The sequence below is a fragment of the Notolepis coatsorum genome (assembly GCF_963971535.1).
Source record: "Notolepis coatsorum genome assembly, chromosome: 14".
NCBI lineage: Eukaryota > Metazoa > Chordata > Actinopteri > Aulopiformes > Paralepididae > Notolepis > Notolepis coatsorum.
Genome location: NC_140178.1, coordinates 113,098,405 through 113,242,583, shown reverse-complemented (window position 1 = coordinate 113,242,583; position 144,179 = coordinate 113,098,405). Strand labels below are relative to the sequence as shown.

General features: G+C 44.2%; 2 protein-coding genes across 2 annotated transcripts in view; one reads left to right on the top strand and one right to left on the bottom strand.

Moving 5' to 3' along the window:
* Positions 1-37,346, top strand: part of hdac5 (histone deacetylase 5) — a 212,726-nt gene extending 175,380 nt beyond the window's left edge. Inside the window, exons 15-21 of the mRNA XM_084329296.1 lie at positions 3,545-3,664; positions 6,247-6,344; positions 7,432-7,550; positions 24,189-24,322; positions 26,762-26,846; positions 27,552-27,738; positions 36,813-37,346. Coding sequence (XP_084185422.1) covers positions 3,545-3,664; positions 6,247-6,344; positions 7,432-7,550; positions 24,189-24,322; positions 26,762-26,846; positions 27,552-27,738; positions 36,813-36,852 — 783 coding nt within the window. The 3' untranslated portion in view covers positions 36,853-37,346. The remainder of the gene's footprint in view (positions 1-3,544; positions 3,665-6,246; positions 6,345-7,431; positions 7,551-24,188; positions 24,323-26,761; positions 26,847-27,551; positions 27,739-36,812) is intronic.
* Positions 37,347-69,746: 32,400 nt separating this feature from the next.
* On the bottom strand, positions 69,747-131,443 carry LOC311240721 (uncharacterized protein). The gene is made up of 19 exons (XM_084329295.1): positions 131,349-131,443; positions 122,992-123,690; positions 116,412-116,601; positions 111,745-111,868; positions 96,924-97,028; positions 81,923-82,006; positions 81,324-81,399; positions 81,022-81,237; positions 80,786-80,901; positions 80,418-80,684; positions 80,110-80,299; positions 79,471-79,946; positions 78,940-79,267; positions 78,623-78,842; positions 78,455-78,508; positions 78,295-78,345; positions 77,985-78,026; positions 71,506-71,646; positions 69,747-70,198 (listed from the first exon to the last, which is right to left on the bottom strand). The coding sequence occupies exons 2-19, from the start codon at positions 123,649-123,651 to the stop codon at positions 69,882-69,884; spliced, it is 3,657 nt and encodes a 1,218-aa protein (XP_084185421.1). The 5' UTR covers positions 123,652-123,690; positions 131,349-131,443; the 3' UTR covers positions 69,747-69,881.
* Positions 131,444-144,179: the final 12,736 nt, after the last annotated feature.

Here is a 144,179-nt window from a genome sequence, read left to right as displayed (position 1 = left end):
AGGCCTAGAAGCGTGGCTAACACTAATGGCACGCATACCAGAGGCTAACTGCCTATGAAAACAGGCACAGAGGCACTGAACGAGGATTTCACCCATCTAATGAACACACTAGACTAATATCAAGATGTATCCATCAGTGGACCAATTGCATGCTTTTGCAGAGGACAAGAAGCCTTCAGTCGACTCCTTCAGACATTAAGCACCCCCCACAGCCCAAATGGAATGATAAAAAAAAATAATAATAATAATTATACTTTTCTTTTTTTTTCTTCTTTTTTTTTAAGTCGACCAATAGTCGACTAACGGCAAATTTTGGCCAATCCTAGTCGACCATCCAAATCCTTAGTCGGGGACAGCCCTAATACACACACATACACATATACACACACACATATACACATGTACACACACACACATATACACATACACACGTATACACACACACACACACACACATATACACACACTAGGGGTGGAACGGTTCACAAAATCGACGGTTCGGTTCATATCACGGTTTTAGGTTTACCGTTTTCGGTTCGGTTTATGTTGTTTTTTATTTAAAAAAATGTAACACTCGAGGCGGCTGGGTGGCGCAGCGGAGATTGCGCTCATCACCAATGCAAGAGACTCCGGTCTCGAATCCGGGTGTCAGCATTGCCTCCGGCTTGGGCCGGCCGTCATACTGGCTCAATTGGCAGAGTCAGTGGGTGGAAGTCGATGGGTGGTAATCTGGACGTTGTGGACAGCGACTCCTACAGGTCGGTTGGGGGACGCCTGCACAGCAGAGACAGGAAATGGCGGGGGTAGTGTGAGCCTCCCACACGTTACACCTCGCCAATGAGAGTCCGCACTGGCAGGTGAAAAGATGTGACAGGCTGCCTCCTCGTGTACCGGAGGGGACACGTGATGCAAGGCTTCTATCCTCCCTACAACTGACCAGTGGGGGGCATATGCGAGCAACGTTCAAGACAGGGGAGGGGAGAATTGGAAACACTAAATTGGTATGGGAGAAAAATATATGAAAATAATGAGAAAAAGTGGATAAAAAAAAAAGATTTAACACTCCAAAAATACCATACATCAACATAAGATATATAGCCAAAAAATAATCCTACTTTTCAGTTATTCTCAAGGACGTAGTCATGGAAAAACTGAAAGAATGAGGCCTTTTGACATCAGGCACATTATTTTGACAGTGACGGTTAGAGCTAGGAGAGATTTTGGTACAGCAAGAGGGGAGGCATTGCTGATTTAAACATGCTTCTCATTTATTTGGTAAAAAAAAAGGTTTACCTTTAATAATGTTTGGCACACAAAAGTATTAACTTAGTGCAAACAAACAAAATAATTAAACCTTTCCATTTTTGTGGCCACATTATAGACAAAGGCCAACATAAAGTATGCATAATGCTCAACCAGCACTAGACTTTCTTATCAAAAAGTAAAAGTCACAGAAAAGATGATTAGGGTTTTAAATAAGGACGTTTATGGGGTTTCTTGTATTAACACTTTAATCGCCGATGACGTGTTTAGACGTCATTCCTAGCCATGCTCATTCTGCCGAAGATGCCGTAACTCGTCTTTGATGTCAATATTTCAAAAATCTGTGATCGAAATCATATTTCTCCTCCGGGGTCCTGAGATATACTACTGATCTCCACTCAACTCTAGCGGTTCAAGAGCGCCATCTGGTGGCCGATCGGCAGATCGCCAACAGGAAGTGACTCGTCAAACAGGAAGTGCTCATCCATAAATCGTCCAGGCACTGGATAATCAATCGCTCGCCCTAACTCCATAAACAACGTTATTTGGACGTATATAGTATTATACAACCTGGAAATGGTTCATCAGGATCAACATCCCATAATCGAAAACTGTCTACTCCACGCTGATCGTCCAACGGCGCGAGGAAGATACAGTGAGTTTCAACGTTATTTTCTAACGTCTTCTATACTAACTGATCTGATGATCATATGACCCACACTAGATGAATGGTATAACGTTGCCCACGGAATTATAAACGCCCCCTCGCCCATCCGGTCAACATCAGATGATACGTAGTAACTTCTAGAACCACGTCCAGTTGAAATTTTTTATCTTGCGCCGATTGCTATCAAACTGTATTTCATCATCAATATAATGCATTTGGAGCTATAAATCACGTTCTGGAGAAAGCTGCAGAAAACGATAAAAACATACTTATACTTTAGACCATATTTTAGTATGAATATGTGAATGAAAAAGTTTAACGTTCATACACCCTGAACAATACATATAGGACATTGAATGGGCCATAATAATGTCAATTTAGCAATAGAATTTAAAAAGTTATAGCCCTGCAAAGAAGGGGAACTTCTCCATAGACAAATAGAGCTGGCTAGGGATGGTAAATTATGAATTTAACCCATGGCGATCAAAGTGTTAATAATAATTTGCACAATGTTGTAACTGTTGTTATCTTAAAGAAAAAGGTGATGTTACAAGGGAATGGGGAATATAAACCAATACAATATGGCAATACAGACGCAGTTGACACACACGCTCTAGTCTCCTGGCTCGTTATTGAACACAGTTATATTTGAACCTCTGTTGTCAAGCCTTGTCAATATACCCCCCTTCCCCACTAATCGAACTGGTGTCGTGGAGTCACTTCGCTGTGAGTGTTTCCACGGTTAGCTTGCGGCTAACGTTAGTTAGCTCGCTAGCTCGCGGCTAAAGTTAGTTAGCTCGTAGCTAACGTAACGTTAGCCTAGCTCGAGGCTAACGTTATATAACCGAACAATACACACATGCCCCGAACCGTGGAGGTCGTATCGAACAGTGTACGGGTCTAATGCATACCGTTCCACTTCCACCCCTAACACACACACACATACACATATACACACACACATGTGCACACACACACACATCAATGGGAAAATAAATAGACACCAATGGGAAATACATACACATCAATGGGAAAATACATACACATCAATGGGAAAATACATACACATCAATGGGGAAATAAATAGACATCAATGGGAAAATACATACACATCAATGGGAAAATAAATAGACATCAATGGGAAAATACATACACATCAATGGGGAAATAAATAGACATCAATGGGAAAATACATACACATCAATGGGAAAATACATACACATCAATGGGGAAATAAATAGACATCAATGGGAAAATACATACACATCAATGGGAAAATAAATAGACATCAATGGGAAAATACATACTTATCAATGGGGAAATAAATAGACATCAATGGGAAATTACATACACAATACACATCAATGGGAAAATAAGTAGACATCAATGGGAAAAACATACATATCAATGGGGAAATAAATAGACATCAATGGGAAATTACATACACATCAATGGGAAAATAAATAGACATCAATGGGAAATACATACACATCAATGGGAAAATAAATAGACATCAATGGGAAATACATACACATCAATGGGAAAAGCAGAGGCTTTCTCTCAGCGGGTCACTGAGGTGTGTGTTGAAGCTGTACTCTCATGATGTGTTGCCAGGACATTCACCATGGCAACGGGACCCAACAGGCCTTCTACAATGACCCCAATGTTCTCTACATCTCCCTGCATCGCTATGACGACGGAAACTTCTTCCCCGGCAGTGGAGCCCCTGAGGAGGTACAGACGCACGGAGGAAAAACCTACAGAATAATATTAACAACATGGACAAATAATAAGAAATAAATATACAATAATATATTATTATTAACATGGACAAATAATAAGAAATAAATATACAATAATATATTATTAACATGGACAAATAATAAGAAATAAATATACAATAATATATTATTAACATGGACAAATAATAAGAAATAAATATACAATAATATATTATTAACATGGACAAATAATAAGAAATAAATATACAATAATATTATTAACATGGACAAATAATAAGAAATAAATATACAATAATATTATTAACATGGACAAATAATAAGAAATAAATATACAATAATATTATTAACATGGACAAATAATAAGAAATAAATATACAATAATATATTATTAACATGGACAAAGAATAAGAAATAAATATACAATAATATTATTAACATGGACAAATAATAAGAAATAAATATACAATAATATATTATTAACATGGACAAAGAATAAGAAATAAATATACAATAATATTATTAACATGGACAAATAATAAGAAATAAATATACAATAATATATTATTAACATGGACAAATAATAAGAAATAAATATACAATAATATTATTAACATGGACAAATAATAAGAAATAAATATACAATAATATATTATTAACATGGACAAATAATAAGAAATAAATATACAATAATATATTATTAACATGGACAAATAATAAGAAATAAATATACAATAATATATTATTAACATGGACAAATAATAAGAAATAAATATACAATAATATATTATTAACATGGACAAATAATAAGAAATAAATATACAATAATATTATTAACATGGACAAATAATAAGAAATAAATATACAATAATATTATTAACATGGACAAATAATAAGAAATAAATATACAATAATATTATTAACATGGACAAATAATAAGAAATAAATATACAATAATATATTATTAACATGGACAAAGAATAAGAAATAAATATACAATAATATTATTAACATGGACAAATAATAAGAAATAAATATACAATAATATATTATTAACATGGACAAATAATAAGAAATAAATATACAATAATATTATTAACATGGACAAATAATAAGAAATAAATATACAATAATATTATTAACATGGACAAATAATAAGAAATAAATATACAATAATATTATTAACATGGACAAATAATAAGAAATAAATATACAATAATATTATTAACATGGACAAATAATAAGAAATAAATATACAATAATATATTATTAACATGGACAAATAATAAGAAATAAATATACAATAATATTATTAACATGGACAGATAATAAGAAATAAATATACAATAATATTATTAACATGGACAAATAATAAGAAATAAATATACAATAATATTATTAACATGGACAAATAATAAGAAATAAATATACAATAATATATTATTAACATGGACAAATAATAAGAAATAAATATACAATAATATTATTAACATGGACAAATAATAAGAAATAAATATACAATAATATTATTAACATGGACAAATAATAAGAAATAAATATACAATAATATTATTAACATGGTCAAATAATAATAAATAAATATACAATAATATTATTAACATGGTCAAATAATAAGAAATAAATATACAATAATATTATTAACATGGACAAATAATAAGAAATAAATATACAATAATATTATTAACATATACAATAATAAGACCATACAGGACACATCTACATTGTATGGACGGAAGGAGTCCAGTATATAGAATAACGTGAGGAGCAGGTAATAACAGCTTTACAGATGTAGCTTCCAGAAACATTTACTACAGAGCTTGTTCTCTTAGTGTTTAACCCCTTAACCCTTTCACTACCACACTACAGAAGGTTAACCCTTTACTATCACACTACATAGTAATAGCAGTCTATTCTATATTTAATATCTATAGGCTACAGAGCGTTCAGTCTATTCTATATTAAATATCTAGAAGCTACAGAGCGTTCAGTCTATTCTATATTTAATATCTAGAAGCTACAGAGCGTTCAGTCTATTCTATATTCAATATCTAGAAGCTACAGAGCATTCAGTCTATTCTATATTTAATATCTAGAAGCTACAGAGCATTCAGTCTATTCTATATTTAATATCTAGAAGCTACAGAGCGTTCAGTCTATTCTATATTTAATATCTAGAAGCTACAGAGCGTTCAGTCTATTCTATATTTAATATCTAGAAGCTACAGAGCGTTCAGTCTATTCTGTATTCAATATCTAGAGGCTACAGAGCGTTCAGTCTATTCTATATTTAATATCTAGAGGCTACAGAGCGTTCAGTCTATTCTATATTTAATTGTCGTTTTTAATAAAGTTGTTTTAAAAGTATCTCTCTTTCTTTCTCTATACCCCCTCTCTCACTCCTCTCTCTTTCTCTCCCTCTCTCTTTCTCTCCCTCTCTTTTTATTTCTCCCCTCTTTCTCTCTCTCTCTCTCTCTCTCTCTCTCTCTCTCTCTCTCTCTCTCTCTCTCTCTCTCTCTCTCTCTCTCTCTCTCTCTCGCTCTCGCTCTCGCTCTCTAGGTGGGAGCCGGTGCAGGTGTTGGTTTCAATGTGAACATAGCGTGGACAGGTGGAGTGGAGCCCCCTATGGGTGATGTGGAGTACCTGACTGCCTTCCGGTGAGAGCCAGACAGCAGGGAGAGGCACATGAAGGGTTAACAGAAAAACATCAAAACCATGAAGTTTTACTGAACCAATATGATGTGTGTGTGTGTGTGTGTGTGTGTGTGTGTGTGTGTGTGTGTGTGTGTGTGTGTGTGTGTGTGTGTGTGTGTGTGTGTGTGTGTGTGTGTGTGTGTGTGTGTGTGTGTGTGTGTGTGTGTGTGTGTGTGTGTGTGTGTGTGTGTGTGTGTGTGTGTGTGTGTGTGTGTGTGTGTGTGTGTGTGTGTGTGTGTGTGTGTGTGTGTGTGTGTGTGTGTGTGTGTGTGTGTGTGTGTGTGTGTGTGTGTGTGTGTGTGTGTGTGTGTGTGTGTGTGTGTGTGTGTGTGTGTGTGTGTGTGTGTGTGTGTGTGTGTGTGTGTGTGTGTGTGTGTGTGTGTGTGTGTGTGTGTGTGTGTGTGTGTGTGTGTGTGTGTGTGTGTGTGTGTGTGTGTGTGTGTGTGTGTGTGTGTGTGTGTGTGTGTGTGTGTGTGTGTGTGTGTGTGTGTGTGTGTGTGTGTGTGTGTGTGTGTGTGTGTGTGTGTGTGTGTGTGTGTGTGTGTGTGTGTGTGTGTGTGTGTGTGTGTGTGTGTGTGTGTGTGTGTGTGTGTGTGTGTGTGTGTGTGTGTGTGTGTGTGTGTGTGTGTGTGTGTGTGTGTGTGTGTGTGTGTGTGTGTGTGTGTGTGTGTGTGTGTGTGTGTGTGTGTGTGTGTGTGTGTGTGTGTGTGTGTGTGTGTGTGTGTGTGTGTGTGTGTGTGTGTGTGTGTGTGTGTGTGTGTGTGTGTGTGTGTGTGTGTGTGTGTGTGTGTGTGTGTGTGTGTGTGTGTGTGTGTGTGTGTGTGTGTGTGTGTGTGTGTGTGTGTGTGTGTGTGTGTGTGTGTGTGTGTGTGTGTGTGTGTGTGTGTGTGTGTGTGTGTGTGTGTGTGTGTGTGTGTGTGTGTGTGTGTGTGTGTGTGTGTGTGTGTGTGTGTGTGTGTGTGTGTGTGTGTGTGTGTGTGTGTGTGTGTGTGTGTGTGTGTGTGTGTGTGTGTGTGTGTGTGTGTGTGTGTGTGTGTGTGTGGTCTACAGGACCATAGTGATGCCAGTAGCCCAGCAGTTCTCTCCTGACGTGGTCCTAGTGTCCGCTGGCTTCGATGCAGTGGAGGGACACCAGTCTCCTCTGGGAGGCTACAACGTCACTGCCAAGTGTGAGTCGCCGCCCCCTGGTGGTGGGAAGGAGCATCACACTGTCCAGTCAGTAGGCTGGAAATACAGGAAGAAAAATACATAACAGTGGAAATCCATTTTTTATGAGTCATTCACGCAGTGACCATGTTAACCTCTTAACACAATAGCCGCCACGCAATATGAGCATCTTATCACCGCTGTAAGCCTATGGAGTCGCTCACCTTCTTTGCAGGGCTATAACTATTTAAATAGTATAGCTATATCTGCATTACTATGGCCCATTCGTCATCGTGTATCTATCGTTCAGGATGTGGGAACGTTATATTTTTCCATTCATACATTGTCCGTTGTGAATGTTTTTAGAGTGGTCTGCGGTAATTCCTAGAACGCGAGTTATAGGCCCTGATGCATATTATACTTAATCGATTGGCATTTTGTCCCTATACACGCTACAATTACAATTTCAAATGCATATGATCGGTATATATTATGCTCCATCATGCATGAAGGAAATGGGGGGGGGGGGGGGGTCGTTTCTGATTAATTGATTGTCAATAACGGCTTTCTTTAGTACAACATCATACGTTGATCAGATGGATTGCAATGAAAGAAATGGACAATCGAGCTGGAATTAACGTTAGATTCCTCTTACCTCTGGCCGATGATACTGGAGGAAAAATATTCCAATTATTCTATTGCCATCTGCTAGATCAGGGGTTCCCAAACTTTTCAGGCCGCGACCCCCAAATAACGTTGTCAGAGAGCCGCGACCCCCACTATTATAGGAGGTAAAAAAAAATTATAGTTATTATTATATATTTTCTTTATAAATGGAAATGTATGGTTGAAACGTTCAAACGCACACACACTAATAAGCATTGGAGGCTTTTAACCAGGGCCGGACTGGGGAAATCATTCAGGCCAGGAAATATAGTGCAAAATCATCAAAAAACTTCATTTCCTGCATTCTGGTGCAGGATTTTTTTTATTTGTACCCTTTAAATGCCAGTGTTTGTGATGGCATCACAAATTATTGTTAAAAAACAGGCTAGCACATGTATGATTAGCAACAACACTGATTTTGATGGATTTTCAGTTTTTTTGTAATGTCAGATTGAAGAAAATACAATCTTTTATTCAACTTCAGCCCTGATATAACACCACATATTCATTTTATAATTCTAACCCTTTAAATGCCAGTGTGTGTGATGGCCTATATTTGCAATATATCAAATGCAAAGTAGATTTTTCTGGGGGGGATAATTACAGGCTAGCATGTGTCAATGATTAGCAACAACAGTTTTTTGTAAGGGTCCCGCCTCCACCAATCACATGCGGCTCCCTTTGTGTGTGTGTGAGAGCAAGAGAGAGAGAGATAGTTCTCCAACTTGTGTGAGTTGCAGTGATCTCCTGGTTGTTCCCCACCTAGGTTATCTAACTATTGCGCTGCTGCAACTAGAAACACTGGCCTGGCCTGCTTCTAAGTTCAGTCGCCTGACTGCATAAAAAAAAATAAAAAAAATTGGGATTTAAAAAAAAAAAAAAATCTTTAATCATCTGGCGACCCCCACTTTGGGAACCCCTGTGCTAGATCGTATGTCCATTTGGCCGACACCATAAACTCCAAAAGCATAATGATTCTTGCGTCTCGAAGGCGATTCAATGCACTCGACTGTTTATCTGGATCCACGTTACAAGAAAACTGCGCCGGGACGACATTCACCAATGCACAGAGTCATACTTCCTGCAGAAAGTAAATGCAACATCGCCCGAAATCCACCAGGCGCCGGTAACGGGCCGTTGCAATCGCAGACAGAGTGTCAGAGTTTCCCAGAGCCTTGGTGGATGAATTATGAATGGAAATAGCGAATAAAATAAATAACAATCACAATAACGAGTTTACTCGTTGTTGGCGATATTCGATTGGCGGGCAATAACGAGTTAACTTGTTCTTGGCGCAGAATGTGTTAATCATCGGGCAAAAATAGGGCAATTTTCTTTTTCGTTTTTGACAATTGCATACCCAAAGTATTTTGCGATTTATTATACGTTTTACTTATAGCACATGCATGAGTCTGGTCTATTTTGAAAGGTGACATTCTGAAGTTTCTTAAACAATAAAGAAAGATCACTTTGATCTTAGGCATAAAAGAAAATATTGTTTGTTTCCTGTCAGTTAAGGCCATAGGTAGGTAGGGAATTTATTCTTTTATTTTTTTATTTTATTCTTTCCCACGGCGACTATGGATAGGGAATCTATTTATTTAATTAAAATGTTCACAACAACATGGATGCATGTACTCTGCCAGCATGTTTAATATCCATAATACTAAAGGTTTGACTAAGATTTCTATGAAACTTCATTGTAAAAAAAAAGGAAAAAAAATTATTTTTTTTATTAATTTTTTTTTAACTCATAAAATAAACTGGGTTGCACCTAAATCGGCAGGGTCGGTCGGCAACCGGAAACAGACCATTTTTTCTTTTAGGCCTTATGATGTTTATACTTGAATACATAAAAAATGGCCCTTCTAATGTTTCTCTCCTCCACATTGCCTGTGGTGCATTTTTTCCTATTGCTAGGTTTTAGTGAGTTTTTCCTTACCTTCGCGTGGGGTATGTCTGGGAGTGTTGCATTTATTTAGCATTTATAAAAAAAAAATTGGACTTTATGGTGTTTTTGTTTTGTTCTTCACTTATTGTGATGTTTCTTCTTGACTTGTTTAAAGAAGACATGTCCGGCCCATGGGGACATTAACACATTGAGTGCCACGCCCCTTCCGGGAAGTGCATCTGGCCTTGCCGTCCATTAATCCCATGTAAACATAGTTGTAGTTTGAAGAGCTAAACCTATATTTTATATTATAGCTATGGATCTAATAACTCCGTCGATTGTCAGTGAGTTGCTTCCAGTCAACGTGCAAAAAACAGATATTTTTTTCATCCGTACATTTCCGTTTTATACCGTTTTGAATATGAATATAGTTTGGGTGCTTCTGAGTAATTCCAGGAAAAAGACGCGATAATAGCGGTTTTGTGTAATTCACTTATCACGTTGTCATTTTTCGCCTGATTATCGAATCTTCCTGAAATCAATGCTAGATTATCGTTATTATCCTTCCTCATGCACCCATGAAATGTGGTTTAGACCAGCGCGCCCACCCCCCCACCCCCCTCCTCTTGCCACCAACGGTAAACCACACACACACAGCTTCAATCGCGGTAGAAAAAAAATATCAGATCAACGCAAGATTGGATATATAGAGTCCTTACCTGATCTCTGATGTAATGCAAAAAAAGATTATCCAATTATCTGATCGCCATTACAGTTCTCCACAGCGATCCTGTCTCCGACGTTATTGGGCATTGCACATGAACGGGCGGGCGGGGTCAGTTGTCCAAGCCATCCCTACAAGCGTGTGTTTTGTCGGAGTGTTTAGGACTCGCCCCCAAGCCGCAGCTCGGTAGAGAAAAGAAACTACACAGTTTCTAATGGAGTGCAATAGCGGCCAAAGGCGTTAGAGGGCGGTATAAGACCGCCTGCCAGCTCAGACACACTCAGAACAGTATGCACAAGGTGGGGCACCTTGTTGAATTATGAATGGCAATAGCGAATAAAAGAAATACCGTGAGAAAAAGGTAGTTCTACATTTCCGGCACTCAACCGTCGGGCGACAGAAACGTAGGACTACGTGAACGGCACCCAAAGGGTTAACGTGTGTTGTCGGGCCTTACAAATAAATTTGATTTGATTGTATTTTATACTTTTGTCAAACAGTCTGGAGAGATTGATTTATGACATAATGTCATTTAGAAGAGGTTAAGGGGTTAACAGGTTAGAGCAGTGACCATGTTAACAGGTTAGAGCAGCTACACAGTGACCATGTTAACAGGTTAGAGCAGCTACACAGTGACCATGTTAACAGGTTAGAGCAGCTACACAGTGACCATGTTAACAGGTTAGAGCAGCTACACAGTGACCATGTTAACAGGTTAGAGCAGCTACACAGTGACTGTAACTGAGGGGTACAATTCCCTGACTGTATTAAATAAGTATGGTATCATTAAACCACTACTGTCTTATGTACATTACTACTGGCCATACAGTACACAGGTATATGAGATGAACACTTCCACAATGACACGGTTCCACACAAATCTTGGTTAGAATAATATTTATTAGCAGCAATAATAGTAGATTACATTACTTTACTTAGAGTCGCGCTTGTAAGGCGAAGAATGTGCGTGAGTAAGTCAAGAGCGTAAGTCCATTATAATATTACGCAGGAGATAATGAATACCACCTGTATCCTAGGAATTATATCTATGGTACACTAGTAGGGCAGCGGGAGATACTAGTAGGTTCCCTCCGGTTGTAGGCCAGCAAGGGGAGAGGATTTGTCGGTAGCAAAGTCTGGGTCAACGAAGAATAGGGAGACTCCAGGTACAGGAAACAGTGCAATAATCTCTTGATCCGCAGACGAATAACAGCTATTCTCCGGCATGCAGCTCCGCATGGAAGAAAGCTAGCCAGCCTCAGGCGGTCTTAGAGGCGGACTCGACGTTGCTCCTCACAGGGTAAATCCCACACAATTGTGGGTGTAGACGATTCTCCGCTCCATCAGCTACAGGACCAAAGCAAATATAATCCAGCCGAAAAGGGCTATGTAGTCGTCGGGTAGGTTATCCAGTGTACATGTCCACACGGTCCTCGTCTAGGGCTCCTCGGATGAAGGCGCCAGGGTAAGCTGCCCAGCCTAGATAAGCACACTAGCTGGTACGAGGAAACGTTGGTAATGCTGGTCACTGTAGAACGGTAGCCGCACGATACACTATACATAAATAGACTATTACTGAATTAATAGAATAGGTCGAACTCGACGGTACAGCGCTAAACTCTGATACTTCAGCTATCAATTCGCACGCGGTCTCAATGCTCTATTTGGGGCCAAACGGGCCCTACTTCACCGCACGTTGTATCGTGGGTGAGGCTTCACTTGGGTAACTCGAACTACTTCTGTATTCACCTGCGCCATATTTATACGTTAGGTGAACAAACTAGTACCAGCCTTATTCCGTTCATGTCCAGGCATGTCTTTGGCGGTGACTTTGAACTAGACCTTGGGGGTATGGCAGTGGCGCCTAAGGGACCGCTGTCCAATAGGAGAACGAAATATTATGGTCTGTACTAGGTAAAAGGGATATTCCGTGTATATGTACAAAGAATACACAAGGGATATCAGACGATATACAAATATTATGCAATATATATCAGTTAATAAATATATATATTCGGTTTAATCTGATCCTTCGTAACAGCCGCCTCCTAATTAGTCCCACCTAATTAGATAAGCAGAGACAGATTAACCGCACTGTCCACTACTCAATGTCCGTTGTGAGGGTGGGGCAGTTCACAAAGTCAGGGGGTCATGGTCGTCATCAAAAGTGTCGGGGAGCCTTGGCAACTCTATCAGCCTCGCCACGGGTCTGGTATATGTCCGCCCTTGGACGAGCACTTCTGCCGCTCTGACCTTTCCGTCGGCACCAGTGATCACTTTGCTTACGAGGCCGGCCGGCCACATAGCTCGGGGTAGTGACTGGTCGATAATCATGACGACTGTTCCTTCTGTCAAATTGTCTCTTTCTTTCACCCATTTCTGGCGGGTCTGTAGAGACGGTAGATAGTGGAGGAGGAAACTGTTCCAAAACTTGTCAGCCAATACTTGACTGTACCTCCACATTCTTCGGCCGTTCGCTTCTTCAGGCCTGTACACTGTCTGTGGGAGCGCGGGGTCCAGCCGCCCCATCAAGAGAGTGTTGGGGGTGACTGGGTCGACATCTGCTACATCACTTGAGACGTAACCGAGGGGCTTTGAGTTCAATACTCCCTCAATCTCCGTGAGGACTGTCGTGAGGACTTCTTCCGCCACGGTCTGGGCCCCAAGCACGGCGTACAGGGCTGTCTTTATTGAACGTACTTCTCGTTCCCAAGTTCCACCGAAGTGAGGTGCATTCGGGGGATTAAACTGGAAATCAATCTGAGAGGGAGCGAGGTGGGTCTTAAGTTCTGGGCCCATAGCTTGGAAGCTCTCTCTCAGCTCTCTTTCTCCGCCTTTGAAGTTTGTCCCGTGATCAGACAATAATATAGACAGTTTTCCTCTCCGCGATGTGAATCTCCGGAAGGCCATAAGGAATGAGTCCGTACTCATGGTTGGAAGGAGTTCTATGTGTATCGCTCGGGTGGTCATGCATTTGAATACAATACCCCACCGCTTCTCTGTCCCTCTTCCTTTCTTTACATACAGCGGGCCGAAACAGTCCATACCGGTGGAGTGAAAAGGCTTGTCGCCGAGTCGGAGGCGACAGGGGGGTAGGTCAGCCATCCGGGGTATACTGGGCTGTGCTCGCCATTTACGACAGTCTAGACAGGTCCGCTGGAAGCGTCGTACTGCTTCTCTTCCTTGCAGTATCCAATAACGACGTCTGATCTCCGCGAAGACTCTCTCTGCCCCGGCGTGGTGCACGTCCTCGTCGTATTTCTTTATGATGAGCTCTGTGACCTTGTGTCGGCTGTTTAAGACTATCGGGTACTTGACGTCATCCGGTAAGTCTGGGGCTCTCCTCAGACGACCACCCACTCTGATGAGATTATGGGCGTCGCTCTCAGGGGCTAAGTGGAGCAGTCTGCTGTCTGACGGGACTGGCTTTGATCCCTGCAGACAGTCTAGCTCGTCGGGGAACGAGTCTCTCTGGGCTCGCTGTAGCAGAATGAGTTCTGCTTCTTCGTAGTTAGCTGCAGTAATGTCAGTAGTGGGCTGAACCTCTGGGTGGTGCCACAGGAATGTCTTTAGCTGCGCACTCTCAAGGGTGAGGCAGTCGTCTATGTTGGGATCTGTGGGGACGAGTCTGTGTGTTAACCCACAGAACATAGATTTCTTCTTCTCTGCCTCCTCTTCACTCGCCTCCCGTGGGGTGGGTGTAGGCCACTCTTCTTCCGGGAGCTTGAGGAACTCGGGCCCGTCACTATATAGATTGTGACGGGTGAGGTCATCCAGGGACATTCCCCGTGTGATGACGTCAGCTGGGTTCTGTTTTGTGTCCACATACCTCCAGCATGCTGCTTCTGTTAAATCTTGGATCTCTGTGATTCTGACTCCCACGAAGACCTTGTATCTACACGAATCGGACTGGATCCATGTGAGTACGGTCATGGAGTCTGACCACAGGATTGTTCTTTGCACCGGGATGGTGAGTTCACGTTGGATTAACGTGGCGAGTTGCGCTCCTGCTAGGGCTGCGCAGAGCTCTAGACGCGGGATAGATTGTTGCTTGCGGGGGGCTATTCTTGAGCGAGCCAGGATGAAGGCAGTATGTATTTCTCCTCCCTCCTCTCGGGCCCGCAAGTAGGCCACCGAACCGTAGGCTACTTCGGAGGCGTCGCTGAAGACGTGCAGGTCCATCTGGCACGTCTCCGGCCTCACTGTGGGTGGGAAGTAGCTGCGGCGTATGTTGACACCTGGGAGCGTTCTGTCTCCCACTCTCTCCATGTGGAGGCAAGGTGTTCGGGTATGGGGTCGTCCCAGCCCTGGTCCTTGTCCCATAATGCTCTTACGATCATCTTTGCCCTGGTGGTGTAAGGTAGAATACATCCCAACGGGTCATATTGTCTGGCGAGTGTTCTGTATACACTCCGTTTTGTGGTCGGTAGTGAAGTCGACCTTCCCTGCTCCTTGGTCAGGGGTGTGTGTTTATAATGGAGCGAGTCTGTTTTGAAGCGCCAGACTAGTCCTAATGTCATTTCTTGGGCTTCTCCTGGGATGGTCGCCATCCAGGTCTCGCTGCTTGCTGCCTTGTCCTCTGGGGAGAGGCTGCTCAATACTTGAGGGTCGCTGCTGGCCCACTGCCGGAGATCAAAGCCGCCTTTGATCAGGGAGGCGCGGAGCTTGAGTAGGAGGGCCTCGGCTTCTTCTGGCGTCGAGACGCTTTGCAGACAGTTGTCCACGTAGAAACTATTTCCTACACTTTGTCGGACCTCTTCATCAGCTGCTGGGTCTTCTGCGACGTGTTTTTGCAGTGCGAACGTAGCACAGCATGGACTGCATGTGGTTCCGAAAGGGAGGACTTCCCATTGATAGATGGATGGTTGCTCATCCCCGATCCTCTCTCTCCATAAGAACCACAGCAGGGGCTTGTCCTCTTCCACTAGTCGCACCTGCAGGAACATCCCTTTGATGTCGCCGCTGATGGCCACCTTGTCTTGGCGGAAACGTAGCAACACGCCTAGTAGAGAGGGGCCGAGTGTTGGGCCGGGCAAGAGCTCTTTATTCAGATTTTGTGATCCGATCTGGTAGCTGCAGTTAAACACAATACGATCCTTGCCGTTGTGGTGAACTTTGTGGTGCGGCACGTACCATGATTCGGTCGTCTGATCGGCCTCTTTAATGTCAATTTTCTCTATGTGTCCCGCTGTGATTAGCTTGTCAATCTCAGCGCGGTACACAGTAGCTTGAGCGGGGTCTCTGGCTAGGCGCCGCTCTGTGTTCGATAGATACCGCTCCGTCGCTTCTTTTGGGGCGTGGAAGGTAGGCATACCCTCTCGCCTCAGGAGTGGAGTTGCGTATCTCATCACTCCATTGACTTTGACTCTCTTTGTCCCCCGCTCGAGGAGGGCTATGGCATAAATGTCTTCCTTGGAACGAATGTGTTTCTTTTCGTTCTTAAAGGGCATTGTCTCTAGTGTCCATAGCCTCTCGACGTGCTGTAGGAGGGTGGTGTCTTCTTCTGTCACTCTGGAGTGGAGGCAGCGAGTGGCTGCTGTTCGGTTAGGAGACCTAGAGAGGGGGCCTTGTAGTGTCCATCCTAGGCGGGTCTCGACTGCTGCTGGACAGCCTCTGGGCCCAGTGTGGACCCGGTCCATCGGGACGATGAGGTGTGCATGGTCGGATCCTATCAGCAGGGTCGGGGTGGCACCGTCTATGAGCGGTATAGGTAGTTGACGCAGGTGCACATATTTATCCATCAGCTTGGCGATGGGGTAGGTGTACTGCGACAGGCCTATGTCTTGGCTGGTGAAAGCGTTAGTGATCCTATACCGTCTCTCTGGCTGCCCGCTTGCTGCGATAGTGAAGGAGACATTCTCGCCCTTGATCGTCTTCAGGTCTCTTCTTATTGTCCGAATCGTCATCGTTTCTTCGCTCCCCCGCAGCCCCAGCTGGGCCGCAGCGGACGCGAGGAGAAGGGTCTTCTCTGACCCGTCGTCAAGGACGGCGTAAGTGTCCATGACCTTGTCTTCGTAACTCAATGTTACGCGGACCACCTTCAAGAGCACCCGGGCGCCCCCGCTGCTGGCGGGGTCAATGTACATAACACTTGCCTTTGTGCTGCTTGAGGGTGCAGGCTTTCTTCTGTTACTGTCATGTAGGACGTCCAAGTGGGCTCCGTCACACCGACTACACCTCTTCTTTAAGCGGCACTCGGCTGCCATGTGATTGCGCGCACATCGGTAACAGCGTCGGTTGGACTTTATCCATTGACTCGCCTTGTCGGCGGTCATCTTCTTGAACGTGTCACAGTGTGACAGCCAGTGTTCCTTTTCGCAGTACGGGCATACAATCTTCCACTTCTCTTTCATCGAGGGGGTACTGTGGTTCTTGTTGCTCGGTACTGATTCGGCTTGGTGCATGACGGTCACCAGCCTGCGGCCATCGTTTGCTCTCCTAGGTCCCTCTCTGGAGCTTGGCGTGCTCCGCACGAACGTATCCAATCGTAGGCTGTTGACTTCTCTCGCCAGGAAGTCGGCTAGGTCTAGGAGGGATGGCTCGGGACCGTTAGGATCACGGTGGTCTCTTTGCCGCCTGAAGCGCTCTTGTCGGGCGGGCGGAAGCTTCTCTAAAATCCTCTCAACATTAGAGTTCGCGTACAGTTCGTGCATACCCTTTTCCTTTTGTGCCCCCAGCATCCCTACCAGGGATTGTACCTTGATAGACAGGTCATCTAATGAGCGATTGTCTGTTGCTGGGGGTAGACGGTCAATATTCCTTATCTTTTGTATTACGTAGTCCCATATGCGTCCATAACGTTGGTCGAGGGCTGCTAGAGCCGCGGTGTATGGGGTAGTAGAGGTGGAATATGCCAGCGCTATATTGTGCGCTCTGGGCACCTTCAGGTGCTTGAGTAGGATAGCATACTTGTACGGTTCATCTGTTACATCGGACATCATTGTCTCTAAGCACATTCGTAGCTCTGTGTACTGTGCTCTGTTCTCGTGTGTGAAGTCCGGGAACGTCGGTGTGCCAAGGTACGATGCCATGGATGGCTGGCACATCGGTGAGCGTTGGAGGAGAGGCCTCCTAGGCGAGTCTCCTCTTACTTGTCGTGGTGGGCTGGTACCTGTCGGGTACCAAGGCCCGCGTACCCAGGTGCTGTTCCTCGGGGCTGGTTGTGCGTCAAGCTCACCCGTGAATTGAGTCGGGGGTCTGTAGCGCAGAGCCGCGGGGGTAAAGTCTGGGCTGTACTGGACCTCCTGGTCCTGTGGAGTATGATGATGCTGTTGGGCTTGACTCTCCTCCTCTCCCTCTTCTTCTTCCTCTGCCAGGTCATCTAGATCAGTGGTTCCCAACCTTTTTCCCCCCAGGGACCCCCAAACATCTCTGATGAAATTCGCGGACCCCCTCCTAATAAGATACCATAAAATACTTTTTTTTTTTCATTTTAATAACAAACTGCTTATACACAGGCATATGCATCACAATTAGACCCACTATGCTTCTTTGACTTGTGCCTTCAATCAACAAATCTCATCTTGCACCATATGCATTTCAAAATGTTTGGCCAATATTCAAATGCTGTATTCATCCTCTCAAATCAGGCCCTAATGGTGAACGGTTTGCATTTATGGAACAAATCAATGCAACAAATTAAACTAAATATGAGACAGGAAATTCCAATCAGTAGCAGAGAGAATCTGTCCTAGCTGGGTTTAATACCTTTTTTTTGTCATTTTAATAACAAACTGCTTATACACAGGCATATGCATCACAATTAGACCCACTATGCTTCTTTAACTTGTGCCTTCAATCAACAAATCTCATCTTGCACCATATGCATTTCAAAATGTTTGGCCAATATTCAAATCCTGTATTCATCCTCTCAAATCAGTCCCTAATGGTGAACGGTTTGCATTTATGGAACAAATCAATGCAACAAATTATTAAACTAAATATGAGACAGGAAATTCCAATCAGTAGCAGAGAGAATCTGTCCTAGCTGGGTTTAATACCTTTTTTTTGTCATTTTAATAACAAACTGCTTATACACAGGCATATGCATCATAATTAGACCCACTATGCTTCTTTGACTTGTGCCTTCAATCAACAAATCTAATCTTGCACCATATGTATTTCAAAATTTTGGCCAATATTCAAATCCTGTATTCATCCTCTCAAATCAGGCCCTAATGGTGAACGGTTTGCATTTATGTTGAATGAAGTAAGAATCCACTGCAGTAAAAATATCCTCACCTCGAGTGGTGGTAGTAAGGTTGACTGACATGAGAATGTCCTGCTTCAGATCCTCATTTTCGATATATTGCACATAAACGATGAGCACAGCCTCGTCTGCGACAGTTGTAGTTTCATCAAGTTGTATGGCAAATGGACCCTTTCTAAGCTTTTCTGACAGCTGCTGCTCGCAATCACTTGACATCTTATCAATTCGGTCTTTCACTACATTGTTCAAGAGTGGTACTGATTTTAGTTTATCCGCCACCTGTGGGCCGCACAGTTTCTAAACCATTTTGATGCAGGCTGGTTTGATGAGCTGCTCGCCAATATTGTGCGGTTTCTTTGCTTTTGCAATTAAAAGCGAACACTCAAAGGAGGCTTCGGTAGCCTTCTGTAAATCACTGCCACCCCTGCTCCACGCTACTCTAACATCAACAGGCTTGTTCGCCTTGAGAGACTGTTCTTTCCTCCGAAAAAAGTCTGGAACCTTCCCAACGGTTTCTGGGTGCTTAGACGCCTGATGTCTCTTCAGCTTGCTGGGCTTCAGGCTCGAGTTTGCCAACTTTTCTCCACAAATCACACACTCAGGTCGTTTGTCTGGTCCCTCAGTGAAGCCCATGGTGATGTAATTTTCGCGATTGCTGTAGGTCCTAACTTTTTTTGCAGATGAGCTGCCGTCATCTCCTTTTCGTTTGTCACACATTTTCGCCTCTGGCGGCTGACTGCAGACGAGCCGAGAAAGTTAACTAGCGTGCTAGGCTAGCTACAGAAAGTGATACAGTCAACTGATTCGCGTTTTAGCGGCTACCCGGTAGCCTACTGTTAACGTTCAAAAATCATGTCTAGATGTTTATTTATTTATCTTTATTTTTTATTGTAGTGGAGAGAGTATTCATGCTTCTGATGATAAAAATATGCTAATTAAATATTTCTAAAAAAAAAAAAAAAAAAAAAAAGGACTCAAATCATCTGTGGTCTGGCGGACCCCTGCGCCCCCTGGCGGACCCCCAGGGGGTCCGCGGACCCCAGGTTGGGAATCACTGATCTAGATCCTGTAGTCTATTTAGTCTCTCCGCGGCATAGGCTGGTTCTTCCCTGTTGCTGGGTCTCGCTTGGACCGGTCGGGGAAGGGATTCGGAGAGGGGTATAGGCTCTCTCTGTTGGCCGGGCTCAGGGTCGCTTGATCGGGTAGGGGAGGGTGCCCTAGACCCTTGTCTTGACGAGGCCCTGGAGCCCCGTGCGGAGGGAGGGGGGGTTACCCTGGCAATCAGTTGCTCCATTATCTGCGCTTGTAATCGGTCGCGCTCGGCTTCGCGCTTGGTGTGAGCGAGGTCGCGCTCTGCTTCGCGTTGGGCACCGGCGGCGGCGCGCGGGGCTTCGGCGCGGTCTCTTTCCATATTCTCTTCCGTCTGGAGGCGTCTAGTCTCTAGGCGTATGCAGTCTTCGTCACTCCGTTGCTGCGCCTGGAAGCGCTCTCGCTCGGTCGCAGAGTGTTCGCGTTCACTAAGGGCTTGCGCTTGGAGTTTCGCGTGGAAGCGTTCTTGTTCCATGGAAGAATGTTCGCGCTCGCTAAGCGTCTGTGCTTGGAGTCGATCGCGTTCGGTTGAGGCTGCCAGGGTGGCGATAAAGGCCTGCGCCAGCATCTTGTCCGCCTCGCTGGGGGAAGACACTGGTAGAGGTGATCGGCTTCTGGTAGTACTCGTTGGAGATCCGTTCTCCTGTCGCGTACCGAGGAGGTCTATCTCCTGGGTGCGCGTCTCTTCTTGTGGTGGGTCGGGTTCCGTCCCTGGAGGGCTTTCTTTATCCTGGAGCTCTCCGGGGACTACCTCGTCGACGTTGGCGGGGGGTAAAGTCATGTCAGGTCCCTCCTGGTCCCCCCCGTGAGCTTGGTCAGTTATGTTAGAACCCACTAGGGTCTCTACTGGCGGGGTCGCCTGGTCGGTAGGGTTTGACATACTTTTACTATCCGCTTTTTCCGCGTTTAACGTCTGTAGAAAGCTAGGTAGTATACTGGCAGCGTAGTCCTCTAGGTACTGAGGTGGCTGCCGTCTACGCTGCGGGCGATCTATTTTAGGAGAACCGTTTGTGGAGTGTTCATCATTGGCCATGTCAATATTAATATTATATTAATATTACGCTATTTACCCTCCGGCTCGAAGGACCAATTGTAACTGAGGGGTACAATTCCCTGACTGTATTAAATAAGTATGGTATCATTAAACCACTACTGTCTTATGTACATTACTACTGGCCATACAGTACACAGGTATATGAGATGAACACTTCCACAATGACACGGTTCCACACAAATCTTGGTTAGAATAATATTTATTAGCAGCAATAATAGTAGATTACATTACTTTACTTAGAGTCGCGCTTGTAAGGCGAAGAATGTGCGTGAGTAAGTCAAGAGCGTAAGTCCATTATAATATTACGCAGGAGATAATGAATACCACCTGTATCCTAGGAATTATATCTATGGTACACTAGTAGGGCAGCGGGAGATACTAGTAGGGTCCCTCCGGTTGTAGGCCAGCAAGGGGAGAGGATTTGTCGGTAGCAAAGTCTGGGTCAACGAAGAATAGGGAGACTCCAGGTACAGGAGACAGTGCAATAATCTCTTGATCCGCAGACGAATAACAGCTATTCTCCGGCATGCAGCTCCGCATGGAAGAAAGCTAGCCAGCCTCAGGCGGTCTTAGAGGCGGGCTCGACGTTGCTCCTCACAGGGTAAATCCCACACAATTGTGGGTGTAGACGATTCTCCGCTCCATCAGCTACAGGACCAAAGCAAATATAATCCAGCCGAAAAGGGCTATGTAGTCGTCGGGTAGGTTATCCAGTGTACATGTCCACACGGTCCTCGTCTAGGGCTCCTCGGATGAAGGCGCCAGGGTAAGCTGCCCAGCCTAGATAAGCACACTAGCTGGTACGAGGAAACGTTGGTAATGCTGGTCACTGTAGAACGGTAGCCGCACGATACACTATACATAAATAGACTATTACTGAATTAATAGAATAGGTCGAACTCGACGGTACAGCGTTAAACTCTGATACTTCAGCTATCTATTCGCACGCGGTCTCAATGCTCTATTTGGGGCCAAACGGGCCCTACTTCACCGCACGTTGTATCGTGGGTGAGGCTTCACTTGGGTAACTCGAACTACTTCTGTATTCACCTGCGCCATATTTATACGTTAGGTGAACAAACTAGTACCAGCCTTATTCCTGTCTCGTATTCTTGCGCAGAGCCGTTCATGTCCAGGCATGTCTTTGGCGGTGACTTTGAACTAGACCTTGGGGGTATGGCAGTGGCGCCTAAGGGACCGCTGTCCAATAGGAGAACGAAATATTATGGTCTGTACTAGGTAAAAGGGATATTCCGTGTATATGTACAAAGAATACACAAGGGATATCAGACGATATACAAATATTATGCAATATATATCAGTTAATAAATATATATATTCGGTTTAATCTGATCCTTCGTAACAGTGACCATGTTAACAGGTTAGAGCAGCTACACAGTGACCATGTTAACAGGTTAGAGCAGCTACACAGTGACCATGTTAACAGGTTAGAGCAGCTACACAGTGACCATGTTAACAGGTTAGAGCAGCTACACAGTGACCATGTTAACAGGTTAGAGCAGCTACACAGTGACCATGTTAACAGGTTAGAGCAGCTACACAGTGACCATGTTAACAGGTTAGAGCAGCCACACAGTGACCATGTTAACAGGTTAGAGCAGCTAGACAGTGACCATGTTAACAGGTTAGAGCAGCTACACAGTGACCATGTTAACAGGTTAGAGCAGTGACCATGTTAACAGGTTAGAGCAGCTAGACAGTGACCATGTTAACAGGTTAGAGCAGCTACACAGTGACCATGTTAACAGGTTAGAGCAGTGACCATGTTAACAGGTTAGAGCAGCTACACAGTGACCATGTTAACAGGTTAGAGCAGCTACACAGTGACCATGTTAACAGGTTAGAGCAGCTACACAGTGACCATGTTAACAGGTTAGAGCAGCCACACAGTGACCATGTTAACAGGTTAGAGCAGCTACACAGTGACCATGTTAACAGGTTAGAGCAGCTACACAGTGACCATGTTAACAGGTTAGAGCAGCTACACAGTGACCATGTTAACAGGTTAGAGCAGCCACACAGTGACCATGTTAACAGGTTAGAGCAGCTACACAGTGACCATGTTAACAGGTTAGAGCAGCCACACAGTGACCATGTTAACAGGTTAGAGCAGGTACACAGTGACCATGTTAACAGGTTAGAGCAGCTACACAGTGACCATGTTAACAGGTTAGAGCAGCTACACAGTGACCATGTTAACAGGTTAGAGCAGCCACACAGTGACCATGTTAACAGGTTAGAGCAGGTACACAGTGACCATGTTAACAGGTTAGAGCAGTGACCATGTTAACAGGTTAGAGCAGCTAGACAGTGACCATGTTAACAGGTTAGAGCAGCTACACAGTGACCATGTTAACAGGTTAGAGCAGCTACACAGTGACCATGTTAACAGGTTAGAGCAGCTACACAGTGACCATGTTAACAGGTTAGAGCAGCTACACAGTGACCATGTTAACAGGTTAGAGCAGCCACACAGTGACCATGTTAACAGGTTAGAGCAGCTACACAGTGACCATGTTAACAGGTTAGAGCAGCCACACAGTGACCATGTTAACAGGTTAGAGCAGCTACACAGTGACCATGTTAACAGGTTAGAGCAGCTACACAGTGACCATGTTAACAGGTTAGAGCAGCTACACAGTGACCATGTTAACAGGTTAGAGCAGCCACACAGTGACCATGTTAACAGGTTAGAGCAGGTACACAGTGACCATGTTAACAGGTTAGAGCAGTGACCATGTTAACAGGTTAGAGCAGCTACACAGTGACCATGTTAACAGGTTAGAGCAGCCACACAGTGACCATGTTAACAGGTTAGAGCAGCTACACAGTGACCATGTTAACAGGTTAGAGCAGCTAGACAGTGACCATGTTAACGTGTTCTAGCACGAGGCACTTGGTAAAATAGACTATATGGAATATAAGACCAATTCTGACGGTTGATGGATGATTAATGAATTCATAAAACATTTTTATCCCATTAATTCCTTGTATTTTGAATCTCCAGGCTTTGGTCACCTGACCCAGCAGTTGATGGCGCTGGCGGGGGGGCGGGTGGTCTTGGCTCTGGAGGGGGGTCACGACCTCACAGCCATCTGTGACGCCTCCGAGGTGTGTGTGTCGGCTCTGCTGGGAGACGAGGTGAGTTTTGTTATCGAGAGCCTTTCATTAGGTCTATCTGTTATCTAGTTATCTGCAGGTCCTATATAACAAGAGGTGCAAATCCAGAGCCTGCAGAATAATGAAAGACCCTCACCACCCCAACAACAGCCTGTTCAAGCTGCTGCGGTCAGGCAAACGCCGGCGAACACCAGCAACTAGGACAGAGAGACTTCGGCTCAGCTTCTTCCCCCAGGCCATCAGAGCCTTAAACACTGAACTCTCCACACACAAGCACACATGAGCACACACACAACACACACACTGTACACGCTCACACACTAGCAGCCACTTTAACATGAACACACACACACACATGCTGCACACGCTCACACTCATGGTCACTTTACACAATGAAAGGTCACTTTAAAAACAAGAACGGGGGGGCGGCTACGTGGCGTAGTGGGCAAGGCGCTCGCCACGAAATCTGGAGACGCTGGGCTTGCCTGTTCGAGCCCAGCGCTCCACATTTGCTTTCAGTTTAGCTGGTCGTCCGTACTAATACACATTGGCCGTATTAGGGGGTGGGAAACTGATGGCTGGGGATCGAGCGTTGTGGACAGCGACTCCTACAGGTCGGTTGGTGCGCCTGCGCAGTAGAATCAGGAAGTGTCGGGGGCAGCGTGAGCCTCCCACGCGTTACTCCTCGCCACTGAGAGATCGAGCTGCGCAGGTGAAAAGATGCGACTGCTGTTACGCTCCAGTAGCTCACCGCATATCTCGGCGCTATTTCTGCGTCGGGGAAAACCGTGCTGCGTCACGGATCTGGTGGACTCGAGTTCGATTCCCAGACCCGCCGTCATTTACCAGAATGTCTTCCCCTGATCTATATCCCGTTTCACCCTGTATCTGTCGTCATGCTTGACCAGAAAAGCGATAAACGCTAAAAAATTAAGTAAAAAAGAAAAAAAAAAAAAGAACGGGAGTGGTTCTTGTATAGTAAACAGATGGATAGCAAGCTAGCATAAGGTGTGAGGATGGGGGGTTCTTGCGGAGCCCAATAGCAAAACACAGGAGGAGAGAATGGAGCGGTTTAGGGTTCTTTACATTATTCTTCCCAACCAAGCAGAGTATAACAGGAATGTGAAACAGGAATGTGAACAACACGGAGGTTATAATGTTCTTGGGGGGAAGAAGAATGAGAGCAGGTGCACTTCAGTGCAGCTGTAGGCAGCGAGAGAGAGAGGACACAGGTCTTGCGCTTGAGAGCGAGCAGGAGTCCTCTTTGACGTCAGGGTGGAAGGACGCTGGGGCTCGAGACGTCAGGGTGGAAGGACGCTGGGGCTCGAGACGTCAGGGTGGAAGGACGCTGGGGCTCGAGACGTCAGGGTGGAAGGGCGCTGGGGCTCGAGACGTCAGGGTGGAAGGGCGCTGGAGCGAAGTCCTGGGGCACAAGAAACAGAAGGTTAGGGCAAGCATAAACAGGGGTAGTTACAGCTGGTCTTCAGGTAGCGTCGTCGTACCTCGGTAGGCAGTTTAACACTGCGACGTCGGATGACGGGATCTGCCAGTTGAAGTAGGGAACGCTTGATGAGGTGATCTCTTGCAGCCGCGCTGATTGCTCCTCATCTGGCAGACACGAACTCCGATCGTGACATAAGGACACATAGTATAACTGTAGATTGTATAGTATAGCATTGTGTACATAAGACCCAGTGCCTCATCCGTAGCTAACAGTGTATTGCACTATCGCAGGACCCTAGCATGTCTTACCATGCTTTTTGTAAACTTCATGTACATATACCTGATATGTCTTTATTCTTATTACTTGTATTATTGCACAAATGTCTTATTCTCATCCTATTGGATTCTTATTATTGTATATATTGTATTATGGCATTATTGTATTATTGCACAATCGTTGCGGGCAAGACCCCCCGCATTTCACTGTATACTTGTATGCCGTGACAAATAAAACTCTTGACTTGACTTGACTAGAGCTCTTCATTAGGTCTATCTGTTATCTAGAGCTCTTCATTAGGTCTATCTGTTATCTAGAGCTCTTCATTAGGTCTATCTCTTATCTAGAGATCTTCAGTAGGTCTATCTGTTATCTAGAGCTCTTCATTAGGTCTATCTGTTATCTAGATATCTTCATTAGGTCTATCTGTTATCTAGAGCTCTTCATTATGTATATCTGTTATCTAGAGCTCTTCATTATGTCTATCTGTTATCTAGAGCTCTTCATTAGGCCTATCTCTTATCTAGAGCTCTTCAGTAGGTCTATCTCTTATCTAGAGATCTTCAGTAGGTCTATCTGTTATCTAGAGCTCTTCATTATGTCCATCTGTTATCTAGATATCTTCATTAGGTATATCTGTTATCTAGAGCTCTTCATTATGTATATCTGTTATCTAGAGCTCTTCATTAGGTCTACCTGTTCTCTCTCTCTCTCTCTCTCTCTCTCTCTCTCTCTCTCAGTTGGAGTCAGTCTCTCAGTCCATGCAGCAACAAAAGCCATGTCCCAAAGCCTCCTCCTCTCTGGAGAGAGTTATAGAGATACAGAGTGAGTCAGTCTCCGCCCCCCCCCCCCCCCCACACACACACACACACACACACCCTCCTTCACGCACTTCTCTCTCTCCCCTCTCTCTTTATCTCTTCTCTCTGTCTCTCGTCTTTCTCTCTGTGTCTCTTTCTCTCTCCCTCTCTCTCTGCTCTCCTCTATCTCTCTCTCTATTTCTCTGTCTGTCTGCCTCTCTCTCTCTCTTCCCTCTTCTCTCTCCCTCTCGCTCCCCCCTCTCTCTCTCCCCCCTCTCTCTATCTCTCTCTCTCCCTCTCCAATTCAATTTCAATTCAATTCAATTCAAATGGCTTTATTGGCATGACGTACTTCTACATGTTGCCAAAGCAAATGATTAATATTAAACATTGATTAGAAACAGTCTTATCTCCTCTATATCTCTCTTATCTCCTCTCTCCCTCTCTCTCCTGCTATCCCTCTCTCTCTCCCTCTCTCTCCTGCTATCCCTCTCTCTCCCTCTCTCTATCTCTCTCTCCCTCTCGCCCTCTCTCTCTCCCTCTCTCTCTATCTCTCTCTCTCCCTCTATCTCTCTCTCCCCCTCTATCCCTCTCTCTCCTCCCTCTCTCTCTCTCTCCCCCTCTCTCCCTCTCTCTCTCCCTCTCTCTCTCCCTCTCTCCCTCTCCCTCTCCCTCTCTCTCTCTCTCCCTCCCTCTCTCTCTCTCTCTCTCTCTCTCTTCCTCTCTCCAGGTAAACACTGGGGTTGTCTACAGAGATTAGCTCAGACAGTCAGTCTGTCCCTATTGGACGCTCAGAACGGAAGCCAGCCATTGGACGCTGCGGCGGAGCGGAGGGAGAAGGACGAGGCGGAGACGGTCACCGCCATGGCCTCTCTCACCGTCGACGTCCCCCCCCACGTTACCACGGAAACCAGCAGGTCAGTGATGTCATCACAGTTAGGAACAACATGGGCGGGGGCGGGGGGGGGGGGGGGGGGGGGGGGGCAGACATGTCAGGGACTTTTATTTTGAACCAGCGACTTTTATTTTCAAAGTAGTCTCAGAAACCAGCAGATCAGTATAATTCATTCAATCTTTATTTAATGTGGAAGGATCATTGAGAGCAAGTTCTCATTTACAATGACATTGAGAAATAGAGTGTAGAAACAGAAAGGTTAAATTAAACATTTCAAATGATTGAAAACAACTGCAGACTGTGGTTTGCTATTAACACATTGACGGCCACAGGGATTAGACGGGCCCCACTCTATACGGCCAGCATATCATAATAAGGTTTCATTGTGCATGAGGCTGTTTGTAGAGCTAAATCTATACGGGGCGGGGGACGTCGTTTCTGATTATTGATTACCAATAACGGCATTAGCCTCAGTAGCCTAATTCGCTGACCGGGTGGATGGCTATCAAAGCAAGGCCCGATTGGGCTGTAATTGACGTCAAATAGCTCTTACCTGTGGCCGGTTGGACTGCAAAAAGAATTTCCCAGTTATCGATCGTCATCTGGTAGATCCATATGTCCATTGGCTGATGCTATAATCCTTTACTGCATAATGAATTCAGCGTCCCAAAAACTATTTCAGACGATCGGCTACATGCATAGCTGTAGGCTAACAGAAAAATCCATTCATAAATTTTTTTAATAAAACACCGGTCTCTAACAGGGAACACTGCATTATCGAGACAGCACCCCTATGAGGATCTGGCCGGTAATGCACTTTTCCGAATTCCAAGAGTAGGGTAAATCTGCAGTGCCGCAGGGTGACATTGAGTGGGATATTACAATGGAATAAAAGCCAAAACAACCTTGCCACGGACATATCCGTGGTTGGCCCTCAACCGTTGGATCCGAAACACGGACATGTCCGTGGTTGGCCCCGAATGTGTTAAAGAATTAAACTGACCAATTAATCGAGTTTTAAAGTGCTTTGCAAAACGTTCCATATGTAACACTTTAGCCTCTAGCTTAGCATGTAGCATCACAGTAACACTGTAGCCTCTAGCTTAGCATGTAGCATCGCTTAGCATGTAGCATCACAATAACACTTTAGCCTCTAGCTTAGCATGTAGCATCACAATAACACTTTAGCCTCTAGCGGGGTCATCCCTATGTTCCCCGGGTCCTATGTTCCCCGGGTTCTATGTTCCCCGCTTTTTTTTAAAGAAAGGTCCCGCCCGCTCCCGAACAAAAAAAGGGTTCTATGTTCCCCGCTGAAATAAAGGTCCTATGTTCCCCGCTTCAAGAAGACGCATAACATTGGGTATATACTAGTTCCCCGCTGAAATAAAGGTCCTATGTTCCCCGGGTCCTATGTTCCCCACTGAAATAAAGGCTTGCCAAATGCTGAAATAAAGGTCCTATGTTCCCCGCTTCAAGAAGACGCATGACATTGGGTATATACTAGGGCTGACCCCTATTAGTCGATTAGTCGACTAATCGGTCGAAAGGAGCCGTAGTCGACTGGCCAACCTCTTAGTCGAATATATATTAAAAAATAATAATAATTTAAATTATAATTTATTTTTTATCATTCTTTCCAAAAGAAAAGAGGCCTAGAAGCATGGCTAACGCTAATGGCACGCATACCAGAGGCTAACTGCCTACGAAAACAGGCACAGAGGCACTGAAAGAGGATTTCACCCATCTAATGAACACACTAGAGCAGGGGTGTCAAACTCATTTTCACAGAGGGCCATATCAGCATTATGGTTGCCCTCAAAGGGCCAAAGACTGTATAAATGTTAATGTAATGTAAAATAAATGTAGCTACTCATTTACATATTGTTAAACATGTTGTTTCTGTATTTATTACTTATTCAAGTTATACATATTGCATATGCATTTGCATAAATGTAAAAATATATGTTAGCTTATGTTATTTTAACAAATAATTTTAGTTTATCAGAACCCCATATTACTCCATCAATCAATGATCAAACCATTCAAGTAAATAACAAAGAAGAATATCATCAAATACAAGCTATGACATTAAGTTTGTTCAAAACCTTTTTGTCACAGTCAAGAGGGGCAGAACTAACAACTGTGAGCTGCAAAGAACACGTGGGACAGATGTAGCAGATGTTACAAAAACAAATGGCTGCACACAACCTTGCAGAGGCCATACATCCAACTAATGGAAGATAGTTTAATTAACTTTAATTAACAGATTGCAGAATGGGTACAGTACAGTACAGCTCAATACACACAATTGTTAAGGGGATGCAGACCAGAGAAAGACTTTCGACTTGTTTACATCAGGGTCCCCCATTTTCAATTCGTAATGAAATTGCTATTATGTGTCTGCATGAACACACAACTGTAACTGTACTCAAAAATAACAAAATAAGGGTTGTCTCAGTTCACAACTATATTGGTCAAGTTTTGGGTGGGACTTGTTTGCGTCCCTACAGCTTCTTATTCAATTGAGCGAGATGCTCGGTTATGTCACACAGCCAGTTTGCATCTGACAGTTCAGACAATATTTCTTCAACCCTTTGTTACCTATTTCGCCTGGATCTTTTTTGTATTTTGGGCTGTAAAATTGTCAAAGAATGTCTGAGGAGTAAGTGCTTTTTTTGCACTGGTTATTTCATCAATACCTCAGATGTTCAACATACATGTATGTGTAAAAATGTGTAATAACTAAGGCTGTCAAAGTTAAAGCTTTATTAACGCATTAACCCACAATTATTTGAACACTGCTATTTTTTAACCCAATATTAATGTAAAAAAATAATTTTTATTTTATTTTTTTTACCTGGGCTCTTGGGGGGCCACATCAAATGACGTGGCGGGCCGCATTTGGCCCGCAGGCCGTGAGTTTGACACATATGCACTAGAGTGACTAGACTAGACAAATATCAAGATGTATCCATCAGTGGACCAATTGCATGCTTTTGCAGAGGACAAGAAGCCTTCAGTCGACTCCTTCAGACATTAAGCACCTCCCACAGCCCAAATGGAATGATAAAAAATGTACAAAAATTTAATTAAATAAAAAAATTTAAAATATTATACTTAATTTTTTATTTTTTTGACCAATAGTCGACTAACGGCAAATTTTGGCCAATCATAGTCGACCTTCCAAATCCTTAGTCGGGGACAGCCCTAGTATATACTAATTACAACAAGACATTAGAGAGAGAGAGAGAGAGAGATCATTTGTCAATTGAATATGCTACAACATCTGAATCATATACCTATTACCTGCCACAGACATCACACAAGGGTTCGTTTTGATTAATTTCTCAAATGGTCTCTACTGTAAAAACATTTGCATTTCCCAGAGAATGTTGGCCAACTTTACCTTAGTCTTATGCATATTGCACATAGTTCATGTATAATACTGTAAAATAGCTTAGACATAGCCTACTTGCATAGAATAGTCATGTATAATAATGTATAATATTGCTGGCTGTACAATACTGCTGTAGGCCTATAATACTGCTGTTCATATCCAGTATACACATATTCACAGCGTGGCCGTCACAGTGCGGCCCTGAGAGCGTTGCTCTCCGGCTGTGCAGCTGGACCCTTCTCAAATAAGCACGAAAAAGACGACACTCGCCACTTAAAGAAATCAAAAGCGTGTATTTAACAACCTCAAAAACGTTCTAAACACGCTTTATATTAACACTTTGATCGCCATGGTTAAATTCATAATTTACCATCCCTTGCCAGCTCTATTTGTCTATGGAGAAGTTCCCCTTCTTTGCAGGGCTATAACTTTTTAAATTGTATTGCTAAATTGACATTATTATGGCCCATTCAATGTCCTATATCTATTGTTCAGGGTGTAGCAACGTTATACTTTTTCATTCACATATTCATACTAAAATACGGTCTAAAGTATAAGTATGTTTTTATCGTTTTCTGCAGCTTTCTCCAGAACTTGATTTATAGCCCTAAATGCATTATATTGATGATCAAATACAGTTTGGTAGGAATCTGTGCGAGATAAAAAATGTCAACTGGATGTGCTTCTAGGAGTTACCACTTATCATCTGATGTTGACCGGATGGGCGGGGGGTCGTTTATAATTCCGTGGGCAACGTTATATCATTCATCTAGTGTGGGTGATATGATCATCAGAGCAGTTTATATGGAACACGTTAAAAAAAAACGCTGAATCTTACCGTAGCTTCCTCGGGCCGTTGGGCGATGAGCGTGGAGCAGAGATATTCCTATTATGGGATGTATAAATACCCGATCCATTTCCAGGTTGTATAATAGTATATACGTCCAAATCATGTTGTTTATCGAGTTATTTGCACCGATCGGTGTTCACTGTGTCAAGATGGAGTCCCTCTAACGATAGCGAGTGCCCGGACGAAATATGGGTGAGCACCACTTCATCCACAGATCACTTCCTGTTGGGCGATCTGCCGATCGGCCACCAGATGGCGCTCTTGAACCGTTAGAGAGTTGAGTGGAGCTCAGCAGTATATCTCAGGTCCCCGGGGGAGAAATATTTTTTTTTTTTTGAAATATTGATATCAAAGACGTGTTACGGCGTCTTCGGCAGAATGAGCATGGCGGGGAATGACGAGTTTTGGCGTCTCCGGCGATTAAAGTGTTAACTTAATAAATAAACAAAAACGAAAAATCTACTTATGTCAACGAAAATGTCCAGTTGACCTAACTAAATAACATACATCTCTGTTACACGCAAGCATGCAGCATCTGACGGCCGAATCTGTCAGACGGCACTGGAGTAGATATACAGTAACACACATACACAATTACACATGTTGCACCATATCTTTTTTTTTTTATTATTTTTTTTTTTTAAACATAACATAAATTTAGACACACAAGCATTAACAGTAAATATCCTAAGTAAATCACAGGATTATACATTTCAAATCAATATAAATGTAGTTTACGGGATATATATACCTAATACTTGCAGTCCAATACATACATATGCTCTTGCTCGCTCTCCCCCCCCCCCGGACCCCCACTTGGATAATCCATCCATTTTAATTTGTTTCTAACCAGGAACTACAATTCATATGCTAGCTTTTATTCTCTCCACCACTTCTAACCAAATTGCAATGTTGGTTTCACTGACACCTAAAATTCTTGCTGTAGATATCTCTAGATAAATCACATCGAGATAGGTAAGAATCCATACCTTCCAGCAATTTTTTTCCGGTTGAATCCATCGTGAAGCTATCAGCTTTTTAGCAGCTGTAAGACCGGATAAAACTAGTCTCTTTAGCTGTATAGGGGCTGCATATTGAAAGACATCATTCAACAGCAATACAGAGGGATGTACAGGTATATTCAGAAGTAAGAATTCTGATAATTTCAGGGTCACTTCTTCCCAGAATTTCTTAACAGGTGGGCAATCCCAATACATATGCATAAATGTACCCTCATCACCATTTGTACATAAAGAATCTTGTTTAAGTCCCATTCTGTTCAATCTTATAGGAGTCAGGTATGTCCTGTGAATATAATTAAGATTAATTTGTTGATGATCCGGGTTGCGTGATGCAATTCGAACGTTTGCCCAGACTTCTTGCCAATCAAAATCTACTTCCAAATCTGGTATATCCCTCCTCCATACTAAGTCTAGGGGAAGGATTTCATACGAAGACGTTAGTAAGTGATGATAAAAATCAGATACGAATCCTCTCGATGTCTCTCTTTCATAGAAGAATTTGTGATATCTGTGATGCTCAATTGGTATTTTTAATGGGACTCCATGAGCCTTCAAACATTTTAATAACTGTGCGTAGAAATAATATGTGGAACTGGTGAGGTAAATTTTTTTATGTATATCATGATAGCTACAAAAACCCTGTTTGTTGAAAACATCTCCCAATGTATGTATGCCCTGCTTTTCCCATTTGGGGTATCTGATAGGTCGTTTCCCAATAAGGAGTTAATTGTTATTGAATAGGGGAGTATGGCTATGCCATACACAACTCTTTTTCGGGAGTAGCGGGGAACATAGAACCTTTTTTTAGTCGCGACGTGTACGTTTGAGAACACTACCGTAATGACAGAGAAATTAAGCAAGCTGACATGGTCCCTCACACAACTCGGTCGCTTTTTCGGGAGCCGCAACGGGAGTGGGGAACATAGGACCTTTTTTATCGCTACCGGGGAACATAGGACCCGGGGAACATAGGACCTTTTTATCGCTACCGGGGAACATAGGACCCGGGGAACATAGGACCCGGGGAACATAGGACCTTTTTATCGCTACCGGGGAACATAGGACCCGGGGAACATAGGACCTTTTTATCGCTACCGGGGAACATAGGACCCGGGGAACATAGGACCCGGGGAACATAGGACCTTTTTATCGCTACCGGGGAACATAGGACCCGGGGAACATAGGACCCGGGGAACATGGGACCTTTTTATCGCTACCGGGGAACATAGGACCCGGGGAACATAGGACCCGGGGAACATGGGACCTTTTTTATCGCTACCGGGGAACATAGGACCCGGGGAACATAGGACCCGGGGAACATGGGACCTTTTTTATCGCTACCGGGGAACATAGGACCCGGGGAACATAGACATGCTCCCCCTCTAGCTTAGCATGTAGCATCACAATAACACTGTAGCCTCTAGCTTAGCGTGTACCATCACAATAACAACATGTCATTAGCTGCTTATCCGTGCCAAGGGCTTTCCTGTGGCTAAGGCATACATGTATTTATTGATAGATTTATTTAGTTGTAGTGATTGGAAGCGTAACAGACGTCATGTGGTCATCATAAGCCTCAGTGCATTTGTCTTTTTCTTTACCGTTTACCAGTAATTTTGTCCTTGAAACTGCATGTGGGGTTAATCCTTTCACTACCACACTACAGAAGGTTAACCTTTCACTACCACACTACAGAAGGTTAACCTTTCACTACCACACTACAGAAGGTTACCCTTTCACTACCACACTACAGAAGGTTAACCTTTCACTACCACACTACAGAAGGTTAACCTTTCACTACCACACTACAGAAGGTTAACCTTTCACTACCACACTACAGAAGGTTACCCTTTCACTACCACACTACAGAAGGTTAACCTTTCACTACCACACTACAGAAGGTTAACCTTTCACTACCACACTACAGAAGGTTAACCCTTTCACTACCAAACTACAGAAGGTTAACCTTTCACTACCACACTACAGAAGGTTAACCTTTCACTACCACACTACAGAAGGTTAACCTTTCACTACCACACTACAGAAGGTTAACCTTTCACTACCACACTACAGAAGGTTAACCTTTCACTACCACACTACAGAAGGTTAACCCTTTCGCTACCACACTACAAAGGGTTAACACATTCACTACCACACCATAGAGGGTTAACCCTTTCACTACCACACTGTTAAACATTCACTACCACACTACAGAAGGTTAACACTTTAAGTGGCAGTCAGGTGGCGTAGTGGAGATTGCACTCGTCACCAATGCAAGAGGCTGCGGTCTCGACTCCCGGAGTCAGCATTGCTTGAGGCTTGGGCTGATCGCTATACTAACCCGTTTGGCTGGGTTAGGGGGAGGGCAAGTCATGGGTGGGAAACTGGCGTTGTGGACAGCGACGCCTACAGGTCAGGTCTGGGCGGTTGCTCAGCGGAGGCAGGACTTGAAGAAGGCAGCGTGACCTCCCACGCGTTACACTTCACCAATGAGAGTCCTCGCTGCCAGGTGAAAAAAGAGTCACTGGCTGTCGCCGCGCGTGTCGGAGGAAGCGTGCGGATGACTTCAGGGTTCGCTTGTACTGACCAGTAGGAGATCATGCGCACCATAGAGGGTTAACCCTTTCACTACCACACTACAGAAGGTTAACCTTTCACTACCATACTACAGCAGGTTAACCTTTCACTACCACACTAAAGAAGGTTAACCCTTTCACTACCCCACTACAGAGGGTTAACCCTTTCACTACCACACTACAAAAGGTTAACCCTTTCACTACCACACTACAGAAGGTTAACCTTTTCACTACAACACTACGGAAGGTTAACCCTTTCACTACCCCACTACAGAAGGTTAACCCTTTCACAAGATACAAGAGTTTTATTTGTCACGGCATACAGGTATACAGTGAAATGCGAGGGGTCTCGCCCGCAACTATGTGCAATAGTACAAGTAATAATAATAAGAGTCCAACCAATAGAGCGACATAGTGCAATAAACAAGTAAACAAAGTAGGCATATTGGTATCTGTACATGAGCTATTTACAGAGCATGGTAGGACATGCTAGGTCCTGTGGCAGTGCAGTACACTGTTAGCTATGGATGAGGCATTGGGTCTTTATGTACACTGCTACCACACTACAGAAGGTTAACCCTTTCACTACCCCACTACAGAAGGTTAACCCTTTCACTACCACACTACAGAAGGTTAACCCTTTCACTACCACACTACAGAAGGTTAACCCTAACTAACCTGACCTGATGTGCGACGCTAAGCTAGTTTTGGCTAGCGATAATTTTTTAAACTGCTGCTTAAAATTCAAAACCCCCCACCTTATCAGAGAGAGAAACGTATCAGAAGACTTTGTTCGAGGGTCTGTGCCGTGTTGTGGTTCAGGTGTTGTGGCTGCATGAACCACAGACGAAGCCAGGAGCCGTCTATTAATAGTACATTCATTTTCCTAGAGCTGCAACGGAGCCTGAAGACTGACGGAAAAATGCATCACCTATGAGAGGTCTATTGCCTTTTATGTCAGTAGAATTAGTGTATTTAGTCAGTAGAATTAGTAAAATTAGTGTATTTAGTCAGTAGAATTTGTGTATTTAGTCAGTAGAATTAGTAGAATTTGTGTATTTAGTCAGTAGAATTAGTAGAATTAGTGTATTTATGCTGCTAGTAGAACGACACATTCTGCAACAACAATATGTATCAGTTTGTCTTTGAGAACCACTGGTATGTCGGACTACTGGACAGATGCTACAGGAAGTTCATCTCACTCACAACGTCTGACCTTGTTATCCTGTTCCCTGTCGACCCCGCCCACAGGTCCACAGAGGAGCCAATGGAGGAAGAGCCTGTGTTGTAGAAGGAGCCTAACCAGGAAGTACAGAGGACGCCGTCGCCACATACACCTCCTCCACTCCTCCTCTCCTCCTCTCCACTCCTCCTCCTCTCCCACCAGGGCGGGCGGAGTCACACGGAGCACTTTGAAGTGTGTGTGTGTGTGTGTGTGTGTACAGGTGTGTAACCTGTGAGACTCAGAACGCCACACACACCGTTAGCACCATGCGATTGGCCGTGGGGAGTGTGATGAAAACGGGAAGAGGCGGGAGCCTGTTGTTGGTTTCCCCCCTCGTTTTATAAAAAAAAAATGTTCTAGCTGTTGGACTTAGGTTGTCGTGTCCATGGCAACAGAGAGAGAGGGGGGAACTGTATATTTTTTCACCTTGGGACGGTCGGACTGACTGCAGTGAGGAAACCAAACAAACAAACAAACCACAGAACTCTACTGACCTCTCAGTGCTTCGTCTGTCTCTGTCTCCATCTGTCTCTGTCTGAGAAGCACACCAACCATGCGGTTAGTATACATGTACTACGGTTCCTCTGTGGCTTTGCGTGTGTTGTTTATGCACATATATATATATATATATATATATATATATATATATATATATATATATATATATATATATATATATATATATATATATCTACGACCAGACACCCCTGTATATTCCATGAAGAGGGGGACGGAGGAGAAGAGGACGGGGCAGGAGGAGAGGGCAGGAGGACAAGAGGACAGGAGAGACGGGGGTTTCTCAGAGGACAGTCGTGTTGTGGATTGAAGGAAGATTTTTCTTAGCTTCTCCGCCAAGACTCTATTTCTTTCTTTCGTTCTCTGGAACCCCCCCGCTCCCTCCCTCCCCCCGCTCCCTCCCTCCCTCGGAATGGATTTTGACGGATGGCGGGTGTGTTTTTTTTTTTTTTTTTTTGGGTTGGAAGCAGTTGATTCTGGCACAAGGACCCGAGCAGCTGGAGCAGGACTCTAAGGAGGACACACGTCTGTCTCTTTCAGGTCGTGGACGGAGACAGACTCTAAGGAGGACACACGTCTGTCTCTTTCAGGTCGTGGACGGAGACAGACTCTAAGGAGGACACACGTCCGTCTCTTTCAGGTCGTGGACGGAGACAGACTCTAAGGAGGACACACGTCCGTCTCTTTCAGGTCGTGGACGGAGACGGACTCTAAGGAGGACACACGTCTGTCTCTTTCAGGTCGTGGACGGAGACAGACTCTAAGGAGGACACACGTCCGTCTCTTTCAGGTCGTGGACGGTCTGTCAGACGGGCTCAGCGGACGACAGGCGGACGTGTGGTTCACCGGACAGACGGTTGAAAAGACGTTTTAACTTAGAAGAACTTGGTGCCTTTTATATACGAACAAACCGCCCAATGAGAGAACACTGATCGCCACCACCTGATCACCTAGCAACCAGCCAGCCAATCAGGACTGAAGAAAAGAAACGCACATACACCTGTTGTTGTTCTTGTTATTGATGTTGTTGCTATCATTGACTGTCTTGTCTGTATCTGGGTATTTTGTATTATTTTCTTTGAAAAGATGCCTTAATTTCCTTCAGAGAACTCACTACGTCATCTCACTCCAGAGAGAGTTAGAAAAACAAAACGGTTTATTTGACATTTATTTATCCATGTTGCGGCGTTTCACACTCACACAGATCTACTGCCCGGTAGAACCACAGTCTGACACGGTTGGCCGCTGAGCACAAACACTGGAGACGTTGGGGATTAGATGCCTTGCTCAAAGGCATGTGCTTCGTTCTCCTAGATGCTCCCTACTGGGCAGAGGGGGTTCAACTCTCTTCTAAACTATCTCTGCAGGTCAACACAGGTCTCTCTCTCTTTATCTCTCTCTCTCCCTTCTCTCACTTTCTCTCTGAATGTGTGTTTTTGGTGGTCAGGAATCACGTGACCTCTTCAAGTGTCTGCTGACCCAGTGGAATTGTGGGATTGCGGCGAATATTCAAAAAAGATAAAAAATATTTCAACGACCAACTCCTTTTTTCTTTTTGTGATCTGACTTCCTGTTCGTTGTATATAGTTTCCTGTCCCGTCGCTGATTTTACATGTTTATTATTATTATTATTATCACAAAACAAACTCTTTTGTACAAAAACATCAAAGAATATATATATATATATATATATATATATATATATATATAACAGATTAAATATGACAGTGGGTTGTGAATATGATATTATTCTATTTGAGGTTTTGATGTTGGGAAGAAAATAACATTTTGTCCGTTTTTTTACACAAATGTTGTTGTTAATGATGTTGTTTACCTGTTTGTTTGTTTGTTTGTTTCCAGACGGACCAGGCTCCATACTGCTGTGTTTAGAACCGTTAGTAAAGACAACAGCAAAGGCTACGTGTTACATTGTTGTATAGAGATGATGATGATGGTGATGATGGCAGTGTTGATGATGATAGGCCAGATGAGAGGACAGGAGCTGTAGTAGTCATGGTAACAGAATTCCTCTACTGACCCAGGATGCATCTTGACTATATTAATGTTGAGCTTTTCAAAACCTTTCTGTACATTTCCAACATCCTGCAAATCAATGACAGGTGAGCCAGCAGTCATTCGCTGTTTGTGTATTAGCTAATCGCTAGCTAACACATGACACTTAGGTTAGACTTAGCACCATTAGCTAATCACTAGCTAACACATGACACTTAGGTTAGACTTAGCAGCATTAGCTAATCGCTAGCTAACACATGACACTTAGGTTAGACTTAGCAGCATTAGCTAATCGCTAGCTAACACATGACACTTAGCAGCATTAGCTAACCACTAGCTAATACATGACACTGTGTTAGCAGCATTAGCTAACCACTAGCTAATACATGACACTGTGTTAGCAGCATTAGCTAACCACTAGCTAATACATGACACTGTGTTAGCAGCATTAGCTAACCACTAGCTAATACATGACACTGTGTTAGCAGCATTAGCTAACCACTAGCTAATACATGACACTGTGTTAGCAGCATTAGCTAACCACTAGCTAATACATGACACTGTGTTAGCAGCATTAGCTAACCACTAGCTAATTGATTACAGCTACTGTAGGTGCGCAGTTGCTAATATTACAATTGTATTTGTAATTGGGAGTTTTTCTTTGGAGCCCCGTTCAGCTACTGTCCATGAGGTTATTGGCATCGATCTCTACTTTCATAATGACACCATGATCATCGCTCTACCACCAGAGCCTGAGAGATGGTAATGTGGACGGGCGATACCGAAAAGAAAATGGCCAATATCAGCAAACTGATCTGCCTGGCTCCTCGTTGGAACCACCTGGCTGCTGCCACTCATTGGTTTAGAAAGCACAACGCTGATCCCAGACCAGCTCTCATTAAAGGGAACGTATAGTTCCCGTGCACAGAACTGACCCCAGACCAGTTATTAAAAGGATACATGGTTCCTGTCCTCTCCTCCAATAAGAAACCTCCACATGTTCCCAGTTGTCATGACAACCCATTACCACCACCGCTGCCACAACTTCACCAGCCAATCAACAGAAGACCATTTACACTACTTATACCTCCTTGACACACACACACACACACACACACACACCCGTATACATGGTCGGAGAGGTCAGACAGGGGTTGAGTGCCTTGTTTAAGCAGCATTATACCAGCTCCCAGCTGGAATACATGGAATAATGACCATAGCATCATGTTATTTGAACAATTACATTTCCCAACATGCACTGTGGGATACAAAATATAGCTTATTGTTGTGCTGCCTCTGGTTTATTTGTCTCAAAGCAATACAGTGTGAAACATACAGGGAACAAGGCATCTGTCTATCCGTCAGTATCTCCTCACGGGTGCGCACTACAAGTATGCATTGAGATGGTGCATTGTTGTTAACCCTTTCACTGCCACACGACAGCCGGTTAACCCTTTCCGTCGGTTGTGTGATAGTAAAGGGTTAACCTTCTGTCGTGTGGCAGTGAAAGGGTTAATGACCATTGTGTGTGTAGGTGGGCATACTGTACAACATTTGATTGGCTGTGTGGTTAACTGGTTTTTAGAAGTTATCAACACAGATATATGAATTGATTTACTGATGTGGCTGCACTGGGTTCAGTCTGGGTGATTTGGGTTCTGGCAGAACTCTGTATCTAAAGGCTCTGGTTTCTGACCGAACTGTGTATCTAAAGGCTCTGGTTTCTGACAGAACTGTGTATCTAAAGGCTCTGGTTTCTGACAACTCTGTATCTAAAGGCTCTGGTTTCTGACAGAACTCTGTATCTAGAGCCTCTGGTTTCTGACAGAACTCTGTATCTAAAGGCTCTGGTTTCTGACAGAACTCTGTATCTAAAGGCTCTGGTTTCTGACAGAACTGTGTATCTAAAGGCTCTGGTTTCTGACAACGCTGTATCTAAAGGCTCTGGTTTCTGACAGAACTCTGTATCTAAAGGCTCTGGTTTCTGACAGAACTCTGTATCTAGAGCCTCTGGTTTCTGACAGAACTCTGTATCTAGAGCCTCTGGTTTCTGACAGAACTCTGTATCTAAAGGCTCTGGTTTCTGACAGAACTGTGTATCTAAAGGCTCTGGTTTCTGACAGAACTCTGTATCTAAAGGCTCTGGTTTCTGACAACTCTGTATCTAGAGCCTCTGGTTTCTGACAGAACTCTGTATCTAGAGCCTCTGGTTTCTGACAGAACTCTGTATCTAAAGGCTCTGGTTTCTGACAGAACTCTGTATCGAGAGCCTCTGGTTTCTGACAGAACTCTGTATCTAAAGGCTCTGGTTTCTGACAGAACTCTGTATCTAGAGCCTCTGGTTTCTGACAGAACTCTGTATCTAAAGGCTCTGGTTTCTGACAGAACTCTGTATCTAAAGGACTGGTTTCTGACAGAACTCTGTATCTAAAGGCTCTGGTTTCTGACCCGTGGTTGTCATGGTTCCCGGAGGCCCCCGATGCGTCCCCCCGACCCGACTGCTGTGACGCCAGTTCTGATTATCTGAATATTATAATTACAATAACAATGATAACGATGATGATGGTGGTGGTGGATCTTATTCATTCATAGTTTTGTTACAATTTCATATTCAGCCAATACTGAGGGGGGGGGGGTCATCACAGTACATTTGTGTATATCACAAGATGTTTTTATAGCTGTCTTTACCACACGCAGCTGCGCCGACACACACAAGTGACCGCACACTCTTACACACACACAAAAACAACACACTACTTTGCTACATACTGTATATTACTTGGTCTACTTCATACCGTTGTGTAAATGTTGTGAGCTGCTATGACCCTCTGGGTTTCAGATGTATATACAGTATATACATGTATATGGAGGGTAAATGTATACATGTATATGTTTTTTACCTTGGACAGAGAAATGGCGCCTCTGCACGGTCGGCTGGGTGTCGCAGGACATGCAGTCGCTGCTTTCAGCCGATACTTCTGTTTGGAACCGGGGTTCTCAACATGAGGCTCGGGGCCCCAACAGAGGCCTCTTCCCAGTAGGTCCCCACATGATCAGGAGGGGGGGGGGGGGTTCTGCTCTGGTCCTTGGTACCTTTAAGAAACCCTGTGGTCTAAGACTGTAAAGTCTCAAATTTCTCTCTTGTTGATTTGAGGTTGATCTAAAAGCACATTCCTGTTCTATCTTCTTCTTCTTCTTCGTGTGTTCTTTCTCAAGATGCGTTTCCTGTCGCGACAAACCCCCCACATCTCGCCGCCTCTCGCTGCCCCACGTGTAGATAAGTGCATCGATGTGTAACACATGTGCAATACACGCTATTCCAGCAACATCTATTACTGTGACTATTATTGAGGATAATCCATCGCTACCTTTCTCTTGGATTTCTTTTCATTGATTTGTGTTGTATGCTGCGCCACCCTGTGGCAGGACGTGCAACTGCAGCAAGGATCTTAAAAGGGAACGTTATGATGATGATTATTATTACATACTGTTTTATTTCAGGTTTTCTGTACATTTTGACTCATTGTAATGTTGTGACATCATACTTTATTTTCTCCTTTTTTTTTTGTAAGTGGGCCTGTTGTTTTAACTCGTCTGAAGATTCAATAAAGCAATTCACTGCTCCTGTACTGTAAGATACTGTGAGATTTATTGTGTGAGAGAGTGTCTGTTTTGTTTGTTTGTTTGTGTGCGCATGTGTGTGTGTGTATATGGGGGGTATATCCATCTAGCAATTAGCTTGTTTAAACAGTAATATAAAAACGAACCACATTCTTCAATTCCTTCATGAATGAATGAATTTGATGTTGACTTTAGCTCCATATTACTTCCATAATACATAGTACAGATACCTCCATATACATAGTACACAGATACCTCCATATACATAGTACACAGTTACCTCCATATATGTACACAAAGTTACCTCCATATACATAGTACAGTTACCTTCATATACATAATACAATAAGACTTATGATACTTTTCACAACACATTTATTAATGACCACCTAAGACGTTATGACTGACGTGGAAACAAACCATATTTGGTCACATCCAATCACATCAACTTTGGGCAAATTAACCCTGTCAAGGAACAACCTTTAACTCATTGACTGCCACGATGTTTTTCCATCTTTACTCCCTGGCGCCAGCGTTATTGCCAATTTTCATGATGTTTGCGGACCCATCGTATATTCTATATTATAGCTATGGAGACAATAGTATGGCTCATTTGACGGCCACTATTTATACTCCAACAGGGACAAAACAGTTTATTTCTACATACCTTCGTTTGTGTGCTATACCACGCAAAAAATCGCCCTGTTTCACAATTTCAGGCTGCTCGCCTGAAACCTATATTATTGCCAGGTCAAAGGTAAACACTACCATGTTTCTTCACAAAGCCATCGGGGGGGGGGGGGGGGGGGGGTTCATTTTCCGACACTGTGATCATTACAAAAGCATGTTTTATGATGGGGTTCGGTAAAATAGACGTAAAATAGACGTTACCTTTGTCAGCAGGTACTCCACTCTTGCTCCAAGTGTCTTGGATCAGAACAGGATCAATACATATAACGTTAGGTGTCCCTCATCCGTTGTCTTCTTCTTCTATAGCAGGGGTGGGCAACTTTGTATATGGTGAGAGCCACTGAATTTCCACACTCAATCTGGGGGGCTGCATTGTTTATCGGCAGTCCCGCCAGTAGTACCCCATCACTCAAATAGCCCATAATAGTCACAGATGTGATAAATAAGGCATATAAATAAACAATTATAATTTGTTGTAACTTTGTTTTTATTCCATTTCAAACGCATTTAGTAATGCTTAATTTCAACTTTATGAATTTATAAATACAGCTGAATTTGAAAGTATTGCTGTGTAACCCAAATATATACAAAAATTACAAATTACAATTAAGGTGTGGTAGAACTGGATTCCCCCACCACCCCAAATTGTAATTAACCCCTCCCTGACAGACAGCCCATTGCCCCCTGTTACGTTGTCATTGACCTTCTTTAAGCTCGCTGTTGAGTCAATGCAACACAACAAGGAGACGGCAGTCAAAGTAGTTTATAAGAAATATTTAATAAAATAATTACCATGGATGAAATGAAGAATAAACTTACAGACAAGGACACATACTACACAGACAGGATCAGCATCAGACAAAGGGAAAAGGATGCCCCGATCGATCGGCCACCGATCGTTATCGGCCGATAATCAGTATAAATATGCGATCGGTGATCGGTGATAATGCTTTATTTTCGCCGATCGTCAAAACCGATCGAAAAACGAGATCTCACTCGCTGAGTTCTGTCTCAGACGCTCCGTCTCCTCCTCCTCCTCCTCCCTTCCCCGTGTAAACAAGCTCGGGCTATAGTCTGCTCTAACCTAGTGCATGCAAGCTCCGTGAGATAACGTTAGCTACCGTTACTGTTTAAACAGAATGACCCAGTCAACTATTCACTTTTAGTTTAATACATGAGGCATTGTTAACGGTATCTAGCCGGCTAGCTACTGATAGCTCCTAATATCAACAAATGCTCCAGCAATAGTCTAGTAGACGTGCATGATAGCTCACGTTAGCTCACGTTAGCTCACTGTTCAAAACGAAACGTCCCATTAAACTAAATAGTTCACTGAGGCGTTGTCTTAATGTTATCTAGCAGTAGCTACAGATAGCTCCTGATATCAATGTCTTATAACAGTGATTCGATGCGTATTCGAGCCCCGGCTTGCATCGCAGTCACAAACGGGGCTAGCTGAGGGAGTAGGGTATATCTGCAGAGACGCGGGTATATCTGCAGAGCCGCAGATATACCCTGCTGAGGGCATGCTGAATGTGATTTGATCAAAGCAGAGTATACACACAGACAGTGGAGATAGCGAGCATTTTGACTTGTTGCGTGGTGGCGATTTCTCGCAGATAATACAACTACAAGTATAATTATATAATATATATATTTTATTTAAAAAAATAAAAATTATATCAAATAAATAATTCTTTTTTAATCAAAAACGATCGATATCGGATCGGTATCGGCCGTTATGGCTCAAGACGATCGGTGATCGGTATCGGTGGCAAAAAACGTGATCGGGGCATCCCTAGGACAGAATACTTTTTTTTTTTTTATCCACTTTTTCTCCCATTTTTTCTATATTTTCTCCCATCCCAATTTCGTATCATCCAATTCAACCCTCCCCTGTCACGAACGCTGTTTCTTGCCTCCCACAAGCCGGCTGCAATGTGGACTAAGTCATACATAGCACAAGTCCCCTCCGGTACTTGAGGTAACAGCAGTCGCATCTTTTCACCTGCGCAGCTCGATCTCTCAGTGGCGAGGAGTAACGCGTGGGAGGCTCACGCTGCCCCCGACACTTCCTGATTCTACTGCGCAGGCGCACCAACCGACCTGTAGGAGTCGCTGTCCACAACGACCGATCCCCACCCATCAGTTTCCCACCCCCTAATACGGCCAATGTGTATTAGTACGGACGACCAGCTAAACTGAAAGCAAATGTGGAGCGCTGGGCTCGAACAGGCGAGCCTAGCGTCTCCAGATTTCGTGGGGAGCGCCTTGCCCACTACGCCACGTAGCCGCCCTCCCTAGGACAGAATACTTATACATGAGGGAATGACGAGACAAGACACACCTGGGTTAATTACAAATGGGTACAGCTGGAGGGGGAAACGATAAGGACTACAAAACCATGACGGGGAACTACAACTAGACATGACACATAAATCAAATTTTAAAATCAAATTTATTTGTAAGGCCCGACAACACACGTTAATGTCCCCATGGGCCGGACACGTCTTCTTTAAACAAGTCAAGAAGAAACATAACAATAAGTCAAGAACAAAACAAGAACACCATAAGGTCCAACACATTTTAAATAAATGCAAATAAATAATAGAATGCAAGCACTCCCAGACATACCCCACGCGAAGGTAAGGAAAAACTCACTAAAACCTAACAATAGGGAAAAAATGCTCCACATGCAGTGTGGAGAGAAACCTTAGAAGGGCCATTCAAGGGGGGATCTCCCTTCTTAGATGTCGGTGATAGTAGTGTTGCAGACTAACAGTTGGTAAGCATGCACTCATGTGTGTAGTGAAACACAGATGAGTGCATGCAATAGCAACTGAACATTTTGAAAAATTAAAGATAGAGCTGATAGCGATAGCAACTGAACATTTTGAGAGATTAAAGATAGAGCTGATAGGGGGGGCAGGTGGCGCACGGAGATTACGTTCGTCACCAACACCGGGAGACACTAGGATTTGCCTGTTCGAATCCAGCTCCCGGCGTTGCTATCAGCTTGGCTGTCCTCTCGCACTGATACAATTGGCCGTATCAGAGGGTGGGAAAGCTGAAGGGTGGGTCCTGGGCGTTGTGGACAGCGACCCCTACAGTTCGGTCGGGGCGCCTGCTCAGCGAGGGTTGGATCTGAGGAGAGATAGTGTGGCCTCCCACACGCTACACTCTCCCCGGTGAGAACCTGCGCGGCCAGGTTGGCCTGCCCCAGGCTGCACATGCGTCGGAGGAAAGCATGCAACAGTCTCCGGTCTCCCGGACCAACAGTAGGGGAAAGTACGCAACAACCAGGAAGGGTGGGATGGAAAAAGGAGGGGAAGAAAGATAGCGAATCTATTTGAGGCACAGGGGCGACTGTGGTATATTTCTGCATTGAAAAACATGTCTTCTCCTAAGAAATCTTCAGCTACTGGTCTTGAAAACTGTGTAAGTTTGGTAAAAGCAGAAAGACAGTTATTTCAGTACTACTTAAAAATAGTTTAAATACATTTTCTTCTAGAAATCACTTTGGTGGTTAAGATCAGAGGCTCTGGGGTCAAACTGTGTCTTACCTCCCCCGGAAAGGGAGAGGTAACGAGCCTCAGAATGAAACCAACCCTCAATTTGCACATAGTTCTAAAGGTGATTTAATTACTCCCCCACTTCCCTCTGTCTCGCTGCAACTTTAAATACTCTGCACCATATTTAGGCCTTGTGACAGGGTAATTTAGCATTTGAATAGTTCATCTGTTTACTATAGCCAGAACCCAACAATAGGTCATTCAGCAACCCACTGTAAAAAAATAGGAGATTAGCTCACAGCCAATCTTGAGGGTCTGACTTCAAAGAAGGAACACCTGGGCCCTCATTCATCAACGTGATTTACGCACAGATATGTGCTTAAGCTGTGCGTACGACCATTTCTAAGCAGAGTGTGGGATTCATCAATTTCAACTTGAACTTGACTTCGTGCTTATATTTACGCACAGCTCGGACCATGCGTACCTGGCGCCCGTTGGTAGAATATATTATTACAACAAGGAAATGAGCTTCTGTGCATTAGTTTCAACACTGGCATGTTCTGTATGAACCGTAATTCATTATAGTTCATTGTAAAATAGCAACAGTAGTGTAATTATGGTCAAAACCCTATAAATAGCATTTGGAATAATAGATCTTTCTCTCAGAATGAATGCAGCATGGTTTATATAGCGTTATCGGAATATACGGGGTGTACTGACTGACTGCGCTCCGCGTAGCTCAACTCGTTATTATTTTGCGCACAGACCGCAGAAACACGGGAACGTTTTGATTATATTTAAAAGGCTTTATGTTAAACGAAACAAGTGGAATTTCGAAGCTGTAAGCAGAATACAAGTCATATGAACACCCACGATATAGTGTTCTTCCCCCTTTTTACTGTATAAGAAAGAATAAAAAACGCATTGCAATGACACCAGGGTGTATGTGTATTACAAAACCCTTGCAATAATGTGTCTTAGATGAATGAAAAGACACAACATATAAATATGATGATGGAATTCATAGTCCTCTCCACCCTCGGGTCTTTGCCACCGGCACGGTCCATCGTGATATTGGAGATGGATCGAGCAATAGACTGTTACTGTAGCTGTCAAAGCTCCATCACAAATGCAGTTATGTGAATAGAAAGGGATTCCACTCAGTCAATGTTGCGATGCGCATTTGCCTGATACATGTTGTTGCTGCATGCCGGGAGGAAGGCGATGCTGAATGTTTTCAATTCATTAAATAAAACGGATACTTTTTGCAAGGGTTTACTGACTGTCATACAAATAATCAACCAACTACATACTGTAACTTTTCAGTGCACGTTCTTATTTACATTGTGACAACAGCCTTGTGAGTTCCCGCAGTGACCCGCACACAGACATGATGGAATTCAAGTTCAAGTTTGTATTGATCACATATAGGCAGGCTACACATGGCGTATAGGCTACATCATTCGCAGTGAGATTCATTGTTCTTGTATATGCTCTCGTATTATTGTTTATATAGGCTACCCAATACTGACATCAAAATAGATTGTATGACTCTAGAAATCATATGCAGCAGGTAGAAAATTGACGGAAAATCCGTCGCGATTTGGAATAAAATTGAGGAGAACTTTAATCCCTGGGTATTAATCAAACAAAACGGAAAAAGGCAGTCATATTCCAGCACGGTCTTTATTAGTGTTTGCGCTGCCCAGGCAGCAATGGTTAATAGATATCATATCCGACATCACCGTACGTGTACACGTCTGTCAGCCTGTCTCATAACACGCTTCCCTCGGTTTAGTCCATTCTTCCACATTTCATGGGGGTGTCCATTAACGTATATGGTTAATCGGGGCGGTTTTGGTATGCAAATACGTGAAAGTGTGCACGAGCCTCGGCGCAGGGCCAAGGTGATATTTATCATGACAGGTGTGCGTAGAACCTGCGTACGCACGTGTGGTAAATCCCGTTTATTTTGTGCGTGCACTCATTCTAAATTCTGTGCTTACGTGTGGAAATAGAACATTTTCTACGCCACGTTGATGAATGAGGGCCCTGGTCTTCCTGAGAGAGACAGGAACAACCTTTGTTTACATTTAAACAAAGGAGAAATTAATTGTCTAAGTTTAGAGAACATTAAACTAGAAAATAATAATAATTAAGTATAAAATATGTGACTGGGCATGGGGGCGCGGGACTTGTTGAGGTAAGGTCCAATTTTTTTTTTTACATATTGTGAAAGTACAGATTCATACCTTAAAAATAAGCCATCACTTGAACATTTTGGTGGGATATTTTGCAAGCTACATCCTATAAATCATGGTGATATCAGTAAACGCATTCAGAGATGAATGGTCTTCGAACTTGTGGAGAGCTTCACACCTGTGATTTAATCAACTACAACCCTACCCAGAATGCATTGTATTCCATGGCCCCCCTCTCTCTGGGGACATTAACACCTTGCATCAGGCTCTTTTGTTATGGCAATGACTCTGTCTTGTGGCAAGTTGTTGTGGCAGTTGAAGTGTAAGTCTAAAAGCTAAATGACTGTATTATAAGGAAAGGTTAACCTTCTGTAGTGTGGTAGTGAAAGGTTAACCTTCTGTGGTGTTGTAGTGAAAGGTTAACCTTCTGTAGTGTGGTAGTGAAAGGGTTAACCTTCTGTAGTGTGGTAGTGAAAGGGACCCTGATAATAAACAAGAGACAAATCAAGTTTCAAGATTTTATTATCATTTAAAATAACACGAGAAAAATAGGCATGATAAAAATAGACATGCTAAGGCAATGTTCAATGTTCAATGTTCTGATGGCCTCTCCAGATGATCACTGTGGTCTTTTTGAACCGCCGCTGGATATTTTGGCTGGTGGTGCTGGGCATGTTATGTCCTGGGCTTCCTCATCACAGAACTCTCTGATCTTGTGGAACAGATAGTGTTGTCTTGCAGAGTCCAGTCCCGGTGGTGGCAGCACAGGAAGTCCATCTATAGGCGGCAGGACACGGACGTCACGGAGCAGCTGGAATCTGGTTTCAGCGCCATCAATAGACATCTTTGCCACAACCACACCAGGTTCCTTGGAATCAAAGCTGCAATAATAAAGTGAAACGTTAGTACAGGGCACATAACAATATCAATGCATTTGTATCATTTGCCAATGACATTCTTTGCACTAAAGTGTGAATAATTAATTACAGTAAATACACAACACACAGTGACCACACCCACCTAAAGTGCTGGTACTGCTTGATCTGTGGCAGTGGCTTGAAGTAAGGCCCCAGATGTTCCTGCCAGTTGTAGGACTCCACGATTACAGTGCCGTCTTCCTTTCCCACTAGCTGTGGTATGTTGACTCCAGCCACTGAGCTGTCCCTTACGACTGCTGCAATCTCATCAAGAGTGTTCACCTTGGTCTTTCTGAAACGCTGCTTGAGAAGCCCAAAGAAACAGTCCGGGGAAAACTTTGTGTGGCCTACAATCAGCAGGTGGAGATTGACACGATGGTGAAGACCATGTAGCGCTCGCCACGCTAAGTACCACAACATGTACTTGTTCTTGTTTTGGCCACTGCAGTTGTCACAGTGAAGGTCAACATCTGTCTCCCCAAGACCATGGTCTTTGAAGAAGTGGTGCAGGTAGCTTATGACGGCGTTGCTACCTTTGCTGGACTCCATCCCCTCATCCACCAGGATTAACAGTAATAGCATAATCTCAATATATCTCTAACAGATTACTCATATTTCGGAATTATAACCACTCAAATCTGTGTTTGTTTGATACAACGTCTTTTTTCATCGAGAAAAAACGGATAGTTTTTTTTACCATATTTCTACACATTTCCGCTGCCATATTACATTTATGAAATCTCGACGAAATACCTCTGAATAAGAATACAAAAAAAAATTAAAGATTCGATGACTAATTCGGCCAGAAACGGCTTTGAGGCGAAGCGTTACTAAGCGCTCATAGATACCTAAAAGTCCTGGTAGTGAAAGGGTTAACCTTCTGTAGTGTGGTAGTGAAAGGTTAACCTTCTGTAGTGTGGTAGTGAAAGGGTTAACCTTCTGTAGTGTGGTAGTGAAAGGTTAACCGTCTGTAGTGTGGTAGTGAAAGGTTAACCTTCTGTAGTGTGGCAGTGAAAGGGTTAACGCGCGCCTCATCTCTCCTGCTTCGCGCTGCACCAGCACCAGCAGCCGCGCGATTGTACATTTGTAACGTCAACACAGCCCAGCTGTCAACTATGTTATTTAGATGTATTTAGCAATTAGGTTGCAAAAAATGCACCCTAACGAAATTCGTTCGCTCATAAAATTCTAACTGTGTTTTAATGGTTTTTAATTAAGTTAAAACACGCGTTTTATAACGGCGTCAAGGCCTCTTTTTTTATCTTTTTTTTTTAGACACTGCGTTACGTTGCTTATAACTTATAACATTAAGATAGTGTATTAACATTGTTATTCTCTCTCTGAGAAAGGAGAGCTAAATAATGTGTGTTAACACCTCTTAAGTACGAGTACTTGCTACCCGGACAGGCCGCACAGCCCGCGTGTGTAGTTTTTCTCCTCACTTGAGAGAAAATTTGTGGAACTATTATAACAATAATTACCTCATTTACAAGTTGTATTTAAGTTTGCAAATAAGGGCAAATAAGGGAACACATTAATGACAATTCAAATATGTAAAAAAAAATCAAGATTTCGATTTTTTGGATTTTCTGAACAGCAAGACATTTTCTTCATTTCAGAGCACCTCCCCCTTGCGAATCAAATCGGGTTTGGTCACGTCGAGTCACATATAGACTAGATCTGTTTAGATTATTGTATTCGTCCGTTTAAGACTAAACAAGGTCATTAACAACCATGGTTAAGTGATTTAAGCCCATATAAAGTAAAGTTAAAAATAGCCTAAAGGCATCTGATACAGCCTTTTCAGTGGAAAAGGTGTCGACAGGCCAAAAACATGCCTGCGAGAAAACATACTTTTGGACAAAAACGTAGTTAATGTAATATTAGACATTCATACTGTACAGGACAATAACAGAATAATATAGATATTTTTAATCTCCTCAGTTTAAGACGATAAGGATGCTGGTTGACAATTTAAAAGTTGAGTTAGACATAAAACATATTATAGACTAAAATTAGAATTTGGTTAAAATGCTTACAGTGTTTAAAACTAAGTCAAAGATACTACTTTAGAATATATATAATACAATAAGCATGGTTAAAAATAGGTTTAATTAGATATTTAAAAGGCCAAAGAACTCAAGAAAAGACTTTTAGAAACTGTCTAGTCAAAATAAAGAATAATCTCTAAGTTTAAAGACAATAAAAGCATGATAAAGTACTTTTAGCTGTTAAACTAGGAACAACTCATGGGTTATTCCTGTTCAGGAGGGACGGCCCGCTAAAACTGGAATCTTTCCATATAAGGAGGAAACTGGTGACAAGATGGCGTCGGGTACAATCCCCAAAATGGCCGACGTCTAGACTAGCCAATCAAGAACAAGGTAGACGCCCCCTCGCGGTCGTCACTAGGCGACTTGTGTAGGGGCGGGCCGTTGGCTTTATAAACAGGAACTCTAGGAGAGAAGAAAACTCAACACAGCAGAACTCCACCTCCCAGAAGAACTGTACGAGAACAGAGACGAGCTGGGTTACCAAGGCGACCATTGTTAACAAAGAGACGGCGCAGAGAGAATTGTAGAGCTGAACTCTGTTAGAAATAGAAAGTAATTCGAGAACCTGTTCAATTCATTTAGTTTGTGTTTCTTGGAATGAATAAACGCAAGCTGTTTTTAAGTCAAGAATCTCGTCCGACTCTGATTCATTCGCACAGGGAGGGGCGAGGAGGGTGAAGGACATGTGGCACTGCAGGAGGCAGGACATTGGACGAGAGGAGGAAAAGGGGAGGGATTTGCAAGTTCAGTCACAGTATCCCCACATGGAGCTAGTAAGGGTTTCGTTTACTAGAATGAAATTGTGACTTTGAGTGATGAGGGGGTGTGTGCATGTGACGTAGGTTCTCTCTCTCTCTCTCTCTCTGTCTCTCTCTCTCTCTCTGTCTCTCTCTCTCTCTCTCTCTCTCTGAATGTGTGTGTGATTAGTGGTTCTGGATCACTGCCTTACATCTATATAAGGCTCATGCAGATGGGTACATGGCACCACTACTGAATACAGTCTATGGTTAGTTTATGTAAGATGTCAGATGTCTTCTAATATGACCTCTTTGACATGCTGACGTGGCCTTATTAAATTACTCTTATTGTGAATAAGATACAGACGAATACCTTTGCGTTTAATTATTCTTTATTGAAGGACAATGACATATTTATGCATCCCATTACATTGTGTGATGTTACATTAATATGTTGCCATCTTGGGTCCTGTGATTTGATCCCTACTATTAGCCTAGTATCCTAGTGCCTAGTAGCAAAGCAGCCAGTAGCCTAGTAGCCTATTAGCCTACTATTAGCCTATTATCCTAGTAGCAAAGTAGCCAGTAGCCTCTTAGCCTGCTATTAGCCTAGCGTCCTAGTAGCAAAGTAGCCAGTAGCCTATTAGCCTATTATTAGCCTAGTATCCTAGTGCCTAGTAGCAAAGTAGCCAGTAGCCTAGTAGCCTCTTAGCCTAATATTAGCCTAGTATCCTAGTAGCAAAGTAGCCAGTAGCCTAGTAGCCTCTTAGCCTGCTATTAGCCTAGCGTCCTAGTAGCAAAGTAGCCAGTAGCCTAGTAGCCTATTAGCCTACTATTAGCCTAGTATCCTAGTGCCTAGTAGCAAAGTAGCCAGTAGCCTAGTAGCCTCTTAGCCTGCTATTAGCCTAGCGTCCTAGTAGCAAAGTAGCCAGTAGCCTAGTAGCCTATTAGCCTACTATTAGCCTAGTATCCTAGTGCCTAGTAACAAAGTAGTCAGTAGCCTAGTAGCCTATTACCCTACTAGTAGCAAAGTAGCCAGTAGCCTAGTAGCCTCTTAGCCTGTTATTAGCCTAGCGTCCTAGTAGCAAAGTAGCCAGTAGCCTAGTATCCTATTAGCCTACTATTAGCCTATTATCCTAGTGCCTAGTAGCAAAGTAGCCAGTAGCCTAGTAGCCTCTTAGCCTACTATTAGCCTAGTATCCTAGTAGCAAAGTAGCCAGTAGCCTAGTAGCCTCTTAGCCTGCTATTAGCCTAGCGTCCTAGTAGCAAAGTAGCCTAGTAGCCTATTAGCCTACTATTAGCCTATTATCCTATTGCCTAGTAGCAAAGTAGCCAGTAGCCTAGTAGCCTCTTAGCCTGCTATTAGCCTAGCATCCTAGTAGCAAAGTAGCCAGTAGCCTAGTAGCCTATTAGCCTACTATTAGCCTAGTAGCCTAGTGCCTAGTAGCAAAGTAGCCAGTAGCCTAGTAGCCTCTTAATCTGCTATTAGCCTAGCGTCCTAGTAGCAAAGTAGCCAGTATCCTAGTAACCTATTAGCCTACTATTAGCCTATTATCCTAGTGCCTAGTAGCAAAGTAGCCAGTAGACTAGTATCCTATTAGCCTACTATTAGCCTAGTATCCTAGTAGCAAAGTAGCCAGTAGCCTAGTAGCCTCTTAGCCTGCTATTAGCCTAGCGTCCTAGTATCAAAGTAGCCAGTAGCCTATTAGCCTACTATTATCCTAGTATCCTAGTGCCTAGTAGCAACGTAGCCAGTAGCCTAGTAGCCTCTTAGCCTACTATTAGTCTAGTATCCTAGTAGCAAAGTAGCCAGTAGCCTAGTAGCCTCTTAGCCTGCTATTAGCCTAGCGTCCTAGTAGCAAAGTAGACAGTAGCCTAGTAGCCTATTAGCCTACTATTAGCCTAGTATCCTAGTGCCTAGTAGCAAGGTAGCCAGTAGCCTAGTAGCCTCTTAGCCTGATATTATCCTAGCGTCCTAGTAGCAAAGTAGCCAGTAGCCTAGTAGCCTATTAGCCTACTATTAGCCTAGTATCCTAGTGCCTAGTAGCAAAGTAGCCAGTAGCCTAGTAGCCTCTTAGCCTACTATTAGCCTAGTATCCTAGTAGCAAAGTAGCCAGTAGCCTAGTAGCCTCTTAGCCTGCTATTAGCCTAGCGTCCTAGTAGCAAAGTAGCCAGTAGCCTAGTAGCCTATTAGCCTACTATTAGCCTAGTATTCTAGTGCCTAGTAGCAAAGTAGCCAGTAGCCTAGTAGCCTCTTAGCCTGCTATTAGCCTAATATCCTAGTATCAAAGTAGCCAGTAGCCTAGTAGCCTCTTAGCCTGCTATTAGCCTAGCGTCCTAGTAGCAAAGTAGCCAGTAGCCTAGTAGCCTATTAGCCTACTATTAGCCTAGTATCCTAGTGCCTAGTAGCAAAGTAGCCAGTAGCCTAGTAGCCTCTTAGCCTACTATAGCACCAGACATCCTCCCATTCCTAACTGCAACCATCAACTCCTCACTCAACTCGGGGGTGGTCCCCACCTCCCTAAAACAAGCCAGAGTCACGCCGCTCATAAAAAAACCAACCCTGAACCCTACCGTCATAGGCAACTACCGTCCTGTCTCTCTTCTCTCCTTCCTTTCTAAAACACTTGAACGTGCTGTATCCAACCAACTTACTACTTATCTCTTACAGAATGACCTCCTAGACCCTAATCAGTCAGGCTTCAGGACTGGTCACTCCACAGAGACAGCCCTCATTGCGGTCACAGAGGCACTTCACTTAGCAAAAGCGAAAGGCCTCTCCTCTGTCCTGATTCTCCTAGATCTATCTGCAGCCTTCGACACAGTCAACCACCAGATCCTCCTTGCGGCCCTCGCAGGAATGGGAGTGGCTGGCTCTGCGCTGACATGGCTGTCATCATACCTCAATGACCGCTCCTACCAAGTGTCATGGAGAGGGACCCTGTCGGCCACCCGCCCCCTGCGGACGGGTGTCCCCCAGGGCTCGGTTTTAGGACCCCTTCTCTTCTCCCTCTACACTAAATCACTGGGTAACATTATCACGTCTCATGGCTTCTCCTACCATTGTTATGCCGACGATACTCAACTCTTCCTCTCCTTCCCTCCCTCAGATATCCACGTCTCTGTGCGGATCTCGGCCTGTCTGTCCGACATCTCAGCCTGGATGACGTCCAACCACCTCAAACTGAACCTAAGCAAAACAGAATTGCTCCACCTGCCGGCCAAATCCTCCCCCCTAACCGACCTTTCAATCACAGTCGAGAATGCAGCTGTGACTGCGTCCCCGACCGCCAAGAACCTTGGTGTTGTCCTCGACGACCAGTTGAACTTCTCTGCTCACATCGCAGCGACGACCAGAACCTGCCGATTCCTCCTGAGCAACGTCAGAAGGATACGCCCCTTCCTGACAAAAGAAGCCACCCAACTCCTCGTCCAATCAACAGTCATCTCCCGCCTCGACTACTGCAATGCACTGCTCGCTGGCCTCCCGGCCACTGCCACTAAGCCTCTTCAACTCATTCAGAACGCAGCGGCCCGCCTGATCTCAAACCTACCGAAGTCGGCCCATGTCACCCCACTTCTTAGGGACCTGCACTGGCTCCCCATTGCTGCACGAATCCGCTTCAAGGCCCTCGACCTAGCATACCGTGCGGCAAAGGGAACCGCTCCCGCCTACCTCCGGTCAATGGTCTCTAACTACACACCCTCAAGACCCCTACGCTCTGCATCTTCTGGCCGCCTCAGACCTACTCCTATCCAAGCTCCGGGAGGGTCATCAAAGAGAAGTCGCCTATTCTCAGTCCTTGCCCCACAATGGTGGAATGAACTACCCACCCCAGTTAGGACAGCCGAATCACGTCCAATCTTTCGCCGTCGACTAAAGACGCACTTCTTCAACCATTATCTGAATTAAAAAAAAATAAATAAATAAAAATCTAACCCTAACTAACCGTACTGTCATGCACTTGTCCTAATAAACTAACCTACACTGTAGCACTCAACACTTTGATGAACATTGTTGCTCAGCTGATAGAGTTGTGCCCTTCCTGATGGCTTGTCGTACAGAACTTGTAAGTCGCTTTGGATAAAAGCGTCAGCTAAATGACTAAATGTAAAATGTAAATGTATCCTAGTAGCAAAGTAGCCAGTAGCCTAGTAGCCTCTTAACCTGCTATTAGCCTAGCATCCTAGTAGCAAAGTAGCCAGTAGCCTAGTAGCCTACTATTAGCCTAGTATCCTAGTAGCAAAGTAGCCAGTAGACTAGTAGCCTCTTAGCCTGCTATTAGCCTAGCGTCCTAGTATCAAAGTAGCCTAGTAGCCTATTAGCCTACTATTAGCCTAGTATCCTAGTGCCTAGTAGCAAAGTAGCCAGTAGCCTAGTAGCCTCTTAGCCTGCTATTAGCCTAGCGTCCTAGTAGCAAAGTAGCCAGTAGCCTAGTAGCCTATTAGTCTACTATTAGCCTATTATCCTAGTGCCTAGTAGCAAAGTAGCCAGTAGCCTAGTAGCCTCTTAGTCTGTTATTAGCCTAGCGTCCTAGTAGCAAAGTAGCCAGTAGCCTAGTAGCCTATTAGCCTACTATTAGCCTAGTATCCTAGTGCCTAGTAGCAAAGTAGCCAGTAGCCTAGTAGCCTCTTACCCATGGTCCTATGGTGCTGTATACGGCGGATGTGTACGCCTGTATGTATAGAACGTCAATCCCTTGTCATAACTATCCCACAGATATATCTCTAAGATAGAGAACCTCGATGTCTGTGGGATAAGTGTGTCAATGACTTTACACTGATACTGTGTTATCCTACTAAGCACCGCCCCATGCGGGACATTATAATATGCACGTAGAGAGAGAGAGAGACAGAGAGAGAGAGAGAGACAGAGAGAGAGAGAGAGAGAGACAGAGAGAGAGAACCTACGTCACATGCACACACCCCCTCATCACTCAAAGTCACAATTTCATTCTAGTAAACGAAACCCTTACTAGCTCCATGTGGGGATACTGTGACTGAACTTGCAAATCCCTCCCCTTTTCCTCCTCTCGTCCAATGTCCTGCCTCCTGCAGTGCCACATGTCCTTCACCCTCCTCGCCCCTCCCTGTGCGAGCAAGGGCGGCGGCGGGGCCCCCCCATCAATCTATGGCCGGCCGCCGCCGCCCTTGCTCGCACAGGGAGGGGCGAGGAGGGTGAAGGACATGTGGCACTGCAGGAGGCAGGACATTGGACGACCACTATACACCAGCTTAGAATTATCACTGCAAAGCTTTAGGCTTGTAACGACAATTGGTGCGTGTCCCTTACTGTAATACGGTCTGAAACGGGACGTCTCTCATCTCATCTCACCACGTCGACGTTGTCTTCAAAACATCGACGGACTGCTTTGCCTTCAACAACGCGACCGGAGTCTACGTGGAACGAGGTGAGTGCAAGAGACAAGGCATCATGTTGAAACTGAGATCGTCCAGAAAGGACGGGGGTTCTGTTAAAGTTTAGACCGCGCTCCCAGGATGAGATGTTTGTGTCGGCGAGGGTCAGTGAAGTCGGAAATCACAAAGATCGACTCTGACCTCGACTGTACAGACGGATTCTGAATGAGAGCGCAGATAGGGTGAAGGTGCTTAGGTTAATATAATCTAATATTGGTGGCATCACTACAGTGTGGATCACGCGGGTAAGTGAGTGGTTACGTGGCGTTTGATATCTCGGCGTTGAGTTTACGTCGTTAATCTTACGTGGATGTAATGAGAACATTTTGAAGTGATTAAGTGGGGCGACGTTCAAAGATGTTATTTGGTTTGCTGAAAGGCCTGCATTTGTCCAGGACTCTTAGCAAGTCAAAGATGAGCTGGATCATTTCGAACCTCTGTTTACGGACAGAAACGAATGAGCTCTCGTGCCTGGTGCTGTTGCTTTAATAGAAGGTGCTTACTTGAATATATCCCGTAATCTATCTCTAGCCGTGCTCAAGACGAGTAAGAGATATGGTGGATATATAAAGGCGAGTATGATGTGTATCAAACCTTTTGTTGGGCTATGGACAGTAGACACGAGATAGAGTGGTGCCGAGGGCGTACAATATTAGTTTTAATCAAGTAGCCGCCGGGCTTACGAATGACGGTGGAAGTATAAACGTTATGGAGTCAATAAGTGTGTTTTGAGTATTGTAGCGTGACACCAGAAGCAGACCGTGTGGCTATAATACAGCTTTCGACTCTGGTTCGCCCATTGACTTCGAACCAGAGGAAAGGATTGGGCATTTTTTGCTGCCTGTGAGCACAGGGAGTTTAAAGAAAAAGATGATCCCGCATAAATCCTGCAGTAAGGCCTGCTAAATTTTAGACGTTTTATACCGTTATTGCGTGAGTCGCGTTGAGAGTTAGTACTTAAGAAGGCCGGCCGGCTATTCGTCTGTTTATCTGTTTAACTATCTATCTATCTATCTATATGTTCTAAAAAACTATGGAATAAATGAGCACTTATGATGATGTTTTTGTGTAACTATGGCGAATGCAAGCTGTATGTATGTATGATGAGTGAATGCTGTAGTGGTTATGGAAGTATGCGGGCGTGTGTGGTTTATAAAGGGTACCGTTATGTATCCAACCGGTTAGCATTAGCTGCTAGGTAGCCGCTAGGGTGAGTATGTTTGAGTGGATGAGTTTGATGTTTAAACTGTAGACCAGCACTTAAGTTTGTTGTGGAATAGAACCGTGAGGATGCCGAGTCTAAAGGCACTTGAAAAGACGGGACAATATGCTGTTTGGACTAGACGGGCTGGCGAGGCTAAGCTAAGCTAGGCTAGCTGGCAATGCTAAGCTAAGCTAGCTATCGGTACTAATAGACCCAACTTCCGGGATCAACATCCGGTGTCCCATTTAAAGGGAACTGTTGTTTAGTAAGTTAAAGCTCTTGTGAGAATGTGCATGTTGTGAATGGGACTGTTTTGTGAACCGGCAGTGTAATTAATATGATAAAAGCAGTGTGCATATGGTTAGGATATATTTTTATAGACATGCCGGTCCGCGCATGCGCACTATGGACGCGAGTGATAATGTGTGGTACAGGGTCGCCTCCGCCAGGTGGACTCTGGGTATGTCAGTACGGGTGATGTTTAGTAAATACGGCAGGGGCGGTATTGGCTAATGGATTGTGGTGTTTCATTCCTTTACTTAAATTCCACTTTCTCTCTCCCTCGCCGTCGTGCGCTAAAAACTCTCTCTTTTTTCTTTCTCTCTTTCTTTCCTTCACACTCTCTTACACAGTCTCTCTCTTTTCCACTCCCGTCCTCTCTCTCCCTTCCTCTCTATCGTTCTCTCTCTCTCTTCATTCTCTCCCTTCCTCTCCACTCCCTTCCTCTCTCTCTCTCCCTTCCTCTCCACTCCCTTCCTCCCTCTCTCCCTTCCTCTCTATCGTTCTCTCTCTTCCTCTCCACTCCCTTTTCCCTTCCTCTCATCCTCTCTATCGTTCTCTCCCTTCCTCTCTCTCTCTCTCTCCCTTCCTTTCTTCTCTCCCTTCCTCTCTTCCTCTCCATTCCCCTCTTCTCTCTTTCTCTCTCTCTCCCTTCCTCTCTTATCGTTCTCTCTCTCCCTTCCTCTCTTCCTCTCCACTCCCTTCCTCCCTCTCTCTTCCTCTCCACTCCCTTCCTCCCTTTCTCTCTCTCCCTTCCTCTCTATCGTTCTCTCTCCCTTCCTCTCTTCATCTACACTCCCTTCCACTCTCTCTCTCCCTCTCTTTCGCCCGTCCTCTCTCTCCCTTCCTCTCTCTCTCTCTCTCTTTGGCCCGTTTTTCATACTCTTGTTTTTTCTTGTTCTCTCCTTCACGCTTACAGTCGCCTGAGACAATGAAGTATCATTCATAATGTATACCGTATCTTTGATCGTATAGTGGCATTACCCTTCTCTCTGCGTTTGTTGCATTTCAATTGGGTTTCGTTTGCAGAAAGTAGGCACGGTCGAGATGTTTTGAATAAAACAGCTGTGTTTATTCATTCCAATAAACACAAACTAAATGAATCAAACAAGTACTGAATTTACTTTCTATGTCTAAAATCATCGTCTTCGGTTTGGCTGTTGGTTCATGTCTCGTTTTCTATAGTCTCTGTTCGTGAACCGTCTGGTGCCAGCGCTCTCCCGTTTTGTTGTTTCAGGTCGTCTCGGCAACACAAGGCTCGTCCTTTGTTTGTGCTGGTTGCCCCGGCAACCCTGGTCTTCAGCGATCCTCTAGCACAGCGCGGGTTTTCTTCCCTCAGGATCGTCTTCCCAGCGTCTGTGTCCCCTTCAGCCAGCGTCCCTGCTTTAAGAAGCTGAAGCCACCTCCCTGTTTCTGCTTCGTCATGTGACGTCGGCCCAGGGACATGGCTTCTGATTGGCGATGGTATCCATTTTGGTATACGTCATCCATTATCTGAGAAATCACTTTTCAAGGTGACCTGTGAGTTTGTTTAAGCCAAGATTTGCTGTAAGGGGAGGCAGACACTATTTTCCCCATTCCTCCATCCGCGGTTTTACATCAAATCACTTTTCTTATTGATTGCATTGTTTTATAAGGATTTACATGTATAGATTACTTTCTAATTATTATACTATATTAGTTCCATTCTTTCTCCCGAATTCTAGAGCCTTGTATATATCTTTTAACCTGTTTCATTGATCTGCTTAAGCTTAGTTATCCTATATAAGTTAAAGTGGTATCTTTAGCTTTAGTTTATAACCTTTTCACCTACTCAGGCATTGTAACCAATTTTCTAATGTGATTCTTAATTTTGTTTTAGCTTTATCGAACACTAAACAGCTTGATCTGACTTCTAATCTTTGGTTTATTAGTTTCCCTGTTTTAGTCAATTCTAACAGTTCTTCCCTGGTCCTCGCTGAACCCAGATCTGTTCTCACAGGCCCTTTTCTCAGGATCAATGATTGTCTCAGCTGCTCTAATACCATAAACACAAGGTTATACCTGTTTCTCTTCCATCTCTGACTGTTGGCTATGTGTGTTGCAACGTTTAACCTAAGGCCGTATCCTCGGAGGTAATCTACTGACCTCCATCATAGCTGAGTTCAGTTGCGTTTCTTTATGGTTTATAACTAACCTATCTGACAAAACCATCTGTTAATAAATGACTCTATACCTTCTCCTTTAGAATGTGCTTTGGCGGGGGGAAGGGTTTTACCACGTGGCCTTAGGCATTGTGCCAGAGCTACAGACACCCACTTACCACAGCATTTCGTCCGGTATAATTGTACATTTCCTTGGGATTTACACATGTTTTATTTTGACAATTCACGACATTCCACCCTTGTGGGTTGCCAACCCACATATAGCACCAGTATTTTCTAAATCAAACATGTCTCTAACTGTTACGAAGGATCAGATTAAACCGAATATATATATTTATTGATTGATATATATTGCATAATATTTGTATATCGTTTGATATCCCTTGTATATTCCTTGTACATATACACGGAATATCCCTTTAGCCTAGTACAGACCATAATATTTCATTCTCCTATTGGACAGCGGTCCACAGGCGCCATGGCCATACCTTCAAGGTCTGGTTCAAAGTCACCGCCGGGGACTTGCCTGGACATGAACGGTATTGCGCAAGGATATGAGACAGGAATAAAGCTGGTACTAGTTTGTTCACCTAAGCGTATAAATACGGCGCAGGTGAATACAGAAGCACTTAGTCAGAAGTCTTAGTAACTAAAGTTGAAGCCTCACCCACGATACGACGTGCGGTGAAGTATGGCCTGTTTGGCCCCAGATAGAGCATTGAGACCGCGTGCGAATTAATAACTGAAGTGTCAGAGTTTAACGCTGTACCGTCGAGTTCGACCTATTCTATTAAGTCAGTAATAGTCTATTTGTGTATAGTGTATCGTGCGGCTAAAGTTCTACCGTGACCAGCATCACCAACGTTTCCTCGTATCAGCTAGAGTGCTTATCCAGGCTGGGCTGCTTACCATGGCGCTTTCACCCGAGGGGCCCTAGACGAGGACCGTGTGGATTATGTACACTGGATAACCTACCGACGACTGCATAGCCCTTTTCGGCTGGATTATATTTGCTTTTGGTCCTGTAATTAATGGAGCAGAGAATCGCCGACACCCACTATTGTGTGGGATTTACTCTGTGAGGAGCCACGTCGAGTCTGCCTCTCAGAAGTCTGAGGCCGGCTAGCTTTCTTCCATGTGGAGCTGCATGCTACGGAGAACAGCTGTATTCGTCTGCGGATCAAGATCTTATTGCACCGTCTCCTGTACTTGGAGTCTCCTTATCATCGTTGACCCAGACTCTACTACCGACAAATCCTCTACCCTTGCTGGCTTACAACCGGGGGGACCCTACCAGTATCTCCCGCTATATTACTAGTGTACCAGATATAATTTCTAAGATTCAGGTTGTATTATTATCTCCTGCGTAATATGAGAATGGACATTCGTTATTGATTTGCCTACGCACATTCCTTTGCCTTATAAGCGCATCCAGAGTAAAGTAAAGTATATTATGTACCTTTTGCTGCTAATAAATACTTAAATCCAGTTTTGTGTGGAACCGAGTCATTGTGGGAAGTGTTCATCATTAGATACCTGTGTACTGTATGGCCAGTAGGAATGTACATAAGACGGTAGTGGTTTAATGATACCATACTTATCAATACAGTCAGGGAATTGTACCCCTCAGTTACACTAACCTTATATATACCATAATGTTTTTATTTATCAGTTATGTTTAACGACACCAAGACTAGGGCAGTCCTTCTATACAAAGAAGACATCTCCCCATATCAGCTTTTTTGTTTTATTTACTATTTTATCCATGTAATTAGCTTCAATGTGTCTATTTTGTGTAATTGACTCTGCAAGAAAAAGATTAATACATCACCCCGAAAAGATTAACAATTCTAATAAAACGAGGGAGACTTAAACAAGAAAATCTAAATCATTTTCTCCCTCGAAAGGACCATCTAAGGTCTATTTTCCTTAGCTTCCAGCCCTGTCAGTTATCCCTGTTCAAACCTCCTGAGGTCTTTACTGCTAAATTGTTTTGACCGTTGCTCCTCGTTGTATTTGCGCTAATCGCTATCTCCTTGGTCGTGTGCAGCCTTGGTACTGCTCCGACCTCCACAGAAGGAAAATGATTTCATCCTTTTTTTGCTTTTTGGATTTGTTATTACAAACACACAATTGATTGGAAGATCACATTTTTCCTCAGATACATTCCTCTACTGTTCTGCATTGACAATACATTTTTTCCCAATTTATTTATCTATATATTCCATGGCTATGTTATTATTCAATTAAATCACCTTTCTCTCATTCATTTTTGTGCTGTACTATATTACTAGATCAAAAGTCTCAAGTTCAACACAACACTACTCCACCCTTGAGAGTGGAATATCCAATATTACACAATCTTATACAACGGCATGCAAATTTCTCGATTCTGATTGGCTGAAACAGTCCATTTACACGTATGTATTGCGATCAGTCCACGCTTGCTGGCCCAGGACCCGCCCACAACCGAATCACATCACATCAATCCGCCGGATCACAAGAAGGTGGACAATAATCTTTACAAATGGATATGTTGATAGCGACTAAACGACTAAATATCAAGCGATTCTGTCACAGCGAATGTCTTAGTCGTTTAAACAATGTTGGATGATGTAATTGATGGGTCTTGAATAATTGTGTAACAAAAGAAAAATCACGATTTGATTGATTGATTAATTTAAAAAAAAAATCAATTTCTTTTTCCTCCTCTCTGACTGTCAGCGCTAGCTCTAGTCTCCACCCACCGCCACACACACCCCCCCCCACACACACACTCCTGTCTGCAACGCGGGTCAGACTGAGAGAGAGCTGGGTGCTGCGCTGTTCTAAGTGAGCATGGCCTATTGAGTTGATTGATTGATTGCTAATTTTATTACTGTATGCTTGGTTTCCAACTGGTTAAGTTTAGGCCCTCTACAGTTGGTTAAAAAAAATAAATAAAAAAATAGGGCGAAGAAAACGTTTTTTTCCTATAGGGCAAAGAAAACGTTTTAATTTGTTTTACCTACTTTCTATAGAAGCATCTAAGAATGAAGTTCTATGGAAAGTAGGTCTGCATTCCCTTAACAATTGTGTGTATTGAGCCGTACTGTATTGTACCCATTCTGCATCTGGTAATACAATTTTCAATCAATCATTCCAATAATACACAGTTGGATGTGTTAGTTGGTTGGATGCACTTCAAGCTGCTTCCACATGAGGCAACTTCTCTCAATCATTCCAATAATACACAGTTGGATGTGTTAGTTGGTTGGATGCACTTCCGATCTGCTTCCACATGGAGGCAAATTGTCTTTTTTGTAGTTGTGGGAACTACTTTTTCTGGCTGATGGTTTTTTCAATAAATCTTCGATTAATGTGTGTTTATTGTATATAATTATACAACGGCATGCAAATTTCTCGATTCTGATTGGCCATTCACACGTCTTTATTGGCAACAATCCACGGTCCTGGGCTCAGGACCCGCCCACAACCTTATCACATAACCCTCCCCGGCTCACTCCGGGAGAAAACAAGATCGCGGACAACAAATGGTTATGTTGAAAGCACCATAACGACTAAATATGAAGCGATTCTGTCAAGGGGAATGTGTTAGTCCTTTAAACAATGTTGGATGATGTAATTGATGGGTCTTGACTCAATCTAGAACAAAAGAAAAATCGCGGATTGATTGATAGATTAATTGATTGATTTAAATTTCTTCCTTCCTACTTTCTACTGACTGCAGCGTTCTCTCTCACACTGTCCGACGCTGGGAGATACTATTGGACGCTGGCGTACCCACAAACACACACACACACATACACACACACACACACACACACACACACACATACACACACACGCACACACACACTGTGACACACACACACACACACACACACGCACACACACACACACACACTCCTGTCTGCAACAGCGGGGGAGTCAGACTGAGAGAGAAGCAGCGCTGTTTTAAGTGAGCATGGTCTATTGAATTGATTGATTGGTTGATTGCTAATTTTATTACTGTACCCCTGGTTTCCAACTGGTTAAGTTTAGGCTAAAAGAAATAAATAAAAAAATAGGGCGAAGAAAACGTTTTTTTCCTATAGGGCAAAGAAAACGTTTTAATTTGTTTTACCTACTTTATATTCTGCATCTGGTAATAAAATTTTCAATCAATCATTCCAATAATACACAGTTGGATGTGTTAGTTGGTTGGATGCACTTCAAGCTGCTTCCACATGAGGCAACTTCTCTCAATCATTCCAATAATACACAGTTGGATGTGTTAGTTTGGTTGGATGCACTTCAAGCTGCTTCCACATGGAGTTGTGGGAACTACTTTTTCTGGCGGATGGTTTTTTCAATAAATCTTCGATTAATGTGTGTTTATTGTATAGAAATAAGGTTGGATGAATCTGGCAGTTGTATAAAAGCTTTACACCACGTGCAGTCGTGATTTGTAACCAATAAACCATGCCTAGGGGGGTCTAACGACCCTCGGCTGCGCCTCGGGCCTAACAACCACCCCTAGGCATGGTTTATTGGTCACAAACCACTCCTGCGTGTGATGTAATGCTTAAATAAGGTTGGATGAATGTGGCAGTTGTATAAAAACTTTACACCACTTGCAGTCGTGATTTGTGAACAATAAACCATGCCTAGGGGGGTCTAACGACCCTCGGCTGCGCCTCGGGCCTAACAACCACCCCTAGGCATGGTTTATTGTTCACAAACCACTCCTGCGCGTGATGTAATGCTTAAATACATTCTTTCCAGACAGTTCCCTCGGTCCGGACAGCCAGCTCTGACGAGTCCTATTCACCAACAGATCCTATATGCATGGTAACAAACCAGTCCCCTTAAACACACATCTTCCACACACTCCGCCAGCCCTCAACAAGCCGGTGCAGAGTCCCCCATAAGCCAATTATCAATCACACATGTCCGCACCCTACATGAAAACTATTTGGCCAATGGCGACCAAAACCTACAGAGCTTACCCATGTACAGAGAACCCTGCTTCCCCAACACTTACCACACCAAACCGTGACACAACCTCCCAGATGCTACATCTGGACCCTCAATGAGCGGAAAACAAAATCATGAACCAGCTCTAGTCCACCCCATGTTTCCAGCCCATCATATTAGACATCCCTACCAGTCCCGCTGTGTCACCACCAACCTGCCACCCCTGACCGGCAAGAGATCCCTCCCAGCCCGTCAGTTCCTAAGAAAAAATAGAGAAAAGAAACGAAAACAAAGAAAAACGCAAAAAGATAAACGAAGATTTGAGTGTCATAGCAACACCCCCATCAAACAGAATCAAACTACCATCTAGAGCAGACCTGGGCATTGTACGGCCTGACCGGCCCGCGAAAGATTACATGATAATAATATATATATATTTTTTTTTATATATATTTTTTAACTTTTTTCTTTTCATGTCAACGTTCACACGCACAATATACGCTTACGCTCATGAAATGCATAGCCATGTGAAAGCCTTCATGACAAAGTTACAATTAATTTCAAGGCAACTAGGCAGCAACAATCTCAAACACATGAAAACCCTGAAAGAAGTCAAACCATCAGCTGATCACCGGCACAGGTACTCATCCATGTTAGGAGAGGAGAACTGCATGATGAATTTTCAAGGCGTTTTCAAGATTTCAAAAAGGTTGAGGATGAAATGCAGCTGGTTTCCTCTCCCTTTACCTGCAGTGTTGATAGTTGTTCAGCTTGAACTCATTGACCTGCAGTCTGATTCACTACTGAAAGAGCACTATAAGTCAGCATCACTGCTAGAGTTCTACTCTGCTCTCAAGGAGAACTTTCCAAACATGAAGATGTTGGTTCTCTTTGGATCCAATATGTGAACAGACATTCTCAGTCATGACGTTTACCAAGTCCAGGTACAGATCCTCTCTCACTGATGAACATCTGGCAGCTGTGCTTCGCATCTCCACCTCAGACATGCAACCTGACTTTGATGGACTTGTTAAAGCTCAACAGAGACTGGATTTCTCACACTGAATGAAAAAAAAATAACTGAAGAACACTAAAATGTGGAAATATAACAAGTGAAATGGGACACTTGATTTTTTTTTTCTTTTTTTTGCACAGTTCTGAAAACATTAAATGTTTAATATAGGCATGTAAAGTAAAAAAGGCTACAACACTGGGACACTTTTCTTTACACAGTTCAGTGACATGTCTTGTTTATTTTTGCTATAAGATGATGTGATGTCTTTAGAAAGCTAAGAAAATCCTTGTTTCAATAGTATATGAAACTCAAAATGCCCTTTGTTATTAATGTTTCACATTTTGTTTATCATTTTGGAAATAAATTCTATTTGAATAAATGATATTTTTGAAAGCTAACCTCACCTTTTAATTGCCAAATAATAACATACACTCTTACCAGGGGTCAATACAATGCCATTTACTGCTTTTTATATAGAAATAAAATGTATATTATGCATAATTGAGTTTGGAATTTTGGCCCGGCCCTCCAACATATTTTCAGTTGCTCATTCGGCCCCCTGGGAAAAATAATTGCCCACCCCTGGTCTAGGGGATGCAAAAACATAATCTATTCTAGAAAATGTCCTGTGTCTTGCTGAGAAAAAGGAGTACTCTCGCGCCGTTGGATTGAGCGATCGCCACAAATCATTTACCCCTGTATCCTTGGACCAGGCCTGTAGTGCCGTAGAGGCCTGTTTCTGGTCATAGGATGTGGTGATGTGGTGAGGGGTTCCCTCGTATTGTTGTTCGAACGTGGCCGCGAGGCGTGTATATTTTCCCCAACGCAGTTTCACTGAGGCGATGACGTCGTCACGTTTAGCTTTGATTGGTCAATCGGTGGAAACGTTCTGGACTGGCCCGCCTCCAGAGCGGCAAATTTGAAGACGCTAGACTACTTCGCTGTCAAACGGCCCTGTGTTAAGGTGTGGGAACCCCTTTATTAAGCTCGAATCTTATTGACTAAGAATTGGTTCTGGAGTCCATAACCATGAATCACATGGTGGACGCTTGAAAAAGACACCTCCCCCCTCCCCTCTATTCTGCCTGAGCTGCAGTGACTGAAGCTGCAGTGAGCACAGAGTGACTGCCAGCCTGCCTCAGTGAGTCTGACAGTGTTAGAGTGAGAAGAAGAGGGAGAAAATTAAAAAAAAAATAATAATAACGGAGATGAAAAATAATGATTTTTTATTATTATTGTAAACTATATATAAAAAGAAAATATTATTTTTATTTTTTACTGTTCATATTTTTCTGGGAAGCATGGCTTCCCTTGGCTTCCAGGAAGATTCGCCACTGGTACCAAGAGGTAATTAACATGTCATTTTAGCAACAGGTAACTTCATATAGGCCTAGGCCTAGAGATTTCTACAATGGCATGCAAATGTATTGATCCTGATTAGCTGAAACCTGTCGAGCAACTAGAGTCTACTCTAAACAGTCCACCCTTGAGTCTAACCCTCCCACAACCGCATTTCTTTAATTACCCTGTTTATTTTATAGCAATAGGGTTGGGTGGCTTGGGCCACTGTAGAAAAGCATAAGACCACTTAAAGTCGTGGGTTAGACTCTTTAGATCACGCCTAGGCGGGCCTCTAACAACCACCCCTAGGCGTGATCTAAAGAGTCTAACCCACTCCTCCTCGTGGTCTAATGCTTAAGCAGCCTACGTAGGTAGGTTTAGCAATAGGTAACCACATAACAGATATTTAAAAGGTAATTAACAGGCATGTTCTGCAACATATATCCACTCTTGAACAATGAAAAACTATGAGCTTCAATGTTTTTTTGCCCCACTAGTGTTCAAAGCCACCGACAAGCTCAGGTTGTGTTGCTTCCCAGGTCGCCCAGCTGGAACTCGCCTCCTTGAGCCGGCTGGCAACTTCCTGCGCGCCACTGCAGTTGGCTGGCAGCCAATGATCGACAGGCTCCCGGACTTGCCGTATGTGTGGAGGGCTGACAACATTGCAGAAGGGTTTCTCTTCAGCAGCAGATACTGTTTTGACATGGCCTTGAATCCAGCAGTGAAGAGGGGGTCCCGGCTGCGTCGCCTCATATCTGAGATCACCTCCGTGAGATCAGAGTCGTCATCATCTGAATGTGACAATAAGAAGGGAATAGGTTTATTTTGAATGTGTATGCTGGTATTGTATATGCAGTATAGTATAGGTAATAATTACCATTATGCACATTGCTCTCTGCTGAACCAAGGAGACTCTGATCCGCGAGATCAGAGTCGTCATCATCTGAATGTGTGACAATAAGAAGGGAATAGGTATATTTTGAATGTGTATGCTGGTATTGTACATGCAGTATAGGTAATAATTACCATTATGCACATTGCTCTCTGCTGAACCAAGGAGAACTAGAATGGTCTGTCTGTATGGTAGTCACAGGGTTTGAACAACTTCAAGGATGTACATCCTTCATATTATTATATCCTATTTAACACTTGTGGCTGGAGTAGGGAATCCTACATAGTTAAACTAGTGTGTGTGTGTGTGTGTGTGTGACTGTGTGAGTGTGTGTGTGCAGTGGCGTTGCACAATATTTCGGGGGTTCCCCGCAGGTCGGACCATGGGGCCCCGCCCACAACCCTAAATCAATAATAAAGTGACATGGGATAGACATCGCAGCCACTTAAAGCTTTTTTTTAAATGTTTATTTTTTCAGGAATCATTCATTGACAAATACAAGTGGCTTTGTATTTGTTGTAACATGAAGGTATTGTAGAACGTTATAGCCATATCATAATTTGAGTTCACACAACGGAACGGTTCACATAACATAATTCTGTATAAAAGAAAAATTGTCTACAAAACAAACAAAAAAACACATCCTATAGGCTACATAGTAGAGGATGCAGTCAGGAGCTGCTTTCTATTGTAGTAGGCCTATTATTTTATACGAGCACGTCTCCTGGCATTCTTCTGCGCAAAGTCCAACACTCTTTAAATTTAGTGTCGGCTCTCAATACTAGAAACGTTAATAATAATAATAATAATAATAATAATAATAATAATAATAATAATAATAATAATAATAATAATAATAATTAATAGCTTCATTTTATATAGCGCCTTTCAAAAGACCCAAGGTCGCTTTACATAGGGGGGAAAATAACTAAAGTAAGAGAGAGTTGGGGTTTTGGACAGGGGTCCTAACAAGAATAACTGATGTTAGTACACTAACACTGGCCTCTCGAAACTCTGCTTTCCGGAGTCAGTGAGAGAAAATAGGTGATATAGATAATGGTAATTTCTTATCTATAGAACTTATGGCACGTTATGGGCACAATTTAAACCATGTACTAAAAAAATTACAGATTAGATTCCAATTCCAATGTAACCTGTAGCCTACTCGTACTGGTTATGGCGAATAAAACGTTCTATTATTCTAACCTATCTGGACGGCTGTAGCGTGGCTGGGGGCCTGGCTGGGCTGTGTGTCTGCTGTCTGCCTGGACTCGGAGCTGACCGGGGGGTTGCTAGTGGTGGCCGGGCTGGGTGAAGAGCTTACTGCCGATGCATCTTCAGTAACGTCTGTAAAAGATCCAGAGATAGAGATTGAGAACTACTCAATAATCAGGAATGATAGGAACAAACATGGAGGTGGCGTCTGTATGTACATACACAAAGACACCAAATTCATCAACAGAAATGACCTGAATCATGAATCAATTGAAACTGTATGGGTGGAAATCCTATTCGAAAGGGCGAAATCCCTACTGGTTGGCTCAATCTACAGACCGCCAGATCATAGTGGCTTTTATGACACACTTGACGGGTGTTTAGCTGGAGTTGAGGATGTAGACAAAATTCTTATTGGAGACTGGAACACGGATATGCAACGAAAAGATGCACCCGTCTTCAAGTCATTCAGTAGGTTTTGTGATCTGCACGGCCTCAGCCAGCTAATCACCCAACCCACACGTGTATGTGAGTCAACTCAAGACTACCATTAATAATAATAATAATAATAACTTTATTTGTATAGCACTTTTCATACAGAGGTTGCAGTTCAAAGTGCTTCACAACAGTAAAAAATACAGGCATAAAAACATAGACAGGTAGCAAGGTATGGCAAATCACAGTGTTTCATATTAGGATCTAGCATCCCAATAGGCTCTCCGCTTACAGTTTTCAGTAACACAAATAATAAAAATAGTTTAAAATGATTCAGTTTAAAAAGTCTAAAAATTATAAAATAGAACGGACATAAAAAATACAGGCATGAGCGAGCATAAATCATGGTGTTTCACATTAGGATCTAGCATCCTAATAGGCTCTCTATTCAGTAATACAATTAATCACAGTGTTTCACATTTGGATCTAGCAAATAATAAAAATAGTTTAAAATGATTCAGTTTAAAAATAGTCATCAGTAAGAAGTAAAAAGTGCAATAACCGACACATGAATTTGATAGGCAGTGTATAAGAGTAGGCAGGGTAAGAATAGTGCAGGTAAATACAAGTTGTGTCAGGATATCCCTGATGTTTCCTCTTGCCACTAGGTGGTAGCAGATATCCATCAGTGAAATGCCTGAGCAAAGAGATAGGTTTTAAGATGTCTTTTAAAGATGTCTAGCGAGTTGGCTTCCCTGATGTTTTGGGGTAGTTTGTTCCATAGTTTTGGGGCATAGTTGATAAAGGCTGCATTACCGATCCTCTTTTGACTGCTTCTGGGAGCCTCTAGTAGTCCAGCAGCTGATGATGGCAGGGTTCTTGCTGGTGTGTAATTTATTAGAGTGTTGGCGATGTAGCTAGGTCCCTGTCCATTTAGAGCTTTGTATGTAAGGAGAAGGACCTTAAAGTCAATTCTAAATGTTACAGGAAGCCAGTGTAAAGCAGCTAAGACTGGACTAATGTGCTCTATCCTTTTGGTTCTAGGTAGCAGTCGGGCTGCAGAGTTTTGGATTAGCTGAAGCCTCTCTGTGGTTTTCTTAGGGAGACCTGTGAAAAGTGCATTACAGTAGTCTAACCGGCTAGATATGAATGCATGAATTAGCTTCTCAGCATCGTTCTGATTAATAAATGGTCGTACTTTTGCTATATTTCTGAGATGGAAGAACGATGTTTTCGTCACTTTGCTAATATGAGAATTGAAGTTCAGTTCTATGATATTTTCTGAATCCTGACTGAAATTCTTCTAAGATGTTGTTTTCTTCAAGAAAAGGAGTTTATTTGAACTGAAACTATCTTTTCAAGTACTTTACTAATGAATGGTAGGTTGGATATTGGACGATAATTTGCCATTTCATTACTATCCAAGTTAGGTTTTTTAGTAATGGCTTTAGTAATGACTACCATTGACCTCATTATGACCTCCGACAAGTCCAAGATCTCCAATAAAGGGGTTATATATAGCATGCGGGTTAAGTGATCATTATATGATATTCTGTACCCGCAAAAAGCTAAAACAAAAGGCTGGCTGCCACAAAACAGTCACATCTAGAGACCTCAAAACCTACTCTAGCGAGGCCTTTAACCTTGAACTGGAGAGTCTGGACTGGTCAGATCAAGTCAAGTCAAGAGTTTTATTTGTCACGGCATACAAGTATACAATGAAACAATGATGTGCAATACAGTAGTACAACATATGAATTCAATAAACAACATTGTGCAATAAACAGGTAACATAGTGGGGCATCTCGGTATTTGTACATAAGTTATTTACAGAGCATGGAGGACATGCTAGGTCCTTTGGTAGTGCACTACACTGTTACTGTTGCTATACTATTTTTAAAGTGACCTTTCCTTTGTGGCCATAAGTGTGGGCGTGTGCAGCATGAGTGTGTGCTTGCTCATGTTAAAGTGGCTGCTAGTGTGCGAGCGTGTACAGCGTGCGTGTCGTGTGTGTGCTCATGTGTGCTTGTGTGTGGAGAGTTCAGTGTTCTGTGGCACTCAGTGTTCAGTGTTCAAGGCTCTGATGGCCTGGGGGAAGAAGCTGAGCCGAAGCCTCTCTGTCCTAGTAGCTGGGGTTCGCAGCCGTCTGCCTGACCTCAGCAGCTGGAACAGGCTGTTGTTGGGGTGGTGAGGGTCTTTCATTATTCTGCAGGCTCTGGATTTGCACCTCTTGTTGTATAGAACCTGCAGGGGAGGTAGTGCAATACCTGTGGTACGCTCGGCTGAGCGCACCACTCTCTGTAGGGCCTTCTTGTCCTGTGCCGTGCTGTTTCCATACCAGGCAGTGATGTTTCCAGTCAAGATGCTCTCTACAGCTCCGGAGTAGAAGGACTGGAGTATCTTCCCAGATACTCTGAACTTCCTTAACTGTCTCAGGTGGTAGAGGCGCTGCTTCGCCTTTTTTACAACTGTGTCTATGTGTGTTGACCATGTCAGATCCTCTGAGATGTGGACCCCCAGGTACTTAAAGCTGCTCACCCTGTCCACGGTAGCCCCGTTTATCCTCAGTGGTGTGTGTGTCTCCTGCTGTCCTCTCCTATAATCCACGATCAGCTCCTTGGTTTTACCAATGTTCAGGAGCAGGCTGTTGTCCTGGCACCAGCGTTCCAGTACCTCAACCTCCTCCCGGTAAGCCTTCTCGTCGTTGTCCGAGATCAGCCCCACCACCACTGTGTCGTCCACAAACTTCACTATGGAGTTGGAGCTGAACTTGGCCACACAGTCATGTGTGTATAGTGAGTACAGCAGGGGGCTCAGAACACAGCCCTGGGGGGACCCGATGCTCAGGGTGATGGTGTTGGAGGTCTGACCCCCCACCCTGACCGCCTGGGGTCTTTCACTCAGAAAGTCCAGTACCCAGGCGCTCAGAGCGGAGCTCAGACCCAGCTCGATCAGCTTGTCCACCAGTCTGGTGGGGACTATGGTGTTGAACGCTGAGCTGTAGTCAATGAACAACATAGCCCCCCTTCTGGCGGTCAAGGTGAGAGAGGGTGCTGTGCAGTACCTGGGAGACCGCGTCGTCAGTGGACTCAATGGTACACTGGTTGAAGAAACATGGCTTGGTTTCAAAACCAAATTTTCAACGATACTAAACGACATGGCCCCCCTAAGAACCACCAGGGTAAAAAATCACGCTGAGCCGTGGATGCACTCCGAAATACTGGCCGCTATGAAAACCAGAGACAAAAAATGCTCTGAGTTTCGTAAAAGTCAGTCAAAGCTTACCAAAAGCACGAGCAGTGAACTCCAAGCCCACGTGACTGAACTCAAACTGGAAAGAAACAGACTAAGAAACGACGTAAACTCCATGATCAAAACTGCAAAAAAGAATTTCATCAATGACAAAACTGAGGAAAACAAAAACAAACTACGTAAACTTTGGAAATTACTCAATAATCAACTAGGCTGCAGTAAAAAACTTAAAACCAGATTATCAAACATAAACATAAAAACGGACAACACGGTCATCACAGACAAGCTGGATGTAGCCAATTACTTAAACATTTTCTTCACAAACATAGCCACAACACTGGTAAACAAACTACCCTCCCACTCAGGGCTTTATGGGGTAGAACACATAGTAGCTTACTACAAAAACGTATGGGTCCGCAAGGACGACTTCAAGCTGGAAATGGTAACGGATGAGGTACTCAAAAAACTGAGCGCCCTCCAACCTAACAAGGCCACTGGCCATGACAACATCCCCTCAGCAGCCGCCATCACCCCAGTCAACTCATCACACATAATAAACCTCTCCATAAAACAGGGACACGTCCCCAAGGACTTCAAAATTGCGAGGGTGACCCCTCTGCACAAAAAGGGCAGCAAATTAGACCCAGGCAACTACCGCCCTGTTTCTATTCTCACCTCCATCTCGAAAGTCATGGAAAAAATTGTCTACGAACAGGTCGAAAAGTACCTAGCGGAAAAAAATCGAATCTACGAATTCCAATCTGGCTTCAGAACATCCCACTCCACTGACACATGCCTTCTCTATTTGAACGACCACATCAAACAAGAGGTGGACGCGGGCAAATACTGCGGCATGCTGGACCTACAAAAGGCCTTCGACACTGTCAATCACTCCATTCTGATTGACAAGCTAAAAGCAATTGGTTTACTCTATCCCCCCCCCTCACAGTGAGCTGTGGTGTTCCACAAGGAAGCATACTAGGACCGCTACTGTTCCTAATTTATGCAAATGACATGTCGTCAGCTTGTGACTGCAACTTGTTCCTGTTTGCGGACGACTCAGCCCTGCTGGTCTCTGACAAGAACAAGTTACAGGTTGAAAAATCCCTCAGCTCGGAACTAGGCAAAATCTGCATATGGCTCGCTGATAACAAACTATCATTACACATGGGCAAAACAGAATCCATTCTCTTCGGTTCAAATAACAAACTCAGCAAGACCGACGGCTTCTCAGTTACAGTGGGTGACAATATTGTCACAAGGAAAGATGAAATTACCTACCTGGGCTCCATCCTAGAGGCTAATCTCTCCTGTGACAAAATGGCATCCAATGTAATAAAAAAAGTCAACCAACAAACTCGATTCTTGTACCGGATCTCCTCTCTGGTAAACAAGAATACCCTGAAGACTTTGGCAGGAGCACTCATTCAAGGGTACTACGACTATGCTTGCACCTCCCAAAGCACCTCAAAGGCGCTAAAAACAAAATTACAAACATCTCAAAACAAACTGGTCAGACTACTGCTTGACCTTACTCCTAGAACCCACCTCACCCCTGCCCACTTTGACAACCTAGGATGGCTTAGAGTAGACGACAGAGTACAGCAACTTGCAATGGGCCTGGTCTACAAGATACACGACATGACCAAGGTACCCATGTACATGTCAAAATACTTCCCAAAGGTCAGTGAATACCACGATCACAACACCAGAGGGAGCTCCACAAATCATGTTAAACCCAGATTCGGCACAAACAAGGGACTAAACACGTTTCGCAATTATGCCACATCAATGTGGAACGACCTACCCAAAGCTGTAAAGGAATGTGAATCACTACCCACTTTCAAAACCACTCTCAAGGAACACCTACGGGAGACTGCAATTCGAAACTGGCCCCTGTAAATGTCCTAACCCAACCCCCTCCAATGTACAGAAACTTACCTAGTATGGTTGTCAATATCCCAATGTACAGTTTTGCTTGCACAGTTGTACAGTGTCCCCCCCCCCCCTCCCTACCCAACCCCGCCCACACAACCCAACCCAACCTCCTCCAATGTACAGATTTCACGTCAAATGTATATACTCCCTTTTCTGGACTCTTTTTGTATCACAAACAGTACTGTATTTGCAAATCTGGTATGTCATAAATGTATAGATGTAGCAGTACTGTCTATCTGTATGTCATGTATGTCATATATGTCCTGATTAATTGAAAATGGGGGACCCTGATGTAAACAAGACGAAAGTCTTTCTCTGGTCTGCATCCCCTTAACAATTGTGTGTATTGAGCTGTACTGTATTGTACCCATTCTGCAATCTGTTAATAAAGTTTTCAATCAATCAATCAAGTCAGTCTACCTTTGCTGCCTGCTGGACCAATGATGTTCTTTTTGGTAGCTTTGCCGTCTCCTGTTCGGCTTTCGCTCTCATCTTGTTTTTCTGAGAACCGCTTGGGTATTTGCGCTTCATTTTTACCAGCGCTTCCCGCTTTGTTTTGAACGCTGCCCAGCCTGCCAATGAACATTAGTTATCAGCCGGCTAGCCCTATCGCAGGTGAGCAAATAATTATAATGATACACTGTTGTACTACAGCGTACACATGACGGGGACGGGGTGCCTAGCAACATAGCAGGGAGGGGGGGGGCCCGCCCTCTGCGCCCTGTTCCCGCGTTACGAAATCTAAGAGGATAGCCTACAGTCGGGGCGTGCAGGGGCCTCCCCTACGCCACTGTGTGTGTGTGTGTGTGTGAGAAAGTGACACAAACAGACAGTTCATAACTAACCGGTTTCTTGCAGCTGTTCCATGAGATCAGAGTCGTCATCATCTGAATGTGTGACAATAAGAAGGGAATAGGTTTATTTTGAATGTGTATTTGGACTTAGGTAATAATTACCATTATGCACATTGCTCTCTGCTGAACCAAAGAGAACTAGAATGGTCTGTCTGTATGGTAGTCACAGGGTTTGAACAACTTCAAGGACTGTGGCTGGAGTAGGGAATCCTACATAGTTAAACTAGTGTGTGTGTGTGTGTGTGTGTGTGTGTGTGTGTGTGTGTGTGAAAGTGACACAAACAGACAGTTCATAACTAACCGGTTTCTTGCAGTTGTTCCATGGGCGTACTGCTTGGTCCAGGGGTGGCTTCTGTTGACACAAAGACATCCACATATCAACAACTACAGTATTTCACATCTTATGGTGTGTGTGTGTGTGTGAGAGAGAGAATGACGGAGACAGACAGTTCATAACTAACCGGCTTGGTGCATATTTTCCATGGGCATACTGCTTGGTCCAGGGGGGGTGGCTTCTGTTGACACAAAAGACATCCACATATCAACAACTACAGTATTTCACATCTTATGGTGTGTGTGTGTGTGTGTTTGTGTACGGTTTATTGTGAAAAGAAAGGCATTAGCTTTACCTCCTGATGTTAATTTGAGCATTTCTGCTCTCATCTCTGGACTTGTGGGGAGGAAAGTGCTGGACATATCCACACTGTAAAACTTGACCACTGCTGCCAGGTGTTTACATGGGGCCCCAGTTTGTCCTACCGGGCATGAGCACAGCTCCATCTCCATGTCCACGATGTATGTCCCCTGGGCCTTCACCGACCCCTTCACCTCATACGTGTTGTCCTCAAGCTATACAAATCATAAGTCATACAAGGGACATTATACAATGGCTAAATCTGCTCTGGTTACTGCAGTAATCTCTAAAAGTATGCATTTGATATAGTACCTGCTGAATCTGAGATGCAGTGTGGTTGCAATCCTGGGGAAGGAATCTCTTCTTCTGGTACGCCTCCCAGCGTCCGAGGGCAACATCCACAATGCGGGCCTCATAGTAGACATCCAGCCTCGAGGTCAGGAGGTCAAACACTTGGCCTGGATTGAAGGCTTTCGTCCTCTGGAGGATCTTGTCCTTGAGGACCACCCGCATCGCTGCTTCAGCGAAATTGTTGGTGTTATTTCCCCGGGTGAGGAGACCGCGGCTGCCCCGGTAACTGAGTGCCCAACACTCCCTGCGACTGTACAGGCGCTCAATGTACCGCAGGTACTTTTCATACCTGCAATTGATCAAATAAGGAAATAAACACAGAAAATGCACATACATGGATGTAATGACAGCAGGCTCATGAAGAGGTCGACACACATGAAGTATGCAAACACAAGCCTCCTGACTTTCTTGCACCGAATTTGCAAGACTGCTGTGTGATTGTGGGAATGTCTGTGTACAGCTAAACATAAGCAAACTTGTCTAAGCACTAACCTGACTGCAACAGGGTGCTCTCTCGCCTCCAAGTACAGCCTGTCCACCTCTGCTATCTCCTTGGAGTAGAGCATCTCTTTAACCAGAGTGAACAGAGTTGGTCTGTCTCTGCACTCCACCAGACTCTCCTTGCTCCACAGCCATCGCCATACTGCTTGTAGCAGATGGAAGGAGCACAGGAGAGGAGTGGCTAGTGGGAATGCCCTCCCTAAGGCTCCCCTCTCTGCCTTGCAGTCATCCGTGATGAATACCTGTGGCCCTGCTGCTCCCCTGCCAGCAAAGGCCCTCTCTCCAATCAAATTCTTCAGCAGCTGTAACCCTTCAAAAATAGTCTCCTCATCCTCAGACTGGCAGAAGAAGATCCCCAATGGTAGACCTCCGGCAGGGCTGTGTGTCAGCAACAAAAAAACTTGCATGTTCTTCCTATCCATGTTCCCTGATGAATCTATAAAGCAGAGTTCGCCACTGTGCTTCAGCTGACAGACCGACAAACACAGACGGACAGACAGACAGACAGACAGACACAGAGGCAGGCATAGTTAGTGTTACTTAGTGTGTTACTTAGTTGCCACCTCAGCACCACTGTGAATGGAACACCATGACAAAATCACAGTATACAGATACAAATAGCCAAAATACCTGGTGGTGCACTTTTTTCATCAGGGGAGAGCACACCGCAATTAATGGGGCTCCCTGAGAAGAGGTTCCCATTACGGCACAGCTGTCCTGGCACTTCTCGTTGTAGGTTTCCACCTGTTGACCGAGGGCTTCCACCATACTTGGGCCACTCTGGGTGCCAAGTTGGTCCTTGGACACCTTTTTGAATAATCTGGCATAGAACACTAATTTAGTTGGTGGAATTGTAACTGCATACAATTCCAATTCAATGAACATCTACATGGTTATGAATATTTTGGCAGTACTGTAGTTTATAATTGAACGTCTACCTTTGCACATAGGACATGTCTGGGCAGATCTCTCTGTTGGCTGCAGCATAGACGTAGTTGTCTCCTTGTTCGATTTTGATATCGTGCTTTAGCACAGCCAAAGCAGAAGGAGGCGTGTGGCCAATCGCAAATAACCCCGTCAATGTGTCTATGGCCTTTTGTCCAACATCTCTATAGCGGATGGCATCTCCAACATGGAGATTGTGATTGTGCCTATTCACAATGCGAACGCGCAATGGGAAATGAGGGATGTGTGGGTCTTTGCTCCTGTAAAACAAATCAAAATCAACTTAACAATAAAAACTAGGCCCCAACTGTTATGTCCATAAAAACAATTGAATTATAAGTATTGTATAGTGCAAACTCACCGGTACATTCCTCTATTTTTTAGTGTAACAGCCATGGTAGCTTGGCAGCCAGTGTTTTTGGATTTCTGCTTGCCTTGACTCCTCCCCTTCACCTTATGTTGGCACTTGTAACGTTTCTGCGCAACATTTTGATTGAATGCAGTATGGGTTAGCAGTATGGGCTAGCAGTATGGGTGAAAGACAGAAATGGTAGTCTAACAAATGACAGTAAGACGTTTTGACAACACAATTCTTACCTTGAATAGGACAGAGCGCCCCACCTTTGGTCGGGTAACCTCCACTCTCCATGTCACCCCAGATGACTCGTTCACCAACCTCACCCACTCCTTGGCCTGTTCCACAGTGCGGACATCCACACGTACTGTAGACACGAAACCAGTGTGGTCTCCTAATGGGGCCACCTCTTCTTCATACCCGCACACATGAAGCGGAAACTTGTCAGGCAGCCAACCCTACAGGAGACATACAATTAGCCTACTGGTAATTTAAGACCCCCACATAAAGATCAGGAATGATCATAATCCACGACAGGGATTACCTTTAACTGTGGGTAGTCCTCTATATTCTTGTCTTGTGCTCTCGCTGGGTAGTCCTCACAAACCCCACCACCAAGTCTAAAAGTCCAAATGAACGCAAAAACAGCAGGCTAGCTATTTAGGTATACAAATACTGTACATCTTATGATCAGGGGTGAAAATTAACCTTTGGCTCACCCGCCAGGGGGACTGGTAGATGAAAAAAAATCCACCGGCCAAGTATATTTTTTACCGGCCAAATATTGTATTCGTCACAAATATCTGTTTTAGTAGGCTAAATTTTTTTGAGCATTATATGGGTTCAATTACATAGCCTACTGAAAGTCAAACAATTAGTTTCTGTGTGACTGGTACACACATTTACCTGCCAGAGTGGCAGGTAGCCTTCTGAAATCTAGTCGCCAAATGGAAGTTTTACCTGCATTTGGCCAGTGGCAGGTGTTAATTTTCAGCCCTGCTTATGATGTAGACTACAGCACACCAGGTTTTAAAAATGTGCCTCATGAATAAAATGCATTACTCTGATTGCTAGGGTAACAACACCCCTTAGCTGTTATAAAAACCACCATAAACCACGGAATAACTATGTACTAAAATGTACCTCTGCTTGGCTGAATAGCAGTGATCCTCCATATTCCAGCACGAGGGTGGGTGGACGTAGGACGTGTAAAAGCGTGTGTCCTTCCTTGAAACGAAGGAAGGAAGGATTCAAGGATGAGTATTCGGACAGGCCCCAGGTGTTGTCAATTAGCAGAGCCCAACTTCCATGGAGTGGAGTATAGGACTATAAACCTCTCTTGGAAAGCGTCATGTGACCCTTTCTAGCCAATCACACTGCCGTATTCAGACCCTGTCTATTTTGCCATTGTTGATCTATCTATAGGGGGGCCTATAGCCTATTCGACCAGATGAAAAGTCAATCAGCTGTTCTATCTACAAACTATTCATAGGTTTCATCTGTAGTCCTCTACCTGCCATGTTGAGGACCAACACAGGTGATTCAAATGAATTCATTAATTGTACTGCCCATGATTCAATTCAGTAGAGCCAATCAGACAAATTGGATCACCTGTGTTGGTCCTCAACATGGCATTCATAGTCCTCTAGACTCTACTACAGATGAAACCCATGAATACAGAGGTGCTTCACCTTATCACTCGCTCTCTACCAGCTAGCTACTACTGACCGACTCAGCTGAGAGCGTCGTTTCTTGTTGTGATCGTGTCATCATATAAAAAAATTTCAAGCTACAATATTATTAAAGTTAACATTCTAGTTACATTTCACCAGATGAATCTGATACAATCGGCATCGAATGACATTTCCATCCCTCTGAAATCCCGTCAGGAATTGTGCCTCAAAGCATGAATGAACCGGCATTTCTAAACGTAGCGTAGCTAGCACATAAAGTCATTGGCGGAGTTGGGGTTCGCTCGAGAGCAGAGACGCGTAGAGAGAGCTGCCTGCCGCATCTTGTTTACTTTGGGCGCTGAGAGAAACGTCAGTGGCCAATCAGATTGCGGATCCCGAACGCGGAACTGAAAGTGGGTTGGGCAAAATCTTTACGCGTTCGGGAGAGGTGAAACGGACGGCCCCCAGGGGAGGGACGGGGAGGCGCTGGATACTAGGGCTGCACGATTTTGGGAAATAATCTAATTGCGATTTTTCTGACAGATATTGCGATTGCGATTACATTTGCGATTATAATAAAAAAAAAAAATAAGCAGCCCCACAGAGGTTTATTGTAAAATGCGGCTTGCATCTGGCCTACGCGATGGGTCTTTTCGGGACACCGAGCCTGAAAATGTTTATTTTTACCTGGGAATCGATACCGGTACCCAACGGTACCTTTTTTTCTGTACTTTACTCTCCCTCTCTGAAGTCTAAACTTCAGAACACACAATCTAAAACCCCTTACCTCCCTCTCCCAAACGGATCTTGTATCTCACTTCCTGGTTAATTTTTTTTTTATTAACACTTTCAGTGCCACCAGGGGGCGCACGACTTAGTGCTTGAATGCCACCATCGGCGCTAATGTTAACGTTAATATCGCCTAATCTATGTTTTAAATTATGGCTATGTGTCTAATCTGCCCGTCGCTTATCAAAGAATCATTTTCCAGTCAGTGCTGTCAAGGCAGATTGGTTTTTTTATCGCTTCATTTCCGTTTGAGAGCATTTTGAAAAGCACCCGTTTTGAGGTAAAAAAAAACAGCCCATTCTGTGATAATCGTCTTTTACTGGAATATTCCAGAACGTTGATATTTGTCAGCCTATTTATGAATAGTTTTCAAATAAACGCTAGATGATCAATAGCATATGTACACGCACGCACATTCGAGGCGTGCGCCGATAATAGCCGTTTTCATTTCCTCATGGATTTTACAGTGAAACTGCTGGAGCACATATCAGAAAAAAGCTTATATCTTCATCAAAACGAGTGCGATTATCCTAACACTGATAACATAGATTCCTTACCTGACATCAGATGGTATCCAACTGGTATATTCCAATTCCTGATCACCATTCGAAAAAATCGATAAGTGTGTAACCCCGGCTGCATCAGTGGACTGGAAAATGTGGACTGGAAAAAAAAATTTCCCCATCCATTTTCATTGAGTCCATTCCAAAATCCCTGATGTCATCTGGGAGACGATAGGGGGTGCTTTTTTCACATCTGATCGCCGGCGGCTCCTGGGTAGGCTAGGGTAGGCTCGCGTGATGCAATATGATTTCAGATCGCTAACATTTTTAATTTTTTTTTTTAAATCCGAGAAATCTCGTGAGTGGCTTTCAACGTAACTATTGTAAACCCGAGATAAGCCGTGAGTGGCATAGAAAGTGTTAAGTATAAAAAAAAATTAAAAAAAAATGGGATTTTATTTTTTTTGCGATTTGATAATTGTGTCATTCCAAATCGCGATTTCGATTAAAAATCGATTAATCGTGCAGCCCTACTGGATACAACCGGATCAACCAGGACTCGGGCACCCAGGTCGGCCAGGATACGAACACGGAGGCTACACACACCAACCGAGATCAGAGGACAGAGACCAACTGGACCAGCCAGAACTTGAATAACGAGGTTTCACACACTAAGCAGGACTCGAGCACTGAAGTCATACACACCGACCAAGATTCAATACCATATGCATATAATGTGATAGTGAATGGATTCGAGACACACTGCAGACAACACACAGACCACTGGGGGACATATAATACAAATAACACATACTAGACTAAACTGTAGAAACTAACACACATGACGCACAACTAAGCATATTATTTGATAGTTAATTAGAGGTTATGGCTCGAGACACAATGCAGATAACACACAGACCGCTGGGAATACAGACAAGGTAAACGCATTAGTTGGGGAGGTTGGGACTTGATTCGGGGCATATAGTACAAATAACACGCACTAGACTAAACTGTAGATACTAGCACACAGGACACACAAATGGGATGACAGGGAACATGGGGAATCACATTCGGAGACCTGGAAATGTACTAACATATGAAAGATAAAAATTCTAATAAAATGTTGGACAATAATAGGGACATTGGAGAATCCCCATTGGGGATATCTACGTCGTTATAGGAGGGGCCCTCTCCAGGAGAGCCTTACCGACGCACGTGTGGTGCAGTATGGCCTACTTGGCCTCAGAATAGGCATTGAGACATCGTGTGGATTAATAGTTGAATTGTCATAGTTTGGCACTATACCGTCGAGTGGGACGTATTTCTATTAAGTTAATAATAGTCTATTATGTATGGTGCATCGTTCGGTTAGAGTTATAGAGTGAGCAGTACCCCCATCGTTCCTGGCGTTATCTAGAGTCTTAACCAGGCTGGGCAGACCACGTGTGGTGCTTGCATCCGAGGAGCTCTGGGCCAGGACGAGTGGACCTGTACATTGGATTACTTTACCCGGACGACGGCGAGCCCTACACGGCTTGGATTATCTACGTGCTTTGGGTGCTTTGATTATGCCATGGATAACGGCCAACACTGCTGAGTGTTGGAACTACCCCCCCGAGAGGAGTCCAGGTGAGACGGCGCTCTACCCCGAGTGAGGTCGCCTCACGTCTCTTCGTTGTGGACCGGCATCTACCGTCTACAAGAGGGCCCAGCTGTATTCATCTGCGGACCGAGGTTCTGTGGGCACCGTGTTCAGCACTCTGAATTCTCCCAAGAAATCGTCGGCCAGATGGGATATCGCCAGCGGCTCTTCTAACCCCCCCCCCCTACTGACTTACAACCAGCGGGACCCCCCCTTTAGTGTATCCAGCTATAATCATTTAAGTACCATCGCTATAGTTCCCTAAAGAACCAGGTTGTATACTTGCTCCCTGCGTAACCAGAGATTGGACATTCAATGTTGATTTACCTACGAATACTCATTTGCCTTACAAGTGCATTCAAATCATAAATGTCATTAAGTGAACGTTGTATATACCCTTTGCTATATAAAATATTCGATTTATACATTTGTGTGGACTTCGTTTCATCAGGTGGGAAAGTGTTCATCATATCTATATCATGTACTGTGTGGCCAGTATTTAAAGTACATAAAGCAGGTAGTGGTTTAATGATACCATACTTATCAATACAGTCAGGGAATTGTACCCCTCAGTTACAATTGGTCCTTCGAGCCGGAGGGTAACTAGTGTAATATTAATATAGTGTTATTAATATTGAAATGGCCTATGATGAACACTCCACGAAACGGTCCTCCTAACGTAGAACGCCCGCAGCGCAGACGACAGCCACCTCAGTACTTAGAGGATTACGCTGTCAGTCAACTACCTAGCCTTCGACAAACGGTAAACGCGGTAAAAGTAGAAAGTAAAATTATGTCTGACCTTAACGACCAGGTTACCCCGACCACAGAGGCCCTAGTGGGTTCTAATGTAACTGACCAAGCTCACGGTGGGGACCAGGAGGGAGCTGACATGCCTTTACCCCCCGCCAATACCGAAGAAGTAGTCCCCGACCAGCCCCGGGAGGAAGACAACCCTACAGAGAGAGAACTCTGCACGGAAGAAGAGGAGGAGAGCGCCGAGGAAATAGAGCTCCAGGACTCCCCAACGAGTACAGCCAGGAGCGGCTCACCTCAACAACCGTCTTCCCCCAGCGAAGCGGAGAGGATGCTATCACAGGCGTTCCTCGTCAGCCTGACAGCCTCTACCGAACGCGATCGACTTCAGGGTGAACGCGATCGACTTCAGGGTGAACGCGATCGACTCCAGACACAGCAACGGAGCGAAGAAGAGCGCATACGCCTGGAGATGAGACGCCTTCAGACGGAAGAGAATATGGCAAGAGACCGAGCAGACACCCAGCGCGCCGCTGACGGTGCCCAAAGAGAGGCAGAGCGCGACCTCGCTCTCAACCAGCGCGACCTCGCTCTCATCCAGCACGAAACCGAGCGCGACAGACTACAAGCCGAGCGCGACAAGTTACAAGCGCAGCTAATGGAGCAGCTGATCCTCAAGGCAACGCCCTCTCCCTCCGCCAGGGGTTCAAGGAACTCGTCGAGACAACAGTCAAGGGCAGCGTCTCCTAACCGAGCAAGCGACCCTGAACTTGACCAACAGACCAAGCCTATACCCCCCGCAGACCCCCTTCCCAGACCGGTCCAAGCGAGACCCAGCTACAAGGAAGGAGCGGCATACACTGCGGAGAAGCTAAATAAACGACTACAGGATCTAGAGGACCTGATAGAAGAAGAAGAGGGAGAGGAGGAGAACCAAGCCCGACGACAGCACAGTACTCCACCGGACCAGGAGGTCCAGTACAGCCCAGGCTATACCCCCGCGGCGCTGCGCTACAGACCCCCGACCCTATTCACGGGTGAGCACAACGCACGACCAGCCCCGAGGAATAGCACCTGGACCAGCGGGCCATGGTACCCTGCCGGTACCAGCCCACAGAGAGGCGCAAGAGGAGACTCGCCTAGGAGGTCTCTCCCCCAACGCTCGCCGATGTATCAGCCATCCACGGCGTCATACATTGCCACGCCGACGTTTCCAGACTTCACCTATGAGAATCGAGCACAGTACACGGAGCTCCGGATGTGCTTAGAGACAATGATGGTGGATGTCGCCGATGAACGCCACAAGTATGCAATATTACTGAAGCACCTGAAAGTACCGCGAGCGCACAATATAGCGCTAGCCTATGCCACCTCTACGACCCCATACACCGCGGCTCTAGCAGCGCTGGACCAGAGATATGGACGTATATGGGATTACGTAATCCAAGAGATAAGGCATATTGATCGCCTACCCCCAGCAACAGACAATCGCTCATTAGACGACCTGTCTATAAAAGTGCAGTCCCTGGTAGGGATGCTGGGAGCGCAACGGGAAAAGGGCATGCACGATCTATACGCCAACTCTAACGTCGAGAGGATTTTAGAGAAGCTGCCACCCGCCAGACAAGAGCGCTTCAGGCGGCAGAGAGACCACCGTGATCCTAACGGTCCCGAACCATCCCTCCTCGATCTAGCCGACTTCCTGGCGAGAGAAGTCAGCAGCTTACGACTGGATACGTTCGTGCGGAGCACACCAAGCTCCAGAGAGGGACCCAGGAGAATAAACGATGGAAGAAGATCGGTGACTGTCATGCACCAATCAGAATCAGTACCGAGCAGTAAGAACCACAGTACCCCCTCGAGAAAAGAGAAGTGGAAGATGGTGTGCCCCTACTGCGAGAAGGAACACTGGCTGTCACAATGTGACCTGTTCACAAAGATGAATGCAGAAGAAGTGAGTCAATGGATAAAGTCCAACAGGCGCTGTTACCGATGTGCGCGCAGTCACATGGCAGCCGAATGCCGCCTAAAGAAGAGGTGCAGTCGGTGTGACGGAGCCCATCTAGATGTACTACACGACAGTAACAGAAGAAGGCCTGCACCTGCACCATCGAACAGCACCAAGGCAAGTGTCATGTACATTGACCCCGCCAGCAGCAGCGGCGCCCAAGTGCTCTTAAAGGTAGTCCGTGTGACATTGAGCTACCAAGATAAAGTCATGGACACTTACGCCGTCCTTGATGACGGGTCAGAGAAGACCCTTCTGCTCGCGTCCGCTGCGGCCCAGCTGGGACTGCGGGGCAGCGAGAACCAAATGACGATTCGGACAATAAGAAGAGACTTAAAGACGATAAAGGGCGAGAATGTCTCCTTCACTATCGCAGCAAGCGGGCAGCCAGAGCGACGGTATAGGATTACAAATGCTTTCACCAGCCAAGAAATAGGACTATCGCAGTACACCTACCCCATCGCCAAGCTGATGGATAAATATGTGCACCTGCGTCAACTACCTATCCCGCTCATAGACGGCGCCACCCCGACCCTGCTGATAGGCTCCGACCATGCAGACCTCATCGTCCCGATTGACCGGGTCCATACAGGACCCCGAGGCTGTCCTGCAGCAGTCGAGACCCGCCTAGGGTGGACACTACAAGGCCCCCTCGCTAAATCTCTCAACCGAACAGCAGCCACTAGCTGCCTCCACTCCAGAGCGACAGAAGAAGACACCACTCTCCTGCAGCATGTCGAGAAGAAAATTGACTGGCGACGTCGTGCGCTGCTCCGCGCCTCCCTGATCAAAGACGGCTTTGATCTCCGGCAGCGGGCCAGCAGCGACCCCCCAGCATTGCGCAGCCTCTCCCCCGCAGACAAGGCTGCCAGCAGCAAGACCTGGATGGCGACCATCCCAGGAGAAGCCCAAGAAATGACACTAGGACTAGTCTGGCGCTTCAAAACAGACTCGCTCCACTATAGACACAAACCCCTGACCACGGAGCAGGGAAGGTCGACGGCGATACCGACCACCAGACGGAGTGTGTACAGAACACTCGCCAGACAATATGACCCGTTGGGATGTATTCTACCTTACACCACCAGGGCAAAGATGATTGTACGAGCACTATGGGACAAGGACCAGGGCTGGGACGACCCAATACCCGCACACCTTGCCTCCACATGGAGAGAGTGGGAGACGGAGCTCCGCTCACTCCCAGGCGTCAATATACGCCGCAGCTACTTCCCACCCACAGTGAGGCCAGAGACATGCAAGATGGATCTACACGTCTTCAGTGACGCCTCCGAAGTAGCCTATGGATCGGTGGCCTACTTGCGTGCCCAAGAGAAGGGAGGAGAGATACACACTGCTTTCATCCTGGCTCGCTCAAGAATAGCCCCACGAAAGCAACAATCTATCCCGCGTCTAGAGCTCTGCGCAGCCCTAGCAGGAGCGCATCTAGCCACGTTAATCCAACGTGAACTCACCATTCCGGTGCACAGAACAATCTTGTGGTCAGATTCCACGACAGTACTCACATGGATCAAGTCTGATTCATGCAGATACAAGGTCTTCGTGGGAGTCAGAGTCACCGAGATTCAAGAGTTAACAGAAGCAGCGAGCTGGCGGTATGTGGACACCAAACACAACCCAGCTGACGTCATCACCCGGGGAATGTCCCTAGATGACCTCACCCGTCGCAACATCTACAGTGACGGACCAGAATTCCTCAAGCTCCCGGAAGAAGAGTGGCCTACGCCCACCCCACGGGAAGCGAGTAAAGAGGAGGCTGAGAACAAGAAACCTATGTTCTGTGGACTGAGCACAGTCGCCTCCACAGACCCCAACATAGATGATTGCATTACCCTACAGAGTGCGCAGCTAAAGACATTCCTGTGGCACCACCCAGAGATTCAGTCCACTGCCGACATTTCAGCAGCTGACTACGAAGAAGCAGAACTTCTTCTACTACAACGAGCCCAGAGAGACTCGTTCCCCGATGAGCTAGACTGTCTACAGGGAGGAAAGCCCGTCCCATCAGACAGCAGACTGCTCCACCTGGCACCCGAGAGCGACGCCCATAATCTCATCAGAGTGGGTGGTCGTCTGCGGAGAACCCCCGATCTACCGGATGAGGTTAAGTACCTGATAGTCTTGAACAGCCGACACAAGGTCACAGAGCTGATCATAAAGAAATACGACGAGGATGTACACCACGCAGGAGCATGACCCACATTAGATGAATGGTATAAAACGTTGCCCACGTAATTATAACGCCCCCTCGCCCATCCGGTCAACATCAGATGACGTGTAGTAAATTCTAGAAGTACGTCCAGTTGAAATTTTTGATCTCGCACAGATTCCTACCAAACTGTATTTGATCATCAATATAATGCATTTGGGGCTATAAATCACGTTCTGGAGAAAGCTGCAGAAAGAGATGAAAACATACTTATACTTTAGACCATATTTTAGTATGAATATGTGAATGAAAAAGTTTAACGTTGCTACACCATGAACAATACATATAGGACATTGAATGGGCCCTAATAATGGCAATCTAGCAATAGAATTTAAAAAGTTATAGCCCTGCAAAGAAGGGGAACTTCTCCATGTTAAAGGGGAACTCCACTTTTTTGGAAATTAGCTTATTTAACATCTTCCCTGGAGTTAGACAAGAAGATGCATACCTTTTTTGTCTCTGTGCGTGCATTTTAGCTTTGGGAATAGACGCTCCGTTAGCATAGCTTAGCTTCATCACTGGAAGTGAGGCAGGACAGTAGCCTTACAGTGCCTTACAGTGTATTGCAAGGTCTGACATTGACCAAACTTGATATGCATGACCTTGGTGGGCTCTAGGTCAACTCCTGAAAAGGGGGTCAATGTCAGACTTTGCAATCAAAAGTTAGGGGGCTAATAACCCTTGCCATAATTTCAGTGCGCCCCCTAACTTTTGATTGCAAGGTCTGACATTGACCCCCTTTTCAGGAGTTGACCTAGAGCCCACCAAGGTCATGCATATCAAGTTTGGTCAATGTCAGACCTTGCAATACACTGTAAGGCACTGTAAGGCTACTGTCCTGCCTCACTTCCAGTGATGAAGCTAAGCTATGCTAACGGAGCGTCTATTCCCAAAGCTAAAATGCACGCACAGAGACAAAAAAGGTATGCATCTTCTTGTCTAACTCCAGGGAAGATGTTAAATAAGCTAATTTCCAAAAAAAGTGGAGTTCCCCTTTAAATAGAGCTGGCAAGGGATGGTATATCATGAATTTAACCTTGGGCAATCAAAGTGTTAAGTTGCTGGGGTTGTGCTTCCGCTTGAGAAACTATTTTTTCCTAAAGAAAAGGTTGTTTGGTCACTTATCATGTGTGCTTAGCAAGGTCTGTGGCCATTACATAATCGAGGACTTGTGTCTTCTCTCGTTATGAAAAACGGCGTTCCTCTGTAGTGAGTTGTTCAGGTTCCATGTTATGGATCTGTTTCAGGGAGTTGTCAGAGCCTCCTCCTCACGAAGCTCCTCCTCAGGGAGAAGGGCCTTCTGTGAGTTCGGACCCTCCTTCCCAGTGAGGGAGCCTCCTCCTCAGATTGTCAAGGTGAGTAGAACTTCAAAAAGGAGTTCTGCTCTATTGTCTGTGTATTCGATTCAATTCGATTATCGAGTGTGTATTGGTTCAGAGCCTCCTCCTCGGAGAGTCCTAACCCAAGTGTTACATAGTTCAATGTTGCAATATTTCTTTTCAATCAATACAGCTCGCGTGGGAAGTCTCTCTGGGGGTTCCCCCTCCTCTCCTTTTGGAGTAGGTGGACGGGGTATTGTTTAGGGTTTCCCTGACTCCTCGCCTTACAGGTCTGTTGTCATGGGTTTCCCCCCGTCATAGGGGTACGTCGCTCACCGTCCCCTCTTATGAAATGTGGTTGACGGGGTGGCGTTTCCCTCAGCCGCGTCGCATGGGACCCATGTCCGTATTCTTTTTTTCTTTTTTCTGAAAAAATGTAAAATTAAAAAAGCGGCTTCTTGTCTTTCCCCAGGCGGCTTGGAGGAACGGTATCTGGTGTCTTGTTAGACTATCCATTGATGTGTTTTGGGTCTCGACGCATACATAGTGCTGGCTCTGGGTGTTTCCGATAGGAATCACGCATGAGGCTAGTGCGCCTTGGTTGCTCGTTATTAAAACCAATCGTGTCAGCCTTCTCTGCCTCGACCCTTCTGGGTGGGTTTTTTTTGGTGGAGGCTTTGTCATGGTGCGCAACAATGCCAGCATACGCCCCTTCCGCCGGGGTGCTGTTTTTAGTTGACCCCTTTGGCGCCCGTCTCGTCCGCAGTGCTCCAGGCTCGGGTCTAACGCCTGCTGCCTGGTTTAAGGGATCGACCCCTCTGGGGTCGTCTCCCCGGTGCGCTGCCTGCTTCCGCTGTAGTATAGCCTTTTGAGTGCTTCAAGTTACGGCCATGCTGACTGCCTGTGTTGCAGGGTCAGTGTGCCAGGCGGCGTACTAGTGGGGGGAAGGGCCCGCTCTTGGAGGTGCCCTGTCCGAATACGCTGGGTGGCGCCCTCTTTTCATGTTTTGGATCAACACGCATATCTGCCCCTTCTCCTGGAGTAGGCATGTCGGCGTGGTTAGGGCACGGGACTGGTTCTGGTCACGCTGGTCCAGGTCAGTTAACCCGTTTGTCCGCCGGGGTGGCAGATCGGCTGTTCTGGTACCCTGAGGGACTTGGGCTTTTTTCCAGGGGGAAAAAGGCCGGGTCGGCCCGGGGCGTCGCAAGGTTAGGCGTTGTAGAGACCCTTGTTGGGTACTTTGTACCTGGCACTATCATGAGGGGCTGGTTCTCTTTTTCGCACCTCTCTCCCGCATGGCGGGGAGGGGGCTGTTGGCGTGGTCTTCTGGACCTCCTCTGGTAACCCTGTGTGCTTCCCGGGCCGCTGGGCCCGGTCCGAAGTAAAGTTTCGTTGATACCGTAGGCCTGGGATAACCCTTTTTTGAAAACTGAAACACTTGTACTGCGGTATAGCCAGTGTATGCAGGTGTGTTTGAGTTTTTTCTTGAGGGGTTATAGGAACAACCACCGTCGGTACCAAGAGGGTGGTTGATTCCCTGGTGTGTTGGAGCAGTGTCGACTCCCGGGTTACCCGGTTGAGTGTGCCCCTGCACATTCATGACGTCTGCCAATCATGTCAGCCTTCTCTGCCTCGACCCCTCTGGGTGGTTTTTTTTTAATGGAGGCTTCGTCATGGTGATCAACAACACCAGCGTCCGCCCCTTCCTCCGGGAGGGCTGTTCCAGCTGACTCCTTTGGCGCCTGTCTCGTCCGCAGTGCTCCAGGCTCAGGTTACAGCCTGTTGCCTGGTTTCCCCGGTACGCTGCCTGCTTCCGTTGGTTAACCTTTTGAGTGCTTACGGCCATGCTGACTGCCTGTTCTGCAGGGTCAGTATGCCAGGCGGTGTGCTATTGGGGGGAAAAGGGCCCGCTCTTGGAGGGGCCTTATCCGAATACGCTGGCGATGTGGGGGGCGGTGTCACCAAGTGACCACCTGGTGGGGTCTTGATGCCTGGCGTCATTCTCCGGGCCCCCCACATCCAGGGAATCCAGTCCCTTCAGTGGGTCTAGGTCTTCCTTCGCGCTCCGCTGCTACGGCCTTGCCACGGGGTTGGGTTTGCTCTTGACCCCGTGATTTTGGGGGCAGTAACGAGGTTCCATCGTTCGTTCCCGGGTGGCATGCGGGTTGTGCGTGTGTGTAGTCGTGGGGTCAAGCCACGGTCTGCTCACCCTGTGCGTTGGGTTGCTTGAGTGCCTCTTCGCACGGTTGGATCCGTCGCCCTCCCGTGAACCTCCAATAGGGGGGGTATCCTCCATTAGGGAGGGTCGGGGGGGCTCGGTCCTCCCCGGTCTGATGGTTGTGGGGGGCCTCAGCGGGGTACATTGGTCGAGCTATGGCTCCCGCTCAGCCCCTGTTGCAGAACAGGTGCTGAGCAATCCATTAACGTCATAGAACGGAAGGTTATGTATATAACCTAGTTCTATGAGTTAAATGGTGCGCTCAGCACCTGGGCGCCGCTGCGGCCCTTGATCTCGCCTTGTGGTGAAAGTTTGGGAAGGAGGCGAGTAGGTGACCACACACCTGCTTATGAAGGTAAGCGGAAGGGTGTGTGGTCAGACAGATGTTGGGATGTAAAGGTACATGGTGGAATTTTTTATTCAGTGCTCGTGCACGAAGTGAAGTACAGTGCAGAACAGGTGCTGAGCGCACCATTTAACTCATAGAACTAGGTTATATACATAACCTTCCGTTAACCTTTCACTACCACACTACAGAAGGTTAACCCTTTCACTACCACACTTCCACCACTTAACCGTCTGTAGTAAACACTACACCGTAAACAGGGGTGCAGTCGTAATATCAGAACTGCCTGGACGCCACGTGCGCGCATACATGTTCCCTGCCGTGCGCACAGAACAGATGATTATTATCCATAAATAGTAGGAAACATGTTTGTATAGGAAATTACTAGTTTTAGTTTAGTTTTTGTAAATATTGCCTTGAAATAGAGAAGCTGAAAAAGGTAGCAGGATGTAGCCTTCAATATATAAAGAAATTATATTGTCAACAGATATGGTTGAAAAACAAACAATGTTTTAAATGTAATTGTAGTTACAATTTCTTTAATTGAATTAATAACCTGTTCCACCCCAGGTGAAAATCTGCATAAAATGTATACCTAGGTAAATGGAATATTGCTCCACTTTTACAAGGGCTATTTGCATATTCTTGATATCTAGGTACATCTATGGACCTCAGTGAATGTATTCACAGTGTCAGAAATATTGTGTCTATTACTAGGCTTGCTTAAATTGTGATGAAACAAAGGAAAATATGAATTATGATTTTTCTTTGCATCTTTGACAGTGAATAACACCATGATAATAATGACCAAACTTAAAAAACTACCACTGACCTCGTTCAGTACCCTCTTGAGATCATGTGTACAAAGAATCTAAGGAAATTAATAAAGGGAAGATGATAAAACCGAAGGTTCTGTATATACAGTACTGAATTCTCCCATCCGGACCAATGCAATTTGAAATATTATTATAGAATATAGAATATTATGCTTATACATTACCTTATTATAGCCAATGCGCACATTTATATATATATATACATATACCGTAATTCCTCTAATAGTAACCCCGGCTTGTATTTGTTTCAACTGTAGCGGGTACCAGGCTTGTATTAGGAGGAGGCATGTATAAGAGAGAGGCCTATATTTCTAATTTTCAAACAGATCATAATGAATAAATCAACATTTTGTGTCAGTTTGAACCCAGTAAAATGTACTGGGTTCATTTATTGAAACCAAGTACTGTATGAAATAGTAAACAGTGCAATTACAGGTGGTCACTGGTCATTTCAACGTTTTCAAAGTGAAATCAAGTAACTAGCTCAGTATGCAGCTCAGTATATTAGTAACCCGGCTTGTATTAGGAGGTCGGCTTATAATTGCTTAGCTCAAGAGCGCACCCGGCCATTAATAGAGACCCGGCTTGTATTTGAATACCGGTTACTATTAGAGGAATTACGGTAGTATCTTTCAAATGCCAGAGTTCAATTTGGATTTAGTATCACCAGACATGCATAATAACAGATAATAATATCTACTGTAATCGACTGTACTTTTTTATTTCCTCCACAGTGTAACCGTTTTGAAACTAGTTTCAGATCTAATTGTTCCTACATGATAATAGTGAGGAGAAACTGACTGCGTTTCAATATTTGTCAAAAACGTTACCTTTTGTGGCTTATTCGCTTATCGCGAATCATAACAATTATTGATATGATTCATTCAGAATGCTGAACTTTGAACCACCATAGTATGTGACAGGAAGTGTAGATTGGAAAAATTCCAACGCTAGCCGACAGCTATGAATGTCCTCTACAAAATGGCCACAAAAGAACTACAATTCCCATGGTTCAAAATTTCCATGTCCCGCTTCGGGCTTGGATAGACGATCGCAAATATAAAACTTAAAACGATATAATGACACTTTGAACCTATTGCTAACCTATTGCCAACCTAACGTTTTACATTCTACATGCTTTTGTGACATGTTAGTGATGTTAATACTTGAAAACGTTTTATTTTAAAAACGCTAATTTGTTGCATCACTCATAAAAATATTAATATATGATCATAATGTCAAAAGGGGTCGGTACAGACCCTGTGGGGGGGGGGGGAACAGGTTTTAACTTAAACTAGAAAAGTAAATACAAACTAAATTAACAATGTAACTTAGTTTACAGAAGGACAGTTTCCTTCTGAAGCACAACTTAATGCCTCATCCTTCCAGTCGGGACCATTTGTCACATAGTGAGAGGTTCCACAGCTCAAGCAAACCCCCACAGGGCTTGTATTATGGTTTTGCATGTCTCGTTCTTTGTTATGTTATTGGTATCCTATTATTATGCAAAGTCTAGGTGATAGATAAGTGCCGGTACTTGTCGAACGGCGCGACGAGTCGCATTTTTGTGTGCGCGCGCGTGCACATCCGTGCGCATACTTCTGCTCAGAAAACTGCTTGGACGGCGTGGTACCGCGTGGGACCACCACTGCACCCCTGACGGTAAACACTAGACTAAAACAGACACATATTCTGATGTTCCAAAACGCTTACTTTCCCTAACAAGAATAAATAATTAAATAATACAAAAAAGTATAAGAACATACATATTTATATAGTAAAATACCAGATTGGGGCTTTAAATCCAAATGCGTGTGTGTGACTCACATGGCTGAAGGGATGATTTCTGTGGTGTCCTCATCCACCTCCTGCTGCAGAGACACAAGCTCCTGCTCGGAGTTCCTCAGGCTCTCTAGCTCCCCCTTCAGGAACCTGGGGGTACAGTTAAGGACCCAAACGCTCTTCCTACTCAGAACCCTTGCACCCTCTGTAGTCTGGAGAGATGTGGATTTCAGCCAGACGTCCACACAAACTCAAAATTGCATTTTCTCTCCCTCTCTCACATTCATCCCTTTCTCAAATTCTCTCTGCAGTTACCCAAAACTAAATCTATAATTATTAAACAAAAAAAGATGTATGCAAAAACTAAACTCAGCCATACTAAACTCAGCCATCCACCTACATCAACTATCAACATGAATACATACCAGGCTCATCCACTGACGGCAACTATCAACATGAATACATACCAGGCTCATCCACTGACATCAACTATCAACATGAATACATACCAGGCTCATCCACTGACATCAACTATCAACATGAATACATACCAGGCTCATCCACTGACATCAACTATCAACATGAATACATACCAGGCTCATCCACTGACATCAACTATCAACATGAATACATACCAGGCTCATCCACTGACATCAACTATCAACATGAATACATACCAGGCTCATCCACTGACATCAACTATCAACATGAATACATACCAGGCTCATCCACTGACATCAACTATCAACATGAATACATACCAGGCTCATCCACTGACATCCACTATCAACATGAATACATACCAGGCTCATCCACTGACATCAACTATCAACATGAATACATACCAGGCTCATCCACTGACATCAACTATCAACATGAATACATACCAGGCTCATCCACTGACATCAACTATCAACATGAATACATACCAGGCTCATCCACTGACATGTCTCCAACAGTAAACAAAGACAGGGCTCGACAGTGCGAGCTAAAAAATAGATGTGTACGAACCTGGACATTTATTTTACGAGCACAGTGTGAATTTATTAGAATCGGGACAGAGATTTGTAAAACTCTGGTGAAAAACACCATTAACCCTGGTGAAAATACACGTGGCACAAGCTAGCGCTGTCTTAAATACTTCGTTTGATGGGCATGGGATTCGAATATGAAAATAAAATTTGAATATAAAAAATGTTGTGCAAAATCAACTCTGCCTCTCTTTGTTAATTACAACAAGCAATGCGGTTTGTTATTTAAGATGAGGTCGAACTCGGCACTGACAGATTTGTGTTCATTGTGCTGCTTTTATAAAGCCTCAAATGACGGCTTACAATATTTCATGAAAGCAAAGTGTTTCGTTTGTCTAAGATTTAAAAAGGTTTATACAACAGCATGCACATTTCTCAATTCTGATTTCAATTCTGAAGTCAACTTACACGTGGGTATTTGTAATAACCCCACACGCTTGGTCCCAGGACCCGCCCACAACCGCATTACTATCAATGCGCCTTGCAAGTTTTTAGAAGTGAAAGCAAGATGGCGGACACACCGGACAGTAAACGTTACGAAAGGATATGGTGATAGGGTCATAAAGACTAAATGAAAAACGATTCTGTCACGGCGAATGTGTTAGTTTCTTAAACAATGTTGGATGATGTAATTGATGGGTCATGAGTCATTGTGGAACAAAATAAAAACCGCGCAAATTGATTGATTGATTGCTAATTTTATTACCGTCCGCCTTGTTTCCAACTGGTTAAGTTTAGGCACTCTTTCGAAGTCGCTCTCTTTCGAAGTTGGTTAAGGTTAGAGTTTGTCTTTAGAGCAGGGCGATAGACCACCAGCCCTGATTCCAAACGCTAACCTTAACCAACTTCGAAAGAGAGCGACTTCGAAAAGAGTGCCTAAACTTAACCAGTTGGAAACAAGGCGGACAGTAATAAAATTAGCAATCAATCAATTCAATAATCCACGCTCACTTAAAACAGCGCACCTCCCAGCTGCTTCTATAGAAAGTAGGTTTAAAAAATAATAATAAAAAATCCCCCCTATATAGGGCAAAGAAAAACTTTTTTTATTTGTTTTACCTACTTTCTATAGAAGCATCTAAGAATGAAGTTCTATAGAAAGTACAAAAGTCATGAGTCAAAACAAAAGAAAAGTTGGATGTCTAGTTGAAAGACAGTTGGATGTAGAGCTGCCGCGGTTACCGCGGTATCGCTGTTACATCACGCCCACCGCAGTGTTAAGCTGAATACCGCATCACCGCTGTTTTTTTATAATAATAATAATAAAGTACCCTGCTCTGTCGAGTTTCCAAGCGGGTAGAAGCATATCTATGGGTAGAAGTGGTACCAGAAAAGTCACGTGAAACACTGCAGACCACTGATTGGTCAGAAGAGAGACGCGTCACACGTTGGAGCGTCCTGCACAAAAGCAGAAAGCCGCCATCTTTACTGCCTCGCTAAGGATTCATTTCATTCAGGATTTGTTTGCAGCAGGAACAAGTGCAATAAACAAAAAAGGATGGATTCACTGTGTATTCTGCCTCATTTATTGATGAAACAAAACCGACATCAATCCAATTTACCACCGAGCGGAGAGTTTAGTGTCTAACGACCACCCCTAGGCATGGTCTAATTCTCACAACCCACTCCAGCGCGTGATGTAAGGCTTTATTAAACTTTACAGCACTGACAAAGTTGAACAAAGTGCTGTACAAGTCCCACAACTTAAAAAAAAAAAGTTAAAAAAAGAAAATGTATTTTTTTTTTTTTTTTTTTTTTTAAGCTTCGAATTAAAATCGAATCTCGGCCCCGAAGCGTCAAAAAAAAAAAAAATACGAAGGTCAGCCCTAGTGGATTGTTGAATTGCATCACTGTCACTCACACGTTATTGTGATATTGTAACTGGGTTTAAAATGTCTGATGAGATGCGCTGTTTTACGGATTTGATGACGTGACGTGACTTGATAAAATGAATGAGCAATTGCAAGCCTTTGACGTTTTGTAGAATGAATTTGAGAAGATGCATTTATCTGTTCAAGCACTGTTAAAATTAGCCTATAGATTATGCATTTAACTTGTCGGCGAGGCTATTGAGCCGTACTGTATTGTACCCATTCTGCAATCTGTTAATAAAGTTTTAAATCAATCAATCAATGCCGTTAGAAAATCAGGATTTCTGCGATCGACACTTGCTGTCTTTTCAGGTGAGGCGGCCGCGCGCAATTATCCTGAGTATCAAGTCTGGTTCGAATTAACGAGAGTGAATCAGCGTTCGAGGAACAGGGAAAGCCTGGATTCAAACGGGTTAATTTAATCTGGATAATGGGACTTTTGATCGACTTAGTTGAACCAGGTACGGGGAACAGGGCCCAGACTCATACTCCTACTCAGAACCCTTGCACCCTCTGTAGTCTGGAGAGATGTGGATTTCAGCCAGACGTCCACACAAACTCAAAATTGCATTTTCTCTCCCTCTCTCACATTCATCCCTTTCTCAAATTCTCTCTGCAGTTACCCAAAACTAAATCTATAATTATTAAACAAAAAAAGATGTATGCAAAAACTAAACTCAGCCATACTAAACTCAGCCATCCACCTACATCAACTATCAACATGAATACATACCAGGCTCATCCACTGACGTCAACTATCAACATGAATACATACCAGGCTCATCCACTGACATCAACTATCAACATGAATACATACCAGGCTCATCCACTGACATCAACTATCAACATGAATACATACCAGGCTCATCCACTGACATGTCTCCGACAGTAAACAAAGACAGGGCTCGACAGTGCGAGCTAAAAAATAGATGTGTGCGAACCTGGAAATTTATTTTACGAGCACAGTGTGAATTTATTAGAATTGGGACAGAGATTTGTAAAAGAAATATATATGAATAAATTTAATTTTAACCATACCCAACCCTGGTGAAAAACACCATCAACCCTGGTGAAAATAACACCAAACAACATGCGTTGTTATTGTTACGCCATTCACAAAGGGGTCACGTGGTGTAGTAGTAAAAGCCAGCAGGTTTCAGGTATGGAACGGTGAAGGGGGGGGGGAACGGGGAAGTCATATTTTGCTGACTGCACGCTACACAAGGTAAATCAACCTGTGATTCACTTTATTATGATACTACTATATCAGGGGTCAAACTCGCGGCCCGCGGGCCAATTGCGGCCCGAGGGATGATATTTTGCGGCCCCCTACTTGACATCAAAGTTTAGTGTTAATGCGGCGCGCAACTGTTTGCCGAGTCGTTGCGCGAGAGTTGGAAGTTTTATTTATTTTATCACTTGTAGGCTACCATAGCGCAGGCTCATGCCAGCAACGTTACGTTAGTGACTTGGTTGAAACGTGATTCCGGAGTGATATCAAGTAAAGTGGAAGGCAAATTCATCCTCGTTATCTCCTCTGACTGCGAGCAGTGCTCTGCATGTCCGGCTGCACTGCCACTGTCTGTCTGTGTCTGTGTATGGGTCTGGTCTAGGGATGCCCCGATCACATTTTTTGCCACCGATACCGATCACCGATCGTCGTGAGCCATATCGACCGATACCGATCCGATACCGATCGTTTTTGATTAAAAAAAATTTACAATTATTTTATATACATTTTTTTTTATACAATATATTATATAATTAGACTTGTACTTGTATTATCTGCGAGACATCGCCACCACGCAACAAGCTCCACTGTCTGTGTGTACTCTAGTAGCCTCCAGCTACGGCCAGGATTCTCCGGAGCTGCAGCTAGACCCTATACTCGAGTAGCCTGCAGCTACGGCCAGGATTCTCCGGAGCTGCAGCTAGACCCTATTGATCATATTCAACAACATGCCCTCAGCTTGAATACGCATCGAATGAGTGTTATAAAACATTGATATCAGGAGCTATCTATGGCTACTGCTGGCCGGCTATATAACGTTGATACAGCGCCTCTGTGAACTATTTAGTTCAGTGGGACATTTAGTTTTGAACAGTGAGCTGGCGTCAGCTAACATGAGCTAGCTGAGGTATCATACACGTCTCTACTAGACTTGCTGGAGCGTTTGTTGATGTCAGGAGCTATCGGTAGCTGGCCGGCTAGATACCATTCGGTTAGACAATGCCTCATCATGTATTGGACTGGAAGTGAATGGTTGACTGGGTCATTTTGTAACGGTAGCTAACGTTAGCTAAGGGAGACGCCGTCCTCCCGTCCCACTAGACTAGACTACTAGACCCGTGTTTACATGCGCGCGGGAGGGGCTGGAGGGAGGAGCAGACGCCGCACAGCTCCCGGTGTCTGAGACAGAACTCAGCGAGACGAGCGAGTGAGATCGGTTTTGACGATCGGCGAAAATAAAGCATTATCACCGATCACCGATCGCATATTTATACTGATTATCGGCCGATAACGATCGGTGGCCGATCGATCGGGGCATCCCTAGTCTGGTCCAATCACATTCAGCGTCCTGTCAGTGTTTTCCCCCCTCACCCACATTCTGCGAATCAGAGGCAGAGTAGGGCGGGTCTTAAACAGTCTGAGTCAGAGCAGAGTTGACAGCGCATCTACAGTAAACTCGCTCCCAGTTTTATCTCCATGAGATAAATGTAGCTACTAGCCTAGTTTCGCCAGCAGACAGCCAGCAGAAAAATATGGCATTTTCAAAGATGGTCAGTAAAAGAAAAGTCGACTGCAATTCAAAGGTGAATGGACTGAAAAATATGCGTTCATCCTGAGTCCCAGCACCAAACCAATGTGACTATATGCCAAGAAACGGTAGCTCTTGTGAAGGGTGGCAATTTGAAAATAATGTATGACTGAAGGGATGGAGACCATGTTTGAAGGCAAACAAAAGCAAATCCCCCTCAGATAGCACAGCAAACAGAATAACTGAAATACTGGCTGGTGATTTGATTAAACAGCTTTGTGATAGAATAAAAAAAAATGCACAGTGCATTTCCATAGCTGTGGATGAGTCCACTGACACCACTGAGAAGCCTATGTTCTGAAGAACCATTCATGTTCTGAAGAACTGTTCATGTTCTGAAATGTTATTGCTAAAGATTGAGAAGATTGGATCAGTTGTACTTTTTTTTGAATACTCGAAACCCTTTTTTTGTGGAATATTTAATGCGGCCCAGCCTCACCCAGACTCTACCTCCAGCGGCCCCCAGGTAAATTGAGTTTGAGACCCCTGTACTATATGAACTGTTTTAACATCAATAAAATAACCAAACGCGGTATCCTTGTGATTTCATGATTTCACTGGCAGGTATAATTATTTCCCCGATTTAGTCTCTCGGTGACTACATAAATGTTAGGACAGTCGCCATACACCTAGTGAAAAACACCCATCACCCCTGGTGAAAATACACGTGGCACAAGCTAGTGCTGTCTTAAATACTTCGTTCGATGGGCATGGGATTCGAATATGAAAATAAAATTAAAATATAAAAAAATGGTGTGCAAAATCAACTCTGCCTCTCTTTGTTAACTACAACAAGCAATGCTGTTTGTTATTTAAGATGAGGTCGGACTCGGCACTGACAGATTTGTGTTCATTGTGCTGCTTTTATAAAGCCTCAAATGACGGCTTACAATATTTCATGAAAGCAAAGTGTTTCGTTTGTCTAAGATTTAAAAAGGTTTAAACTTTACAGCACTGACAAAGTGCTGTACAAGTCGCACAACATAAACAAATATATTATAATAATAAAAATAATTAAAAAGTTTTATTTATAATTTATTTATTTTTTATCTCAAAGCTTCGAATTAAAATCGAATCTCGGCCCCGAAGCTTCGAATTCCCCCGAAGCGAAATAATTCAGCCCTAGCACAAGCGCATCTGCTTCCTGCTTCTGCTATGCAAGCTGCTTTTCACTGTCGCTCCGTGTTTTTCTACCTATCGCTACCTTAATGATTTATTATAGCCCTTTCAACTCTAAATACTCTGTATGTTAACTCCCAGTTCCATGGTACTTCTCCAGAACTGTGAATTTATTTATTTAGATTTATGACCGCAGTACTTCACCGAAAGGACGAGTAGCGAGATCTCTCCGTGGGAGGACAGGCGAAATGAAGAAGTCTCCGTCTTATCAGCTACACACAAAGGACTATGTCGGGCACTGAAGTCGAGGATATTTATGAAAGGCGAGAATACTTCATACTTCATTTTGAGTTTTAACGAGACGGAAGACGACAGTGGTTTTGGTTGTCTGAGTAATAGCACAGCTCCAGGGCAACGGAACTCCCCCGTGTAGGAGAGAGCGACGGAAGCTGCCCCGTTTAGGAGAGAGCGACAGACAGCTCTCCTGTATGTTATTTCATAAAGACCCCGGATGTGAAGTGAGTGACCCACCATCACCACCACCACCACCACCACCACCATCATCATCATCATCACCACCACCAGCTAAGTACCTAGCTTAGCTTCAGTTTAGCCTAACCTGAAAAGACAGGAAATAAGGGAATATGCCGGGACTCGGCTCTCCCACAGAATGTACTAATTGCTTGAAGATGCGTATGAAGATTGTAAAGCTGGAGGCTCGGGTTTCTACCCTGTACCAAATACAGCAGAATGAGCAATTCCTTGACTCTATGCTTGAAGCTACTACAAATATAGCCAACAATACCATGATTGAAACCTGGCCTATGCTAGCAGCTACAGAACAGCACCACCCAAAAGACGGTCCTTGGCACAACCAAGGAGCTAGACCAAAGCAGTGGATTACCATCAAGGAAAAAAAGAGAAAAAAACGAACCAGGACCTCACCCCCGGTACCGCCAAGAAATAGTTTCAACCTACTCTCAGAAACATGCATATCAACACCCAAAGCAAAGAGACATAGAAGCGTGGCTAACAACGCTAACGAAGCAAACAGCGGGCAAAACGGAGCTCACGCTAACGACGCTAATAGCAAGAATACCGGAGCTCACGCTAACACTAGCGAAGCAAACAGCTGGCATGCCGGAGCTCACGCTAATGCTAGCGAAGCTAACAGCCGGCACATCGGAGCACACGCTAACGACGAGGAAAACAGAGCCACTAGTGACACGGCTAGCAAACACGACCCAGACCGAGCGAACGGCTAACAGCGAAGAGACTATCATGCGCCGAGAACGTCGCGGTAGCCAACGCCGAAGGTACGGGACCAGCGTTAACATGCCGGCTATTGAGAAGGCTAACGAGGCTTCACCAAGGCCACAGGACTGTGGAAAGAACCGGCAGACTAGGCCTAGCCCAAAAACAAACGGCCCCAAAACTGTTGGAAAGAAAAATGCTAACCTCACACAGAAAATAGACTGTATACTGATTGGAGATTCCACAACAAGGTATGTGGAGATGGCAAACACAGAAAATATCTGTCTAGACAATACATCTGTCAAAGAGCTGGCCGAAAAACTTCCAACACTAATCAGACCGGGAATAAGAAAAATTGTCATTCACTCTGGATCGTTTGACATCCTGCGAAAGAAGACTGGCACAGAGACTTTGAAAGACGATTTCACACGTTTAATGAACACACTAGACCAGGGGTGGCCAACCCGCGGCTCGCGAGCCGCATGCGGCTCTTTGCCCGTCAATATGCGGCTCTTCCATCCATAAAAAAAATAAAAAAAAATAAAAAAAAAAAAAAAATTTACTTTTTTTTTTTACTTTTTTTTTTTTTTTTACTTTTTTTTTTTAATGTCACTCATTCCATAAGGACGTAGAATAAACATTTACAACTTTTTTTTAAATGGTCCATTTGCATGTTCTTGGTATCTGAATCTAGGGACATATATGGATCAGTGTCAGAAATAGTGTGTCTGTTACTAGGCTTGAGTAAATTGTAATGAACCAAAGGAGAATATCAATTCTATTTAAAAAAAAATTATCTTTGACTGTAAATAACACCATGCTAAAATTGACCAGACCTGAAAAATCTAAGCAAATGAATAAAGGGAAGATGATTAAACAGAAGGTTTTGTAGATACAGTACTGAATTCTGCCATATTTTTTATAATGTAAATTTCTCCACCATTTTTCATCATATTGCAACACCGTTTTTTGCAAGACGTTCACAGAAAGGTAGAGAAACTAACTGCGTTCTGTTTTATGGCAATAACGTTCAGGTTTGTGGGAGATCCCAAAAAATAAGAGAAATTAAAAAGTAAATCCAGAAGTCAGATGATTGACAGGGGCTGGTGTGAGCTGTAGGGTAGTTTTTCGAAATTTGAAAGCCCTGAGTCTCTTCCTTCAAAAGACTACACTCACTTTTGGCTGTGCCACTTCCTCCTGTCAATATGCGCCGGTTTCCGACTCAATGCCCTGAGATTTCTATAATCTTATAGTTAATTGGTAAACAAACATAATGCTGAAAATATACACTTTTACTGTATATCTCGGGCTTAAGAGGTTAACCCTGTGAGGCCCAAATTAAAAAGAAATTAGCAACTTCAGAGGCCAGAGGGTGGGACATATAAACACATTTACTATCAAATAGCATTGTGAGGCTGAACAACAGGGCCAATTGACTATACATGTGCTTAAAGGGGAACTATCTTATAAATGGCTTTTTTCAGTGTTTACCATTGTTTTTTAGCTATGTGGACTTATATTAATAGGATATATGTCTCTAATTCTCATATTGGCGAATTCTTCCAATTCTCCTCTCACAATATTCACCCTCACTGAACTGAGTCATCTGAAAATGTGCATATCTGTGATGTCAGAGATTTCTCAGCTGCATAATAATGTGGCAGTTGATGTGGCAGTTGGCACCAGGCCACACAGTGGTTGGAGCCCAGCCTCAAAACGGCTTAAGATCTTGAGGTAGAAAAATGCGGTTTTTAGTACTTGATTAGAAATACAAAACAATGCATTTTTTTTGAAAAAAATCTAGGTGTTCCATAGACTCACAGGAATTGTGTAAAAGTGCCCAAATAGTGAAAGAAATTGTAAAATAGTTCCCCTTTAACATTTTTTAAATAAACATTATTTTTTTAAATGGCTAAAAGTGATTTTGTAATTTTGCAACCGTGGGTCTCACAGGGTACTTTTAACCCTGTGAGGCCCAAATAAAAAAGACATTAGCAACTTCAGAGGCCAGAGGGTGAGACCTACAGTATAAACACATGAAGGGTGCCGTGACTGAAAAAAAAGGTTGAGAAACGCTGGTATATGGTGTGGCTCTTTGTGGTACCACAGTAATTTTTTTGTGGCTCTTAGTCTCTGACTGGTTGGCCACCCCTGCACTAGACAAACATCAGTCTGTGTACACAAACACTGATGTGTCCATCAGTGGACCAATTGCATGCTTTCGCAGAGGACAGGAAGCATTCAGTCGACTCCTAAATTTTAATTCATGGTTAGGGGCTGCATGTCTCGTACACGACCTGAAATTCATTGACAACTTCAATGTTTTCTGGAATAACCCAGAACGTTTTCAAAGAAATGGCTTCTTCCCAAATCGCTTAGGTTCAAAGCTCCTATCAGCAAACATGCGTCATGCCTTGATGGCCTCCAAGAATATTAAGCTCACACCAGCACGAGAGATAATCATGAAGGACACAATCTCACCACGGATTACAGCAGCACAAGACGTCCCGTCCCCCCCGTCCCCCCCCATATCACACAAGGCCATCTCGTCTGATCAAATGTCCCCGAAAGCACAGAACAGTCAGTACGGTACAGAATAGCACAATTGCCATGCCATCTCTCAAAACATACAAGTAATCCTAACCAGCCAATGGCATGGTGAAAAATATACACCATCAATGCGTTTACCTGCTATTAACCTCAGGGCCATCACGGTCAATCCAAAGCAGACCTCCTCTAAAGAAGTCCAACAAATAAAATTAGCTCTCCTAAATGTCAGATCACTGAATAATAAAACTTTCTTAGTAAATGATCTGATTAAAGAAAATAACTTAGATTGCATCTGCCTAGTAGAGACATGGCTAAATAATGACACAGCTACATCAATAATGATTGAAGCTTGTCCACCAGACTATAACTTTTTTCAAATACCCAGGAAAAATAAAAGGGGCGGAGGAGTTGCAGCAATCTTCTCCTCAAAACTCTTGTTTAGAATCACAGAACTAGGCGAGTTCATGTCAATGGAATATCTTGCCATTGAACTAAAAACAGAATCAACTATTATTGTCACAATATACCGCCCGCCTAGACACTCACCAGTATTTATACAGGAGCTCTCTGAACTGATCTCACTATGTGTTACCGGATATGATAAGGTGATCCTAAATGGAGACCTGAACATCCATTTTAATAAGAAAACAGACTCCAAAACTATGGAACTAAAAAATCTACTGGATAGCTTTGACCTAATACAGCATATAACAAATGCAACTCACCGGCTTGGGAATACACTAGACTTAGTTATAACAACAACTGGGCTAAGCATAACAAATATCTCAATAACTGAATTACCTCTCTCCGACCATCACTGTATATTTTTTGATACTCAAATAACCCTTACTAAAACAAAAAAAGAAATCATAGTTAAAAAGAGGCTCCTAAACGACAAAGCTGAATCAAAGTTCATTGATCTTATCAGACTACATGAACCTGCACACAATCATGACAGCTCTCTAAATGAAATGGTAGAAAATATCAATGATGCAATGTCATCTATATTAAATTCTGTCGCCCCATTAAAAACGAAAAAGAAGAAAACTAGAGCCTCGCCCTGGTTAAACTATAATACGGTCAACGAAGAAAAAAGGAAATGTCGTGCAGCGGAGCGAAAATGGAGAAAAACAAAAACCACCATATGCTGTGATATATACAAAGATGCTTTAACTGCTTATAATAAAACCATCCGCTTAGCAAGGAAAGATTACTTCTCTAAAATCATTACAGAAAATGCTGGAAACTCCAGAATCCTCTTTTCCACTATTAATGTACTACTCAACACTGCCCCTACACCTCCTCAGTCATCAACGGTTAAGTGTGAAGAACTTGCACTATTCTTTAACAACAAAATAACCTTGATCAGGGCCAGCATTACTCATGATGGAAATAAAGTTGATTGCGGCAAACCGTGCAATGTAACCATGAGAAGTTTCACATGCATCACATTAGATGTACTCTGCAAAACTGTCTCAGAATGTAACTCCTCCACCTCAGACATTGACCCTATACCTACAGCTTTCTTCAAACGGGTATTTAATAGTGTTTCAAGCCCTGTGCTAGATATCATAAACACTTCCCTTAGGACTGGTATTTTCCCGGATGCCTTTAAAACAGCAGTTGTAAAGCCATTACTAAAAAAACCTAACTTGGATAGTAATGAAATGGCAAATTATCGTCCAATATCCAACCTACCATTCATTAATAAAGTACTTGAAAAGATAGTTTCAGTTCAAATAAATTCCTTTCTTGAAGAAAACAACATCTTAGAAGAATTTCAGTCAGGATTCAGAAAATATCATAGCACTGAAACTGCCCTCACCAAAATAATCAGTGACCTCAGACTAAACTCTGACGAGAATAAGATCTCCATCCTTATCCTGTTAGATCTCAGTGCAGCATTTGATACAATCGATCACGATATTCTAATCGATCGTCTTGAAAACCATGTCGGTTTCTCAGACCATGTGCTAGGCTGGTTTAAAACATACATCAGAGGGAGGAAATTCTATGTTAAACTAGGAGATCACATGTCTGATATATACGACAACAACTATGGAGTTGCACAAGGGAGTTGCTTAGGTCCTTTACTCTTCTCCCTTTACATGTTACCGCTGGGTGATATCATCAGAGAACATAATGTATATTTCCATAGCTATGCGGATGATACACAACTGTACATATCTGCTGAACCAAATGATACAGCGATTAGCTCCATTACAGACTGCTTACTGGCAATAAATAAATGGATGAGTAAGAACTTCCTGAAACTAAACGAGAACAAAACTGAAATTCTAATTATCGGCTCCAAAACTAAAAAAGAAACATTAATAAAGAACCTGGGGGGACTAACCCCTTGGATCAAATCTGAGGTCACTAGTCTTGGGGTTGTCATAGATTCAGAACTGAACTTCAATTCTCATATTAGCAAAGTGACGAAAACATCGTTCTTCCATCTCAGAAATATAGCAAAAGTACGACCATTTATTAATCAGAACGATGCTGAGAAGCTAATTCATGCATTCATATCTAGCCGGCTAGACTACTGTAATGCACTTTTCACAGGTCTCCCTAAGAAAACCACAGAGAGGCTTCAGCTAATCCAAAACTCTGCAGCCAGACTGCTAACTAGAACCAAAAGGAGAGAGCACATTAGTCCAGTCTTAGCCGCTTTACACTGGCTTCCTGTAACATTTAGAATTGACTTTAAGGTCCTTCTCCTTACATACAAAGCTCTAAATGGACAGGGACCTAGCTACATCGCCAACACTCTAATAAATTACACACCAGCAAGAACACTGCGATCATCAACTGCTGGACTACTAGAGGCTCCCAGAAGCAGTCAAAAGAGGATCGGTAATGCAGCCTTTATCAACTATGCCCCAAAACTATGGAACAAACTACCCCAAAACATCAGGGAAGCCAACTCGCTAGACATCTTTAAAAGACAGCTTAAAACCTATCTCTTTGCTCAGGCATTTCACTGATAGATATCTGCTACCACCTAGTGGCAAGAGGAAACATCAGGGATATCCTGACACAACTTGTATTTATTCTTACCCTGCCTACTCTTTTACACTGCCTATCAAATTCATGTGTCGGTTATTGCACTTTTTACTTCTTACTGATGACTATTTTTAAACTGAATCATTTTAAACTATTCTTATTATTCGCTATGCTCGCTCATGCCTGTTTTTTTTTTTTTTTTTATGTCCGTCGGTTAGTGCACTTTTTAATTACTGAATAGAGAGCCTATTAGGATGCTAGATCCTAATGTGAAACACTATGCTGTAGTAGCATTGTACAACCAGGTTAACTGTGTCCTGGCTGTAGCATTAAACCAGGTTAACTGTGTCCTGGCTGTAGTAGCATTGTAGAACCAGGTTAACTGTGTCCTGGCTGTAGTAGAACCAGGTTAACTGTGTCCTGGCTGTTGTAGAACCAGGTTAACTGTGTCCTGGCTGTAGTAGTAGAACCAGGTTAACTGTGTCCTGGCTGTAGCATTGTAGAACCAGGTTAACTGTGTCCTGGCTGTAGTAGAACCAGGTTAACTGTGTCCTGGCTGTTGTAGAACCAGGTTAACTGTGTCCTGGCTGTAGTAGAACCAGGTTAACTGTGTCCTGGCTGTTAGTAGAACCAGGTTAACTGTGTCCTGGCTGTAGCAGTTTGGTTTGTTAGAACAGACTGTAATATTATGCTTATGGCAGATCAATCAGCATGGATTGTCTGTAAACTTTAATACATGGCAGTTTGGTTTGTTAGAACAGACTGTAATCTTCACTTGCTTATGGCAGATCAATCAGCATGGATTGTCTGTAAACTTTCACTTGCTTATGGCAGATCAATCAGCATGGATTGTCTGTAAACTTTATGCATTGTTGTCACTTGCCATATCTTGCTATGCTCGCTCATGCCTGTACTTTTTTATGTCCGTTCTATTTTATAATTTTTATTTTATTTTATTTTATTTTTATTTTACTATTTTTTAACTGAATCATTTTAAACTATTTTTACTATTTGTGTTACTGAAAACTATAAGCGGAGAGCCTATTGGGATGCTAGATCCTAATGTGAAACACTGTGATTCTACCTGTCTATCTTTTTATGCTCGCTTATGCCTGTATTTTTTACTGTTGTGAAGCACTTTGAACTGCAACCTCTGTATGAAAAGTGCTATACAAATAAAGTTATTATTATTATTATCATGCACACAGGATACTGGTGTTCTGCGTCCAGGATGTGGTTACTGGCGGTGTCCTTCTGGATCTGCTCCTCCAGCCTCCCCACCTCCTCCTGGAGGTCCAGCAGGCCCTGGCTCACCTTCTCTTCGGTCTGGGCAAAACCTGAGAGAGGAGGAGAGAGCACAAGGACCGGTGTTAAACCCTTTCACTGTGACAATACAGAAGGTTAGCCCTTTACTATCACACAACCGACGGCGATGCGATAGTAAAGGGTTAACCTTCAGTCGTGTGGCAGTGAAAGGGTTCAAAAAGGGCATACCTCAGCAGCTGCACCTTTGTTTACATCGTTAATTTGCGTCATATTTTTGTTGTATTTAGATTTCATTTGATTGATTACACCCCGTTTATTTTCCCGCACATTTTTATATTCAGATAGAGTTTTATATTTGCCTATATTTATCTCTTTCTTCTATTACCCTGCCCATACCTGTACCTCCCCTCCCCCGTTATGATGCCCAACAAGGGGATCAACTAAATAATATCTTATCCTAGAGAAAGACAAGACAGTGTCTGCATTGTGATTTAAAAAAAAAAAAAAAAAAATAATCTAGTGGAACACGTTAAAAAAAAGAAAAAAAAAGTCAATTGAATACAGTACTGTATTCAGGGTTCCCACACATTGAAAAATGGAATTCAAGGACTTTCAAGTACTTTTCCAAGCATTATCTTTCATTTAAAAAAGGATACAATTCACTTTTAACCCTTAGAAGTCTAACCTAAATAGCTCCTCCTCCTGAGAATTTCCCCCTTTTTTTTTGTTACATAATATAAAATTACAGATTCATACCTTCAAAATAAGCCATCAATTGTCAAATTTGAGACGATAGTTTTCAATCAATGTCCTATCAAACATTCTGGTAAAATCCTAACACCTTTTCAGTATAGGACTTTGAACTAGATCCAAGTTCATTCAGCTATCTGATGAGAGAACTACACTCCCAGAATTCAATGTGATCATTGTCACTAGCACCATTTCACACCTGAGCAAAGGCCCAGTCATTCCTTTGTTATTCCAGTGAATGGACCCAGCAGGAGGCCTAGCCTGTGTGTGTTTCTGTGTGTGTGTGTGTCTGTGTCTGTATCTACAGTACTGTACCATATCAAAAAAAAATAAGCAAACTAGACTAGATGTAAATGTAATGTGTAAATGTGTAAATGTAAATGTGTGTGTGTGTCTGTCTGTCTGTGTATGTGTGTGTGTGTATGTGTGTGTGTGTGTCTGTGAAACATGTCTTGTACTCATTTACCTCACTAAATACATACTAAATGTGTAACTGTAGATTTCAAGAGAGAGAGAGAGAGAGAGAGAGCGACATTTATAATAATTATATTATTAGTTTTTTTACACACACACACTAATAACATGATCATAACCAGAGAAAACAAGACCAAAGACAACTGGAATAGAATATCACACAAGGAAGGTGGCGCATGCATAGAAGCTGGTCTACTTTGGGGGAAAAGGCATTTTTCTATCACTAAATATGGAGTACTCCCCATTCAAAGAGATAGGGCACAGATCTTGTTCATCTTGTTAGTCCCTGTTATCAACAATGAAGCAGAGTGAACCATCTTCTCTCTAGACAGACTTTGGTAGTACCCTCTTGTAAGACCTTCTGGTGTATAAGATTTCAGACACACATCCAACTCCCAACATACTAACCGACATACTGTCATCCATGAAAGTGTAAGAATAGGACCTTTGAGGGAAGATGCCTCTCCTGTTTTGGGGTAATACGCCCCCCACAGACATCTAATGATTTTGAATAGACTAAGCCTAGCTAGTAGCTAATGTTAGATTTCTGAGAAAGTAAACTATCATCTAACAAAATAACACAATAGCTATGCTAAGAACTGTATTACATCGGTTTAAAAAGTATTATAATGATAAAACAATTGCTAGCACTATTATATTGCTATAGCATCGCAATAGCTTGAATTTCTTCACCTCCTGGGGTAAAAAAAGATAGTGAGAAGGCTTTTGATAAAACTGAACTCTTTTACATGATGCATTTAGCGAATGAGACAGTATTAGTTATTTTGTTAAGCTTGTTGATATATTACATTACAATATTTTACATTTCGTTCCATAATAGCAAAGCTGTAGTCTGATTTACCATCTAAATGTGTTTACTTAAGTGTACATATTATATGAATATTCAAATGATATATATTTTGAAAACACACACACACACACACACACACACACACACACACACACAAAACACACACACATACACACCTTAAATGTCAGGCACATGGACAGTGGACTATGAGGTGTAATGCACAGTGAGCCTTTAGATATGTTGTGGTCTTTATAGCTGGATCAGGACTGAGCAGCCAGAATGGATGGCTTTTCCATGAAAACCCAGCCGATTCTCTTACAGAAGGTAGGCTGCCTTGATGGAAACAGACATGTGGGTTGTTAGAAACTGCACTGGGCCAAATGGGCATCAGGATCTACCAGATTATTAACACTTGTGACACGACAGCCTCCAATATATCAGATATTTTGAGAAATGCGAGTTATGTGCTTGTTATTACCAATTCAGATATAATTGTGTATCACAATATCATGATTTCATCACGTTATGTTCCATCATGAATGATCTGAGGAGAATTAACTGAATTGCCCAATTAGCAACACCCCAACAAATAGTCTAACCTAAATAGCTCCTCCTCCTGAGAATTTCCCCCTTTTTTTTGTTACATAATATAATATATAATATATATATAAATATAAATATAAATATAATATAATTACAGATTCATACCTTCAAAATAAGCCATCAATTGTCAAATTTGAGACGATAGTTTTCAATCAATGTCCTATCAAACATTCTGGTACAGTCATTACAAATTTGCCATAGAAACTGTGCATTGGGGGAGGTTGGGTAGGTGGGGTGGGGCTGTACATTGGAGGTGGGGGGGTTGGGTAGGGGGGGGGGGACACTGTACATTGGAGTACTGACATACATTTGACATGGAAACTGTACATTGGAGGAGGTTGGGTAGGTGGGGTGGGGTTGGGTGGGGCTGTACATTGGAATAGCCATGCTTGGTCTTTATTGTACAACTGGGTTAGGACATTTGTAGGGGCCAGTTTTGAATTGCAGTCTCCCGTAGGTGTTCTTTGAGAGTGTTTTTGAAGGTGGGTAGTGATTTACATTCCTTTACAGCTTTGGGTAGGGCGTTCCACATTGTTGTGGCATAATTGCGAAACGTGTTTAGTCCCTTGTTTGAGCCGAATCTGGGTTTTACATGATTTGTGATTTACATGACTCAGACCGGGAGTAGTCTCAGAGAGGGAGATACAGAGGAGAGATGGAGGGAGAGAGAGGGAGATAGGGAGATATAGATAGAGAGAGGGAGAGAGAGAGGGAGAGAGATATATATAGGTTAGAAAGCAACCTGGGTTCTCAGACAGACAGACAGACAGACAGACAGACAGACAGACAGAGAGAGAGAGAGAGAGAGAGAGAGAGAGAGAGAGAGAGAGAGAGAGAGAGAGAGAGAGAGAGAGAGAGAGAGAGGCGACGTCATCTTTCCTTCACAAAGCGCATCGAACGCTGTCAACTAAAGCACCGTGTTTACTACAGCGCGGGTGCATGCGTAAGCTGTCAACTAGCGAGATGCGTTGTACTTGTTACAGAGCTGGTTACAGAGCTGGTCCACACTGCTATTATGAAATGACCCGAAATGTATGTAATTTTGTCAACTAAAGCGGTCCGTGTTTAATAATAATAATAATAATGACTTGGATTTATATAGCGCGACAGCGCGGATGAGCAAACTCGTCACACAGCAGCCAGTGATCATTCATACCTCGTATACACAGACGCACTCTGCCATACAGTAGTTAATGTTAAAAAGCCCATTTGAATTGAGAGAGAGCGAGAGTGTGTGTATGTGTATGTAAGCTTTTTTTTTTTTTATCTGAGAGAATGTCCGCGAATGTCCTCAGACTCCTCACGCAGGAGAGGAGAAACGACTGCAAAAAGTCGAGTCCCGTGGATATTATTGCAACAGATAATTCATACATTATTATGTTTAGAATTTGGATGGGGGGGTAGGCTCTGATACCAGTCTCACGCCTCTGCGGGGGTGTAAGTGTAACACCTATTCACAGCGCACACGCCGCTATTGTGTGTGTGCGCGCGTCGATGTATGTGCGTTTCGTGACGCGATTGTAGTTCTTATCGCAAATGGAGATTATTACAATCATGCCATCTAGCAAGAATTAAACGTATTTACAATTCGTATTAGGTTTAGCAAGTTGGGGGACGTATACCTTACATGTCAAAGCACTAGAAATGGCAATTTTTCTATTTTTATCGATTTCTGAAAAGATGTCCTTTTTGAGCATTTAAGAGGGATTCTAATTTCTTTTGTTGTCCGCCGACGGGTTCAAAGCTCCAGCGTGACCCCTAAGGGTTAAATGCAGTTTTTTTTATAAAAAATTAAATAAAATTGGATCAAATATGTACATTTCCGACAATTAGTTACACTTTAGATTAAAAAAAATTATATTTCTTGATTCAGATAAATGTTATCATGGAATGGATGAACAGAACGTTCAATGCGAATGGTTGATTTGAATTTCAAGCACTTCAAGGACCTTGTGTGAACCCTGTGTATTACTTGCCTGTTAAAATCTTGTTGGCAGCCATCTTTGTTTCCACGGGTCGCTCAATGTAGGCCTGCGTGTCGTCTCTCATTTGGCTGATTGTATGGTCAGCCTTGCTGCCCAGGATGAAGTCGTTGAGCGCCTTTGACGACTCCTCCAACTCCTGGAAGTTGTGTTGAGGTTGAGCCATGGTGGACGAAGAGGACCGCTACACGGACAACAAGACGCAGGGTTCCCACAGTCAGAGACATTGCAAAATGAAATTCAAGGACTTTCAAGTACTTTTCCAAGCATTATTTTTCATTTGAACCCTTTCACTGCCACACCACAGAAGGTTAACCCTTTACCATCACTACCGACGGTTTTAACCTGCTGTCGTGTGGCAGTGAAAGGGTTAACCTTCTGTGTATTGTCGCAGTGAAAGGGTTAAAAGCACTTTTAAATGAATTTTTTTTAATATAGAATTTGGATCCAATATTTATGGCTTAAAACCAATTTCCGACAATTAGTTATAACTTTAGATTAAAAAGTTATATTTCTTGATTCAGATTTTTTTTTATCATGGATGAACAAACAAACTTTCAATGCAAATGGTTGATTTTTTCAATGACTTTAAGCACCTTGTTAAAAAAATGGGCCGTTTAAGGAATTACATGACTAGACTTTTTTTTGTAAAAGAAATCAAGCACTTTAAGCACTTCAAGGACCTTGTGCAAACCCTGAAGACGCTACACACGTCAAAACTAACACTGCAAGCGGGAATCGAACGGGGAACCATCCGACTGCTCTACGTCCTGAGCCACTTTCACAATACGTGAACGTATTTAGAAACATTACTATACTTTACAAGTTTACAGCTCCATGAAATTGTGTACTGTAGTATAAAAAATAGCAATACCTTATATCAGGGGTCATTACTTGGATAAAATTGTGAAGTTGATTTATGGGTGTATGCCCTCTGACGTAGATCCTCTCTCTCTCTGTCTCTCTGTCTCTCTCTCTCTGTCTCTCTCTCTGCATGTGTGTGTGTGTGATTAGTGGTTGTGGCTCACTGCCTTCCATCTATATAAGGCTCAGGCAGATGGGTACATTGCACCACTTCTGAAGTCAGTCTATAGTTAGTTTATGGAAGATGGCAGATGTCTTCTAATATGACCTCTTTGACATGCTGACGTGGTCTTATTAAATGACTGTTGTTGAATATCCTATTGTGAATAGGATACAGACGAATACCTTTGCGTTAATGATTCTTAATTGAAGGACAATGACATATTTATACAGCCCATTACGTTGCTCGTGCTTCCATAACACCCTCGGCCCTAACGTTGAACTCAATAGTATGGCTGACGGTCAAAGACACTACATACTCTGACGGGTCAAAGATAAGGCCTACACCGGGAGGGAAGATAACCGTATGATGTGGAAATGGGACTAAGCCATACTGTTGTCATTATCTTCTTTCTCATGTATATGTGATACCGGCTGCTGTGATGACACCTACAAGTTCTGTTGACATGGGCGTGATATATATCGAGATAATGGATCAAATGATATTGAATATTAGTTCCCACCCATTATTCCAGCTGTCATTATAACTATGAGGAATGTAAGGCTTATACTTTATTTATTGTCATAATAAAATACAGACAATACCATTTGTTTTGATGTCTTTATTACGATATAATTATATCAGACTGTTACATTCATCATCAATAGTGTACCGTTTTTGAATATCATGGTTCTCTGTTGGTTGATCGTTTTTCAGATAGTTTAGAAGTCATGATACATTCCACCGGCCGTCCCCCTGTACAGGATAGGCCAATCGCAGGGAGGAACCGTATAAAGATAGGAGTTGCGGGGATACTTCCTTTAGTGTCAGGGAATTTAGAAGACACGATACATTCCACCGGCTATCCCACTGTACAGGATAGGCCAATCGGAGGAGGGGAGAAGAGGAGGATCCCACCAAAAACACCGGACATCCTACGAAACGGATACGCGGTGAGACGGTAGGACATGAAGAAACGGCAATATCTCAGACCCCTCAGTCGAACGATGGTGTAATCGAAATGGATATTACTCAGGTCGATACCGGGCCCGAGGGTACGGATGTTGTTGATGTTGTCCCATATCCAGCAGGGGGACCGGTAGGTGAACCGGCAGGAGGTGGAGGCGCGATACCACCTCTGGTCCCGATTGTAAATCGGGCTATATGGAATGAGAGAGACGGACATGTGATCACAACATCCACAAGGAGGTTCTTCTTCCACAATGAAAGACTCTTAAATGAAAGCACGATGCAGTCATGGAAATCAAACACCGTCCCCAAACAGCCCAATGGAGCCGTACATACACAGGGATCTGTGAAGTATGACTGGTACTATGCAGACTATAACAGCATGAAGGGACAGTGGCAGCCCAATGATCTACAAAGGCTATTAATGGACTATGACTGTTACAAGCCTATGATAGTGGAAGCCGAGTATGCAAACTTCCAGTGCGTAACGGAGACCGACATAGGTGGAACCAAGGTTACAACCCCTATGCCTACGGGTCTCATCGCCGTTGCCAGGAGGACTAATGACGAATTCCCCTTTGTCATGACAGGATATCAGATGGAATATGACTTTCGTAACAAGGAATGGGACAAGAGAACGAACTGGCCCGATAACATCATACAAGCGCCACCCCAAAGGATGTTCAACGTGTGGTGGAATTCGCCCATAACATCTATGAAGGCCGGCCAGATGGACTGTAGTGTGCCAGTGATAGAGGCAGGTGTAGTGGAGGCTATCAACCAGCAGGGGAACATCAAGGTGCGGTACGGTCTGGAATGTGAATGGGTTCAGAATAACCTTTATACCATACCACCATGGCAGCCTGATTACGCCTACAAATGTAATAGTGACGACCTCAATAAAATCATGACAGAGGTACAAAAGGTGGCCGGTAAGGACGAGGTAAAGACGTATGGGTCAGTGGATGGCGACGGTGCAAGAGGTAGAGTGGGCAATACCGATACCAGAGAGATAGACCTGAACAGACCTATATTCAAACCGGCCCCTGCCAACAGTGACGTAACATGTTCCAATCTGGGGGTTCCAGTATGTACCGGTAGACGCCCGCCTCCACAGGTATTCTTTCGGGTTCTCCCCACCTTAGGTGTTGATGGTATGTCTGAGATGAAACAAACTGTCAGCTGCACAGTAAAGGTATCCTCTGTACTGTGTGTACTCTGTACTCTGTATACTCTGTACAACTCTGTACTGTGTACTCTGTACTGTGTATATTCGCCACAAGACAAGGTTTAGAGAGGCCTTCTAGAGGATGAGAGATGATGGAGGATGAGAGAGAGAGAGAGAGAGAGAGAGAGAGAGAGAGAGAGACAGAGAGAGAGGGAGAGACAGAGACAGAGACAGAGAGAGAGACAGAGAGAGAGACAGAGAGAGACAGAGAGAGACAGAGACAGAGAGAGACAGAGAGAGAGACAGAGATAGACAGACATAGAGAGACAGAGAGAGAGACAGAGAAAAAGAGAGGATCTACGTCAGAGGCATACACACATAAATCAACTTCACAATTTTATCCAAGTAATGAAGCCTAACTAGCCTCATGCAGAAGTCCTGTCCCTCACCCTTTGCAAATCCCTCCCCCTGGCCTCTCGTCCAATGTCCTGTCTCCTGCTGTGCCACGTGTCCTTCCCCCCTCCTTCCTCCTCCCCCTGCCCCTCCCTGTGCGCGCAAGAGAGAGAGAGCGAGAGAGAGAGAGAGGCGGGGCCGGCCGGCCATTGAGTTGGGGCGGGGGTGCAATGCAGACAAACAGTTTTGCTTTACTGAGCTCCGTTATCTGGGGGCTGTAGTTGGTCACGTTAAGCTGCATACCGGAGCATCTTTTAATCCAGCTGTTTGCTGTTCTCGGATATTTTCTGACATTTCGTTGATGCGTCGCTCGACACTTCAAGCTGACATGGGTAGAGCTGCCGCGATTACCGCATTACCGCGGTATCGCTGTTACATCACGGCCACCGCAGAGTAGGCTGAATACCGCGTCACCGCTGTTTTTTATAATAATAATAATAAATTACCCTCCTCTCGTTGGGCTTGCGGCTCTGCAGATATACCCTACTCCTCTATCGAGGTTCCAAGCGACCCTATTGGGTACCAGAAAAGTCACGTGAAACATTGCAGACCACTGATTGGTCAGAAGAGAGACGCGTCACACGTTGTAGCGTCATGCAGTGTGTTACCACCAATCGGCAAGCGCGTATTAGTTTTTTACGTCCTGAATGTCAGCTCATCACAACACGGCTAATAACGTTAGCTTTAACTCTCCGCCGGAGTGGACTACCATCGCTCCTCAGGAGTACTAAACGAGACATAATGATTTTACTGTCTGCAACGAATGTTATAATAAAAGCCCTTCGTTCTATACACTTGTCTGATTGAAAACTTTATTAACAGACCGCAGAATGGGACAACTCAGCACGCTCTGAGCAAAGAAAGGAACTGAGATATGAATAGAGTATTGCTTGCCTTGCTATGGTCCGGTAAATACGCTGATGTTATTGAACGTATAACTATATAATGTCAATGCCACAAAACGAATGCCTTTATTATAAAGTAGTAACTTTATAGTAATAATAATAAGAAAGGGTCGGGGGGGTTAGGGGTAACCACCCCTGCCCGCGACACCGAGTGAACTGCGCACGACCAGAGGGGAAACTTCGAATCCGTGTTTCACTTTCAATAACTAATGCGTGCTTGCCGAATCCCAAACAATATTCATGCTGCAAAGTCATCCTCTAAAGATAGACATTTAGACTAGAGGCAGGCTATATGCTATAAAGAGTAGACTACTACTAAAAAAAATGCATTCAAACTTTTTTTTTTTTATTTTTTGTGTGCGTGCGGTAATAACCGCGGCGGTAGGAAATATTTTGCAAATTTGTGCGGTAAGGAAATAATCAATACCGCGGCAGCTCTAGACATGGGGATATTTTTTATCCTTGATTTGATTGTCTCTTTGTTTGGCAAGCCTTCAAACAAAACATCTGAGCTACAGAGAAAAGCCTCCTTGATATACTAGACTTACAAAAAAAAAACTGTGGGAGGATTTCAACAAGATAAATGCGACAACAGTACAAAATATTTCACTATAATATTTCAAAGCAAAAAAATAAAAAAAGTATAATTAATTTTTTTTTTTTTTTTTAATGCTGCCCCCTGTGCCAATGAAAATGCCCCGGCGTGCCTATGCAGGCACGCGTGCCTAGGGTTGCCTACCCCTGCCTTATATTATAGGGGCTGCTACCTTATCATTTCATTGAGCTGTAGTTCAAGTTTAGCTTTGTCACATATAAGGTACATGTACATTACATTGCTTGGTTCTGTATGAGCCCCCTGAGATTGTGCTTCATACAGTAAAAAAAGTTATTAATACAACACAAGGATTCAATGTCCCTGATGAGAGTAAACAAAAAAGGGAGTAGGGACCACACTAGAGGAAAGTCGTTATTATTTTAATATGCACAATTTGTGCATATTAACCTGTAGGAGTCGCTGTTTACAACGACCAGATTACCACCCATCGACTCCCCTCCCGCTGACTGTCAATTGAGTCAGTATGACGGCCGGCCCAAGCCGGAGGCAATGCTGACAGCCGGATTCAATACAGGTGTCTCACGCGTTGGTGACGAGCGCTTAGACCGGTGCGCCGCCCCAAGAGATGGTATTCCTTAACACATTGAGTGCCAGCAGGGGGCGCCAGATTTAGCGCTTGAATGCCAGCCTTTTTGGACAGATTTTCCGATATTTCATGATTTTCAGGGAGTTATTTCTATATTCCATATTATGGCTATGTGTCTAGGGTGACCACCTGTCCCGCGACTCGCAGTCCTGATATTGGGCCGTTTGTCCCGCGTCCCGCAACAACAAAACAATGTCCTGCAATTCAAAGATAAAATAAAAATAAATGTATTTTAAATTTTTTATCTTTCAAAGATTATTATTTAAAAAATGTTTTAAATGTTGTTAATTTAATGCCTCGTTCCAATACCCTCTTATATTTAAAATAAAAAAATCGGGCGACGTCACAAACCAATGCATTGCGCAGCCGAGCAATAGTATCCATCTGCAGGACCACAGCACCGACACATTCAGGACCGCGACACTTTGCGGACCCACACTCTCCAGACCCTCGCTCCCATTGGCTGATTTGTGTCGTATTTTTGCAGACTGGAGTATTAATTAGGTAAGTTAAGACAGCTAGTGCCAACGTCCACTGTCTACAGGTGCAGCTCGATAAATTAAAATATCGTGGAAAAGTTATTTTATTTCAGTAATTCAATCCATGCCCTGGAGCTGGTCCTGGACCAGTCCCAGTTCCCTGTACCTGTGTCTCCATGCCCTGGAGCTGGTCCTAGACCAGTCACAGTCCCCTGTACCTGTGTCTCCATGCCCTGGAGCTGGTCCTAGACCAGTCCCAGTCCCCTGTACCTGTGTCTTCATGCCCTGGCGCTGGTCCTGGACCAGTCCCAGTCCCCTGTACCTGTGTCTCCATGCCCTGGAGCTGGTCCTAGACCAGTCACAGTCAACTGTACCTGTGTCTCCATGCCCTGGAGCTGGTCCTGGACGGCGGGTCGAATGGGCCTCCAGTTGTTTGAGGCTCTCCTCTGGGTCAGCTCCTTGTCCTTCATAGTCTTCTTCACCCTCCGCAGGAAGTCCTCCTGAGACTCGCCCGGGATGGGCTTCGGCGGCGCCATGGTGCTGATGAGGACCAGCTTCACAGGCACCAGCTTGATGGGCAGCAGCTTGATGCTGGACAGCGGGTTGGCCGGAGGGGTGAGAGTCGGGAGCGATGACAACGACGCGTCCAAGTCCAGGCTCTCCTGCATCCTGCTCTCCTGCATCCTGCTCTCCTGCATCCGCACCGTCCACTTTCGAACCCTGGGCGGCGCCAAGCTGGAGCCGGGCGCCTGTTCGTTCTCCACCAGCAGCAGTCGACCGTCGGTCCCGTTCTTACCCTGCGAGGCCGTGGCGCCCTTCCCTCCGGCGAGGCTGTGAGACGCCGGCCGGTGCATCTCCCTCCGCTGAGGGGTCGTGTGGGGAGGACCGCGGACGGGCGGTTTCACCAGGAGCGTGTTGAGCGGGTGTCCAACGTTAGACGTGGTGGGGCTGACCACGAAGAGCGCAGGGATGGCGCTGGCCGCGGCGAGGGTGGGAGGCTTGGGGTGCAGGACGGGTCTTCGCTGGGAGCTCATCGTGACCTGAGGTGGCCTTGCGACGTGCAGATGTGGGACCTGGAAGATGACAATGCAGAGATACAAAAGGAATCACACACTGAGGTTTCTTCAAGATCTTACTTCAACGCAAGACACCTAAAAAGATAACTAAGTGATACTTATTGGGGAACATTTAAAGATCTCAAAGATTAGGAATAAAATAAACAAAAAAACAATGTCAACAATGTTTAAATTCCCTGATTGTCAGTTCTTACTGGAAAGATTAGTTCTCCACTTGAAATTAAAGTGCAGTATTTGAAATACAATGAAAGGAATATGGCTGGATTTCTTATCAAAAAAGAAAAGTGTCACTGTGTTATTTAAAATAAATAAATCATGTGTACTAAATATATATATATATATTATATTACATTTTTAATTGCATGAAACATTATGAAGTATTCTCTTATGCTGCTTTTCCACTGCAAGTCTGCATGGTACCACTACCTACTCGACTCGACTCTTTTGCTTTTTGAGCGTCTTTGTAGCCGTATTTGAAGTGACGTCACACAAGGAAGTACATTTTTCAAATCAATCAGGTCTAGCCAACGACCTGAATGAGTTCTACTGCCGCTTTGAATGATAATGGAGCGGTCCTGACAAGAGTATTCCACCTCTTTATTTTACAGTTGAACAGCCCTGGCCTATTTTTTTTTTTTTTCAGAATGATATTATATTGTGCTTCTATCATAATTATCTTAGTTCATATTTCATTTTATTTTACTCCGCCTTTTTATTTTATTATCTAATGTGGCACCAAAAATGACCAAAGCAAATTCCTTGTATGTGAAAACTACTTGGCTCCAGCAGCCTCAGCTACCAGTCCAGACCCAGGCTTCACCTGCTCAGCTACCACCATCAGGCCAGGCCCAGGCTTCACCTGCTCAGCTACCACCATCAGGCCAGGCCCAGGCGTCACCTGCTCAGCTACCACCATCAGGCCAGGCCCAGGCTTCACCTGCTCAGCTACCACCATCAGGCCAGGCCCAGGCTTCACCTGCTCAGCTACCACCATCAGGCCAGGCCCAGGCTTCACCTGCTCAGCTACTAGGGGTGGGACAGTTCACAAAAACCCACGGTTCGGTACGTACCTCGGTTTTGTGGTCACGGTTTTCGGTTCGATATAGTTATCTTTTTTTTATAAAAAAAAATTTAACTCCAAAAATACCAGATTCAGCATAAAATATATATAGCCTAAAATAATAAGTTTGACATCAGGCACATCATTTTACCATGAGGAGGAAGTGTTTACAGCCTTAAATAATGTTTGGCACACAAAGACCGAACTGACATACATCAAACTAACACACACACACTGTACTGTTTAAAAACAACACTGCTCTGTTCATTCTATTTTTAAAATACGTACATTATCTGTCTACATTTATTTAGACTAACATTATTTAAATATTGAGTGCAACTGTCTGTGGTGGATTACGTAATTCGGTGAGTTGGAACTATCTATGGGTTGGCGCGGGTCCCCACGGACATTTTAGCGTGTGGGACCATCAGTTTAGGAGGAGTTCATAACATCAACAAGCAGCACGAAAAAGCAGCAATAGTCCCGGTTGTAGTTAGTAAAACACAGTTGTATGTTAGCCTTCTTGGATGTTGAATAAACGCCTATCATTGTCTTTAAACACCCCGCCTCTCAGACTCTCATTTCCTCCTCTGCTAGCTAGTAGCTACGGTAACATTTCGTTGACTATTAGCTGGGGCTAGTGCTACCATAGTTAAAACGTGCGTCGTGTTGTACAAACTGCTAACGCTATGGCAAGATATGTATAGGCCTATGTAATGTTAATGGCTATGTTTTTAAAGTCGTAATGAAGATTGATTTATATTGTGCTTGCCATTTTTACACAAACTGACTAGCACCTGGCTGCAGTGCTGCTGCTGCTGCTGCCTGCAGCCAGCGCTCACCTCTCCCGGCTCCGTGCCAAATGAAGTTTTTTTTTATTTGCGCATCCCCGGAACCGTACAATACACGGACGCCCGAACCGTGGAGGTCGTGCCGAACGGTACACGGTTCGGATGCGTACCGTCCCACCCCTATCAGCTACCACCATCAGGCCAGGCCCAGGCTTCACCTGCTCAGCTACCACCATCAGGCCAGGCCCAGGCTTCACCTGCTCAGCTACCACCACCAGGCCAGGCCGCGTCTATGCTTTAGGCAAGTGGCTTGTCCTTCCGCGTTCCCGTTTTGCGCTCTGATTGGCCACGCACGTTTCTGGACATGTGACATGTGCGCCAATCGTGGGACGGCAAGTTTTGCGCCTATTTCCAGGTCTAACAGCCTGCAAACTACCTAGTGTTTCACTACACAGACTGGAATGTGTTCCGCGACACAGATAACATTAATGTCTACACGGAGACAGTGCTGGACTATGTTTGTACTAGGGTGAAAGAAACAATCCCCACTACCAAAATGAAAGTTTACCAAAATCAAAAACCCTGGGTAGACAAATCCGTCCGTGAAGCTCTGAGAGAGCGCACCAAAGCATACAACGACGGCCTAGTGGCAGGCAACATGAATGACCACAAGGTGGCGCGATACAACATAAGGAGGACAGTGTCAGAGGCCAAACGGCGCTACAGGGATAAAATTGAACTCCAGTTTGAACAAGCTGACTCTAGAGCTATGTGGCAGGGGCTCAAAACGATGACAGACTACAAAGGCGCCTCCCTCAAACTGAACAGTGACATCTCCTTAGCAAATGACCTCAATACCTTCTATGCGAGGTTTGATGCTGGTAATAACAACACCAGCTCACAAGCCTCGGCAATGGGGGGGGGGGGGTCGGCTGCTGATGGAGGCGCAGTGTTCAGGGTAACAGAGCATGAGGTGAGGCGGACCTTTAAAAAAGTGAATATCAGGAAGGCAGCAGGTCCAGACGGCATCCCCGGCCGCGTCCTAAAAGTCTGTGCCGACCAACTGGCCCCAGTATTCACTGACATATTTAACCTGTCCTTAGAACAGGCTGTCATCCCCACCTGCCTGAAGAAGTCCACTATTATCCCTGTACCCAAAAAATCCAAGCCTGCTTGCCTCAACGACTACCGCCCTGTAGCTCTCACCTCCATAGCCATGAAGTGCTTTGAGAAGCTAGTAAAGGGCTACATCTGCTCCTCCCTCCCCATCAACATGGACCCCCTGCAATTTGCATACCGCCCCAACAGGTCCACGGAGGACGCCATATCCCATGTGCTGCACACAGCAGCATCACACCTGGACAAGAGGCAGGGGAACTATGTGAGAATGCTATTCATCGACTACAGCTCGGCATTCAATACCATAGTCCCCTCCATACTCATAGCCAAGCTCAGGGACCTGGGCTTGGGCTATGACCTCTGCCAGTGGGTCTTGGACTTCCTGACTGGCAGACCCCAGGTGGTGAGAGCAGGCAACTGCACCTCCTCATCCATCACCCTCAACATAGGGGCCCCCCAGGGCTGTGTTCTGAGTCCCCTCCTCTACTCCCTGTACACACACGACTGTGTGGCTCAGCGGAGTAGCAATACAATCGTCAAATTTGCTGACGACACAGTGGTGGTGGGCCTGATCTCTGCCAACGACGAGAGGGCCTACCTGGAAGAGGTCAAGGTCCTGGCGGGATGGTGCCAGGAAAACAGCCTCTCCCTGAACGTCAGCAAAACAAAGGAGATGATTGTGGACTTCAGGAGGTCGGGGGTCAAGGACTACAGCCCCCTCAGCATCGACGGGGCACCGGTTGAGAGAGTCAACAGCTTTAAGTACCTCGGAGCCTACATATCCGAGGACTTGACATGGACCACACACATTAACAGTGTTGTGAAGAAGGCACGACAACGCCTCTACTTCCTCAGGCGCCTAAGGAAGTTCCAAGTCAGCCAGAAGATCCTTAAGAACTTCTACTCATGTACAATAGAGAGCATCTTGACCGGCAACATCACCTCCTGGTTTGGGAATAGCACTGCACAAGACCAAAGCAGACTACAAAGAGTGACACGTTCAGCCGAACGCACAATTGGAGGGGGGCTCCCCACCCTCCAGAACATTTACTACAAGCGTTGCAAGGGCAAGGCTAAGAGAATCATTAAAGACTCCAGTCACCCGAACAACTGCCTCTTTGAACTGCTGCGGTCAGGCAAGCGATACAGGAGTCTCAAGGCGAGCACAGAAAGACTCAGAAGAAGCTTCTATCCCCAGGCCATCAGGCTGCTAAACGAACAATGAATGAACACTACACAGCAACAACCACCAAACGCACATAGCACACACATCCACACGCACACACTCACTTTAAACAAACACACTGTAGCACCCACTCCACACACTATAGCACACACCCACTTTAAACAAACACACTGTAGCACCCACTCCCCACACTTTATATTTATGGATGAAGGATTGCACTACAACTCGTACACCTTACTGTAAATTGTACCTAAAATTGTACCTCATCCCATTTCTGCTTTGCACTAGATAGTACTGTACATTAGTACACTGCATAGTATTGTGTATTGTATATTATATGGTAACTCAGAACATTGTACATATGTCTATACCGAACACTGTGACCTCATTTTCTTCTTCTAAATTCACGCTATATTATGTTATTATGTTATTTGATACTATCTTGTCTAGCACAGTCTCTGGAGCGTAACAGTAAGAAGCATTTTGTATGAAAGTATTCTGTACTTCTGTATGACAACTATTAAAGAACTTGAACTTGAACTTGAACGCCTAGTTTATCACAGGTTACGCTTAAGCAACTCTTTCGCAGTTGGTTACGGTTAGAGTTTGGAATCGGGCCAGGCGTTCTATCGCCATGCTCTAAGACAAACTCTAACCTTAACCAACTTCGAAAGAACGCCTAATCTTAACCTAGGGCTGGGCGATATAACGATAAATATCGCGATATATTTTAATAATCGATATCGAATATCGGAAAAAAAAAAAGATCGAAAAATCGTTTTTTTTTTGACCTGCAACAGGGCAGTTTTAAAACCAGAGACAGTGGACAGACTTGTCTTTCTTGCCTGCAACTTAAAGTAATGGCTTTGCTTGTCCAAATGACAATACTGACCAAATTGAGATTTATTTTTCTCGTCCATTTATTTTGTTTGCTTTCTAATTTAAAATACAGTTTGAAGCCGTCTGTACACAGTAGGCTATGTGTGCTAGCAGAGCTAGACTCCAGTCACGAGTCACGGTGCACATGTGCTGTGGTTTGTCCACCAAAAAAGCGCCAAAAGATCGAAAATAAACTAGCAGAGCCAGAACTGTTCAACTCCCCTGGAGCCACAGCCAGCAGAGAAGCCGGTTTACTTTCGCTTTTAAACCAGCTGCAGCCTGAGAACTGGAGTGAACACTAAAGATGGCAGCAACGACAAAGAATTGCTGCAAAATAAACATACATCTGTTTAAATTTTTTTCTTTTTTTACTTATAACAACTTCGATAATTATCGATATCGAGAAATATGATAACAGTATCATATCGTTATCGCAATATGATTTTTTGCCATATCGCCCAGCCCGTCCCACGATTGCCGCACATGTCACATGAAACGTGCGCGGCCAATCAGAGCGCAAAACGGGAACGCGGAAGGACAAGCCACTTGCCTAAAGTATAGAGGCGGCCAGGCCCAGGCTTCACCTGCTCAGCTACCACCACCAGGCCAGGCCCAGGCTTCACCTGCTCAGCTACCACCACCAGGCCAGGCCTCACCTGCTCAGCTACCACCATTAGGCTACCAGCTACCACCTCCCTTACTGAATGGAGAAACAGACTAAATAAAGATTTGTGGGGGGAAAAAACTCCCTGAGAAAACCCACTATGATTGGTTGGTTTACATTTACATTTACATTTAGTCATTTAGCTGACGCTTTTATCCAAAGCGACTTACAAGTTCTGTACGACAAGCCATCAGGAAGGGCACAACTCTATCAGCTGAGCAACAATGTTCATCAAAATGTTGAGTGCTACAGTGTAGGTTAGTTTATTAGGACAAGTGCATGACAGTACGGTTAGTTAGGGTTAGATTTTTTTTTTTTTTTTTTTATTCAGATAATGGTTGAAGAAGTGCGTCTTTAGTCGACGGCGAAAGATTGGACGTTGGTTTAGATATGAGTATGACGACTCACGATTGGGTAAGGTTAGGCCAAAACCTTTCGGGTAGGCCAATCAGAGGCAGGATAGGGCGGGACATGCCGCTCCAGCTCCGCAAATCAGGAAGTGAAAATCAAAACACAGACCACTGATGAATGAAACATTTATTTAACAGATTACATGAACCAGTCCGCGCGAAATGGCAGAGGGATTCGATGTTTCCAGGGCTGATGGCATTGATGAATATCCCAATGTACAGTTTTGCTTGTACAGTTGTACAGTGTTCCCCCCCCCCAACCCCCCCCCCCCCCCCACACACAACCCCACCCAACCTCCTCCAATGTACAGTTTTTACGTCAAATGTATATACTCCCTTTTCTGGACTCTTTTTGTATCACAAACAGTACTGTATTTGCAAATCTGGTATGTCATAAATGTATAGATGTAGCAGTACTGTCTATCTGTATGTCATGTATGTCATAATTATATGTCCTGATGAATTGAAAATGGGGGACCCTGATGTAAACAAGACGAAAGTCTTTCTCTGGTCTGCATCCCCTTAACAATTGTGTGTATTGAGCTGTACTGTATTGTACCAGTTCTGCAATCTGTTAATAAAGTTTTCAATCAATCAATGAAGATGTCAATAACAACAATGCCTCTCCATGGTCCTATCTGGAAAAATGTATGAGTTTGACTGAAAAAACACCTAAAACATATGTGTTTAGGTGTTTATTGTGTCAGCCAAAAACGAAGAGCTCTGCTCTCAACTTCCCACACGCCCAGCACTAACTTGAGAACAAAAAGCCAGACGAGGGCTTGTTTCAGTTTTATAATAAACAATCAAACTCTTTTTTTTGCCTGCCTATTTGTTTAGAAACTTGATCATGAAGTAAAAAGAAAAAAGTAGTGCCGATGTAGTTAGCTATTTTTGCTATGTTCTTGTAGTGTAGCTTGCTACATTTATCTGGTGATAGCTTCCATTGTAGTTGGGCTATATTTAATCGAGAGTAACTTGTAGTGTAGCTTGCCCAGCTGCGTGATTACCAAACCTAGCCGCATTTCTCGGAGTCGCTCTCTGATTGGACGCGTTTGCCCAATCCGTGACGAGCTCTGTCTTTGTTATTTCCATGTCAAACAGCCTGCAAACTACTAGGCGTTCTATCGCCATGCTCTTAAGACAAACTCTAACCTTAACCAACTTCGAAAGAGTGCCTAAGCTTAACCGTCGAAAGATCTTGCCGTCACGCTCTAAGACAAACTCTAACCTTAACCAACTTCGAAGAGTGCCTAAGCTTAACCAGTGTAGAAACAGGCGTCGGCCAATCAGAGTGTGTCTCCGAGAAATGCGGCTAGGTTTGGTAATCACGCAGCTGGGCAAGCTACACTACAAGTTACTGCCCAGCTTAACCAAAACAAGTTGAACCAAAACCACTGCTTGACGTCGCAGCAACGTGACACTAATTGTTCGATTATACACGGTGGCTACTACGACATCTACGCAAAGAAGAACCATTTGGATATAATATAAAAGACATGTTACCAGGAGAATACCGTAGATATAATATAAAAGACATAGTTACCAGGAGAAAACCGCAGCGTTGTCGACAGAATCTCTTCGGAACTGACGTTCTTTCAAAAGCGGACCTTCAGCGCGCTGCCGGGGGCCTCTATTCATCTAACGCATGTTTGCTTCAATGCTTCCGCGTTCGCGTTCTGCGATAAGAATAGACGCCTCTCGTGGCTAAAGTAACGTCACGTCCGGTATTCTTCTTTGTTTATTTATCCGGCAGACCAGCACGGCTGAGTGCTCATTGCTGCCACCCACCGGTTGATAAACACCCTTGTAACACTCAATGAAAGTATTGATTGATTGATTGATTTCAATTAATCATAACATATATGACATACAGATACACATAACATAGAAGTCTCAGTTGCCTTAATTCGCAAAATACTCCCTAATTACAAAACAACAACAAACGCCCTGCAAGTTTAAATTCCACGATTAAGTTCAAAGCATAATATTTCTCCATTAATTAAAAGGGACACATGACTGAAAAACAACCCGATTTATTTAGCACATAATCTCACAAGGATCTAAACTGTTTTGTTGCACATATTCATTTGGTTAGACAGTTATTGAGAGTTAATGAGTTTGAATATGGCTACCAGTGATGTCATCAGAGGACAATGAGTCCTTGTGTTGTGGTAAATACAGCTCAATGAAATGATGTAGATGAATGGATATGGATATGGATCGCAATACGGATAGCATTTTATTTTTAATCTACATGATTTCTGTCTGTCTGCCTAACTGGCTGTCTGTCTCCACTCCCTCTCCATCACTTTTGTCCACCTGTCTCTGGTGAGTAGCATATACTGGAGCTATGTGCATGTCTGTCTGTCTGTCTGTCTGTCTGTCTGTCTGTCTGTCTGTCTGTCTGTCTGTCTGTCTGCCTGTCTCTCTGTCTGTCTGTCTGCCTGTCTCTCTGTCGGTCTGTCTGCCTGCCCATCTCTCTCTCTGTCTGTCTGCCTGCCCATCTCTCTCTCTGTCTGTCTGTCTGCCTGTCTTTGTCTGTCTGTCTTTGTCTGTCTGTCTGTCTGCCTGTCTCTTTCTCTGTCTGTCTGCCTGTCTCTGTCTGTCTGTCTGTCTGTCTGCCTGTCTCTCTCCCTGTCTGTCTGCCTGTCTGTCTCTCTCTGCCTGCCTGTCTGTCTGTCTTCACATGTCTTTCTCTCTGATGTCGCCAAGTTCCACAAAACATTCAGCTTGTGTCGACTCAATTCTCACACAGAAAGCCAGATACAATCCCTGAGTTGCATCCAAACCTCTATACAGTATTTAAACCTGATGGCTGCATTGATTAGAGAACAGCAGCAATGGTTGATGTGTGGAGTGAAATCCCATTTTACATTATGCAAATTTTAATCAAATTAAATTGTTCATGGAAATTACCAACCGAAAAATTCCTCTGGCCCAAACATTCTAGTCCAAATCTTCTTTTGTATTATCCCTGTAATATGAATTGTGATTCTTATGGTCATGGACAACCTGGAAAAACCATATAAAGTTGTGTCCCAGGCCATGAAAAGTTGTGGAAAGTATAAATATCCAAACCCTACGACATTCAAATCAACAACTATACTCAACAGAAAATGTAACATTTAATCATCAATTCTTAAAATTTGTGTTGACAAATATGATGAAAATGGAGCTATACTGTATGTCATGGAACCATCCTCTGTTCACAACAGATTTCAGTCACTAGTCCTCTTTTTTATAGCAAAACCCACTGTTTAGACCATAGGTGTCAAACTCATAGGTGTCAAATCCGGCCCGCCACGTCATTTGATGTGGCCCCCCAAGAGCCCAGAAAAAAAAAAAAAAAATTTTTTTTTTTTTTTTTTTACATTAATATTGGGTTAAAAAATACCAGTGTTAAAATAATTGTGGGTTAATGCGTTAATAAAGCTTTAACTTTGACAGCCTTAGTTATTACACATTCTTACACATACATGTATGTTGAACATCTGAGGTAACAAAGGAAAAAAGCCAAAAGCACTTACTCCTCAGACATTCTTTGACAATTTTACAGCCCAAAATACAAAAACGATCCAGGCGGAATAGGTAACAAAGGGTTGAAGAAATATTGTCTGAACTGTCAGATGCAAACTGGCTGTGTGACATAACCGAGCATCTCGCTCAATTGAATAAGAAGCTGTAGGGACGCAAACAAGTCCCACCCAAAACTTGACCAATATAGTTGTGAACTGAGACAACCCTTATTTTGTTATTTTTGAGTACAGTTACAGTTGTGTGTTCATGCAGACACATAATAGCAATTTCATTACAAATTGAAAATGGGGGACCCTGATGTAAACAAGTCGAAAGTCTTTCTCTGGTCTGCATCCCCTTAACAATTGTGTGTATTGAGCTGTACTGTACTGTACCCATTCTGCAATCTGTTAATTAAAGTTAATTAAACTATCTTCCATTAGTTGGATGTATGGCCTCTGCAAGGTTGTGTGCAGCCATTTGTTTTTGTAACATCTGCTACATCTGTCCCACGTGTTCTTTGCAGCTCACAGGTGTTAGTTCTGCCCCTCTTGACTGTAACAAAAAGGTTTTGAACAAACTTAATGTCATAGCTTGTATTTGATGATATTCTTCTTTGTTATTTACTTGAATGGTTTGATCATTGATTGGTGGAGTAATATGGGGTTCTGATAAACTAAAATTATTTGTTAAAATAACATAAGCTAACATATATTTTTACATTTATGCAAATGAATATGCAATATGTATAACTTGAATAAGTAATAAATACAGAAACACCATGTTTAACAATATGTAAATGTGTAGCTACATTTATTTTACATTACATTAACATTTATACGGTCTTTGGCCCTTTGAGGGCAACCATAATGCTGATGTGGCCCTCTGTGAAAATGAGTTTGACACCCCTGGTTTAGACTATTCACCATTATTCAAGATGGAGAACCAGAATATATAGAGCCCTCAAGAATGTTTGGCACCCTATGGAAATGTGTAAAAACTGTCTTTTTACGTTCGGCATACTCTGCCCTCGTCTGTCGGCTCCGGGCTGCATTTTTTGCAGATCAACCAATACATTGTTGGAAAATTTAATTTGCCGCCTTTCGATCGTCACCACACTCAACCTATTGCGTGCTTCGGGTCTCGAGTTACAAGACGAAATATCCAATGAGTGCCATTTGACAAGCCGTTCCGACGAGTGACCACGTCCGGTTGTAAACGGTCCTGAACTGACCAGTCACCGCTGATGGCGAAAATGATTGACCACCGTTGTAGCCAAGGAGCATCTGCTCTGAAAGCGATCCCAGATGAGCGCTGATTGCAACGAGAAAGGGGCAGAAGAAGACGAACAAGTTATTTGTTTTGACTCGTGCGTCTGAATTAATGGAAGTGGATGGCCATTTTGGATAATCACGCTGAATTATTGCGGTACACTACACACATTACAGACCAGGCACGTGCACACATAGAGGCCAAGGGGTGCCTGAGCACCTGCCTTTTTGAGCCTCATCAAAAAAGTGCCCTTTTTGAAAAAATTCTTTTTTTTTAATTTTTTTTTTACCGTTACGCATATAGACTGCCCTTCCAACTGAAAAATGTTAGGATAGAATTGAAATATTAGGTAAAGAGAGAGAGATGCCCCATATTCCATTGCAGTTTGCACGGCCTCCTCAGCGTGCCTCTCCGCGGACCTATTATATTTTATGCATAGCGTGGTGATGATGATGATGATGATAGAAACCACTGTTGAATGCTGGTATTACACTCATTGAGGGACACGAAGAAGTCAAGTCCGATGGGATTTGGGAATCTCAAATACAAATCGGGATTGGAATAAAAAATGCATTTATATTAAATAATACAGAATATACAGCACTTCTTGGGGTCTGTAGGGTAAGCACTTATTCCCTCCCCCCTGAACATTTATGGAGATATATGGGCCTTTTAAGTCAGTGATAAAAGTGTCTTTCAAGGATAAGTGAGCTCCTGCACTGATTATTATAGTTCAATATTCAATATTTGATCACCAAAACCCCCAAAAAACATAAAAAGGGGGCCCCCCGCCCGAAAAGGGCCCTTAAAAATCGCTCGGTTAATATATACACACAAGTGTAGTGCCCTTTTCAGCCTTTGAGCACCTGCCCCTCTAAAGTCCTGTGCACGTCCCTGTTACAGACCTTTGTTAAACACTAAATTTTCCATGGGATTTTTATAAACTTTGGACCTCTACTACACAAGACTTTAGGCTATTGAACCGTTATGTTTTCCAGCTCCTACCTCTCAGCTGGAACCCAAAAACAGGCATTTGGCAACAAGTCAACACAAAAGTAAGGAGCAAATATTTTATTTCAGTGTGTTCAAATAGGGCTGACCCCGATTAGTCTAATAGTCTACTAATGCTAATCGATTGAAAGGAGCCGTAGTCGACTGCCAACCTCTTAGTCGAATGCAAAAATAAAAATAAAAAAGGATCATATTTATTTTCTTTATTTCTTTACTTTATTTTTTTCCAAAAGCAAAGAGGTCTATATGCGTGGCTAACACTAATGGTGCACATACCAGAGAGGCTAACTGCCTAAGAAATGGGCGCAGAGGCACTGAAAGAGGATTTCACCCATCTAATGAACGCCCTAGAGTTGATGGGATACGCTGTTGATGGGATACACTGTTGATGGGATACGCTGTTGATGGGATACACTGTTGATGGGATACGCTGTTGATGGGATACACTGTTGATGGGATACGCTGTTGATGGGATACGCTGTTGATGGGATACACTGTTGATGGGATACGCTGTTGATGGGATACACTGTTGATGGGATACGCTGTTGATGGGATACACTGTTGATGGGATACACTGTTGATGGTATTTTCCGGGCTGATTATATTCTTGTGGGGGATGGGGGACCCTGATGTAAACAAGACAAACGTCGTTCCTCATACCTGGCTAACTGAGTTAGCCAGATAATTTTCAGGATAACTTGACTTAGGCCAGACCTTTCCGTTCCCCGATGCACGATTTTCGAAATCCCTATGGCAACATATCAGAAAGTTTGAACCTGGTTGAGGGCAGGGTTTAGTTCAGTTAGCTTGATAACCTGCATGGCCACGCCCTCGCAAAGAAATGCAGCTCGCTTCCTGAAATAATTCTCACAGTCTAGATCCCATTATACCATTCGGAATTATGTTTTTGTGCTTCGTTTTTCTAGAGGGGGCTTTTGAAATGTAAAATAATATACCTAAAATTCTGACAATCATATTCAGCCTGGATTTACTAAATAATGCACGTCATAGTTATACACGGATACGGCGCTCGCGATCGCGATACACTGTGGTTATTTTAATAACGCGGATCATTGCAAATGTGAATCCCGCAGGGATATTTTTAATGAATGAATCGGGCGTTTGGCTCTGATTAGTTTCATATTCTTCGCTGTGGATGTATTTGCTTATTAACAGAGCGCCCGAATTGTGTTTCATTCAAGCATAAATTGAAGCGTCTTTATGTGTGGATTGTGGATATGAATTATGAGGAATCTGAACCTGTGGATTGTTTAATTGTATCACTGTCACTCACACGTTATTGTGATATTGTAACTGGGTTTAAAATATGAGGAGATGCGCTGTTTGACGGATTTGATGACGTGACGTGACTTGATAAATTGAATGAGCCTTTGATGTTTTGTGAATGAATTTAAAATGCATTTATATGTTCAAGCACTGTTATCTGATTATTAACATGACTGGTGTCACTGGTATAAACCAAAGGTTAATCAATTCAATGCATGTATGGATGATGTCCGAAACAGATTAAAACCTGATTAATAGTGAAACTGTATAGCCTCCAAGCCTCTCTGACACATTATTTCGGGGGTCGCACCTTGAAAACTTTGGGAACCATGTATTTATAGTACATGATACTGTTGTGGAAAGGTTGTTTGACACAGCAGGAGACGATATTTCCAATTGTAACAAATAGGTAATTTATTTAAGAAAAGAAGTTCGTCAACAGCAAGAGCTATGGGTCAAAGATGATCGCCACAGCTTGAACAAAAACACTCTACCCTGGAACCCTTTGCCTGTCCCTAAATCCCCTCTCAGTCCTGCCCCCATGACAGATATGATGACGTGTCACATCATGTCAGATCTGACATGACGTACATTAAGATGATACGTAGATTTAACATTGGAGAGAGAGAGAACATGAGGAGAGATAAGCAAGATATGATATCCACACACGATATGATGTAAAACATTAAGAACATGAAGAGAGAGTGAGATATGTGTGTTTGTGTGTGTGTGTGTGTATGTGTGTGTGTGTCTGTGTGTGTGTGCGTCTGTGTACAGACGTGTGTGTATTGTATGTGTGTATTGTGACACAGGGAATGTGTGTGTGTGTCGGTGTGTATGTCTGTGCGACTGTGTGTGTCTGTGTGTGTGTGCTGTGTATGTGTGTAAGAGAGAAAAGACACAAGATTAGAACACACGATATGATGTGCTGAAATGTCCATCTACTATCTTGAGGCTGTTTTAAGAACATCAGCCAGACTGTCGCCCTAGTGTCTTTGAGCCCTGCTAGTTGACCTATATTAAACTAGTCAAGACTAACCCCTTTCCTACCTCCACCCTCGTATACACATTTTCCCCAACATTCCCCCATTTGGGGCTATCCCTAGTCCCACCCAAATCATATAACCAAGAAAATGTGAACGTCTAACTAAACAAGAAACCTTACTTCATTCACTGGACCCCTAACGGACCAACAAAAGCTGACTACCGTTCTCACAATAAACACAAAACCGCTCAAAACAAGAGTAATAATAAAACATCAAAAAAAAATAAAAAAAAATTTATAATCCTAACCTGACAGACAAATCCCCCCAACCTCCACCGCTTACCAAATGAGCCACAGTTCCGGCCGGAAACCGCGACTCTCATCAGGGAAAGGAGAAGTTGACCGTCAGAACTAAACATAGAACATCCCTCCCAAAAAAAAATGACATTGTCTCTTCCATAACATTGAGTCCCAGTGTCCATCGCTCAGCCCCCCTTCCATGCCCACGCCATAGTCTCCTCACCGTATTGCCAAAAGTCACATTTTGCCAATACAGCAACCACCACGCCACACCTCCAGTCCTCGTAGAAGCATGTCCCCATGCCTGGACGGGAGGCGCTGGTACCGACCTCACCACGTGTCCCCCCATCTTCGACGGGAGGTGCCCATCTTGCCCACTGCGTTAGCCCCCCCCTTTTGTCCCTCCAGTCCCCAGAACCGATCCCCCGACCACTTCTTCTCAATGCTTCCTCAGGCTCAGAACCGACACTCTGCCGATGCCCCTTCCCATTCCGGTTTGACCAGGACCACAAGTAAAATAAACAAAAAATAATAAAAAAATAAAAAACAATGCAATGATTTTCAATGGTTGCAATCTCTATGCCGAAGGATCATTAGAAAATCAGACAAAAATTCCTAGTTAAAGGAATAAACCAACAAAACTGCGCTCAGACCATCCCCCGTCACCCTTAAAGGAAAGAACCAACAAAAAGAAAATGTCCCTACCTCACCATACCCCTAATCCTCTATCCCCTCGTCTCCCTCTAAGGCAGCATAAAGCTGAGGATATGGCCCGATTTGTGGCTCAATCTCTTTCTGTCCCACCATCAGCATTTGGCTCGTTACGTGTGAAGTTACCAGCCTACCCAAGAGAGGCATACCACAACAGAAAAGGAGAACCAATATCAACCCTGCCACCCCGATGGATATCCCCGTCTGCATCACTATGCTTCCCCACTGTCCCAATCTTTCCAACACCCCACTCCCCCACCATTCTTCATTCCGGCCAGAATTCCCCCTCAATTCCTCCCTCAAATCCTTCAGCTTAGCCATGGCCTCGGAGAACTTTCCCCCTGGCCCCACATTCGTCGGAATGAATGTGCAGCAGTACTGTCCAAACATGGAACAGACTCCACCCTTCTCCGCCATGAACCAGTTCAGAGCCTGTCTATTCTGCCACGCCACCGTACTGGTCGCGTGCATCTGGTCCCCCATTGCATCCAACGCCTCCTCGGTGTAATTGAGATACCGCTGCTGATTGTAAAACAAATAGTTGATCCACCCGGTGTTCTTATTGACCGATATCCATGGCAGAATAGACTCAAACCCTGCCGCAATCTCATTCTTAGCCATGAACTCGGCTGGAATGCCCCTTGGCTGTCCTATGCTGTCCAGATACACCCTTGGGTCTGCCTTGTAGCTACGCTTCGTTCGAGAGATAGGAGACTCAGAAGGTCCTTCCGTCACTGATAATGGTAGGACCACCATTGGCATGATCGCCTGAACCCGGGCACATCTACCTGACCAATCTAAAGGAAGTGTATTCCTCAACCTCCTACCGCCGCAGAGCCAGTATTGGTCCGCCAGTGCCATATCCTGGACATGAAAAGGGCAAGCTACAGGCCGTGGGTTGGTATCCACTCCCTTTAACACGACCCCGTGTCCACACTTTCCTTCTTTCGTACAGTTAGTCGTGATGCTCCAAATAGTAGTGCACCGCCCCTCTGCCACCTCCCCTACATCCCGGGTCCCCTCCTTTTGCAAGCACTCGAAATCCTTGGTCAGCCATAGTTTGACACCTCTGGGTATTGGCAACCCCGTCGCTACCCCCTGCACACGTACATCCAATTTCCTACACCGTTCCCGCATAGTGACATCCTTGAAATCCGTGACGTTTCCTGCCGCCTTAAAACGACTAGAGCCGAGAAACCCCAAACACTCTGCCTCGCACCAAGGGCGACTATTATGGGGCCCCTCCCATGCCTCTGCGTCCCTGTCACACTGAGCCCAACTGAACTTCGTGCCCTTCACCAGCAGCCTATCCGGACGTGCCTTGGAGCAGACATAACAATCCTCTATCTGATTCTGCGCGCTCGTGTACTGGACCCACTTAAACCACTCATTCCCTAAAGCCGCCCTATACATCGGGTCAGCCTCCGGGTCTTCCTCGTCATAGTCGCCCCCATCTTGTTCCCCGGAAGGAAGCAAACCCCTCAACCTGGCCCAGAGTGAGCCCACTGAGTCCCTCAACGTTCCGGCTGTCCTCTGGAACATATCCTGTCCCCCCACCTCTTCCGACTCAGTGTCCTTGACCTCCCTTTTTCCCCTCACCCCTGTCCCCTGTGATTGGTTCGGGACAGGCTCAACTCTCCTATCTACCCCCACAACCCGATGCTCGTTAGTATAATGGTAAGTATCCCCGCCTGTAACGGGGGAATGGTCAAAATCAAAAACATGCCCTTGCGGTCCTACGGGAAACACCCCGTTTGGTTGTAGTCTTATCTTCTCCCCCCCTTCCTCGATGGAGGGAAAAGGGGGCGCCTGATTCTGAGCCTGGTCATGAAAGTCTGCTGGTACTTGAGCCTGAGCGGGACCCCGTGGGACTCCTACCCACTCAAACCCGTCATCCTCAAGGACGGGTCGACCGTGACGGTTCTTAATGACGTCGTTGTGCCCGGCCGACCGTCCGCACACTGCTGCCAACATCTGCGGGAGCATCAGCAGGCACTGCACCTTCCAGTTGCCGTCTCGGACCCTCCATGTCGGGTTCTGCATAACTGCGATCGATTGTATCCCCCAAGAGATCGCCGCTGGCCTTTATGCAGTGATTGAAGTGGAACCAGGTCGCTGATCCTTTGACTTGGACTGCCGTTCCAGTCGATCGGATCACCTCGTACGGGCCCTCTCTCCGGGGTGATGACCACTTTCTCTTGTGGACCTTTACGAAGACCAAGTCCCCAGGGATCAGTCTCGGTTTGGTGGCTTCCTTCTCCGCCTCCTTCTCCCCCTTTCTCTCCTTTCTCTGCTCCTGTCGAAACACAGCTTCATGTATTTTAGTCACTTGCTGAAGATATTTTTTCAGATCTTGCTCAAAAATATCTAATGCCGGGCCCCTAGCCAGGTGTCTAAATGGCGGTGCTGGCATGCTGCGGCCTGTAAGCATTTCATGCGGTGTTAGCTGTGTTTGGCGGTTTACGCTGCTTCTAATAGCCATCAGAGCAAGCGGCAAAGCATCAATCCAGTTAAGCTTAGTTTGCATACAGATTTTCAACAGTTTGTTTTTAATGACCAGATTGGCCCTTTCCACCTTCCCCTGCGACCCGGGACTATAGACACAGGAAAGGCGCTGTCTTATACCTAATTTCTGCATCAGCCCTTTAACCACCTTGTCGATGAACTCGCGGCCATTATCGCTTTGTAATATCGTGGGAATTCCAAATCTCGGAATGACCTCGCGACACAGGAACTTGATCACTGTGTCCGCGTTCTTGTGTTTAGATGGAATGGCCTCAATCCAGCGACTAAAGCAGTCCTCTACTACCAGGAGGTATCGTTTGCCCTGCACTGGCGTTATCATGTCTGTATAGTCCATAATCAGATGTCTGAATGGTCCCTCAGGGAGGGGTGTGTAAGCCGCCACTGTCGGTACTCCTTTGCGCACATTGCCCTGTAAGCATGTTAAACACCTGGCTAGTGTAACGTCAATTTGTGCCTGAAGCTTTGGGGACCAAAATCCCATTTTCGTGATTCGTTTCAGGGTCTCTGCTCTTCCACAGTGATCAACACCATGAGCCTCAGGTATCACTAAGGACAGAAGATCGATGGAGGCGACTATCAAACCGTTATGACTCCTCCACAGACCATCTGCCCCCCTTACAGCCCCCCTCTCCGTCCACGACTGTTTCTCGGCCTGCGTGGCTGAGTCCTGAAGATCACTCAAATTATCCTCAGTTACCTCAGTCGTCAGTTCGGCCGCAAACATCAGAACAGCCGTGGACGGCACCGCAGCCGCCGCCTTCGCGGCCTCGTCCGCCGCGTTGTTTCCCGTCGTCACAAAGGACAGGTCTTTTCTGTGTGCCTGGCACTTTACGATAGCAATGCTTTTGGGCAACTTTACAGCCTGAATAAGCGCCACAACCTGCTTGTGGTGAAGGATCGGTGAGCCGTCCGATTTCTTAAAGCCTCTTGCCTTCCAAATGGCCGCGAATAGGTGGCATACGCCATGCGCATACGCAGAGTCTGTAAAGATGTTAACCGTGCGATCTTTAGCTATTATGCATGCTTCTGTTAGTGCTATTAGTTCTGCAAGCTGGGCCGAACATGGTTGCATGCATTGTTCGGCCTTTCTTGTTAGTGTTTCTCCGTTAGGTTTGCACTGTACGACGGCGTATCCTGACCTTAAATTTTCCCCCTCCCGATAGCAGGACCCATCCACAAAAAGTGAGAGTTCTGCTATCGCGAGCGGGTCGACTCCCAAATCAGGACGGAGTTTCACGAAAGCCTGTACCTCCACCTCACACTCATGCGGTTGACCCTCGCTCGGGAGTGGTACCAGATCCGCCGGGTTACTGCCGTGGCATGTTTTTATCGTAACGTCCGAGTACTGCAGGAGCCTCATGTAAGCCTGTTGCCGTTGGCTGGTCAGAACAAATTTGCCTCTTTCAATCAAGTTTGCCAATTTGTGATGTGTCCAAATGCAAATGTCATATCCCATTGTCACGGCCGTTGCCTTCTCATACATCAAATGTGCTGCGGCCAGGGCCTGATAACAAGGTGGCAGACCCTGCTCTACCGGCGAAAGAGCTCTAGAGTAATATGCTATCGGTTGTTTTTTCCCACTCCCCCCCTGTGTTTGAGTCAGGACAGCTGTCGCATGCTGCGCTCTATGTGAGACGAATAGGTGGAAACACTTCTCATAATCCGGCAGCGCCAGGGCAGGGGCCTGTAACAACAGACGCTTAATGTTTATGAACGCGTCCTCCCCCTCCTCGGTCCATGTCAAGGGAGCGCGAAGCTTGTCTGTACCCGCCTCTTTTATCATCATCCTCAACGGCGCTGTCGCTATCGTATAGTCCTCCACCCACTCAGAGCTGTACCCAGTCATCCCTAAAAACGTCATCATCTGTCGGACCGTCAATGGCCTAGGTGCCTTGGATACAGCTTCGAGCTGCGTGGGTGAGATGCTTTTTATGCCCTTTTGAATGACGCGAGACAAGTACTCAACTTTTGGCTGGCAGTACTGCAGTTTTGAACGGGATGCCTTGTGGCCTCCCACGGCTAATCCACTCAAAACTTTGATGGAGTCCTCATGGCACTGCTGACGTGTATCCGAGCAGATTAGAATGTCATCTGCATACAGTAAAACCGTGCTGAGTAGTGTGTCGCACACTCCTTGCAAGTCTTCCTTGAGCGCCTTCGAGAAGTAATGCGGCGAGTGCGCGAACCCTTGTGGCAACCGGGTGTAAGAGTATTGTTTCCCCCTGTGGGTAAAAGCAAACAGATACTGAGACTCTTTTTCCAATGGAACACTGAAGAATGCCTGCGTGAGATCAATGACCGTATAGTACTGCGAGCTACTCGGGATGTTTGTCAGGAGGGTGTGTGGATTAGCGACTTCCGCCTCTGGTCCAGACACCACGTCGTTCACCGCCCTCAAATCGTGTACCAGTCTGTACCTAGCCCTGTCCGCCTTTAGCACTGGGTGGATAGGTGTATTACATCTGGATTTGAAAGGGACGAGCACTCCCCCCTTTAACAGTCCCTCAATCTGATGTGATATAGCTTCATCCGACTCTGGCTTCATTGTATACTGTCTGATAAAGGGTGGTCTACAACCCTTCTTTAACCTGACCTTCACTGGCTGTGCCGACAATATTAGACCCACATCTGTGTCGTGTTTTGACCACAACCGTTCCGGGGTGCGCGCCAACATGTCCTGTTCCAGCAAAGCATCCGCCTCTGGAATAACGCAAGGGTCTCCTGGTAATCTGATTACTTGCGGTTTTGCCAAAACTGAAAAGGAAA

Excerpts from the sequence above, each read along its gene's own strand:
- LOC311240721 (XM_084329295.1), bottom strand. The coding sequence starts at position 123,651 with ATGAGCTCCCAGCGAAGACCCGTCCTGCACCCCAAGCCTCCCACCCTC. Across the intron at positions 79,268-79,470 it reads GAGCACCCTGTTGCAGTCAG|GTATGAAAAGTACCTGCGGT; the intron begins GTTAGTGCTTAG and ends GATCAATTGCAG. Across the intron at positions 78,509-78,622 it reads GCTCAAATTAACATCAGGAG|AAGCCACCCCCCCTGGACCA; the intron begins GTAAAGCTAATG and ends TTGTGTCAACAG.